General features: G+C 50.9%; 2 protein-coding genes across 4 annotated transcripts; one reads left to right on the forward strand and one right to left on the reverse strand.

The window, feature by feature from the left end:
• Positions 1-9,959: 9,959 nt before the first annotated feature.
• POMC (proopiomelanocortin) lies at positions 9,960-15,348 on the forward strand. Its single transcript, XM_065400783.1, has 2 exons — positions 9,960-10,091; positions 14,692-15,348. Exons 1-2 carry the CDS (start codon positions 9,960-9,962, stop codon positions 15,346-15,348), a joined length of 789 nt encoding a protein of 262 aa, XP_065256855.1.
• A 23,361-nt stretch (positions 15,349-38,709) lies between these two features.
• EFR3B (EFR3 homolog B) lies at positions 38,710-107,047 on the reverse strand. Of its 3 annotated transcripts, none has more exons than XM_065400853.1 (21): positions 106,920-107,047; positions 96,451-96,601; positions 82,608-82,729; positions 74,649-74,798; positions 69,644-69,778; positions 67,742-67,820; positions 63,777-63,912; positions 60,750-60,908; positions 58,428-58,539; positions 54,437-54,488; positions 53,481-53,653; positions 52,556-52,631; positions 50,601-50,762; positions 47,149-47,280; positions 45,928-45,995; positions 45,168-45,295; positions 44,571-44,662; positions 41,768-41,816; positions 40,841-40,944; positions 39,814-39,863; positions 38,710-39,281 (listed from the first exon to the last, which is right to left on the reverse strand). In XM_065400853.1, the coding sequence occupies exons 1-21, from the start codon at positions 107,024-107,026 to the stop codon at positions 39,176-39,178; spliced, it is 2,343 nt and encodes a 780-aa protein (XP_065256925.1). In that variant the 5' UTR covers positions 107,027-107,047; the 3' UTR covers positions 38,710-39,175. The 3 variants fall into 3 exon arrangements, with proteins under 3 accessions (XP_065256925.1, XP_065256926.1, XP_065256924.1); XM_065400854.1 differs by having other exon boundaries at positions 41,768-41,814; positions 44,566-44,662; XM_065400852.1 differs by having other exon boundaries at positions 40,841-40,947; positions 106,920-107,041.
• Between the last annotated feature and the right edge of the window lie 36,219 nt (positions 107,048-143,266).

Consider the following 143,266-nt stretch of genomic DNA (forward strand, 5'->3'; position numbering starts at 1 on the left):
AGGGGTGGGTGAGGGATGTGGACTCTGGGAGGGAGCTTGGTGCAGGAGGGGATTCTGACCTGGGGCAGGGGGTTGGAGTGCAGGAGGGGGCGCCAAGCTGGGGCAGAGTGTTGGGATGCAGGGGTGGGTGAGGGATGTGGACTCTGGGAGGGAGCTTGGTGCAGGAGGGGATTCTGACCTGGGGCAGGGGGTTGGGGTGCAGGAGGGGTTATGAGGTGCAGGCTCCAGCCAGGAGGCGCTTACCACAGGTGGCTCCCAGCCGGCGGCGCAACAGGTCTCAGGCAGGCTGCCTGCATGCTGTGGCCCCACACCACTCCTGGAAGCAGCCGGCTGCTGGCACATCTCTGCAGCCCCTGGCGGGGATGGGGGGTGGCTCCGCACGCTGCCCGCGCCCTCAAGCGCCATCCCTGCAGCTCCCATTGGCCAGTTTCTGTGAATCTCTGCTCACATGTCTTAATACATTAATTTCATCTGGGTCCACTCCCCCTTTGGGTCCATGTCCCACAGCTATTTGTGCAGTCAGGTCTCACTGAAAGAAATGCTTAACGGAAGAGGATCTCCAGTGGCGGCGCTCAACATCTTGCGGAAGGACAATTTTACATTCACTTTCTGTGACCATTCACACTAGAAACTGGATTATAGGGCCTTTACTCAAGCCTTCAGCAACCAGAATCAACCCCAGGTGACTTTTCTGTACCTATTCGCAACACAGCTTAAATTCCACATTTGGCATAAACACAAACCTGGCAAAAAATGTTCGCAAATAATGTCAAGTTTGGGAAAATTCACAGTGAATTATTTACAGAACTCTTTCCACCTCACTGTGATGTCAGTGACGCAATGCCACGTCACACGCGCTGGAGATCAGACTCCTTTCTTCTTTGTAACAGGCCTGCAGCTGAACGCCTTTGAACGACGGGAATTTGGATCTAAAGTCCAAACTTTGCGCTGGAACCCAGTTCTATTCTAAAGCGAAAGCGGATGAAATCGTCATAGCGGAGGCTCAACTCTGGGGTGGGGGCTGGCCAGCAAGGGTGAGCGCTGAAGTGAAAATCTCAGCCCTGGTGGGTACCCTCCTTGGGCTGCGTGCATTGGAGGCATTCAGGCTGGAAAAGTTACTGCAATGTGGTACTTTACCTTCGCATTTCCCCTGTAAATGTCTCAATCAATAAGGTTTTGGAACCTAGTAAATTGATTTCCGAGCTTCCCTATAAAAATAAAAAGCTCAGAGCGGCTTGATGATGATGATGGAGGATCCTTTAAAGTGAAAATCATGGACACCTTTCAGCCATTCGTTGGGCTCATAAAATGTCTCAGAATTGCTCTTCTGTCAAAGAAAAGAATTTCACAGCAGGGGACGTGGCACTGACAGTGGAGGCAGCTAAGGTCGTTATGTGCATTGCCGTAGAGATGAATTGCCTATGGGATGTCTCCAAGCAGGACTTCTGGATTTTAAAGGGAGAGGGTCAGCTGATGGCATGAACTGAGCTAAAATTAAAGCCGGTAAAACTGGAGCAGGAGACAATCGTGAGAATAGCCTATGCTTTAGACAGTGGCTTTCACCCAGAAAGCTTCCAAAAGGCCTTACACGGTTATTGCTGGGGGATCAGCAATGGCTTTGCCATGAGCCGCAGTACAGAGCGGAGCACCGTGAAGCTGCCGCAGGAGCAATCCGAGAAGCAGACTGTGACTCAGAGAAAACCAAGGCAGGTAGCCAGCAGAGGGAAGTAAAGAGGTGCAGGACACGTCAGAGTCTGTCCCTAAGGCAAATTTCCATCACAGTCAATGAAGTAAGAAGAAAGAGTAAAGAACTCAGGATGGTATATTAGAGCAATGCAAACAATGCACTAGGCAGAATGTAATCGTCACATTTTGCCTCATTTTCTGTTGGTTGACTGTCGCTGGAGAAATCACAGTGTCCCTCAATTTATTAAATATTCAGATTTATGTGATGATTTTTTTTTTTCAATTTTCTCTCCCTCTGTGGATCAGTCGCAGATGTTTTGCGAGGAGCATCCAGTACCTGAGAGTCAAAATTCAGGCTGCGTTGGTTATTTGGCAGTGGCCAGAGAAGTCACATGGCATTCATTCCGCTCCGGGAGCGTAACATTTGTAAAGCACCCCTTAACATTTGTGCAGCGCAGTTATTTGCCTGGGCAAGCTGGGAGGCCGCATTTGACAATCGTGTCTGAAACAAACTCCATTGTTCAGGGATGTTTGTGGAAAGTGAGCACAAAAGGGGCACGGCAGCAAGATGCCATCTCGTCAGCGGTCATCTAAACAAGGCCACAAGCACCGGAGGTGAAAGATCACCTCAGAATCACTCTACCTCCCAAGGCATTGGGCATAAAAGAAGTTGATGCAAGCTGAGATTTATCGATTGAGTTCCAATAGCTCCCACCACCTTTGTCTGGTTTGCCCACCTCTTGAGCCCTGACACGTTGACTGTAAGCACTGTGGGGGAAGGACTGTCCTCTTTGCTTGGCCATAACAGAACAAGGAGCAATGGTCTCAAGTTGCAGTGGGGGAGGTCTAGGTTGGATATTAGGAAACACTATTTCACTAGGAGGGTGGTGAAGCACTGGAATGGGTTACCGAGGGAGATGGTGGAATCTCCTTCCTTAGAGGTTTTTAAGGCCCGGCTTGACAAAGCCCTGGCTGGGATGATTTAGTTGGGGATTGGTCCTGCTTTGAGCAGGGGGTTGGACTAGATGACCTCCTGCGGTCCCTCCCAACCCTAATCTTCTATGATTCTATGATAACAGGCCTTGCTCCTTGATGGACATTCCTAGACACTACCACAATGCCAGCAAGAACATATTTTAAATATCCAACATCCAAGGCCAACCCTATTAGAGTATCATGAGTCTGGTGGGTCCCAGTCCACCTCCCAGTGTCCACGCCTCAAAACCGACAATTAGCTCCGGCTGGTTTCCTGGCTGACAATCTCAGCAGAGGGGCCAAGGATTGATTGGGCCATGGAGATGGAATTTCTCCTCTGGCCTCCAGCTAGGGTTGATAACATGGGGGAGTTTGCACTGCCACTGTCCATGTTGGACCTGTTCCATGTGGCCCAGAGCTGTCAACCCGCCACCTTTCACTAGCACAATATTCACTTTTAAAAATGCAGGAGAACAATATTTTTTCTCTGCTAAAGACAAACAAAAATCTGCAAAGCCCCCTGGAGCCCAGCGTCTGAGACTGAACAGTGACTAACGCTGCCGCCAACGTGCCTGTGATAAACAGCAACAGGATCCAGAAGTGATACCTTTATTGCTCACTAATACCTGCTCCAAAGGGGCGTTTGACTTTTAATTAAAACCTGCTAGCTCCGCTCTGGAAATGTGATTAGCAAGCATGACTGGAAAACTTTACCATGCTCTACCCGGAGTTCCTGCTCACAGGGAGATGCTAATCTCTCCCCATTTACCATGGGGATAGATCCAGCAAACGTTTGTCTTCCAGACACTGTTTGCTCATCTTTTGTTCTGTTCCACACCTGGAACATTCCCTCGTCACTGGCTTCTTTGCCCATATCCCCACCGCACACGCCCCCTTCTCCCAGACGGTTTACGGTTGCTTCAAAAGGTCTGTCCGGAAGGTTGTCTTGGATGAAACGCCCTGCACAAAGCCCAGCCTTTGGTATATAAAGAGCTGGGGCTGGAGCTGGGAGCTACAGTCGCTCACAGTGAGAGGGAGGGATCAGACTGAGAAGCCAAGATCACACTCCACAGCAACAGGTAAGTCGGAACGACTCCGGCTCGTCCTCGTTATTCCCTCTGCCCTGATCTTTTCTCCACTCCCGTTAAGACAGGAGCACGGGGGCATTGTCTTCTAGCTCTGTTCCTCGCATTGATAAAGAACAAGCTATTGTCCTTTAGCTGTAACCCAGCAGAAATATTTCACATCAGGTGTGATTCAAAGGAATCAGCCGTACCAGGGAGCTATAAAGCTACCAGAGGACATAACCCTGTATTCCCACTAGCCTTCTTCTTTCGATGGCATACTATAGAATGGGATCAAGTCAGAACTGATTGTCCCAATTTGTTATGTGAGTCTCGAAGGAATGACACTTGACTGCTAAGCCCTCTTTGCTCTAAGAGGAAATAGTTAATATTAGAGCTATGTTACAATTCATTCGCATGCTAAGATAAATTACTCATGGTCAGTGATTTAATTGCAAGAGGAAGCCAGTAAACACAACCTTCCCCCCCCAAAAAAACACCCCTACCAACTAAGCCCCCTCCCCATTCTAGAGACCTAAATATTTAATAAATTCTTACCTAGAGCCTTTATTTTTTCATTTTTCCTCTATTTTGCTGTGGGTTGTTCTGTTTTCTAAATATATTACAACCCCCCGCCCGGTCTCTGTCCACAGCTCCAAGACCTTTTGTACTTTCTCACCCTCCTTAATCATGTCAAAAGTTACTGGTGGTTGCATGCTGACAAAAGATCAGGAGAGGACTTTTTTCCTTTGGGTTTGATCTGTTCTCTTTTATAACCAGCTTTATTAAACGCATCCCTGTGTCCTAGCTGCAAGTCCTTGCTTCCCAACCAACTAATGTCTTGTGGTGTATAAACCAAGAGGAATCTGTTAACAGTGTTTATGATAACGTGGCAGTGATGTTCATTCAGTCAAGTTAAGGAAACAAGCATACCCAACAAAAATCCCCAAGTTCAGGGAAACCCACCAGGGCCAGAGAGAGAGAACTTTAGACCAGGTCTACACTACAGACTTCTGCCAGCATAACTATGGCCTTGTCTACACTACACAATTTTGTCGACAGAAGGCAGCTTTTGTCCACAGAACTGGAGGTGTACACACTGAAATGCTCCTCCTGCTGATGTAACGCCCCTGCTATACTGACATAATAAAACCACCTCGACGAGAGACGTAGGGCTTATGTCGGTGTAGTTAGGGTGATGCAGTGTCTGTGTAGACACTGGGTTCCTTAGATCAGTTGTTGGCTGTCATTCTCATCAGTTTCACAGCTCAGCTCCCCAGCCAGGCTGCTGCCAGGTCTCCGCTCCCATCCGGGCTCCCGGCTTGGGCTGCTGCCTGGGCTCCCCACTCCCTGCTGCCCCCCCTGCGGTCCCAACTCCCTGGTCCCCCCAGGGAGCACAGCAGCCAGCCGGACTCCGGGCGTGGATCTCCCCACCAAAGGTGAGAAGCCTCAGGCGGCTTTCCCCCACTCCTGGCGGGGAGGCAGCTGGGCTCCCGATGGGGAGCTGCGTGGGGCTGCGAGCCCTGGCTCTCAGTGCCCCACACTGCTCCTCTTCAGTCGGTAGAAGTGCTCCTGGGGAGGATGCGCACCACCGACAGAAGGGGGCAGTGTGGACATCAGCCACCGCAGTAATTAATGCAGTGGCTGTAAGTTGACCTAACATAGGTCGACTTAAGATTGCAGGGTAGACATAGCCCATATCAGACAGGGGTATGAAGATGTATGATCCCTGATTGAAAGAGCTTTGCTGACAAAAACTGGGAGCGTAGACACAGCGGTACCAGCAAGAAAGCTCTTTCACTCACACGGGCTGGTGTCAGGGCATGTTTCAATCCTAGAGGTGGTTTTACTCTACCAGCACAAAGCACAGCTTGCTGGTCTAGCTGCATCCATTCTAGGAGAGCTTTGCTGGTCCTGGATTGGTAAAAGGTCCTTGTGCAGACCCGCCTCACTCACATGAAATAGAACTTTAGTTCAGTTGTCTCCAAAGTGGGGTGCACGCACCCCAGGGGGTGCGCAAGAGGATCTTTGGGGGGGCGCTTTTTGGGGGGGGGTTTGCTTCATCAAGTTCGGGCGGCTTTTTGCTTTGGCAAAAATGGTAGAGCCAGCGCGGCAGGGGATGCATGCTCAAAAAATTTTTACTGATGGGGTGCACGATCAAAAAAGTTTGGAGACCACTGCTTTACTCCATTGACTTCAATGAGACCACTCATGGTGTAAGGCAGGGGTCGGCAACCTTTCAGAAGTGGTGGGCCGAGTCTTCATTTATTCACTCTCATTTAAGGTTTCGCGTGCCAGTAATACATTTTAACGTTTTTGGAAGGTCTCTTTCTATAAGTCTATAATATACAACTAAACTATTGTTGTATGTAAAGTAAATAAGGTTTTTAAAATGTTTAAGAAGCTTCATGTAAAATTAAATTTAAATGCAGAGCCCCCCGGACTGGTGGCCAGAACCTGGGCAGTGTGAGTGCCACTGAAAATCAGCTCGCGTACCGCCTTCGGCACACGTGCCATAGGTTGCCTACCCCTGGTGTAAGGGGAAGTCAATGGGCCCAATCCCATAAAGTGGTAAGAAGAGCAGGTCGAAAAGAGTATCTTATTTTCCATGAAAATACTTAGGGGAAAAAAACCCTAACCGTTTTCATTTTCACCACAATTTTTGTGGCATTTTTCAGGGTTTAACCAAAAAAAACCCAACACCAAACCCCCAAACTTTTCTGAACTTTCAACTGAAAACCAACAAATTTCAGGCTGCGGTTCTAGAACAAAGAAATGTGTGCATGCCTGGTTGGGTTTGCGGTAGTTTTTTATTTTGTTTTTAACAACACCCGAGAACCCTCAACAAACACAAACATTTTCTCACAAAGGCCCACTTTATTGTTGAAAACCACGTTTCTAAGCAAAGACTGGCTCTAATGCTTCAAATCCCATTGACTTCAGCTGAAGTTCTCCCTGGGTGAGGAATGCTAATTAGGGTTCTTTTCCTCAGCCTTTTATAGCACTAAGCTAGCTCAGGTCCTGAAACCTACCTTCTACACCAGTGGTGCACAATCTGGGGGGGAGGAGAGGGGCGCACACCCCGGGGGTGGGTGAAGAAACTGGGATCCCACAGGTCTCGCTGCCCTAATAGCAGGAGGGGTATAAAAATAGAGTGGGTATTGCAGGGCGGGACAGGAGTAGGATTAAAAAAATAGTCCTCCTGTGCCGCAAACAATATGAATGGCCCGGCCAGCAGGCACCGCTCTCCAGCCACCCAGCTCTGAAGGCAGCGCCGCCGCCAGCAGCAGCGCAGAAGTAAGGGTGGCAATGGCCTGGCCAGCAGATGCCGCTCTCTGGCTGCCCAGCTCTGAAGGCAGCCCCGCGGCCAGCAGTAGCGCAGAAGTAAGGGATTACTTCAATTACAAGTAATGGAGGGGGGTGGGATGACAAATTCCGTGAATGGAAAAGGGGGCACGACTGGAAGAGTTTGCGCACCTCTGTTCTACACCCCCAAGAGATGTTCCAGTTGTATTCTTCTCCAAGTTTTAGAGTGGCATTTTCAAAGCCCATCAGCTTCAGACCCCCCACGGCAACTTCCAAGTGCTGTCTACAAGCATCTGATGACTAAATCTTCATCTATTATTTACAGAAGCACCCACTCTGTCATATGCGCTGTCTAAACCTCCAAGGACGGTCCCTGGTCAAGAGCCTTGCCATCTAAGGCTAGGCTGATAGAGGTTAGGAGAATGGGAACAACAATAAGCAATTTCTATACAAGGCAGCTCGGTTCACTGTAAGATGTAGCAGAGTAGAAGTGAGTCTATCAGAGGGGCTTAAGTCCTGAAGAATGCAATGCTAATATTTTTCAATTAGCAACCCTACTTGCATTTATCTATCTTTTGATGGACCTTTAGGTAGCAAATGCCATCCAAGAAAGTCTCGCTTTTTCCCCCCACATAGAATCAAATTAAAGGAGCTGGGTTCCTTCCCGAAAGAGAAGCTTTTTAATTAGGAATGAAAGAGAGAACATTGGAGAACCATATTGTCTTGTATTCAGCAGAACAAAAGCCAAGCTGCATTTTGACTGGGAATAGTGTGATCTGTATGCGGCTGTGGATAGAATTGCCAATTCTGAATCTCTAATCTGTTAATAAAGACAGTTCTCTAGTGGTTAGTGCAAGGGACTGGGAGTCCAGTCTCCTCGCTTCTATTTCTGAGTCTCCTGAACACTCCCTGAGCGACTTTGGACACATTCCTTCTGTGCGTGTTCCCCTTTCTGCAGAATTGCGAGGGTGATACTTGCATAACTCACAGGCATAGGTGAGGCTGAATGCATTAGTATCTGCAACACGCTTTTAGTTCCTCAGGTGAAAGTATTAGAAACAGGTCCAGCGAGCGTTGCTAATTACTTCAGCAGTAACGTCCAAGTCAAAGCTATAACGTGGTGTTAAACAACAAAGCGAGAACTCCAGACGCAGAGAATGGGGGTTATTTCCTATGCACATCAAGTGCTTCTTAGGGCAAGAAATCTGAGTCTGGCTCCATATTTACCCTCTGTAACTTTCACATCCCAAGATTTTCCTACTGGCTGGCACTTCCAGTGCATCCAAAACCCAAGCTGTGTTCTGTCTGCTTCCTATACCACTAGCATTGGTAAAGATACTGGGATCATAATGGATGGTGCTAACCCTTTAATATGCTGCCTGGCCTGCAGGGTGAGAGAACTGCTTTCCTTTAAGAATATACATTGCTTTTGTGCAGGAATTTTACAAAGCCAGGGCTGTAGCTGGTAATTATGTTGATTAGATTAGAACGGAGCCTGCTTTTCATTTAGCTACAATGGTTCTGCAGAAATGACAGGAGGGGAACTGCATCTGTCACCGAACTAAGGCAATCTGACCCAGAGCACAGAGGACGAGCTAAACTCATTACACCTCCCTATAAAAGTTGCTCTCTGCAGAAGGGAAGTTTCTCCAGACCCGGTGTCTGTGAATTAACCTCCCTTAAGATGGATACTACCTAACAATACAGGGCCAGATCTTCAGCTGGTGTCAACAGGCATCTCTCTATTGAAGTCCCCCCTGGGGTATTTGTACAACACAACAGCCGTTTCGCGTGCCGCTGCTCCCCCTCCCTCCCAGGCTTGAGAGCCTGGGGGGAGGAGGCAGGGCTGGGGATTTGGGGAAGGGGCGGAGTTGAGGCGGGGCCGGGGGTGGGGCAATTAAAAAACGGGGGTGGGGGGCGGCCAAAATTGTTTTTGCTTTGGGCAGCAAAAATCCTAGAGCCGGCCCTGGCTGTACCTGAGAGCTGTGCTGGGGCTCACTGCCCATCCATCCCGGTATTTATGCAATGCATGACATTGTGGCATGGGGGTTCCTCCCATGTGCTCCTGCTGGCTGGGCAGGGCTTGGACTCAGCTCCAGCATCCTTCTGCGGCCCTAAGCTCTACAGCAGGGCTGGAAACCCAACTCCCTCCTTCCAAAGTCGGCCGATATTCAGATCGGCAATTGGATTGATTAGAGCAGAGGTCTCCAAACTGTGGGGCGCACGCCCCCACCCTCAGGGGCCTGGAAGACCGTTCGGGGGGGGGCGCAGCTGGTGCCTGGGCCACCCCCCCGGGAGGCAGGGAAGAAGCACCATCCAGCTCTGCTCCCGGCCCCAGCCCCGCCCCCAGCTGCAGCCCCACTCCCGGCTCCAAGAGGGGGGCGCAGACAGTGGTAAAGGGGAGCATGAGTTAAAAAGTTTGGGGACCACTGTATTAGAGAGAGAGAGAGAGAGAGAGAGAGAGAAGCCATCTGTGGAATTTGACTCCAGTTCTGGGTTTGAATGCCAGCCCCTCCCCCATGAGGGTCATGTTTGTGATTTTGTCTAGGCCGAGCAGAGAGAGACAGGAGCCAAACTTTGAAATTCAGACCCAGGCCCAGGTTCAAATTCTGAAAGCCTCCATCCCCTCAGTCTGGTGGCTTTCATTTGGCAGTTGGGCCCAGGTCTAACAGATACAAACAGCTTCTCAGGAGACACCCCCCGCCCCCCTGCTCCCGGTGCAGGAGCGACATTTGAATGGACCTGTTTGGTGAGCTCCTTGTGCGTAACCCTCTCTTTCTGTCCGTCTTGTGCATCCGTGATGGACTCACCTTGCTGTCGAGGTGCCGGCTAACAGCTGCCAGCACGGCCGACAAGCGTCACAGCGATTACACTTGGCATAGCCCCGACCTGTTCTGTTTCCTCAGGACTCCGAGCTCCATCCCGAAGATGCTGAAACCCGTCCGGAGCGGCCTGCTGGCGATTGTGGGCGTGCTGCTCTTTCACGCGGCCGGCGGAGTGAACAGCCAGTGCTGGCAGAGCAGCAGGTGTCAGGAGCTCAGCACAGAAGCTGGCCTGCTGGTGAGTGGCTCCGGCCCCGGGCGCTCAGGGGAAACGTGAGGGAGGGATTCGGTCAGGCCTCTAAAATGGGACTCAGCCTCTGGGGAGAGAGTGGCAGAGGAACAAGATGCCGTGTCCTGCACTAAACCGGGGAGATGGAGGTACAATAGACATTTCCCATTGCTAACGTCTGAGCCATGCTCAGAATGAAATACATTAAAAAACCAAACCACTCCTTGACATCTCTTTCTGGAAGCAAATCAGAAATCAGCCCTGGGAAAGCCCTGGTAAAACAGCTCCCCCACGCCCAGCCGCCCAAGCACTGTTCCCCACCGTGCAGGAAGGAGCATTTTCAGCGAAGGTGCAGGACTGGGAGTTGGGAGATTCCCAGATCGGTCGCAGACCTTGGGCAGTTCACTTCATCGCCGTGGGCTTCAGTCGCCCAGTGGTAAAATGCGGGTGATTCTGTTCCCTTACCCTGCAGAGGTGCTGTGGATGCAGAGTCAGGAAAGCTTGTAAAGTTCTTGGTGGCTGCAGTGATGCGGGCCCATGGGAGGACATAGGGAGAGTCCCTGGGGTCGCTCAGAGGTGGCCGTGACCCTCTGTATGCCATAGAACTGCTGCATGGCTGTTCAGAGCAATAGGTCCATCTATCCTGTAAGCCAGATCGCCAGCTGGTGTAAGTGGGCACAACTCCAGGGAAGGCAATCGAGCAATGCGGATTCCCAGCAGCTGAGAGGAGCTGGCCCTGTCAGAGCAATCGCCTCCCACAGTGAGGGAGTTTGCAAAGATTGCAGGGGAGTTTTCCACTCCCTGCCTGCTCTCCTGCGTTCTGCTGTGCATACAGGGCGACAAGAAAGCCTTCGCCGTCTGCCTACCACCGGGTTAGGCGCTCTCCCTCACTAGCTAGCTTTTAGGTTCTTAAGCTGCAGACGGCCCATTGGTAACTGAGTGCTCACATCGCAGCTAGAGATGAAAGAGACTGACTTCATCTGCTGGAAGGGCAGGATTTAATTTCTCCCCGGCCCCGCATGGAGGAAGGGAGAGTTACCTGGCACTAGACGTGCAAGGAGATGTCTATTGAGCAGGCGAAGTGGACACTTCTCCAGGTTATAACCTCAGCCATTTGAAGGTTTGCCCCCTTTGCCAAAAGCTGGTAAGAAAGGGGCTGGACCCACATCTAGTGGCAGCGTGGGCTAGGAAGCCGGGAGGGGGTTTAACCCCAGCTCTGGTACTAACTCCTCTCTTTGGCCTTGGGCTAGTCATTTACACCAACACTGTCACACCAGGGTGCCAAAAATTGGGTGCCTATGTCTGCTTTAGTTAGGCACCTGAGTACACACTGCCTGACGTACAGAGGTGCTGACCTGAGGTGCTGGGTATTAGAATGACAGGGCCTGCAGTTAGCTACTGATTCGACACACCTCCCTCTCTTTTCCCCAATGCTCTATTGTCTCCACAAAGAACAATCTGTGGGCGGAGGCTGTCTCCGCCCCTCCATCCTCACACCATGGGCTGACTTCCTCTGTACTCTGTCGCGGCTGCACTGGTTCGGTTCTCCTTTCACCCTCCCTGACATTTTGTTCTGGTCCCTGTTTGGCCAAAGCCTCTTTCTCCTGCTGGTCTGCTCCTGGGGCTGCCTGGGGGACCCCTTCTTCAGCAGCTAAACCCATACAGGTCTCGTTCACCAGCCTCTTTTCACCTCCATTTCCTCTTCCTTCTCTACCAGCTTTCTCTCTGCTCCAGACTCTTTTTCCTCTTGCCGACCTTCCCGGCTTGTATCTTCCTAGCTAGGTTCTTCTCTTTCTTTCTGATCAGCCCCTTCTTCGGTCTGTTGTTTCACAGCCCATAACCAAGTCTGTGGTCTCCAGGAGTTTCCTCCTTCCATCAAGGCGAAAGGTTTCCAGTCAATTCCCAAAACGAGCCTTCACCATCCCCACCTGTTTCTATTTAAACCTTCCCTTGATCTCGACGGGGATTTTTGCTAAGGGGCAGCATTTCCTCGCGTTTGCATTCCAGTTTCAATCCCCTCCCAGGCAGCATCCAATGGGGTTTCCCCAGATCTACCCGGACAAGCGAACACTCTAGCTGCTGAATCCATTAACCTTTTCACCCGCTTCCTGACGGCTTTGACCCTATGGGTAGACACTCGTTTTCTCCAGGCACCCCAGTCCACCTGCAGAATTCTGCCAACCTGCAGTCCATGCACCGACAGTTTCTTTATATGTCCTGAGTGCCCGCATCAGTAACGAACTACCTCTCCCGCCAGCGGAGGAGGAGGACCCCTTAGACTCTTCCCGCCTTTTTTCCCTCTCCCTTTTCCCGCCTGGGCATTGACAGTCTCCTTCCCCATCTCCTGTCCCCTCAGGGGACAGACTGTTCTCCTGGTACGTCAGCCTCTAAGAACTCTTCAGCAAGCGTCACTGCACTGCCCAAAGTCGAGGGTGAGTGCCAGCACACGCAGACACCTGCCACCTTGGGAAGACTGCAAAAACTGCTCTAAAACCACCGTCTCCAGCCTTTCTTCCAGCCTCAGCCTAGTCAGCCAGTCTCTGTGTGGAAGCTCTGGGCCTTATTCCCTCTGTCCAATTCGCAGCCCTAAATCTCTGCCGGTATCCCTCCCACAACAGACCCAGCCTATCAGTGATGCTGCCTTGACTGTATCATAGTCCCTGGCGTGTTCTTCGCGTCGGGGCTTGTGGGTTGCTTGTGCTTTGCCTGGCCGGGAAGAAGCCACTCGCAAAGCCCACGATGCCTTATCCCAGCCATAACCTCCAGCTCAACAGTTCAGAGAAAGGCCCCGGGCCATCCGCCAGAGCCATTTTTCACAGTCCGATTCCCTGGGCTCTGCTGCCCACCTGGTCACAGGACTCTCAGGCTCTGCAGCATCGGGTGCTGTGGTGCCGTCTGCGCCATAATAAATTCCCGCAGAGCCGGCTGTTGCTCTGCCGGCCACACCCTCCTGGACTGCTGCTCGGCTTGCTGGGATCGTTGAAGGAGCTGCATGGACAGTGGCAGCTCCTTTCGTTGTTCTTCCATTTCCCCCCGGACAACCCACCCTCGCGCCGGCTCCCTTTTCGGCTTCCCACACAGACGCGGGACACTGATCCCAGGCAACCTGCCCAAGTGTCACGGGGTCACCCCCTGAGAGTCCTGTCAGGTCTTAATCACAGACTACAAGCGCTCCAGGTCTCCTGCACCACCGCCATGTTTCATTGTATTCTGCCAGCAGCCACAGCCTTATTTACATCATATCTACACTCCACAGCCAGTATCCCCACGTGCTTCCAGGGAAGGGTACAGTACCAGCAGCAGCCCGTTCGGCCTACCTCTGTCATCCTCCAGGCTCCCTCCTCTCCAGCACTTCCTTCCTGTCAATCTATATAATCGCACCTGCTGGGGTTGCTTTCCCTTCAATTAGCCCTTCACCTGTAGCTCTTCTCAGTTAATGGACACCCTCTGTCAACGACCTGCCTTCCAGTTAGGCCCCAGTTAATATATCCTGGTGGGTATTCGAGTGACAGGGTGCACAAAGCTCCTGACCCTGCACACCCTGTTACAAGTGATGAAACTAGGGAATACCATGGCTGGGTTGGACATTTCCATCAGTATTTGAGACCTTCAGGGTCCGGTGCTACCGTGGGAGCTGGGTTATGAACTCCTGAAGGCAACAGTTTATAGTTAAAATCGGAATCGATCTTTACTTAACAGAACCACAGGGCCAACCCCAGCCCTCCCACCTGCGCATGCGCGGCTCCTGTTGCCAGCAGTGGGAATTGTGCACACGTGACTCAGGACAGATGCTGGGTCATAGCTGATAGGAGGTCCCATTAGCCCTGGACCTTCTAGTGCAGCCAGCTGCAGGAAGGAGGCTGCTGCAGCAGCCTATTTAAGACCACACGTTTCTTAGCCCCAGCTCCTCCTCAGCTAACCCTTTGCAAGGGCTCCCCTGCCACAGGAAGTGGCACAATGGTTATAAGCTGCTCTGGCCTCTGGGGAGGTCTTGGCTGCAAGTGACGGAGCAAAGAAGCCGAGTCAAGGAAACAGGAGCGGGCTTGTGAGTTTCTTTCCCTGGCCAAATGCGAGCAACCTGCCCAGCTCTCTCCCCTTCAGGGGTCTACTTTATATCACGCAATGCACGGCCGGGCGGTTAGCACTTCGGACTGGGAGTTAAGAGACGTGGCTTCTATGCCCAGCTCTGCTAAGGACTCCCTGTGTGATCGTGGGCAAGTCACCGCCCCTCTCTGTGCCCCAGTTTCCCCTTCTGTAAGATGAAAATAAAAGTACGCACCTGCCTCCCAAGGGGAGACTGAATGGCCAGATCCTCAGCTGGTGTAAATCAGCATGGTTCCATTGGTTTCAGCAGAGGAACAGCAGTTCACACCAGCTGAGGACCCGGCTCACTTTTTGTAGAGTGCTTTAGACCCTGAGAGGGGCTTGCAGAGTATGAGTGCTATTAATAAACAGAGCTGTGCTGACACTGAAAACACTTCTAGGTACTGTTACTCACAGAGAGAAACAGAAAGGCCCATAGGTCACCTCCGTGCCTGGACATTATATGACATGAGCCCCACATCGCAAATGTGTGTCTAGTTGAAGCATTTCCTTTCTCCTCACCCAGGAGTGCATCAAAGCCTGCAAACTGGACCTGTCTGCGGAGTCACCTGTGTACCCAGGTAATGGCCACCTGCAGCCTCTGTCGGAGAACATCCGGAAGTATGTCATGAGCCACTTCCGCTGGAACAAGTTCGGCAGGAAGAACAGCAGCAGCAGCAGCGTCGCTGGCCACAAGCGAGAAGAGATCCCCAGCAATCTCCTCTTTGGCTTCTTCCCTGATGCTTCCCCAGCCCAAAGAGGAGACAAAGAAGAAGAAGGAGCTGCCCTCGAAAGGCAAGACAGCAAACGATCCTACTCAATGGAGCATTTCCGATGGGGGAAGCCAGTAGGCAGGAAGAGGAGACCCATCAAGGTCTATCCCAATGGGGTGGAAGAGGAGTCCGCCGAGAGCTACCCACTGGAGTTCAGAAGAGACCTCTCTAAGGAACTGGACTACCCCGAGTTCGAGTCCCTGGAAAGCCCAGAGAGCGAGGAAGAGATGGTCTCAGAGGAGGAAGAGAAGAAAGATGGAGAGTCCTACAAGATGCACCATTTCCGATGGAACACCCCACCCAAAGACAAGCGATACGGGGGCTTCATGACATCGGAGAACAGCCAGACCCCTTTAATGACTCTTTTTAAGAATGCCATAATCAAAAATGCCTACAAGAAAGGCCAGTAAGGTGAGGGAGGGAGTGGAGGGTGGGGATGTAATTTGCAAATAGATCCCCAAGGAGACCCAAGTTAGCTTCAAGATCCCACTGGCATGTGTTTCACTTAGATACAGTTACAATGATCACTTATTATGTTGTTACTAATTCATTATTATTATAATTATTAAGCAGTTTGCTGTTAGGAAATGATTTCATGTTCTTATTCTGACTTTGAATGTGCACAGATTAAAAATCAATCCATTGAAATAAAAACATCCGTACTGTACATATGAGGAAAGAGATGCTTTGATGAGTGCATATCTAGTTTTGCCCTGCCAGATTATTTTCATATTTGAAACAAGCTGTACAATACTGTAAATGATGGATTCAAATAATAATACAGTTTTGCAAGCTAAGCAGGTCTCTGCCGTGTCTCTGGCTCTGTCTGGCGTGAGCAGTTTTCTTTGGCAAAGGTTCTTGTGCGTTTCAAGTAGATGAGACAAGCTACAGCCTGAAAGTCAACCCTTGGAAGCAGATAGACAGGACCGGTGAATGTATTAAATCCTTCGCAACGTAAGACCAGTGAATAGGGACAGAGTGGGCAGGCACTGTGCTAATTTCCAGCACATCTCACAAACATCAGTCCAGACTTGCAACAAATCTGTTGATGTTCTAGTCCTGGGTTTCCCACTCCCAGCTCTGCCAGTGCACCTCAATCATGATCTCCTGAGAACTCGTGGAGGGGGGGAGAGATCCCAGAGGACTGGAAAAGGGCAAATATAGTACCTATCTATAAAAGAGGAGAATAAGGACAACCCAAGGAATTACAGACCAGTCAGTTTAACTTTGGTACCCAGAAAGATAATGGAGCAAATAATAAAACAAACAAACTGTAAACAACTAAAGATAATAAGGTGATAAGTCACCGTGGATTTGACAAGAACAAATCATGTCAAACCAACCTAGTATTCTTCTTTGACAGGGTAACAGGACTTGTGAATAGGAGGAAAGCAGTAGATATATCTGGACTTTAGTAAGGCTGTTGATAATGTCTCACATGTCCTTCTCATAAGCAAGCTAGGGAAATATAGCCTAGATGAACCTACTATAAGGTGGGTGCACACCTTGTTAGAAAATTGTACTCAGAAAGTAGTTATCAATGGTTCACAGGTCAAGCTGGAAGGGTAAATCAAGTGGGGTCCCACAGGGATCTGTCCTGGGTCCGGGTCTATACAATATCTTTATAAATGATTTGGATAATGGCTGCAGCATGTGTAGACGTAGCCAAGCTAGCATTGATCTAACTAGAATCAGGTCAAACCTAGCTTGACGGCAGTAAAGCCATGGCAGCATGGGCAGCAGGCGCTCAAGTATGTACCCCGGTTCCTGGGCAGGCCGAGCTAGCCTGCGCAGCCACCCACACCTTCGCTGTTATTGTTACTCCAGCTAACTTTGATTTAGTTAGATCAAAACTAGCAGGGGTATGGCCAAGGCATGCTGCTATCACCCCTCCAGATTGCAGTGTAGACATACCCAATGAGTCCAGAGTGACTGAAACGCAACCTGCCCACGAGAAACCTTTAAAACTTCACGCACAGCCAGTCAGGAACGTGATTCTGGAAGACAGGCTGGAGATGTGGAGGGGAAGAGGCTGGTGAGATGGACACAGAACACTCTGTCAAGTTGTCCTGCAGCAGCTCATGATTACCAACCTCAGGACAGACTGTTAAGAACCAGGGCACAAATTCCGAATTGGCGGTGAGTCGTAGATTTAGATTTCACCGAGCAATTATCACGTGTAAACTGTTCAGGCACTGTAACAGCCTAACCTTGGAGTCACAGATAGTGCCCGTGGGTACTCCGATCTGTCTCGCCAGCCAGGTGAGCCTGCCTTTGTGACAGATACTCCCTTATGCCAAGAATCACAGCTATATTCAGGCTACACTCAGTCCCAAAAGACCAGTCACTTTCCCAAGGTCAATTGCATTTTAGATCTCACACCAAAGACAATGCTTGTGGCCAGTCCTATAACAAACTATCTATATATTTATTATACAGGAAAAGGAAACAAGAGAGCTGTTTACAAGGTTAAAGCAGGTGAACATACGCACACAATGAGTTACAATCTTAAGTTTCAAAAGGTAACAGACACTTCTATGATAAGCAAGCTCTATATGTCCTTTAGGGCTAACCCAGGCTAAGCACTGGTGTTCTCTTGCTTATGCCTGGACAACCTTGCGCCACAGAATCCAAGCATCAAAGAGATCCAGTTCCTTCTTGTTAGAGGGAGTGCGTAATCTATGTCCTTCAGAACCAGAGACAGAATAGCTAACAGGCAGTCTTGATGCTGAGGGAAGGGATTATTTAGTCTGCAGAAGAGAAGAGTGAGGGGGGATTTGATAGCTGCTTTCAACTACCTGAAAGGGGGTTCCAAAGAGGATGGATCTAGACTGTTCTCAGTGGTAGCAGATGACAGAACAAGGAGTAATGGTCTCAAGTTGCAGTGGGGGAGGTTTAGGTTGGATGTTAGGAAAAACTTTTTCACTAGGAGGATGGTGAAGCACTGGAATGGGTTCCCTAGGGAGGTGGTGGAATCTCCTTCCTTAGAAGTTTTTAAGGTCAGGCTTGACAAAGCCCTGGCTGGGATGATTTAGTTGGGGTTGGTCCTGCTTTGAGCAGGGGGTTGGACTAGATGACCTCCTGAGAAGTTCTTCTTCACACAGCGCACAGTCAACTTGTGGAACTCCTTGCCTGAGGAGGTTGTGAAGGCTAGGACTATAACAGCGTTTAAAAGAGAACTAGATAAATTCATAGAGGCTAAGTCCATTAATGGCTATTAGCCAGGATGGGTAAGGAATGGTGTCCCTAGCCTCTGTTTGTCAGAGGGTGGAGATGGATGGCAGGAGAGAGATCACTTGATCATTACCTGTTAGGTTCACTCCCTCTGAGGCACCTGGCATTGGCCACTGTCGGTAGACAGGATATTGGGCTAGATGGACCTTTGGTCTGACCCAGTACGGCCGTTCTTATGTGGTCCCTTCCAACCCTGATATTCTAGGATTCCTCTTTGGAAAGGCTCAGCTCACTGCTCTGTCCTTCAGAAACAGAGCACTGAGCCATGGTGTGCCGCAAGGCCTCATGTGACCAATCCAGCGCCTGGGAACTAGCGTGTGAGGCCTCATCTGAGACGTTCCAGTCTCAGCACTAACGGGAAGCTCAAGAAATTGTCCCATTCTAGGCTGGCAGCTCCAGCTCGGGAGCAGGCTGCAAGGTGGTAAAACTCTTCAGCAAAATTCCCTTGCGGGAGAAATCAGCACTCCTCCCGCACCTGTTCCCGCAACGCCACCCTGAAGGAGGCATCCACAGAGCCCGGTGAATGGGTTTGATTCTGATCTCACCCTGGTGAAGCTCTATTGACTTCAGTGGAGTTATTCCTGACATACATCCGTGTAAATGAACTCAAAATTAGTCCCAGCGAACCTGGAAAAAATGGTCCATGTGCAAACGATGCTCCAACTTACCTGAAATGGATTTTAAAATCTATTTAGTTAAACTAATGCAAACTCCCATGGAGACAGCCATACATCAGTTTACACCCGGTTTATATCAAATTAGCTTAATTATCTGACCAAATTAACCTAATGTTGTATGCAGTGTTGTTGTCGCTGTGTCGGTCCCAGGAGATTAGATAGACAAGGTGGGTGAGGTAACATCTTTTATTGGACCAACTTCTGTTGGTGAGAGAAACAAGCTTTTGAGCTTACACAGAGCTCTGGGTCCAATAAAAGATATCACCTCTCCTCCCCCCCCTTGTCTCTCTAATTAACATAAATCAATTTATATACACTGTTTTTAGGTGCATCTTTTGGGTGCAGATAAAGATTATGTCAGGCGATAGATAGACAGATAGACAGATAGATAGATAGATAGATAGATAGATAGATAGATAGATAGATAGATAGATAGATAGATAGATAGATAGATAGATAGATCTCCAGTCTCCAAGGCTGTTAAAGCATCACTGAGAACATTTAAAGGGAATGAAAATTACTACTAATAATAGCAATTGCTTGCAGAAGCGGAGCGGTGCATGGATGAAATTGACGTAATGAACTAACATAAAAGAGAAAAGAACTAAAAAAAGTTATCAGTTGAATAATAATGGAGATATTACTCATTGGTCTGATGCATGAAATTCATCATATGTTCTCTCTCACTGACTCTTCAGTCTGAACTCCGTAGCACGTCCTTGGCAAAATGGTCGCCATAAAGGGAAGCAACTCTAGCTCATCAAAGGCGAATCCTCTCAAACTGAAAAAAATGTATTTCAAATACATAACAACGTACAGCTCCACGGCACCTCAGCACCTGAAGGATCCAGCATGCTTAAGAGATGACTTGGTGACCGTTTATAAGTGCCTACATAAGGAATAAATATTTGATGACGGGCTCTTCAGTCTTTCAGATAACACAAGCCAGTGGCTGGAAGTTGAGGCTAGATACATTCAGATGGGAATTAAGGCGTACAATTTAACAGTGACCAAGGGCGGTGGTGGATTCTCCATCAGTGGCAATATTTAAATCAAGACTGGCTGTTTGTCTAAAAGCTCTGCTGCTCTAGGAAGTATTGTGGGGAAATTCCCTGGCCTGTGCTGTACAGGAAGTCAGACCAGATGATCACAATGGTCCCTTCTGGCTTTGGAATCTATGACCGCAGCTAGTCAGGGCCACCATGTGTTCTCACCAAGGCAGAATCTGCCGCGGGGATCAATCCTTTATTATACATTGTGCTCCTGAACCTAAGTGTCCCCTGGGGTGCAGTCTGGGAGCCGTGAGAAACCACTCAGTTGCGCTGGCTCTTCTCACGCTGCTTCTTTGGATGGAGACACAGCCAGCCTTACCCAGGCCCTGTTGTCACCCAACACGACAGCAGGTGGCGCTGCACACCCAAACCGAGCTACCTGAGACTGCTTTACCTAAGCCACTCAAGTACAAACAGCAGATGGCGGGAACCCTTTGTTCCAAAAACGGTTCCCAGCCCAGCTTGTGGAAAAATACAGGCACCCAAAATGGAGTCCGGAGACATGTGGTTTGGTCACATGCCCTTGCTAGTCATAGCAGCCATTATTTACAGGCTGGCCAAAACGTTCTCAAGGCTCACCTGGTGAGAGATAAGCTTCGCCTAAGGCCTATTGTTTTCCCTAATGGTGCATTACCCTGAAAGGGCCCTTCACAACCAGCTATTTAGACAGAAAGCATCTTGCCTCGTGGGTGTCACCCAGGGGTGACTACAGATACATAGGCAATATTCATAACTTCAGATACAAAAATGATACATGCATACAAATAGGAGCATCCTATTCAGCAAATCATAACTTTTCCAACGACACCTTACATGACCCATCTTGTACAAAATGCATTGTAATTGTGCCATAATCATAATGATATAATATTACCATGGAGAATATGGAGTGTAGTGTCACATCTCCCTTCTGAGGAAAAAAAAAACAGGTTTCTAGATCTCCTGGCTGTGAAGGTGAACATGTACAGTGACTGGAAAGAAGAGACCCTATTTGTGTCTCATTGGATCCATTTTAGTTTGTATGATTTTTGGCAAAATCTGAAAAAAAAACAGATTATCCATTTTTTAAAACAAAGCCCCAATCTGAAAAATCAATGGGACTACACACATACTTCAGATTACACAGGGGTTTAAATGCTTTCCTGGATTGGGCCCTAAATCGTTCTGCAGAGGGAAGCACCCAAAGGTTCAGAACTCACCCCTGGCCCATCTCAAGAGACAGTGTTTCTCCCTTTACAGAGATTCCAGAAGCAGCTTGCAATGCTGAAATCTCTATCTCAGTTGGGTATCAAATCAGCTTGAACTTGGTTCACCTGATCCGGAACTCACTTACGCTGACTTTACCTCTGTTTAAATTCACTTCAGGGGCTCTGCTCCGGATGTACGCTGGCATGAACCAGGTCAGAATCAGGCCCAGAGTTGTGAGGTTGAGATTAGATTGCTAGATAGATTAGCAGGAAAAGACTAACAAAGGGAAAATCTTAAACGTGTGCACAAGTGAGATGGCTCCAGTCAAGGGTCTGCCCAGCTTTCTGCTTTCATGTCATTACAACAGTGCAAACAACACAGCTCCCTCCCTGACCACCTGCGGTAAAAAGATCCGGTCCATTAAAATCAATTAACCATGTCTCTTCTGCAGCAAGAACCTGGGACACGGCTCAGTGGCAGCTGCCAGTCAGAGAGTTCAGCTCCAACTGGCTCCAACTGTGACCAGGAAAGTGAGAACCAGAATCATTTTCAAAGCCTCTATTGAATTTCCAGGCTGCACCCAGGAAAAAGAGGCAGAATTGCTGACCCCACTGGAATCCTTGCTGAGGTGGGACTTGCTCGACCACTGGCCCCCCTGCTTCGTAATGGAGGGAGAGGAGCCATGGGCTTTCACTTGGTAGTGACTCCATCCATGGCTGACGGGGAAACAGAGAGAGTCTTTCCTGCACTCACCACGCGTGCTCGGCCCTGCATCAGGCAACTTACGCCAAAACCTCACAGCCTGAATGCACAGCCTCGAAGAGCAGCCATGGGCTGAAAATACATTTCTTCTTAATTATTATTGTTATTAACGATTGCCTCACGATGGCCCTTGGAGGCCCCAGGCAGGATCAGGGCCCCTTGTGCCGGGTGTTGCGGAAACAGAGCAAAAGCCAGTCCCTGCCCTAAAGAGCTCATAACCTAGTCAGACAAGACACCAGCGAGTGTAAGAAACAATCGCAAGGAGCGAGGGAAGGAGGACGAGGGAAGCAGGGAAGCATAAACACTGGAATAAATTGCCTAGGGAGGTTGTGGAATCTCCAGCTCTGGAGATATTTAAGAGTAGGTTAGATAAATGTCTATCAGGGATGGTCTAGACAGTATTTGGTCCTGCCATGTGGGCAGGGGACTGGACTCGATGACCTCTTGAGGTCCCTTCCAGCCCTACAATCTATGAATATACTAGGGCCAGCTGCGGGCGCAGGTAGATGGTTAAGCACCCATTCATTAGCGTGTCTAATGCTAAGATCAAGTTAATGTCATAGCTAGCTGAAGGCGCTACTGGCTTCTTACCTGGCTATTCTCATTGGGCAGTTTCCTGCCGGTGTCACGGTGGGCGTGGTCTGGAGGACAGATCTGCTGGAGGGTTCAGATCATGGGTTCACAGCCTCCCCTGTGGAGGGGGTCCCAGGAGTAAGGGGGTCTGTGGAGGTGGGAGACAAATGGGTGCTTGTGGTGGCCATTGCTGGTGCGTCAGAGAGGACAATGCCATAAGGGACAAGCACAGACAAATAGGGCAGGGCTGTGTTTTCAAAGGGCTTCCGAAGTCTTGGGTTTGGCTGAGACTTGAGGTCAGGAATGGCTCGATGCTTTTAGCCCAAACGCCATCGGGAAGGGAAGGGGAGAGGCAGAGTTCACACAACAGCGGCTAGGTCATGTCTTAAGCATTATTATTAAAAAATGACTCGACTTCATACGGCAGCGTCCATCAACGGATCTCAAAGCACTGCCACACTAACTATATTGAGCTTCCCAGCACCCCACAGGAGGTAAAGAATTAGCACAATGCTCATCTTGCAAAGGGGAAAACAGACGCAAAGAGAGGTAAAACGACTCAGTCAAGATCACCCAGGGAGCCAGTGGCAGAGATGAGCCTAGAACCCAGGCCTTTGCTCCAGCCACCACAAGGCCACACCACCTTTCTCTTTGCAACAGCAACAGAGGTTTTATGACCGTTGCAAATGTATTGAATGAATGTTCGAATGAGCATTGTTTGGTCCCTCGCTGCGGTTCCTGAGCACTACCTGGTGATATGCAGAGAGCTCTCAAATCCCACCTCCTGCCACAGCTTCTAAGAGAGAGGAGGGCCACGCTAGACGGGGTCTGACTCTGCAGTCTTTGCTTACCACAGAAGGCAAAGCTTTGTTAAGCCATCCAGCCCAGCCCACCTCCCAGAAATCAATGCAGGAATGCTTCCTACACCACATTTTTCTGGTGCTTCTGTAAGTCTTGTTTAACTTCCAGTCTCATCTCCTCCTCTGTCCGGAGGGGAGTCCAGCAAACACTAGCATAGAATAGGATACTTGACAGTGGCACCAAGAGGGAGGGTAGCGGGGGGACCGGACCGGCCGCCCCTCTGTACAGATGATGGGGCACTTGGGCCAAATTTCAGTAAGTGGCATTGCAGCCGAGTGCACTGGGTGTAGGGTTGCCAACTTTCTAATCGCACAAAATCAAACACCCGAGCCCCGCCCCTTCCGCGAGGCCATGCCCCTTCCCCAGGGCCTTGCCCCCTCCCTCAGTGGCTTGCTCTCCCCGACCCTCACTCACTTTCACCCACAGGCAGTGCCCCCCCAGGAGCTGGACTTGCTGGCTGCTTCCAGGACACAGCGCGGAGCCAGGACAGGTAGGGACTAGCCTGCCTTAGACCCGCAGCACCGCTGACCGGACTTTTAACGGCCCGGTCAGCGGTGCCGACCGGAGCCACCACAATCCCTTTTCAACTGGGCGTTCCGGTTGAAAACCGGACACCTGGCAACCCTAACCAGGTGGCCATGCCGCTCAGATTTGGCCCGGCCACCCCTCCAGCCAGGTGGAGGGGTGGCCAGGCCAAATGGTGCTGTGACCTGGCACGTGGGGAGTTTGCTCCTGTACGGCAGAGCACAGGGGAGTTTTCCACAGACTCAACTCCTGGAAAAACTGGCTCATTCACTGGGTGAGTAAAAGAGATGGGAGACTCCCTGGCCGAGGGAGACCTGGGGTTTCTACAGCAGGGGGAGAGAGACATGAGCAGGGACCGGAACAAGGTCCCTACTCAGGGGGCAGGGACTGGAATGTGCACCCCTGATATTTGGAGTGCTTGTGTACCGGATGGGTGCTATACCTCTTTTGCCTTAGCTGCACCAGGAGACCCACCAACAGCAGCCTCATCACCGCTCTCCTTGCTGCCCAGCGCCACCGGATGCTTTTGCGTTAATTGGACTCCACGCCGGACGCTCCAGTGCATTCTGAAAGTGGGACGAGCCTCACTGGAGACATCGCTCTCGCCTTGGTGATCAAAGGCCACATGACTCAGGCGGATTCTTAATCATGTTTATTACGGCAGTGCCTGGGCACCAAAGAAGAAGAGAGCGCCATTGTGCCAGGCGCTGTACAAACACCGAGTAGCAGGCAGACCCTGCTCTGACGAGCTAAAGATTGGACCAGTTTCTGATGTAAGCAGGTGTCGCCCCTGCTGAAGTCAATGGGGTGGACAAGGGAGCTAATAGAAGGGCCCCATTGTCTTAGACATTCATGTTGTCATAACCGTGATTTGACAACTGTATCCTCGGATGGAGGAAGCAGGGGAAGAAGAGAATAAGGAAATCAGGAACCGAACAACAAACCAGACACCCATGTGGTCCAAGCTGCTTCGGCAGTTCCTAACAGGTGCTGTTGATTTCTGAGTTTAATGAGCTCAGAATAGTTATAACTTCCGAAGCAGGAAATACCCTTGAAGCCTATTAAGAATTCGGATGTTCTTTCTAACCATTCATGTTACTTCTACGGGGTAGAGCTGAGGACGGCTTCCAGTGGTGGTGAAATACCTGGGGGCTAGCAGGCCTACCCCAGCTATAAGCTCCTTTGCTAAAAAGTGATCAAAGTTTCACAAAACGTCACAGTCACCGCTAATAATAAACGGTGGTTGTTGGGACTAAGAAGGCTGATGTCTCTGTACTCAAAATCCCCAGTCTTGTGTCACCATTTTGTGTTGCAACGTGACAGGGTCACGTTAACCCCTTGGACTCTTGGGGGGTCTTTCTTCCCGCACAAGAGCGGTTAATTGCAACCCTGAGAATCTGAATGAGGAGCAGCGCACTTAGCAGCGACGCAGCCTGAATGACAGAATACAATTGCCTGCGCTGCTTACGGTTCTCTGGCTAGATTTATTTCTCAAGGGCTGAAGATACGAGTTTACGCATCTTGATCACTCGGGGTGAAGGATGAGAAGAGAGACGAATGTCTAGCTTTGACGTGCATCTGCTGAAATAGGCTCTTGTTCATGGCTTCTCTAAAACCACCTCCTGAGACCCATTTGAAGCACCAGTTGATTGTGGGTAGCTTCAGAAGACAACAGGGGTTGGAGGGTTACATAGAAAGGGTGGAATGAATGAATACTGTATAAACTGCAACAAGGGCACTTTGTGAAGGCCAAGATTATAACAGGGTTCAGAAAAGAACTAGATACGTTCATGGAGGATAGGTCCATCGATGGCTATTAGTCAGGATGGGCAGGGATGGTGTCCCTAGCCTCTATTTACCAGAAGCTGGGAATGAGCGACAGGGGATGGATCACTTGATGATTACCTGTTCTGTTCATTCCCTGCGGGGCACCTGGCTTTGGCCACTGTCGGTAGACAGGATACTGGGCTAGATGGACCTTTAGTCTGACCCAGTATGGCCGTTCTTATGTTCTTAAAAGAGAATTGCTGCTATGTGGACATCAAATAATTCCCAGCCACCAGCTGGGGAGTACTGGTCTATGGTCAAGAGGTTCCACTTCTCAAAGCTGGTTTATATTCCAGTGATGTAGGCAGCACATTAAGAAAAAGGCCCACTCTGCACACTGACTACATAGGAGCACATATTTCCAAAGACATCAGTTCTAAGGGCCCCTTGTCCCTCCACACGGTGAAAGATCACAGTGATGGATTGGCTAGAACTCTCAACATGTTCCTGCCGGATCACATTTCAGACAGGGGATGTTCCAAAAACTAGTCCCCGCTGTTTATCTCTAGCACACTGACGGTGTGCTGGTGGCTGAACAGACGTCAGACACATCAGCCAAAGTGCCACCCTTCAGCCAGTGCCACCAGGAGGATGGGAAATGACATTGGAAAAAGAATATGAGCTGTACCAAGGAAGTGGCCGGTGTTTTAGTTGAGCTCTGGAACAGGCTTCCAAGGCAGGTCGTGACGTCCCCATCCTTGGACGCTTTTACAAACAAGTTGGACAAACCCCTGTCAAGGAGGGTCTAAGTTTACTTGGTCCTGTCTCAGCGCAGGGTGGTGGACTTGACGGCTTCTGGAGGTCCCATCTGGCCCTACGTTTCTATGAGTCGATGAGTGATTGCCTGCCATCCTTAGGGCAGTAGGTTCAGCTCTTTAGATGAGGGTCCTCGCCAGAGCACAGAAAGGCCTTTGAAATCAATGGAAATCTGGACTTTGGATCGGGCCCTATAGGAATACCGTCGATAGCTGGCTCAGGATCTATCTAATCCAGGGGTTCTCAAGCTTCATTGCACTGCGACCCCCTTCTGACAACAAAAACTATTACACGACCCCAGGAGAGGGGACTGAAGCCTGACCCTGCCCGAGCCCCACCACCTGGGTAGGGCGGAGTGCGGGGGAAGCCAAAGCCTGAGCCCCACTGCCCTGGGCAAGGAGGCCAAAGCTGAAGCCCAAGAGATTCAGACCCAGGCAGGAGGCCTGTAACCTGAGCCTCGCTGCCCAGGGCTGAAGCCCTCAGTCTTCGGCTTTGGCCCAGGGAAGTGGGGCTCAGGCTTCGGCTCTGGCCCCGGACCTCAGCAAGTATAAGCCAGCCCTGGCGACCCCATTAAAATGGGGTCACGAGTCACGATCCACTTTGGGGTCCCGACCCACAGTTTGAGAACCGCTATTCTAAGAGAAGGAAAGGGACCAGCTTTGTCACGATCCAATGGGATGCTCATCCTCATCAGGCCTCATTCTCCAGACTCCCTGAAATCAGGCTCAGGTCCATCTACTAGTTACCCACGTGCTTCTCTGTAAGGAGTCGATCATGGGGCACGCACACTTCATGACAAGGGTAGCTCAGCCTCAGGTTTTCACCCGGACTGTCCGGGTTTCAGTTCGTGTGTCTGGGTGCCATTTGACAAGCCCTGATGTCCAGGGTTTTTTTGATCGTGGGGGGAAAAAGAGACAGAGAAGGGGGCGGGGCCTCCAGGGAAGAGGCAGAGCAGGGGCGGGGCTTTGGCGGAAAGAGGCGGAGCAGGGGCAGGGCCTTCGGGGAAAGAGTCAGAATGGGGCGGGGCCTCCAGGGAAGAGGCAGAGCAGGGGCGGGGCTTTGGGGGAAAGAGGCGGAGCAGGGGCGGGGCCTTCGGGGAAAGAGGCAGAGATGGGGCGGGCCTTCAGGGACGAGGCGGAGCAGGGGCGGGGCTTTGGGGGAAGAGGCGGAGCAGGGGGTGGGGCCTCGAGGGTGCAGTTACCAGCCATTAGAAAGGTGGCAACCCCAGCTCAGCCTGCCAGAAGTGGACATGCTTCCGGCTCTAATAATCAGAGAGAAAGAGGACATAACGGGGAGGAGAAGATTGGAGGGGGGGTTGCTGCCGCCTAGGGAAAGCTATATCCCTTCTCAGCCTAAACAGAAGCCCGGTTGAAGACAGAAGGCCAAGGACTAAAGCCAGCTGGAGCAAGGCGGCACGGCCAGCTCCTCTGGGACAAGGGAAGGTTCAGCTAAGGCTGGCTCATTGCTTGGTGAGAGGGAGAGTCGGTCTCAGCTTCACTGAGGCAAGGGAAAGCCTGGCCCGAGGACCGTCTCCACTCCGGTGTGTGTCAGGACGCTGCGCGTTTGGGAATTAGGGAGTCCCACGATTGTCCAGATTCCCCTGCAGTAGGGGGTCCGTTTGTTATGCGCAAACAAGCTGGCCGCCCTCATATGCCCCCTTGTGGCCGGGGTGCCTCTGCACTGCCCTGCTGTTTATCCCCCCTCTTCCAGGCCCCAGCCTCCACACGCTCGCTCACCCATTCGCCCCCTTAACTGGGCTGGGTTCATTCAAACAAAAGGAATCAGGAGGTCAAACTCAATGGCCCAGGCTGAACGGTAATTGGGAGTGAACTTCCTTCCCCACTCCCACCCAGAAGGACTGGGAGAGGGGGTTGGTTCTTACTGGGCCTAGTTGTTGCCCGGCTTTCCTGATTTTCTCTTCTAGGTACCAAAGCGACAGGCGCTGTACAAGTACCTGAGCTAGTGTCCTTCACTCACTCCCGCAGCAGCGCGTGCGTTAGGTACGGCTCTCGGATGCATTCTAGCCGGCTGGCAGTAGCGGGGCTGTAATCGGCCCTGGCTCACTGTATTGCTCTCTCCTTCCCCAGCCACTCGTGAAGGTGGAAGCAGCCTCCCTGTGCACGAGTGTCAGGCCTGGTCGACACTGAAAAGCTACATTGGCACAGCTACGGCGCTCAGGGGTGTGAGAAATCTACATCCCTGAGAGACCCGGTTAAACTGACCTAACCCCCAGCATAGACAGTGCTAGGAAAACGGAAGAATCCTTCCATCAACCTAGCTACCGCCTCTCAGGGAGGGGGATTACAGACAGTGAAGGGAGAACCTCTCCCAGACCTGTAATAAGGCCATGGTTACACTACACAATTAAGTCAACCTAGCATACAGCTGCCACTGTATTATGGCACTTGTGCGTGTCTACACGGCACTCCTTGTGTCGGCAGTGCACGTGCTCACCAGGAGCACTTGTGTCGATTGTGCTGTCCGTGTGGGGCATTGTGGGACGGCTCCAGAAAGCCAGTAACAGTCGACGAGAGCACTGCAGTGTGAACGCTGACACTGTGTCGACCTAACTACGTCGTCCGTGACTCTCCGCCGCTCGTGGAGTTATTAAGTCGGCGTAGCGAGGCAGTGATGTCGGTGGGAGCGACATTGAAGTGTAGTCGCTTCCAGAGTTAGGTCGATGCAAGCTGCCCTGCAGTGTAGACCAGACCTCAGTGTCTACACTGAAGTGCTGCAGCAGCACCACTGCAACGCGGCCAATGTGCTGACGTCGTCTCAGCCTCTGCACTGTGGTTTCTAACAGCGCTTGTGTGGCTAAGTGGGGCTCCACCACCACCATTCTCCTCCTCAAATGCAGCTGATCGGGTGGGGGAAAGGATCTGGGACAGGATTTTTTTTAAGTGAGCAGAGCCACCTAATTCCCGATCTGCCACAGTCGTTGAGGTCACCCGAGGTCCTAGATTGAAATGGGAGGACGCTGCCGGTAGGGCATTCTCAGTGTGTGAAGAGGGGAAGCCTGGGACTCTGCCATGTATCAAGCATGCAGATTGCCTGGGCTCAGTGCAAGACCCAATCTCTGTGCCTGAGAAGGGTCGGAGGGAGAGGGGTGGTCTCGCTCTATTTCTGCCCGCCTCTGGAAGAGCTGGGGGTATTTTCAGTGAGCTCTAGGAAAAAATGTAAACACGCCCTGAGATCAACAGGAGGCCTTTTTAAAAAGCTCAGAAATAAATAAAAATCAGATCTGAGGTTTCTTCCCGTGCAGATGTGTCTGTGTGTGCGTCGCATCCCTCTCTGCCCAGTCCGCAGAGCATGCCCGTCAGTTACAGAGCCTGGGTCCTGTGCTTGAGCTGTAGAGACTCATCCAGTTAGATCTGGAGGTCCCTGGGTAAAGCCCTGGAATCGGCCAAGACAACCGCTGTCACACCAGGAGATGGGCTTTCCAAATTCCTTCCATGAAGTGTTAGCAAGCTGTTCGTTCCCACCTAGAGAGTTACTTGCCAGTTAAGAATCTACACAATTTAATAGAGATCATTTTTGTCTGTTTTCTGGCCCATCCTATAGAGTTGCATATCAGGGCTAGAATTCTCTTCCATACTGCAGAAAGGTCCTCATTGTCTAAAAAGTAACATAGGCCTTTTCCGGGCATCTCAGTTCAGCATATCCAAAAGGATGGTAAACCTAAGTGAGGCCACAGTTAGCGTAGATGGATCGTGGCACTCAAAACAGCTGTCTATCTTAGAGGGCTATAAAATTGTGACTGGTGTGGAGAAAGTGAATAAGGAAGTGTTATTTACTCCTTCACATAACACAAGAACCAGGGCTTACCTGATGAAATTAACAGGCAGCAGGTTTAACACACACAAAAGGAAGTATCTCATCACATAACGTACAGTCAACCTGTGGAACTCATTAGCAGGGGATGTTGGGAAGGCCAGAAATATAACTGGGTTCAAAAAAGAATTAGATGAGTTCATGGAGGATAGGTCCGTCAATGGCTATTAGCGAAGATGGTCAGGGAAGCAACCCCGTGCCATCGATGTCTCTAAACCTCCAACGGCCAGAAGCTGGGACTGGATGACAGGATGGATCAGTCGATTGCCCTGTTCTGTTCGTTCCTTCTGAAGCACCTGGCCCTGGCCACTGTTGGAAGACAGGACACTGGGCTAGATGGACCATTGGTCTGACCCAGTGTGGCCGTTCTTATATTCTTAAGGACATCTGAGAGGGATATAAAGGGACCTGTTTTTCCACTTCTTTGCTCTCCTGGACTAGAACTTCAACCAAGGTAAGTCAGCATAGCTCTACTGAAGTCAAAAGAGCAACGTCCATTTACACCAGCTAAGGATCTGACCTGTTGACTTGGGTGAAGGTGCACTGGTGTCAATCTAGAGTAAGGGAGGCGAATTAGGGCCAAGAAGCCCAGGTTATGCTCATCTCCAGCTTTAACATGCCCTCCTGCCCAGACCCACAGAAGGAAAAACAAGCAAACCGTCGCTGCTTTTCCTGTCGTCTCCATGAAATCAGTGTCGAGGGGTAGTAAACATTCTTGGCTCTCAACGACGCATTCCCATTACGAAAAATCTCAAAGCACCATCACAGAGCAACATTAACATTTATTTGAAAAGGGCAGAGCTGACTTACTTGAAAATATCAACAAAGCCCCTTACCAAAATGTGACCTTTAGCAACTCAGACAACGTATTCCTGCCCTCGGTTACTCACACAAAAAACATTCCTGAAACACAGAAATGGAAACTTGCCCATGCATCTATGACAGGTTTATATAAATATATTTATATCTAATTATATATACACTATCTATACTCCCAAGGTCTAAACGGTACGTACAATCACAACGCACAGTTGAAGACATTTACAGATGGAGGTCATGTGTCAAAATTCAACTCTTAGTGCAAATATCGGAAACTATTTCCAAGGAGGAGTGGGTGGAAGCGTCTCACCACAGGCTGAAACAAGACATGCTTGCTTGCAGTTTGGGGCAGGCCTACAGTAAAGGGGGTTCCATCAGTCTCAGCTATGACACCGCCCCACATGTTTTTAGAGGAAGTTCAAGAATCAATCCGTGCCAGTTAAGCCAATGCAGGAATTGACATAATGGCCAATGAGGGTGACCAGATGTCCCAATTTTATAGGGACAGTCCCAAAATTTGGGGCTTTGTCTTATATAGGCGCCTATTACCCCCCACCCCTTGTCCTGATTTTTCACATTTGCTATCTGGTCACCCTATGGCCAATCGTCCACCTACTCCAATGTCCCGTCTCTGATTTTTTGTCCCACTATCCAACCCATTCTGCAGGATGCTTCTGTTACTCCTGCCAAATAATGGGCAAAACCATGAAGTCTTTATTGAGGCAAAACCTCCATTGCCTTTAAGGGGAAGTTGGCCAAGTACAAACCCAAGTAAGGACTTCAAGATTTGTCCCATTGTTGGTAGAGCTGGGTGAATTTTTCCATGAGAATTTGAGCGACCAAACATTACTAGCATGAACCGTCACGGGAATAAAATTTTAAATTTGCACATACGAATACCGGCACCGGGAAGTGCTTGCTTGTGCACTTGCACAATCAGGAAACTGAATCAGTACCATGTGATTTAACTGACCAATTGCAAGTAACCCCCACACATGAGATTTTTGCAGTGAACTGGGAAGGATACTCTTGATTTGGTTTGCCTTGGGTAGACCACAAGTCCTAGGCTGTATCTACACTGGCATTTTTATTCAGATCTCCCACGGTTGCACTCGCACTGCAACACAATCAGTGATTGCACTAGTATGCACCAACCGCTGACATTTTAACCCTGTGTTGTCTAACCCTATGCAGGGCAAGTTCAGATGAGACTGCTAGAAAATCCAACAGCCTCCTGAGCGCTGTTTATACTTGTGCGGTCACCAGTGGAGCTGCAGCCATGTAGGCAATGCCCTACTGTGTCTCCATGCCAGTGTAATGTGTGCCGGGGCTCCTTAGCAGTTCCTAGCTCCGGCACCTCTGGCCCTGCTGCATGAGTTATGAAAGTAAAAAAACTGCTTGAGCCCCGCGCCTCTTTCTTTACAAATTGAGCACTGCTCCATACCTTCCCCACACCCTTTCCTTTCACTGGATTCTAGGGCAGGTTAGAAGAAATCCGAGATGCTGCTTCCTGCTTCTAAAAGACTCGTGATCCCAGACGGCTGAGAAGTGGGGAGACACGGAGATCAGAAATGGAATCCATGCGATCGCTGCCGAGTCTCAGGACAACGTGGCCTAGACGAGGAGACTGCGTCCCAAACGCACTCATCCTTCCCTCTGAACAAAAAGGTGAGCTCATGAATAATGGTCATGGGAGTGCACGGTATTATGGTGGGGCAGTACCAGCACTATCATAAAGGCCAAATCTAGCTTCCTAATTACCATATAGAGCTAACTGGACCGAGTCTTTTACTTAGTTTAATTATTTTTAATTGCATATTTTATTTTTGTTCAGAATTTTTGCACAAATTTGGGGGTTTATGAAATTTCAGTTTGAAGTGTTTTGGTTCATTTGGGTAAGGAAAAAAAAACACCCCGTTTTTCCTCCCCCTCCTGGAGGAAAAAAGTCAGTGTTATTTTCTGTTATTTTCTCTCACCTAAAGAGACGGGATGTCCAAAAGTGGAAAGAAAATACAAGTTTTGAGGTGCGAAGGTGTTATTTTCTCTCACTTTTTAACTTTCCCCCCTTAATTTTGTAGTGGGAAAGGGAGGGGTAGCCAAAAAGGGGGCATTTTCTCGCAGCTTTGAAAGGAAAAACTTTGGCGTTTTTTCTGTTTTTTGTTTTGAATTTAAACAAAAAAGAATTTTTTTCACCCAACTTTTTCTTGAAAAATTTTAACAAAACCCCATTTTCCCAAGAACAGCCTTCGACCCGCTCTAATGGGAGAGGCTCCTACTACAGTTATTCCCGTTGAGTGCAACCTGCTTCAACAATGCAGTCTCACCACCCAGCCTTTCCTGTCCTCTAGACCGAGCACTTACTTTGTATGTATTTCCAGGGATTATAGGGAGGCAGTCGTTCAGATTTTTCTAAGTTATTCTAAGTACGTACGTTAGTTACACCAGTTGTTCCCACTTCGGGACAGGAAGCCTCACTAATAAAACAACCCTCGTCCCCCCAGCTAAATGCTGTATCTGTGTCGGGTCACGATGCTCCCGTTTTCTCAAATTTTCAGCTCCACTCCTGAGCTGCCAGTCCCAGACAGTTACTAATGGAGTGTGACGCTTCACCCAACACACAGCCATCAGAAGAGAGGCCGGCACATCTTACAGAATGTCTGAGTAAGGGGGTTCTCCCTGAGGAAAAAAGCAAAATGCTGCTTCTGCATCCCACTCCTTCTGCTCTCCCCTTGAGGCAAGTTGAGGGGGGACCCAAGGGGTCACCACTGGCTCACTCCAGCCGGGGAAGTGCCACAAATGAAAGGAATTTTTCGGAAGAATGAGCGACTAACGGTTTTAACAAACCCATGGTCAGTTCAGGACTTCGCAGCTGCCACTCTGCCGCACACCGTCTGCACTCAGAGCTTCACAGGGCCAAGCAGGGATAAAACTCAGAACTGCCTGCTTCACAAGCACAGGTCCCCGCCCCTTGGGCTAAAGGAGATTCCCCATTCGCTGTTTGCAGTATGGAGCTTATGACACACAGCTGAGCCATTCTGATTCTTTCCAATAGACAGCAGTGGTGCACCCGCTCACACACTCTCTCCTTTCCTCTCTCTATTAGAGTTTCACTCTGAGTTCTCATCTGGGCCTTAACTTCCCCTTTTACTGCAAGGGGCGTCCAAAATTGGGATGCCAAGGGCTGCACCTTGGCACTTTGCCAGGGACCCCAGAAATCTCACCCACTTGCTTGGACAATAAACAATCTCCCATTTCTCCCCCAAGACCTGCTCATTCCCCCTGCCCCTCAAAAAACAAAAACCACTTGCTGCTCAAGTTCATCCAGCTCCACATGGGATGCTTCAGAAATAGCCACCTCAGGGTGCCCCAAACAGCAGCAGGGGTGACTGGATTCCCATGGACTCTCCCCTTCCACAGCAAGGAAGGCTTTGGAGTCAGGGGAGGCAGCCGGGGGAGCCTGTGGTGACCAGGATACCGGAGGGGTCAGGGGCAGCGGAGAAGTCAGGCTGTGAGTCTGAGTCTGGAAGAGGGATTTGGGGATAGAGCCTGGGAAGGAGAATCTTGGGGGACAAGGGGCACCTAGGGAGATTAGTGGAGGGTTGGAGGAGAAACTGCTGCTCGGAGATGGCAGCTGGCATGTGGGCCCCTCCACAGCCAGACATCGCCTCGTGCTCTGCTGCCAAGGTGCAGGCAGCGCTGCCAGACCCTGTCCCCGAGGGAAAAAGGCAGGTTCAAAGCAGGGTTTTGTCTACACTGAGTCTACACCTTGGCGCAGCTCAACGCATCAGGTTAAACCGCTTGGAGGGGCTGGTGCCACAGGGGAGCTCACCCTCCTCCTCAGAGGGCAGGTGATCTGAGCCACTAGCCACGGCGTGTGCGTCTGCTGTTCACGTGGGCGAACATCTGGGGGCAGCAGCTGTCCAATCCCACGTGACGTCCCTCCACTAAAACCTCCCCACCCAGCGTTGTTCTGCCCCCGCACCAGAAACAGCAGCTCCTCAGGCCTTGTGGGCCTTGACCATCCATGCCAGGGAGAGCTAGATTTGGCCTCCTACGGAAAGTTCCGGTGACAAACCGGCCTGCTGCTTTCTATCTCTGACCGACCTCGCCTGAGGCCCATCGCCCCAGTAGCTGAGCCCTGGCTGCACTATTAGCCCTCACGTTTCCACTCCCTCCTCCCTGGCTGCCTTCCTGGTGCAAAGCTGGAGTAACTGGGCTTTGGGCTCCAGCCGCTGCTCCACCTACACTGGCAAGAGCCCCATGCCCATCCCGATCCACGAGCTAGATTCCCACCCTGCAAGAGGCACCCAACATGCCTGGGCAGATGGGCCCCTTGTGCTGCAGAGAGGCCAGGCTTGGCCTCCGAGACAGACTCTCTGTGAGCTGCACTGCAGAACCCCCCGTCCCCAGCTCCACTGCCTTCTACCAGCAGGCACGGTGTGGTCCGGAGGTGGGGAGGACAAGATTTGGGGCCATAAAGTGCCAGACCCAAGTCTCTTCTCTGCCTTCTGACGCATCTGCTGCTGAAGGGAAATGGTCCCGAATACCGGCCTGGGCTGCTAGAATTGCACCACCCCGCAGCGTTTACTTGGCTAAACTCAGAGTAAAGCTGATCTGGGCCGGGACAGAACCCTCTCCAGGCGTGGTCCGAGACCGCGCAACCAACTCCTCCTGGAATCAAGGACCATTTTTCTGCTTCAGTCGCAAGGTGTGTTTCATTGACCTGCCTTCTCTAACAGGACACGTAGCAACAGATATGTTTAACTAATACAGATAATTAAAATAAACCCTATCAGGGCCGTATGTTAAAAACAAAAACAACACACTCCCCTCGATGCAAAGGGTGGGAAGAGTGGCTGTGTGACCTTTTGTTTTTTTATGACGAAAGAAGGCGGCCTGAAGGGGGTATTCTTTGAAAAGGGGGTTCTGTTCCATACTGGTTTTTTGTTACATTACAAACTCACGTCTTTTCTACTCGGACAACTGAGAACTGGAGGAATTATCACCTCCCAAGAAACTGAACGCTGAGCAGTTTCAGAAGGGAGGAATTTTCACCCACATAATAAATCACATTTCTGTCTGAAAATCTTTTCTCTCCGATGGTTCCAACAGAGATTGGAATGGTTGATCTCTGCCTGGTCAGTTTGTTTGCTTTGTGTGTTGAGCAGCAGAGCAGGTCTGATTGTCCCGTCTAGCCCCTTGTGACATCACTCACATCTGTGCAAAGTGCCTGTAAAACTCTGCCCTTTGGATCTGGCAGCATTTTCACCCACTTAGCTCTCACTTTGCACAGGTGTCAATGACGGCACAAGTTGCAAGGCAGGGGAGAATCGGGTGCTTGGTGTGCATTTTACACCATTTTATGCCGATTTAGTTAAACCGCTGCGAAAAGCTGTATGGACATTCTTACGCCGGTTTAAACCAGGCTTATTTATCAGTCCAGAACAAATGGAGGCTAAACTGAACTAGCCCAATCAAACCAAACTAAGGGTACGTCTACACTACCTGCAGTGATCGATCTATCAGGGATCGATTTATCACGTCTAGTGTAGACGCGATAAAATCAATCCCCGATCGCTCTGCCGTCGACTCCGGAACTCCACCGCAGCGAGAGGCGGAAGCAGAGTCGACGGGGGAGCGGCAGTGGTCGACTCGCTGCCGTCCTCACGGCCAGGTAAATCAACTTAAGATACGCCAACTTCAGCTACGCTATTTGCGTAGCTGAAGTTGCGTATCTTAGGTCAACCCCTTCCCCCCCCCCCCCCCCCAAGTGTAGACCTAGCCTAAGAGAGTGTCCCTACACAGGCGCTTGCACCAATGAAACTAAAATGGTTTCATAAAACTGGCACAAGATTGTGTAGACATGGCCTCAGTAGATCCATACATCTCAGAACAAAGACTGCAGGCCATACTTACAGGATGGGGGCCTCTATTCAGGAAGCGGTGACTCTGACAAAGATTTTGGGGTCATGGATAATTGGCTTCCAGTGTGACGCTGTGGCCAGAAGGATTAATGCAATTTTTGGATGCATAAACAAGGGAATCTTGAGTGGGAGCAGAGAGGTTATTTTACCACTGTATTTGGCGCTAGTGCGACCGCTGCTGGGATCCTGTGCCCAGCGCTGGTGCCCACCATTCAAGGATGTTGATAAATTGGAGAGGGGTCAGAGAAGAGCCGTGAGAATGATTAAAGGATTGGAAAACCTGATAGGCGCAGGGAGCTCAATCTATTTAGCTTAACAGTGAGAAGATTAAGGCGTGACTTGATCACAGTCTATCAGCACCTATATGAGGAGCAAATATTTAAAAACGGGCTCTTGAATCTAGCAAAGAACAGTCTAACGGGGTCCAAAGGCTGACAGCTGAAGCTAGACAAATTCAGATGGCAAATTAGGAGTACGTTTTTAGGGGAAAGGAAAACATTTGGGGGAAAGAAGAAAATGTGATTATACAGCCACGATTGGAGGGAGAATCCAGGGGCAGGTGTAGGATGGGATACTCCTTTGAACTCCGGTTTTGAAGCTGGCAGATGACAGGCCCTCCTCTGCCACGCACCAGCTGTTTTTGCTGTAGCCTAGTGTTGTTGCTTTAACCGTTTGGAATTGTTCAGAAAACAGAATTTTTTCATTTTATTTTAGGTCCCTTTGCCAGAGGGATTTTGCTGAAAGATGAAGAGTGAGACAGAGCCCAAACATGGGAAATTTCAACCCCAAAGAAGCTCTGGGCTCATGTGAAAATGGGGGGTAATAATCATCTTAACTAGAGTAGGTGCCTCCATGCACTCCCTGAACTGCCTGTACGCAGCACGGACAGTGGAAATGCCAGAGTTCAAAGGGTTAATGCGCCTTCCCCTCCATTCCCATTTCACTCCTGCTGCTGCTTCTTTCTGGATTCCCCAAGGCTGTCCCACCCTTAGTCCTGCCTGCACATCAGTACAGCCCTCACCCACGGCCTGTAGGATCAGGGCCCGGGTCCTCCACAGGACAATTCCCACTGAAACATGGATTTTAAAAATCAGGTATGCAACGAATCTGTAACCGCCTAGGACTTAAAGGGTCTCCCCATCAGCTGCGCACTACTGGCAACTTAGATTGGCTCACAGAGCGAGTCCTCCTCCTCCAGAAGCTCACGACCCCCTGCCACTTGGCTCTAACAGAGAATCTCCTTTAGCTGTTAGCAGTATAGGGCTGAGCCATTCGGCTTCTAGGCTCCCACTCCATGGAGCGGGAGACACACACACACAAGCTGGTTCATGACAGGAGCCATTTCCCTTTCAGTTGAGAACATGCAGGAAAAGTTAAGGGTGTTTGCCTTGATTGTACTTATCTGTCAATCAGTCCCTGTGTCTTCTTAAATCAGCATTACTGGAAAAGCAAATACGCATCCGATGTGTAGGACCCGGCGGCACAAAAATAACCTTTTTTTTTAAATATGCATCCAACTGTGATGACTAATTTTATGTCTTGGGTCAACCTGCCTCTTTGGCTGCTTTACACTGTCTTAAGGCAACTAAGATTCACCTTTCGCAACAAGTTTGGGTCCTACTTTCAAGTACACTTAGTCTGGCTTTAAAATACAGAAGACCTCAAGTTTGGACAGCAGCTCCTTGCTAAGAAAGAACTCCCTTAACCTGACCAAAGGCAGATAAACGTGAGTGACACTGTCACTGGCATAGGTCCGCTTTATGTAGTGGGACATCAACACGCCAAACACACTCTCTCCGGGGTGAGATCTAACCCCCTCCACAAAAGTCTCACCCGCTTCTAAAAAGGGAAGCTAAAGCAAAACCCAGCTACCCCTCTGCCCCCCCCGACTTCTCACTGCTGGAGTCACGGCTCTGAAACGGTTTCCTGAAAGTTCTTGAGTCTCATGCATTGTCAAATCCTGGAGGTGAAAGTAGCTGAGAAGAAATAGGGTGGCAAAGAAAAGTACATTCGATTTGTGTAAATGGCGGAAGGATCATGGGGTGGTCTCGGGCCACGTAGCTCTGGAAGAGGGAAGACTGCCAAAGAGTCCACCAAGAGGGGTTATTGAGTTCTTCAAGAGACTCGTTTTTATTCATGCAGAAGGCGCGTTTCCCCCTTGGCTCCAGTTGCATCAGGGCTTGGCCTTCTCTCGGCATGCGCTTCGACTCAGTACACGCAGAGATCTGGGAACTTCATCTCGTACACCGGGATGGAGTGGTTCTGGGGCTGGCCATAAGCCGCCGTGATGGTACCAGACGGGCTCGGGGGTGGTCTGGAATGTCAGAGACAGAGGGGAGAGTTACAGGTGGACTCCCACATTTCATCAAACTGGAAAAACAGGACCCAGCCCGGCCAGTGGTTCTGCCCAACTCTGACTCGCTGTGAAGATTGCAAACGCTTTCCCCCTCCCAACTCAGGAGCCGGTCACCGTGTTACCCGAAGGTGAAGACTGATCACCACTCAGCTGATGTGAAGGCACAAATCCAACCTAGTGCCTCCACATTAGGGCCAAACTGGAGAGGACAAGGGGGCATGCCGGGGTCTAAAGCCCAGCGGAGACACTGACAACTTTGGGGAGTTGGGAACATGGGAGAGAACCATCCGAAGCAGATCAGAGGCAAAGGGAATGACGGTGAGGTCTGATACAATGGAGAGGCTGATCTTGCTGCACTCACTGGTGGCATCTCTGCACCTTCCCCCACTGCAGCTGCTGTCCTGTGTACTCCGCTTGCCTGATCCCCCCTTGCAAACTGCTGACAGCCCTCTCCCCCGACTGTCCTCTCCCCAAAAAGTCTGACGCTCACCGGATAGTGATCTCAAAGATCTGGTTCAGCTTGCTCTGCAGCAGCGAGGCCTGCAAGAAACAACAATTCCATTAAGCGGAGGCTTCGCGCCCCGGCAGAGCTCGCTACAACTGCAGCGCCCGGACACATCGCTTCGGGTCTGCGTTCTGCAAGTGCTTGTGCGGGGCACAGCAGGGTGCATAGTGCTGCAGCGCGCCAGGGCAGGCGACTGTGGGACACACTCCTTCACCCAGAGTCCTCAGGGCGCCTCCACAGGACAGCTACGGAAAGCCGGAAGTGGTGCTGGTGATGCAGGTACCATGCTTCCCTCCTGCGTCTGAACTGACCAACACTGCAGCATGGTGTGAAGTGGTGCTTTGAGATCCCAGCTTTCATAGGAGATTGGGATCTGGAGTCCAGACTAATTGGGGCCGTTAACGTTTCCCTGACATGTTTCACAGGAGCAAGGTGCCCTGGCCAAATTTAGACTTGGATAATTCCCTGCTGTGGTTTTAATTGGATATGGGATTCTCCACTTCCTGTCCTAAAGGGCAGTGCAATGGTGCTGTCTGCTGCTTGAGAGCTGCTCCGCTCCACCCCCGAGCTGGCTGCATTTCAATTGTGGCAGATGAGATCCTTATCTCTGAGGCATAAGGGACTTCAGGGTATTTACAGCAGAAAGGTCTAAATATCATTCACTCCCGAAGACCACCTAATTCTGGAGGTCTCACAGCTTCAGGGAGCTGACGGCTTCCTGTGCTGTCACAACCACCTCTCCCATGCGTCACCCACAGGGTTTGAACTCGGAACATACTACAACATCGGTCTCCACCACGTGAGCTAAAGGAATAGCTTAGCTGGCGGGTAGCAGCAAAAGGGTGTTATCTGCTAGCAAATCAGCCATTAGCCGGGGTAGGAACCACACTTTGCAGTGTGCTACGCTTTGGTTTTATGACCCATTGGGACGGGCTCAGCACGTCCTCCCAGTCTACGTCATCTCCACGGCAATGCAGAGCTGGTGGGTGAGATGCCAAAAGCAGAGACTCACCCGGGCACCGCAGTGAGCCGCAATCTCTTCAAAAGGAGCTTTCTGGAACTTCTCCACCACCAGCCGCCTCCTCTCCCGCTCCTGCTCCTCCACGGCAACGCTGTCTACTAAAGCACCCGGGGGGGACGACAAAGCAATGGTGAAAAAGCTCTGCGCAGCGCCAGGCACACAGGCCCAGAGTCTCAGTCATTCTGTTCATGGGTTCTGGGGCCATGCCCAGATCCTGCCCAGTCCCCAGGGGATCGCATGCTCTGCTATGCGCCCTGGGGTGCAGAGAATACCTGGAGAGCAGTGCCTTCCCCCACTCCTCATCTCCCCTGCATGCCAGGTGGTGAGAGCAGGCTGAGCGCCACACTGCACAGCTACTGTATTTGGATTTGTGGGGGGCTCAGCACCCTTGGAAAATCAGGCCCCACGTGTCTCATTCTGGGCACTGACACACCCCAAAATCTGGGCCCCCAGACACCGACACACCCCAAAAATCAAAGGACACATTTGAAAAACTTTGGCTTAAGCAACATGCCCAAGGTCAGAAAGAGAGTCAGTGGCAGCAGTTCCTGGCTCCCAGTCCTGTGCTCAGACCATTAGCTGGCCCTCTCTCCAGCCCTAAAGGGGTCTCGCTGTGAGAGACTCGCTGGCCCAGCAGTGCGGTGGGCCTGGGGCAGAATTTGTGCCCTGACACTTCCAGTCATGTTCATGGAGCAGAACAACAGAAAGAGGGGATGTTTGACACCCCCTGGACACCCACACAATGTGACCAACACCGCTCGATCTTTCCTCTGTGTGCAGACTAACTTAGGCTTAACATAGCAGCACCTGGGTGATAATGTACAGCCTGTGGCATGCAGAGGGACAGACAAGATGATCTAATGGTCCCGGTCTGGCCTTAAACTCTGTGGCACTCTGAAAGATCGCTCAGTTACTTACCAATTGCTTTCTTCAGGGTTTCGTACGTGATCTCTTCAGCGGGGGCTCTCTAGGGGTAGGGCAAGAAAACAAAGATTATACCTCCAGGGCTATTTCATTTCAGGAACAGACCATGTGGTTCTAGGGTCTTGATTCCTCCAGTAGTGTGGCTTACCACTAGGAGGCGATACCTTTCGGGGCTCAAGACAGGGGTACTGGGTGAAATTGAATGGCCTGCACTATACAGGAGGTCAACCTACATGGTCCAATGGTTCCTTCTGGCCTTAAAATCTATGAAGGTGCCGACTATGGCGACCACCTTTTCAAAAGGCAGAAGCGGGACACATGCAGGAGCCCCGCCCCTTCTGTGGCCCTACCCTCTGCTCCTCCTCTCCCCCAGAGGCCCCACCCCCTGGTCCTCCTCTTTCCCCCCCCCAAGGCCCCGCCCCCTAGCCAGGCCAGAAGCCAGAGTCAGGCCATGGTAAGAGCGGCTGCCCAGGGAGCCCGGGCCACCCTGTGGCTCCCCAGACCCTCCACCTGCCCTGGTCAGGGGGCTGGAGTGCCTGAGAGCAGCCCCTGGACCATATCCCCACCCGCTAGGGTGCACTGCCTAGGGCAGGTGATGGGTGCGGGACTCTCCAGGTGGCTCTTACAATGGCCTGGTTCCATCTTATAGCATGGCCAGGGGTGGGGCCTCGGGAGGTGGGGGTGAGAAAGGAGGGGCAGGGCCCTGTGGCAAGGGGCGGGGGCTAAGGCCCACCTCAGCCCCCCAACACGGGAAGAGGCTGGCACCGCCCCGGAGCCTTGGGCAGGCGCAGGGGCACCACAGGGAATCCAGGACCGGGACATGAAATGTACATTTCGGGGCTGTCCTGCCCATTTCGGGACGGGTGGTCACCCTAGGGCCGACAGGTAGGAAGCCCAGAGTCTATGGAAAAGGATAAACAAGAAGCAGCTGCCCAAGCAGTGGCTTTCAGAGAGCGAAGCAATCAATCAAACACGCTCTTGGAAGGTAAATGCGGGAGAGAACCGCCACGTGGGAGCTCTTCTGGCCCCCTCCCCCCAAGGATGGGACACGAGCCGTGATTACCCAGCCCTGGCCGCCAAGAGGGGCGTCAGGCTGTAATAATTCGTGCGTAGGACGCTGGTGAGCACAAGGCCTGTTCACCTCGCCCTGCTGAACACATGAGGAGTGAATTATTACCCCATCGCTCATGGCCTGCAGCGCCCAGACGCAGACACAGAGTGCTCGGCCGGGCATACTAATGAAAAATTATACGGTGCTTAAGTATGTCACATTATCCTGTTAAAACAGGAGTTTATGCGGAGAGAATGCAGGTCAGGAGATGGGAATGTTTAGCACCAGGGGGAAGGCTCGGGCTTGTCTTTTATAGGTATTTCGCTCCCACAGATCCTGTGCATTCAACATAGCTGGAACCCCAGCGAGGATCTGTATTAAGACCAAATTCTCTGAAGATCCTGGGGCTTCAGGGAGGTTTTAGACTGAGGGCTTGGCTACACTTGCAGATGTAGAGCGCTGTGAGTTAAACCAGCCCTCGGAGAGCGCAGGAGGGAAAGCGCTGCAGTGTGTCCACACTCAGATTCAAGCGCACTGGCGTGGCCACATTAGCAGCTCTTGAAATGGCCACAGAGCAGTGCATTGTGGTAGCTATCCCAGCATGCAAGTGGTTGCAAAGTGCTTTTCAAATGCGGGGGAGGGGAGTGTGACAGGGAGTGTGTTGTGTGTATGTGGGGGGAGAGAGTGGGTTTTTGGGGGGCTGAGACATGTCAGCGTGCTGTCTCGCAAGTTCAGACAGCAGCAGATCCCCCCTCCGCCCTGCCTCTCTTTCACACACAGCATTCCACACTAATGGATGCTTTGCCCCGGAGCAGATAATCAGCCGGCTGTCAGAAACGGAGCTTTGAAAGGGCATATCCGCATTCCTGCAGCGATTCCAAAACAATGACAAGAGTGGCCACTTGACTTCAGGGGATTATGGGACGTTTCTGGAGGCCGATCAGAGCGCAGTAATGCAACTCCTCGTTCACACTGATGCCCGGGCGTTTAAGCCGAGGCGCACCAAGCGTTATGCTTCTCACTGAGGTGGAGTACCAGGAGCGCTCTAGCCGTGGAGTCAGAGCGCTCTACGTGCCTTGCCAGCATGGATGAGTCGTGGGTTAGGGCGCCCGGGGCTGCTTTAATGCACTCTAACTCGCAAGCGTAGCCAAGCCCTGCGTCTCTCTCTAACCACAAGTGCAACATGGAGTCAAGTCCCCGGCTGGTGAACAGCGAATCTCAGATGCCAGGCAAGCAGGGAGGGGCGTATGGGAGCGGGTCTTTGCCAAGATCTCAACCCGGTGGAAAGAAGGGGGAAAACAATCCGGGGGATGGCGGAAGGGAACGATGAGGGGAGATGAAAGAGCTGCCCACACACAGGCTGTCTGCACAGCACCCGCGCTTGGGGAGATGGGAACACTCTGTAAGCACTGGGGGAGGGGGGGGAAGAGAATGTTCTGGATGGGGCTAGAAGTAATGGGCTCAGGGAAACGTCCGCAGGAAAAGCTTCCCAGGCAGGAAATCGTCTCCCTGCGGGTTCACCCTGCATGATCTAATAGGGCTCTGCCATCCCTAGGTTTGATAGGAAAATGGCTGTCCCAAGCAAGCGCCCCCCTGCCGATCCAGCCGGCTCAGGACACTGGGCACCGGCAGAGGAGCCGTCTAGGCAAGCCACAAAAACCACCCCTCCTGCTGGTGACATGGTGTAATGACAAGGACAGTTCTCAGGCTGGCCTGAGCAGGCGGCCAACGGGCAGCCCACAGTACCTCCTCTTTCTCGGGACTGTTCCTCGATTCCACTTCGACCTGAAGAGAAATGGTCTCGCCGATGCTCTTCCTCTTGGACAACCGATCTTCGTCTGGAAAACAGGGGGAGCCAACCCGTCAGGAAGGCAGAGAGGGGAGACACCGTTTGGGAGGGGGGCTGTCTGGGTCAGAAGAGGGAAGGATGCAGAGGTTGTGGAAGCTCCTTTGCTGGAGGTTTTCAGAAGGAGGCTGGAGCCATCTGACCGGGATGGTTTAGACCCAACAAATCCTGCGTCCCAGCAAGGAGTAGACTAGGTCCCTTCTGACCCTACGGTTCTACTTCTCTCTCTCCTGTAGTTATTTGGCCCCTGCTGCCATAGCGTCAGAGCTGCTCACAATGCATTCCTGCTCACAGCCCCCCTGTGAGGCAGGCCAGTGCAGTTATCCCCATGGTACAGGTGGTGCACAGAGACTAAGTGACTTGACCAAGGTCACGCGGGGAGTCTACGGCAAAGCAAGGACTCGAATCTCGGAAGCTAGCAATTGAGCCATGCCGCTTGCATGGCAGGGCACTGCAATGGAAAAGGCCGCAGCAAGCAGGGATACTCTGTACCATACCTGTCAGCTGGGGGATGTAGGGGGTGCTGAGCCGGTCTGAATTATAACCGCTTCCTCCCAGCACCTCGCTGATCTTGCTCTGTCGGAAGAAGACCTCGGGCACTAAGTGATCCAGGCTCTTCGTCAGCCTGCGTGATTGAACAGGGAGGAAAACAGGTGACGACACTGGCACGTTGTAGTTTGGGTTACCTAGGCCCTTGCTTTTCAGTGGCCTGTAGGGTTTCCAGGTGAACAATTGGTGTTGGTCCTGCTTTGAGCAGGGGGTTGGACTAGATGACCTCCTGAGGTCCCTTCCAACCCTGATCTTCTATGATTCTATGACTGGGACTGCTCTATCTCCCTCCCAGACAGCCAGATCAGTTCAGGTGGGCACAGAAGACTCTGACCATGATCCTCCTCTGATTCACACCAGCAACAGCAGAGTCACCCTGGTCTGAGCAAGATCAGAACCAGGCCCCTCGCCATTTCTGCCTGGAAGAGGAGATGCCACCACCCGGGGAGAGAGCTGATGCACGGTCTCTTGACTCAGTGAAGGACCCAAGGGAAAGGAAATGACTGGCAGCTGCTTCTCCAGGATTCCTCCTTCAACTCATCTGGCAATTCGAACCCACACAAAGGCTGCTAATGGAGAATTATAAAGGGCCACAGTTGGTCAGCGCACAACTGCAGGCGACGGTTCTGACAGGTGCAGCAGGATTTCTGCCGCCGCTCGGAGCTCAAACCAAGGGTGACAAGTGCCTTTTACAGCAGGGGGACTTACCGGGGCGTCTCCACAAACACGTCTTCTGGGAGTAGGTATGGCGCCTCCTTCTGCCTCGTCTCGAGGACCTAGCGGGGAGGGGAGGGAAGAGAACCTGTCAGCGGCTTGTCCTCCATGCGGCAAGTTAACCAACTTAGCAAACATCCATGGGAACCGAACGTTCAGACTTCTTCGTTGAGGCCAGTTTAGTGCTGGGGACAGGGGCTTGACGGACAGCCCTGGAGACAACAATCCTCTAGCTACCCCCAGAACAGGCGCTGCGTGGGCAGAGGCAGCACAAGCCCCCGCCCCACACACACACACACCCTACCTCACCACCAGGCCTGCCTCCACCCTGCCCTGGAGCGACCCTCTCTCAGAGTGGGAGGGGAATTCAGTCTTCAGCTTCCCCGCTGAGACAATCAGCGAGGGGACCAGTAAGTGCTACCTGCGGGGGTGGATTTCCTGATGAAGGACTTTTCAGCTTGGAAAAGAGCAGACTAAGGGGGATATGATAGAGGTCTATAAAATCATGAGTGGTGTGGAGAAAGTGAATAAGGAAAAGTTATTTACTTGTTCCCATAATATAAGAACTAGGGGCCACCAAATGAAATTAATGGGCAGCAGGTTTAAAACAAATAAAAGGAAGTTCTTCTTCACACAGCGCACAGTCAACCTGTGGAACTCCTTGCCTGAGAAGGTTGTGAAGGCCAAGACTGTAACAGGGTTTAAAAGAGAACTGAATAAATTCATGGAGGTTAAGTCCATTAATGGCTATTAGCCAGGATGGGTAAGGAATGGTGTCCCTCGCCTCTGTTTGTCAGAGGGTGGAGATGGATGGCAGGAGAGAGATCACTGATCATTACCTGTTAGGTTCACTCCCTCTGGGGCACCTGTCTGTAGACAGGATACTGGGCTGGATGGACCTTTGGTCTGACGCAGTATGGCCATTCTTATGTTCTCTCTGGTCACAGTTGACCGAGACCCTCCAAACTCACTGCACACAGCCCAGCCAACAGGCATGATTTTCAGTAGCTTTCAACCTGGGCTGGATTTGACCTGGTGATCTAGGGCCAGGTCAGTGTCTGGTGTAACACTACAGACCTTGGGGGAGTTCCACCAGCCACGGATTTGGCTAGGTAACTGTGCCACTGGAAGCCATGTCTCCCACTGAGAGCCGGGTTCCCTCCACCCCCCACAGCGTACAGCTAAGAGCCGAGGGGGGGTCCAAGCCGCACTGACCTCGTGGATGTGTTGGCAGAAGGCGGGCACCGTGGTGAGCTGGCTGATCAGATTCAAGTAGGCGGCGCCGAGGGCATAGAGGGCGCAGCGGTTGTACACAGGCAGGTTATCCTCGTTGATCTGGGCGATCTCCTGCAAAGCCCACGGACAGGGAGAGACCCGTCAGCATGGGCCAGACCAGGGAGCGGGTTAGTTTGTTAGCCAAGCAATGACAGGCGGATGGGGAGACAGCAAACTAACTGGCAGGGGTTGGGACCAAAAAAGGTGTGACAGGGCGGCTGGCACTTTAAGGGGAGTTCGGCCCAGTCTCGCCTGTGACCATGGGCACTGATTGTTATTTTTCCCTGGGGATGCTCCACCCCGAGGCCCTGCCCCCACCCCCCAAGGCCTCACCCTCGCTCCGCCTCTTCCTGCCCCCGCACTGCCCACTCCCTCAAGGCCTCACCATCGCTCCACCTCTTCCTGCCCCTGCACTGCGCCCTCCCCCAAGGTCCCCACTTGCTGCCCTCCCCCAAGTCCCTCCCCCAGCTGACAAACTGCTGATCCACAGCCCCGCGGATCAGCTGTATCTGGTGGTTGCTGAGCACCCACTGTTTTTTTCCCCATGGGTGCTCCAGCCCCAGAGCACCCACCGAGTCGGTGCCTATGCCTGTGACGGATCAGCTGCCTCCCAGCCAGCCATCAGGTGAGCCTACAAGCCAGCCAGTGGCTCAGTTGGGATGGAGAGCTACTGGCGCAAGATTGGTTCCTGTGGCAAGGAAGTCGGATGGTGGAAAGCTGAAGGCAATAGAGAGGCCCCTACAGAAGACCCCTGGTTAGCCGGGAAGAGATGACTGATGTGCTGAATTTACACGGAAGAAATAAAGCTCAGGGCCTGAAATAGACTCCGGTGTGACGCTGGTTCCTTCCTGGGCAGCCAGGCCAGCAGCCTACAACATGGATGGGATATGAACATCCTAGTGGGTGGTCCAAAACCATGTGAACTGAGTGGGGAGGGGAGAGCCCATATAGCTGCTTCTCCACCTCAGTGCTAGCCCCGTGTGGGCAAATGCTGAGATGTCTACGTGCCACACTGATTTAGGCTCAGAAGCGGGATGTCCCTTTAACCACTTCATGCATCTTCTCTGTCTACTATTAAGTAAATGTTCCACTGAAATCAATCCATCACAGAACGGTAGTAGCTAAGTTCGTCTGCATTTGTCGAACATACGGCACTAGGTTTCCACCTTATTACCAGGTGGCTTTGCTCACTGCCATGTGTGTGTGCGATAGGTGAGTGGCAGGGCAGGGCTGCTGTCACGTTCGTGTTTTGTTTTCCAGTCTGGGTTTACTGGCTACGTTGCATTTACTGGTTCATTTTTGTATTGCTATTTATTCCATTGTCTTAAGGTACCCAACGGCTTCTAGGTACCCGATGCGGAGAAATAAAAGAATATTAGAATGTTAATCGCAGTGAAAGGCTAAAAGAGAAGAGGGGTTGGTACTGCCTGGGCGAACATGGAAGAGAAACGGTTCTCAAATATTCATTCAGATTTTGAAACTTGACTGTGTTCAAGGCTAAGATGGCGGAACTTACAAACCAAGGGGGCGGAATGAAAGTGCTGCTGTAATTCCCATATTACTCCCGAAGAAATTCTGCGCCAAAAAATTTAAAAAATTCTGTGCAAGTTTTAGAATTCTGCATATTTTATTTGTCAAAATAACACAATATAATCACACCATTTTCAATTATTTGCTGACAAGTACACCTCTACCCCAATATAACATGACCCAATATAACACGAATTCCGATATAACGCGGTAAAGCAGCGCTCCGGGGCGGGCGGGGCTGCGCACTCTGGCGGATCAAAGCAAGTTCGATATAACGCGGTTTCACCTAGAACACGGTAAGATTTTTTGGCTCCCGAGGACAGCGTTATACACCCGGGGTAGAGGTGTATTTTGAAATAAATTACCAAAATAATTGAAAATGGTGTGGTTATATTGTTACTGTGTTATTTTGACAAATAAAACATGCGGAATTTTGCAGAATTCTAAACATTTTAAGGTTTGGTACAGAATTCCCTCACGAGTATCGGGGTTCTGTGTGGCGCAAGCTGGATGCAGGCAGCTCAGCCGGGGGGGGGGGTTACAGGGTGCAGGGGGGGATCTGGATGCACAGGGGCTCATTGCGGGGTTCTGGGTCAGGGGGAATGGAACTCTGCCGCGGAGTCCAGGTGAAGGTAGTTAGGGCTCGGGGAGGGGGGGAAATCAGGGTGCTGGGGGAGTGGGTTTGGTGGGGTGGGGGTCAGAGAACAGCTGGCTGGGGCTCAGTGGGGTAGGGGGCTCCCAATGCAGGGGGTGAGGCTTAGGGAGGTGAAGGTTTGGGTGTCGGGGGGAGTTAGTGATGCAGTGGGTGTCACTCAGTGGGACTCGGTGGGAGGGTTCTGGGTGCAGGGGTGTGTGAGGCTTGACAGGGGGATTAGGTGCAAGGGCTGAGGAGCAATGGGGCCAGGAAGTGGGGGGAGGGGTCACTGTATGGGAGGCTGCTCCCCCTGTCCACCCAACCCCTGTGCGTTCAGACACACACACCGGCACCCAACCCCCTCTGCCGAGCCTCACACCTGCACCCAGACCCCCCCCACCCCGCAGAGCCTCTTCAACCTCCAAGACCCTCCCCCAGCTGCAGGAAGCTCTGCACTGTGGGGGGGAGGGAAGATCTGACCCAGCCCCAGCTGCCCCGTGCAAGGGAGAGGGAACTCTGACTCTGTCGTCCTCCTCCTCCCCCTCTCTTCCCCCGTCCAGCCAGGACTAATGTCCCTGGGCAGCCGGGGAATCCCCAGATCCCCACACTTCCCCTTGCACTGACTTATCTCTCTCCCGGCTGCCTGAACAGACACGCCCATGCTGCCGGGGAGGGGTGAGTGTGCACTGGTGCAGCTTCTCTTGGTTTCCACACAAAAAAACATTTTTCTGTGGGGAAGCAAAGACAATCTGCAGAGGGGGATATTTCTGCGCATGCGCAGTGGCGCAGAATTCCCCCAGGAGTCCCACATCACACTGCTCTCCTGCAGCCCCTCAGAACATGAACTGTACCAACCTCGCCGCACTGAGCCAAACCTGGATCTCATTTGCATGGATAAAAATCTGGAGTAACCCCGTGGGCCTTCCCTAATTCAATATCTCAGCATCCATGTGGGGAAGGTAAGCATTACAGACATGGGGCCACATCCTGATCTCCACTGGGCCAGTGTAAAACTCCATTAAGTCAAGCAACATAATAGAGCCCAGAATCCAGCCCTGGTAAATTTCTTTTCACCCACTAGCCAATGTGGAATTTACACCACTTTGGTCTGTCTGCTCCATGCCTAGCTGAGGTCCCTGCGTCGATCCCCTCTTTGCACCGAGGGGAGAGGAGCCCTCTACGCTGGGGGCCCCGCCTCCAGGCCCCTGCACTGCTCACACGATCCTACCTGCACTGCCAGCACCAGGCGGATCAGGTCCACCACCACCTCTTCGTTGGCCAGCTCGATGCTAATGAGTGCCAGCATGCTGTAGAGCGCCTCGTAGTGCTGCTGCACGTTGCTCTCCTCTTTGCTCGTCAGGTAGAGGTGTCTGTAGAGCTGCTGGGAATGCTGCCGGAGAGAAGAGAGCACGGCACCATGTAAATGGAGCCCAGGGGAAATACAGGTTGGGGGGAGGGGGATAGCTCAGTGGTTTGAGCATTGGCCTGCTAAACCCAGGGTTGTGAGTTCAATCCTTGAGGTGGCCACTTAGGGATTTGGGGCAAAAATCACAGGTTCTCATTGGAGAGGCGTAACAGGAGCCAGCCAAACACAGCACAAGTCACAGTAGCAGGTGCTTCTAGCCAGCCTTCGCTAAGTACTAGACACATTAGCCCTATGGCAACTCTGTTTGTGGGGAGCCACTGCATTCTGCCTTCAGTGGCATCTACAGCTCCGACGGGCAGAATCTGACGTTCAAGGGGAACAGTTCTGCCATTGGAGTCTGATACTGCGAGAGGCCGAGCACCTTCTGTAAGGAGCCGAGACCCCTCAACTCAGCACATCTCAGAGCCTGGCTCCTGATTCCAAAATACATCCCCAGTTCAGAAAGCACACCAGGCCCACTGAAGGGATGCAAGCACTGTCTTAAGCCGGGGCGCAAGGCTGCATGCCCTTTGCCGTCCGGCTTTCCTCTAGCTTCCTATCCAATGTTTCAAACTAGGTTCCTTATTGGTTGTGTTTTGGTCGCTCCTGAGGGCCCCCTGTCACACTGGGTCTACAACCCATGGATTTCCCCAGTGGTCCGTACAGAAACTCATCACCAAATCCTGGCTCCACTAGGCAGCTGCCTGTGCAGATTCACATTAAGAGACGGATGCTATAAAACTGCGGTGAGTCCTTTCTGCCTATTCCCCCACCCCCAGGGCAGATCAGCAGGGATGTGGAAGCTTATTCTCCTACTGCCAGAAGCCGTGGGTTTCAACCTCAGGATCACCACCTCAGCATCATGTCTGAGGAATCCAGAGTTTCTCCAGTCCTAAGATTTCATTGTCAACTTGAACTCGCTTTTCTAGTTGCAAAGGAAATCTTGTGCGTTTAAACAGGGTAGAATCCCTGTTATACAAATGAGGGGACCAGAACATCAATGAACAGAAGGCACATGTGTAACTTACTAGATAGAGTTTTCAGAGCCTTGGGATTCTGTGGTAGTTGCAATGATTGAATGGGTGGGTAGAAGTAGGTTCATTTACTCTATTGCAATGGGGAATATGCAGCGCAGGACATTGCGTCAATGATCATTGTAAGATTACTTGTAGCTGTGAAATTATCCAAGGTAAATGCTGCCTCTGACAATCTACCGCTCAATAGTGCACACAGTGTTAGGTACTACAGCATTTTGTGAAACAGCACAAAGGATTCTGGGGGGGGATCACCTCATAAGAGAAAACAATGGATGGTCTCAAGTATCAGAGGGGTAGCGGTGTTAGTCTGGACCTGTAAAAAGTAACCAAGAGTCCTGTGCCACCTTAAAGACTAACAGATGTATTGGAGCATAAGCTTTCGTGGGTGAATGCCGAAAGTGGGCATTCACCCATGAAAGCTTATGTTCCAATACATCTGTTAGTCTTTAAGGTGCCACAGGACTCTTTGTTGCTTTTAATGGATGGTCTGGGGATGCAAAAGAACATTCATGGGGCAGTGAGTGGAGATCAGCTATTAGAATCCAGTCAGTGTATCTCACACGATCACTGGGTGCTCCCAGGCACGGGTGGACTGAGATCTTTCCTCTCTTCTCAGCCACTCTGCTCCATGACATGGGGAACCGGGCCACACCCCTTATCCGTGTCACATGCGTTTTGTGGGAGAGTGAGCTGGCACAAGAGCCGGCCAGCTGCTACCATCAAACAAGCCCCAGCACCTACCTTCTTCATGAAGACAGTATCTTGGCGGGAACACTTGTCCACTTTCAGCTTCAGGACAGAGATGTCATTGATGGTGCTACAGTTAAAGAGACAAGGGGAAGGGAAATCTAGGACCCAGATGCAGCGGAATATTGTAGGAGGAAGAGAATTGCCCTTCCCTTAGCCTTCTTGGTAGAATACAAATCTCCTCCTCCACTCGCCCAGCTACAGCACCACCTACAGGGAGTAAACTAGTCTGGCAAGAACCGACGCTGGAGGCCTGTGGCATATTTTTAAAGAAAACTGAGCTATTAAGAGATGTAAAACACTAAGCTATCGCCTGACCATAGTTCATCAGCAGTAGCCCTGTCCTATTCCCGCCCCTGCGCTTGTTTGCAGTTACCGTCACTTGTATGTAACAGCATCATCTCAACTGTAAACTCCCCGACCGAGTATCTGGTCTCTGTGTTCTGTAAGGCTCCTAATCAATGCGGTATTAGGTTGGGCATCTAGGCTCTGTGACATGAACACAGGCAGTAGGAGGAGTACTAGATAGGTTTCATCTTTAAAGGGTTTTACAGGCATTAATTAATAATCTTCACAACAGCCCCTGTGAGAACAGCGAGTATCAATCCCCATTTTACAGAAAGGGAAACTGAGGCACGGGAAGATTAATGCTCAGCATCCCAGAGGAAATCAGCAGCAGGACCAGCTGGTTCCCAGTCCTGGGATTACACCCCCAGATTATGCCTCTCGACATTTCTTTACGAACATTAAAACTTAATTTTTGGAAAAAGGACTATACTAATTTCAGGAAACATGCATTAAAGGGCGCGTATATGCCTGTTGTAACATGTGTAGGTGCTACCACCACCCGTAGGTGCCCGACGGAAAACCAGAGGCTGATCCCAGCCACAACCCTTCCGCGTGAAACACGCCAACGCACCTGATAGTTGAAAACTTGGGCCTGTTTCCATGGCGGTCAATGAAGCTGATCAGTATCTCAAGGACAAAGAGACGCAGGTCGGCGTCTTCCATCAGTGCGGTCGAGAGCAGCCTGTCCAGGAAAGAACTGGGCAGGGCCGTGAGCATGTTACTGCACTGGAAGCCCGTGGAGACCTGCAGGTTGCACAAGGTGGAGGGAGAGCAGAAGGGGGATATTAGCCAGTGGGAGAAACGTCCCATGGATAGGGGGAGGGATAGCTCAGTGGTTTGAGCACTGGCCTGCTAAACCCAGGGTTGGGAGTTCAATCCTTGAGGGGGCCACTTAGGGATCTGGGGCAAAATCAGTACTTGGTCCTGCTAGTGAAGGCAGGGGGCTGGACTCAATGACCTTTCAAGGTCCCTTCCAGTTCTAGGAGATAGGATCTCTCCATTAATTTATTTTTTTATTTTATTTTATTTATAGAAAAGCATTTACTAAAGCTGGGGGATGGGTGGAAGAAAGTCGCTGGACCTGCCCGAGCTCCACTTTAACCCCTTGTGGCACAGGGAGCAGCTTGGCATGGGAGCTTCCAGGCAGCCCCCAACAGGCTATGGGATGGGCTGGCGCAGAGACTGTCATGAAGGGCAGCGACCACTATTCCAGCCCGCAGGCCGGGGCTGCACCTGCAACTCACACAGCATCCCTAGCTTCGAAACGCCAGAAAGAGGGACTGGAAATCAAACCCATGTGGCACAGCAGGGTACTAGCCACAGAGCCACCCAGCCAGTCCTTGCTTTGGTACATTGGGTTCGAACACGGGTACTGTTCTTTGCATGAGGGTGAGCAGTCAAACCTTCCTGAGGACGAGCAGGTGCCCGCCCGCCCGCCACCAGCTGTCCCAGGGCAAGGCCTGTGCTGAGACTACGTGGGCAATCACTCCCAAACCAGCCACACCTGCTAAGGGACCCCGTTCGTACCTGCAGGAGGGATTTCAGCAGCATTATCTGAGTCAGGCGATTCCGATTCTCCCTGCGGGGGACAAAAATCAACGTTGAACTCTGCCTGGAATGAGACGTACCGAAACCCAAAGCAATCAGTCTATTCTCCGCGCCAGGGCTGGGGCAGGATTGTTCCCTAGGGGATATTTCCTAGTGTCTCAGCCAGGCGAGTTTTAACAGCTCAAGCAACGGTGGCCACAGGACTAACCTTAACACTGGGGCACTCGCTGCTCAACAGATGTCATTGCCCTTGGCTCCTAGTCAGACCCCTGCAGGCCACCAGACATAATTCCTCTCCCTCCTTAGCATTCACACCCTTCTATTTGCAGACAGTCATCCTGCAATCACCCCCGGTTACTGCACAATCAAGCTCTCCAGATTGCGGGCTTCATTCTTGTACCAGTGCAACACGACTGAGTGCAGTGGAGACACGCCAGCTTTTCACCAGTCACTTGGGCGTAACGCATTCATTGGCCTCTGCTCTGTAACGAGGCACCAACCCAGGTTTCCAGCATTTCATTTTTCGAGGTGAATCCTGAGGTCCCTATGGGGGGCTGGTCTCCACTGGGAGCGGACATCGGCTTAGCGAAGTCTCTCAGGGATGTGAAAAATCCACATACCTGGATGCAATTAAGTCAGCCTAACCACCCTGTAGACAGCACCAGGTCTTCTGTCCACCTAGCTACCGCCTCTCGGGGAGGTGGATTAACAGCAGCGAGTGGCTACATGGAAGTACTACAGCAGTGCGGCTGCAGGTGTACCACTGTAGCATTTTAAGTGTAGACACAGCTGGAGTTTTAACTCCGTCCGTGCTCCCTAGGTTAATTAACATCACGGGGAGTTTGCAGGAAAACGCTATCGTCCTTCAGCCATTTACAACACTTCTCTCCGCGCCCTCTATCTCTGAACTCCGAGGCTAAATCACATGGCAGGAAGCCGCGTCCCACAAGGCTCAGTTGTGAGCTGTGACTTCCGTAGGAGCAAGAGCAACCTTTGGGGTAAAGGGCCGGTTCACACCCACGCACGGAGTCAGCGTCATCTTTCCCGCAGCGTCTAGTAAGACGTAAAAACTCTCGGGGATGAAGCCGATCAGCTGACAGTGGAGCTGCGCTAAACGGCTTCTGTGACTCCCGTCTGCCGTCACAGTCACTGAGCATGGCAATGCCTGGCTTTCACCTGCAAGGGGCTGCCGGCCTGATTCTGACCTCACAGCAGGGGCCGCCCTGAAGTTAGTGGGCCTGATTCTGAACTTGCACTGGTGCAAATCAGGAGTGTCTCCGCAGAAGTCAAGGGAGTTACACCAGTGTAAACGAGGCTGTCCATATGAATCCTGTTCCACACCAAGTGCTAACAGTCTAGTCGCGGTGTGAATCTAGCACCATGCTCCAAACCTCTTTGCCTAGCATCTGTATCATCTTTGGGCCATTATCCTGGCTCCAAATAGCAGTTTCTTCTGTTTTGTTCCTCATCTCCCTTAGGCTAGGTCTACACTGCCAATAGCATAGCTGAAGTCGGCGTATCTTAGGTCGACTTACCTGGCCGTGAGGACGGCGGCGAGTCGACCGCTGCCGCTCCCCCGTCGACTCCGCTTCCGCCTCTCGCCACAGTGGAGTTCCGGAGTCGACGGCAGAGCGATCGGGGATCGATTTATCGTGTCTAGTGTAGACGCGATAAAATCGATCCCCAATAAATCAATCACTACCCGCCGATCCGGGTAGTGTAGACGTACCCTTAGTCTCCTATTTTTTTTCCATAGCAAAGAACTAAATAGCATTATTCTACTCGCTGGGGGTAAAAGCTTTTCACACAAACTAGCCACGAGCGTGAATGCTGCTCTCTGGGCTGTTGTGTTAACACAAATGGGCTGGCGCTTCATTAAATACCACACAGTTATCAGTGGTGCTTTAAGCTCCGACATGCCCCCTTCTACAATGAGAACCACAAGAGCTTGGCCCACCTCTCTGGAAAGCTACAGAGAGATCTATGACCTGCTTTCATGGCTTTGTCCTTCTAGCTCCCTTAAGCTCTTCTAATTAAGCCACAAGACAAGTTAGAAGAAGCAGGGCATTCGTCACTAAAAGGAGACCAGGCAGTTCCTGCACTGTCCGGGCCTGACTGACATCTAGCACTGATGGCCCTTCGGGGAGCTCCATTTGTGCTCAGCAGCGAGCGGCTGCTATTCTGGATTTAGGTCGCATCCCTGGCTTTTATTCCCTTTCCCAACTGTACTTGTACCCGGCTCTAGTCACTGGCCAAGGCTGAACTTGTGACCTGACCTATGGGGACATCGTCTTATCTCCAGCTGTCGTGGTCTGTAGCTATAATGCCTCCCCCTCCTGGGAAGGACAGACTTCTCTAGAACCCGAACTACAGACTTCTAGCACTAGGTTCTGAGGGCCAAATTCAGCCCCTTTACTTCCCCACGAGCCAGGCCCATAAATCAGAGCACAGAATTTACAATGTACATATATGGACCCTCCCCTTTGGAGTCAGTTACTTCAAGCGGTCGGCCGCCTGCACTCGGGCCGGAGAGCGGTCTCTAATCGCCAAGCTGATGCTAGCGATCATGGTATCATTCCCCCTGGGTTGAGACAGGGGAAACTGTCTTCAATGGGAGCTGTGAGTGCTCATCACCCCCGAACGTCAGGCCATAAGTGACTTGCTCCAGGTCATTCAGTGAGTCAGTGGCGGGGTGGGGAATACCGGCCAGGATTCCTGACTCAGTCTCCTGCCCGAAGCCCTAGCCCTCCGCACACTTCCAGCCTCTAGCAGAATAGTCAAGCAAACCCACATGGCTAATTCTGATGACGCTACTAGTCTCCTGTGGCCGTGTCTGCCTGAAAGGATGGAGATGCAGCATTAAAGCATTTAATGAGCAGCAGGTTTAAAACAAACAAAAGGGACGTATTTCTTCACACAACGCACAGTCAACCTGTGGAACTCCTTGCCAGAGAATGTTGTGAAGACCAAGACCATAACAGGGTTCAAAAAAGAACTAGATAAGTTCATGGAGGATAGGTCCATCAATGGCTATTGGCCAAGATGGGCAGGGACGCAACCTCATGCTCTGGGTGTCCTTAGGCTCTGAGTGCCAGATGCTGGGAGTGGACAGCAGGGGACGGATCACTCAATAATTGCCCGGTTCTGTTCATTCCCTCTGAAGCACCTGGCATTGGCCACTGTCGGAAGACAGGACACTGGGCTAGACGGACCGTTGGTCAGACCCAGCGTGGCCGCTCTTTTTAAAGCTCTGCTCTCCTAAAGCTCTCTTGCCCCAGGAGAATGATTCCAGTGACATACAGCAGCTACATTCTGAACAGACAGCAAAGCGCGAGAAGGAAGAGGGAAACCCTTTGCTCGTGACACACTGGATTCACACACCTCTCTAATTGCACCGTAAAGAGGCTTTGAAAGGGAATTTGGAGGGTGAATGCAGATGGAGAGCATGGTAGTCTGCAGTCCTCTATAGTCACAGAAATGGCCAGGCAAGCTTCCTCGCCACGGCCCTACCAACGCACCAAGCACTGACCGAGGGGGCTGGCGTGAGTCTCCATGGCCCACTCGCTCCTTGGTGTCTCTGTTACTAAGGGAACCGGCTGTGGTGGGAGCTCTCCTCCAATAAAAGCTGGACTGAGCTTCACCGCTCATTTTATAAAGGTCACAGATGGACACTACCTACCACCACCGGAGGCTGGATTTGAACCGGGGACCTAGAGGTGAAAGGCGTTTTCTACTGCACAATGAATCAGAGGAGCGGCCCCAAGAGTCAAAGGCCTTCCTGAAAACTGGTCCTGGATATGAACTAAAGTCTGGCCCGGTGCATGGCTGGGGAGGCAGGGGACACTTCCCCAGGGATCCCTGCTAGAGCGAATCCAAACCCAATTCTTGAGCAGCTTCCAGTGTGTCACCCGAGAAAGGTTCCCTTTTCGCAGGAGGGGCAGGGAGCGAAGAGAAGTAAATCTGTCCTCACCCAGCTTTTCCAGCGTCTATAGCGTGGTGCAGAGAAGGCAGCGGGACCTTGCTCATTATAAAGAGCATGACCTCTGACCTCTGATAGGTGGGGAGGGTGCTGGCAAAGGAACCTGAGAAGACAGACAGCACTAAGACCATGCAAGACAGTCAAGGCCAAGTCGCAGATGGAACACACGCCCAGTGCCCATTTCCACAGCGGACGCCCGCGCGTGCCAATCTCTGCCCTGGGTGGTGAGCGGGAGTCCCACGCAGATGCCAGGGTGGGGGGCAGAACTGAGCCCTGCATGTCCGTTTATCTACCCCACAACACGCCTGGCCAGAGCGAGCCCCCAGGCTGAATCTCAGGAACAGCACCAAGGGGCCTTCCTCCTCTGATTCCAGCGAGCGGGAGCCGCGGGGCGGCCCACCGGCATTCATGGGAGGGGTTTATTTCACGGTAGTAGCAGAGGTTCGGTAACTCGTCACCAGCACACAGCTCAGGCGATTAGCATTTGGTCTTGACAGGCATCAAGCGGGACCCTTTAGCCACTCAGAAAGCCAAAAATCGGGGGGAAAGGCCCACCTTAACCAGCGCCCCAGGCAGCAGAAGTGGCCTTCAGAGCAGTAGGCTCCGGCACAGCCTGCTCCGCTCAGCCACAGGCTCAGCGGCACACAGGGTCACCAGGTCAGGGGTAAGTACGTCCCGGCGGAGGGAGTGTCGGGGCCTGTCCAGCCGGTGCCGTTCCCTCTCCTCCTCCCCCTGGGTTTGCTCAGAGTCGTGAGTGGAGAATCCACCCCGGCAGGGCGGCAGAGCTTGGCTACTGGGGCTAAGCAGCAGGCAGGCTGTCTGCAGGGCCATTCACGGCGTAGAGAACAAGGCCTGAGGAGCTTAGGCAGTGGCCTGTAGCAGCTTCCTCGCTCGGATTTCTCTGTCTCCCCCCATGTCCCTGCCCAACACTCACCCCCCTTTCTCGAGGGAGGGGTAAGGTGAACAGGGCCCAGATCCACCTCAGGCAGACGGCAGACAGCCGAGCCCAGCGGGCAATGGGCTCCCCCTGCTGCTGCGCCTCTGATTCACTGCTCAGACCAGAGGCCTCTGTGACGGGCAGGCCTGGATCAGAGGCATCCTGCCCCTCCACCTGGGCACCTGGAGACAAAACGATCCTACTCCAGCCACGTAAAGGCAGCTGCACAAACCTAGGACTGCAGGGAAGCTGGTAGCTCGTAGTTAGCTCATGCCCACTATCTCTTCTTCCTCTCCACTGCCCCTCCCCGCCTCATTGCAAGGCTGGGCCTAAATTCTGAACTCCTTCACGCTGCTCCCAAACCGCACAAGGGCAAAGGGAAATCACCTCCTAGAGCCAGAATCTCTCTGCAATTCCCTGGGTTCGTGTTTGGGAATTCTTGGGTGGATACTGCCCTCCGCTGGTATTCCACTGTCATTGCAAGACAAGTGCCACCGCTATTCCTCAATTCATCTATACCGCCAAGCTAAGGACAACAACTTTTCAATCGTTTGTTTGTTCTGCACCTCGGTCCCGATTTGCAGCCCCTCCTGACCGTGCACCCCTCCAGTCAGGCTGCGAGTCTGATGTGGACAAACGGGAACCCAGATGACAGATCCATCCAAGTCACAGCCACTTATGGGCTAAACTAGATCCAATCTTCTGCCAAAGTATCAATTTCCTACAGGAAGCCAATTCACCCCTCTGAGAAATTGACAGATGAGACAGAAGTGAAATAAAGGGCAGGATGAAGAAGTGGGCGACAGTTCCAAGAAACTCCCGGGTTTGTGTTTCCCATCGAGCGGACTGGGAAAACCAAGCTGTTTTAAAAGAACCTCGACTGGGATCTGGTTCCAGCCATCGCTGCTCGGAGCGATCGTTCAGTTCTAGGGCTCAGATGTCACTTTCCCCGAGCCTTTTCCCAACGCCACTGCTGCACTTCCCCCTTTGTCTGGAGGGCCTGACCCCAAGCTGAGTCTGTGGGCTTCGACGCAGACTCACAAGTCAGGCTGGACTTACGTTTTCCTGGTGTTCCCTAGTGTTGAATCGGACTCAGTACGTGGGAACATCAGCCAATTAGATCCCAACTGACCTGCCCTGTAACTAGAACCCACCTGTAGGGCTGGCTCCTCCTTGGCTAGCTGATTTTGCTCCTCGATTTGAATCGTTTCCTGTTTTATGGGTCTGGTTTTCGCGACCGTCAGATCACCCTTGTCCAACCCGACCGACAGCAGCAGCAAACGACTACGCCCTTATCCGAACACATCCTTGTTAGCAGAGCAGGCCCCTCTGGCCAACGGAGGCGGCGATGCCCTCCCGGCGCGCGACCTGCCTACCTGTGGTCTTGATAACGGCCTCTTGGAACATCCTCTCTTCATGCTCCTTGATGATCTTGGTACTGACGACGGCACAGTCGTAGCTGCCCGTCAGCTCATAGTCAATGCTCAGCCGCAGCTGCCTCAGCAGGGTGTTGAACACTTCCAGCACAGTCGGTCCTGAGAAGGGCAGAGAGGGCAGGCAGAGGCATTAATCAAGAACACCACCTAGCTCTTAGAGCGCTTAAAGGTCAGTATCATTAGCCCCAATTTACAGATGGGGAAACTGGGGCAAAAAGAGGGGAAGGGACTTGCCCAAAGTCACCCAGCAGGCTAAGGGCCGAGCCAGGAATGGACCCAGACCCAGGCCAGCGGTCTAGCCACTACACCACATTGGTCCCATTCAGCCAATGCTGCTACCCCTCCTGGGACATGCAGCCCCACTGTAAGTGAGAGGGAGCTGGTCACACTGGGATGTAACCTGACAAAGAAGAGGCCATCCCAGGCTTATGCTCTTCAGACCCCCAGCAAAGACACCGGGCCATGGTGGAGAGTGCCACAACTCAACCCTCCCCCCTCCCACCAGTATGAACCTCACACTTCTACACTAGCAAAGATCCCACATCCAAGGATCATTTCCGAGAGCTCAGCCTGGGGTTTGCCAGCGCAGACGGGACCGAACGGGGCTATCGATTTGTTAGCAATCTGCGGTAAAGCCCTTGTTAAACCCAACTCAACTCAACGGGGAGTTTGGCCACAACTTTTATTGGATGAACTTCTGTTGGGGAGAGACAAGCTTTTGAGCCACCCCGAGCTCTTCTCCGGGTCACCATCTCTCTAATAGCCTGGGACCAACACGACTCCAACTACGCTGCCTACGAAAGAGAACCCAGCAATTTTGCTATGGAGATGCACTCAGCCGCACGGACTTGTCCAGTCTTCAAGGTGCAAAGCATGCTGGGACTCAGGACACCTAGGCTCCGTTCCCAGCTCTGCCCTCTACCTGCTGTATCATCTTGGGCAACTCACTTCACTGCTCTGTGCCTCAGTTTCCCCTCCCATCCTCTCTCTCTCGTCTATTTCGATTGCCGGCTCTTTGGGGCTGAGACCATCTCTCACTGCGTGTTGGTGAAGCGCCTAGCACAAAGAGATCCTGTACTGCCAACAACAACTACCTGGTTTCTCCGAGGGTCTGTGTGTATCTGGTGCATCTCTGGCCAGAATACACGTGACCACATCCTTTTAAGGACTATAAATACAAGAAAGAAAGACACAGAAAAGAGGGGGAGGGGGAGGAAATGTATGCAAAAGCAAAGCCCAGTAAAATCCTGATGAGGTGAAACCTCCTTCTCTAACCACCTGCCTGCTCAGCTCCTTGTTCTACTGACCCCATCTCATTAGCTGCTTTTTGCAAATGGGGAAACAGGCCCAGACTGGTTAAGAAACCTACCCTAGACCACACAGTGGGGCAGTGCCAGAGCCAGGAACTGAACCTAGGAGTTCAACTCCCAGTCCCCTGCAACAGACATTAGACAACGCCCCCTGGCCTGCTGGGCTTGAGACACTGAAGCTCAGAGGTGGGAAACCCACAGCCCCAGGGAATCCAGGATTTAAGATAGGTTTCAGAGTAGCAGCCGTGTTAGTCTGTATCCGCAAAAATAACAGGAGTACTTGTGGCAGCTTAGAGACTAACAAATTTATTAGAGCATAAGCTTTCGTGGGCTACAACCCACATCTTCGGATGCATATAGAGTGAAACATATATTGAGGAGATATATATACACACATACAGAGAGCATGAACAGGTGGGAGTTGTCTTACCAAGTCTGAGAGGCCTTGATTATCACTTCAAAAGTTTTTTTTTCTCTTACTTAATTGGCCTCTCAGACTTGGTAAGACAACTCCCACCTGTTCATGCTCTCTGTATGTGTGTATATATATCTCCTCAATATATGTTTCACTCTATATGCATCCGAAGAAGTGGGTTGTAGCCCACGAAAGCTTATGCTCTAATAAATTTGTTAGTCTCTAAGGTGCCACAAGTACTCCTGTTATTTTTGCAGGATTTAAGAGAGTCTGATAAACAGACAGAACTAATTCATCTGCGTTTTTGTCCCGCTGTGTGTCAGGAGGCCAGGAGTGCAAGGGGTATGGAGCACAGGACTCCTGGGTCTCTGCTCCCCACTGCTAAGCAGGAGGAACGCCCCCGTCCCCAGGATTCTGCGATTCTACCGCTCGAAGCAGGAGCGCTGAGCACAAGGGAATCCACAGGCGGTTGCGCTATCCACATGCCAGCAGCTCTCCTGTAAAGCCCATAATCCCAGTCTGCATGCGCTCAGCTCACCCCGTATAACCAGCCAGCATACCAGCGCACAGGGCCAGCTGAGCTCAGGCAACATTAGGGGCACCTCCCTCGGCCCACCCGGGTCAAGGGAGTGCGGCTGCTGCCTGGGGTGGGAGCAGAGGCAGACCCCGGGTGTAAAAGCCTTGCCAGGGAGTCCGCCTCTCCAAACACACCACTGGCCGCTCTCAGATCTTTCCAGCCGGGAGTCAGAACAAACCGAAATCAAACCACTCTCCCCCCCGAAGCTCGGACACTCCCTGCTCTCTGACCTGGTGCCCACGGTGCCAGCTGCTGGCAGTGCAAGGGGAAGCAACAAGCCAGGCTGAACCGTTCCCTGATGACACAGCACTGCTGGCACCAACAATCCATCAGCCCCGTGTCTGCCTGCCTCATTTCCTTCCCAGTTGCGTAGGGGTTTTATCCCCAGCTGGCATCTCTGCAATGCCCCAGCCCGTTAATGGGTCTCGAAAGGAAACTGACTGAAATGCTTCCAGTCACTACAGTGCAGAGGCCTGCGCTGGGCCAAGCTTTCACCACGGCTCCCAGGGCTGCCATCTCCAGCTCCTGAGAACCAAGCTCCCACCGTGCCTCTCAGATCAATGACTGCTGCAGGGAATCACTCCAGCCCGGAGAGGCAGAAGCAGGCGCAGGCGCTGGAGGGAAGGGGAAAGCCATGGGAGGGCCGGACTGGATCCCTTCCTTACCCACTGATCCCGAGGCCGCGATGACAGCTGCCTCCGACAGGACCTCCACGATCCCAGCCCGCACCGTGGCCGCGCTCTTGCTGTTGGCATCCAGGTGTCCCAGGAGTTGCTGGATCACCAAGTGGGAATGCTGAGGCTGGAAGGAAAGCGGAGAGTGAGCCGCGCTGATAGATGCAAGCTGAGCCAGGCCGACCTTCGCGGTCTGGGGGCAATTCCTGCCTCGGACATCGGCGCAAGAAAGGAAGGCCTGGCAGTCAGCACCTGGCGGATGACGCCCACGCGAGGGCAGAATCCAGCGTTCCCATAGCAGTGCCACCTCTACAAAGGCAACAGCAAGGAAGGCAGCGGAGCTAACCGGAAGGTGCACAGGGAGCGGGGTCACTTCTGCACAGAGCCTTTCCTGACCACACAATGGTTGTCATGAAATATGGACACACACAGCACTGAACTATTGATCTATGTTTGTGGAACCTTCCAGACCAGGCCAAATTCTGTGCCCGCCCGCAGCCCATGTAATACCACGGACGCCAGGGAGAGGGCAGCAGGAAGGTGAGTCAGTGGCCAATCCTGCAAGCGCTGAGATCAATTGAACACCAGTGAGCGATAAACGTGTCATTCCTAACGGCACCCACTACCTCGAGCTCAGCGGATCGTTCCATGCACGCATTAGCACGGCCACAGACATGCAGGTATGACAGGTCGCCTGGGAGGACAGAATCAGGGACCTGCAGCACCAAAAGCACTGGTCTCTGCCACTCCATCTCAAGGGGACCATCCTTAACGAGGGGCAAGTAAGAGGCTGGGGCCAGCCAGTAGAAGAAGATGTGCTCACACAGACTGCACCTGTATATTTATGGAAAGAGGCGCAGGGAAATATACTGTGTAGAGAACAAGCGTCACTGATCCAGGAATACACTGGATGACTTTTCGAGCTACCAAATAGAAATGGACGTGCAGAATGGAAACATACTTACGAAAGTCTAGCACACGGAACGTTAGTCGGGAGATGTGCATATGGGGGAAATGATTTACAGGGTTTACATATGTATAAAAGCCACTGTCATGATTAATCCTGTATGCGGGGTGGTTGTAATCGGGTCAGTCCCTGGAATGGGTTCCCTAGGGAGGTGGTGGAATCTCCTTCCTTAGAGGTTTTTAAGGTCAAGCTTGACAAAGCCCTGGCTGGGATGATTTAGTTGGGATTGGTCCTGCTTTGAGCAGGGGGTTGGACTAGATGACCTCCTGAGGTCCCTTCCAACCCTGATATTCTATGATTCTATATTCGAAAGATGAGGTGGGGGAGGTCATATCTTTTAGTGGACCAACTTCTGTTTGTGAGAGAGAAACTTTCGAGCCTCACAACGCTCTTGTTCAGGTCTGGGAAAGGTACTGAGAGCGTCACAGCTAAATACAAGGTTAAATAGCTTAGCATTGCTCCCTTACAATATGTGCTTCCTACTTGTGCTAAACTATCTGTTTGACCTTGTATTTCGCTGTGACGCTCTGAGTATCTCTCACAGACATAAAGAAGAGCTCTGCGTGGCTCGTAAGTTTGTCTCTCTCACCAACAGGAGTTGGTCCAATAAGTGATTAATCCTGGGTACTTATGAAGAGAGAATGTATTGATTGTGTATCCTTCCAACGGGCCCTGCTGAGTTATACGCCCAGCATTTAGATTTTGTAAATATATATATATATATATATATATATATATATATATATATATATATATATATATATATATATATGGATTTTATAAAACCTAATCTAAAGATAATGGGCATCGGACAGTTTACAAGATAAAAAATGCAGTGAAAACAGGTGCCTTTTTTAAATATAAGCATTCCCCAAGGACAGCAGGGCTGAGCTGGCAGGAGAGAGCCATAAATCAAAATTAACTAGAAACAAAAGTGACACTGACATCTTAGGTACCCTATCACTGTAGTATCTAATAGAATTATCCTGACCACATCACTGTGAGGCAGGGCAGTGCTACGATCGCCATTGTACAGATGGGAAACTGAGGCACGGGGAGGCTAAGTGACTTGTACATGGTCCCACAGGAAGCCAGCGGCTGAGCTGGGAATTGAAACCTGGTCTCCGCAGCTAGTGCCCTAACCGCCAAGCTGCCCTTCCTCTCCGTTCGCCCTGCTGTGCAGAGTGGAAAAAGGATAAATAACCAATGCACTGGATGAAACGTACATGGGCTAAGTGACGATAAAGAAGGGAAGGGAGACGACAATCCAGACAGAAATATATTTTCATTGGGACTCAAACAAAGAGATCATGGAAACATTTCTAATTACCTTTCCAGTATCCTACACACGAGGGTCAAATTCTCCCCTCACTTATCTCCATGCAACATCTTGCTAAGCCACTGGGGCTCCGCGGGAGTGACTGAGTGCAGAATTTGATCGTTTTCTCCTGTCTGCACAGTTTGTGCTTAGCCGTGGGCGGCTCCGTTCTCTTTCTGCGGAGACAGGCGGCGTGCTCTGATGGAACGGCAGCAAGCTGGGAACAGGTAGCTCCCAATGGCTCCTGTGACAAGGTTTTCCACCCTATTGCCATGCCACCTAACTCAATGGGAGCTTGCTTTGCACTAACAAACAGGGAAAGAACGGCTCCCAAGGGAGAGAGACAGGCTGTATTCTGGTTCCCCCATGCACACGGTCCTCTAGAGCGGCATTTTATTAGCTTGCAGGAGAGGGTTGTTAGCCCTGGCCAAATTCCAAGGTAGGTAATTGACCTCTGCCTAGGTAACCCCTCCCTGATATAGCAATTGTGGATGGGACCCCCAGCCTAAAGCATTACTTCTTGTTATAGCTGCAAAGCCCAGGCAGTCCAAGACAGGAAATCTCAGGGTCAAATTCTGGCTAGCCCCAAGTGGGTGCACAAGGAAGGGCTCCAGGAGTTGCTTGCCAGGGGTTGGCCAGAATCCCATTAGGAAGCATATTCCCTGCTAGCCACTTCACATGCACCAGCTCCCTGAAGAGGGCAGGGCCATGGTCCTGTTGCCCGAACCGGCTAGCACGGCTGGGAGCACACTGAACTAACTACCACTCCAGCATGAGCGCCCCAGGAGCTCTGGCTGTGTCAGCCTGAATTCCTCCTGGGAGCTCCAGCCTCATGACAGGCCTTCTTAGTCCTTCTCCGGCGTGCAGGGCAGGATCCTGACACACAGCACAGCGAGGGGCTCTCATTATTTACCGCACCGGGCTGCGAGCATGTCTAATGAACAAGGGAAGGGAAAGACAAAGGCAGGAACAACAGGACCAGGATTCCACGTACTCCCCGATCCTACAGTCCCGACTCAGGCAAACTCTCACCGACTGAATAACAGGTTTAGGATCAGTCACTAGTGCCACAGGTAAATCACGGAAGTAGTATGAGCTAGCGGTTAGAGCACAGGACTGGGACCCAGGAGTTCTGGCTACTAATCCTCAGCCTATGGCCTTGGGCAAGTCACTTAGCCTCCGTGCCTCAATTTCCCCATCTGTAGCATGGTGGCAACAAGCCTCCCCATCTTTGCAAGGTGCCATGTAAGGGTAAGGTATCAGTATTTATTTCAAATAAATTTGTTAGTCTCTAAGGTGCCACAAGTACTCCTAGTATTTCTATGTTGATGTAATTTGCAAAGAACCATCTGATAGCAAGCCTCTGTGTTGATACATACAGATTAGTTCCAGGGAATTACCCACACTGTTTTACATAGAGTGCAACAAATCTGTCCCTCATTGCCAGAGCACTGCATGCAGTGGTTACTCAGACTTTCACAGCGACAACAGGGACAGAAGCCAGATCCTTCTCCTCCAAAAGAACAGGCCTTCTCCACAGTTAGCAGCACCGGGCCACTGACACACAAGTGGTGCAGTTCGGATTCCTTCTAGCAGGGAGCACCGGGGCACACACTCACAATTCATTACCATACTGAAGCGACACAAAACGCCACCTCTCCGGCAGCTCACCTGAATGGAGTACATGATGATCTTAAAGCAGCGAATAGCAAACGTCTTTGGCTCCCAGAGCGAGTGGTTGTCTAGATGGCTTCAGGGAAAGAAAAAAAAGAGAAGAGTGAGTTTAGCAATTACAGAGGCTTGTAGGCTTGCTTGTACGACAAGCAAAGGCATCTCTTCCCTTTGCTCAGAGAGAACAGCAAACAAACAGCGTGGGAGGCAGGTGACACAGAAGCAGTCAGAGCAGGGAGCGAAAGGAGGCAGAGGAGCAAAGATCTGGAAGGGGGAGCCGACGTAGCATTGCAAACTGCCAGCTAAGGATCAAACCCTGTAAAGAGCTAATTTGTCTGCCATTTTCCCAATTCCCTCCCAGCCTCAGGAGTTGCTCACTTTTAGGGGTTAGTCCACAGCTTGTGCTCACTGACTTTGCCCCTGTATGGCTGGGCCTGGGACCCAGGAACTCCTAGGTCTTTATCCCAGCTCTGCCATTCAGTCCCTCTGTAACCGTGGGCAAATCGTTTAGCTTTTCTGTGCCTCGGTTTCCCTCACCAAACTGGGGCTGATAGTTACCCGCCCACCAGGGAAGTAGGTAATGTCCTCCTCCCAACAACTAACACGTATACAGCACTTGGAAAAGTGCAATGCCCTAGGTATTGGAACAAATCCACAGCCCCCAAGCCATCAGAGCTGTCATTCTGCTCCAGGCTGCGGCCACTAACTTCAAAGCAGCAGCAGAGATGGAACTCGGCTCGTCCTGATTCGGAAACGCAGGCCCCACTGCCACTTGAGCTAAAGGAGACTCTCCAGAACCCATGAGCAGTCTAAGGTTTATGACACACAGCTGAGTAGATCTGATCACTTGATGATTACCTGTTCCGTTCGTTCCTTCTGAAGCACCTGGCATTGGCCACTGTCGGAAGACAGGACACCGGGCTAGATGGACCTCTGGTCTGACCCAGTATGGCCGTTCTGATGTTCTTATGATTCCATTACATACAAAGAGACACCAGGGGTATGTCTAACCTACAACCTTAAGTTGACCTATGTTAGGCCAACTTACAGCTATTGCAGTAATTACTGCGGTGGCTGATGTCCACATTACCCTCCTTCTGTCGGTGGTGCGTGTCCTCACCGGGGCACTTCCATCGACTGAAGAGGGGCAGTGTGGGGGCCTGAGAGCCAGGGCTCTCAGATCCGTGCAGCTCCTTGCCAGGAGCCCAGCTACCCTCTGGGCGTCTCACCTCCCCACTCCCAGCCAGGAGCTGGGGTACAGTCACCCAGGGTTTCTCACTTCTGGCAAGGAGGTCTGCGCCCGGGGTCCGGTCAGCTGCCGTACTCCCCGTGGGGAGCAGGAAGCCAGGACCCCAGGGGGCAGCAGGGTTCCCAGTGCGGAGCAGGGAGCCTCTACGGCAGCCCAAGCCAGGAGCCTGGGTGGCAGCTCGGCTTGGAATAGAGACCCGGCAGCAACCCGGCTGGGGAGCCAGGAGCCAACTTTCTCGTCAATTTCACAGCCCCAGCTGAGCCATGAAATTGACAAGACCGCCAACAGCCGATGTAAGGAACACAGTGTTTATACAGACACTGCCTTGCCCCCACATACGCCCTACGCCTCTCCTGGAGGTGGAGTTACGATGTCGGTGCAGTGGGGTGCTTACCTCGGCGGGAGCAACCCTGTAGTGTAGACTCTGACATGGTTAGGTCGCCATAACCTGCCTTATGTTGACCTAACTCCGTAGTGTAGAACAAGCCTCACTAATTCACAGCAACATTATTGTTCCTTTAGATCAATAATACAAAAGGGTCCCACTCTGGGACAAAGGCGGAGGAGGAAAAGAGAACACAGAGAGCCAGAGGGTCCAGCACAGGAGAGATGTGGGCAGGGTGGAGGGACAATCACCTGATCGAGTGACTTACATGAGAACAGGTTTGATGGCGTTCTTAATGTTCCCATAAGCCGCTCGCCCCAGTAACTCCCGCAGGCACCTTTCTGCCAGCTCAGTGGGACTCTCTTTCTCCTTTTCAGTTGCTTGCAGGGGAGATGGAGAGCGGCTGAGAGAGAGCGAGAGAGAGATTAAGCCTCATCCGTAGAACCACTCAGTACAGCAGCAATCAAGGAGACCCATTTTCACACCCTCATTCTCCCGTCCCACAACGCGACGCTCTCGTTCTCTATCCAACACCGTGCTCCCAGCGCTGCTGCGAAGGACGCCGGCATGCAGAATATAAAAACCGCCCTTTGGAACTGGAACTCTGGGCCTACGATGAGAGTCATTCTGCCTCCCTAAACTCCAGCTACATCAGTGGCTCCTCACATCTCCTTCCAGGTCTGGCTCTGCACCACGCAGACTAGAACTGCTGTGCTCTGCTCCAGGGCAGCTGCGCTTCAGTGCTCAGCGAAGGGATCCCCTGTGCGCAATGAGCCTGTTGAACAATCTGGGCTCCTTTGAGATGAGAGGTGATCTATAAACAGAAGGGTGCTGACGATCGGACCCCGCCCACGCGGCCCTCCCCCTCCCGCGCAGATCCTAACCTTTACCAGCGCGGCGCAGCTCAGATGTACCATGGAATGGAGGCAGCCAGTGGGAAATTCCTCTTTTCCGACAAATTAGGGCTCCAAGTAAAAGAGCGCATTTGGTTGGGAGTTTAAGAGGTGCCTAGTTTATTCTGCCACGGGCCAGTAGGGGGAGCTCCGACTCTCCCCTTCCCCACCAAAACAACATGCTTTGTGCCTTATACACTCAGCCGGGAGTAACACGTTGGAATCGAAGATCCGAGCTCCTGATGAACCCAAACAGCAAGGGCTCTTTGGCTGTGATGGTGGCTGGCACTGATTGCTTGAGAAACCATCTCCTTCTAAATCACCACCCACAACAGCTATGTGCTTAAGAACCTACGAGCGGCCACACTGGGTCAGACCAAATGTCCATCTAGCCCAGTATCCGGTCTTCCGACAGTGGCTACTGCTAGGTGCCCCAGAGGGAGTGAACAGAACAGGTAATCATCAAGTGATCCATCCCCTGTCGCCCATTCGCAGCTTCTGGCAAACAGAGGCTAGGGACACCATCCCTGTCCATCCTGGCTAATGGCCATTGATGGACCCATCCTCCATGAATTTATCTAGTTCTTTTTTGAACCCTGTTATAGTTTTGGTCTTCACAACATCCTCTGGCAAGGAGTTCCACAGGTTTACTGTATGTTGTGTGAAGAAATACTTCCTTTGGTTTGTTTTAAACCTGCTGTCTGTTAATTTCATTTGGTGTCCCCTAGTTCTTCTGTTATGAGAAGGAATAAATAACACTTCCTTATTTACTTACTCAACCCCAGTCATCATTTTATAGACCTCTATCATATCCCCCGTTAGTCGTCTCTTTTCCAAACTGAAAAGTCCCAGTCTTATTAATCTCTCCTCATACAGAAGCTGTTCCATACCCCTAATCATTTTTGTTGCCCTTTTCTGTACCTTTTCCAATTCCAATATATCTTATTAGTGCCACCGGAAGATGGACGGGACCACGAGGGTGAGTGGGGTCAGAGCTTCCTTAGCCATTGGCCCATGACTGCGGAGCTCAGATCAGAGTGAGGAGAGATCCCAGTGCCTCGAGAACAATCTGAAAACACACACCGATCTGCCTTGGTTTCCTGACAATAACAGCCATCGCCCGGGGGTGGGGCAGGGAGAGAAAGTTAAAATACGAATCATGTTTGAAAAACATGTCTGGCACTCGGGTGCCATGGCGACGGGTACTGCACAAACCCCTGCGTAGGCAGCCAGACAGTGAATCAGGGACAAGGAGGCAGCAAAGCGCACAGCTCGCTGCTCCCAGCCAGCCCTGTGCTTCTGACCCCCGGCCCATGGGGCAGGAGATGGACCTTTGGTCTGCAGTGTGTATCTGTAGGAGACTGTCCATGTACCACAGACTCAGTAATTACAAAAACTAAACACATAGAATCATAGAATATCAGGGTTGGAAGGGACCTCAGGAGGTCATCTAGTCCAACCCCCTGCTCAAAGTAGGACCAATCTCCAGGCAGATTTTTGCCCCAGATCCCTAAATGTCCCCCTCAAGGATTGAACTCACAACCCTGGGTTTAGCAGGCCAATGCTCAAACCACTGAGCTATCCCTCCCTCTGCACCTGGGGAGCCAAATACACAGGTCTCAACCACTTCAGCTAACCCCTTTGATGGGAGCACTACACTGCATACTAAGCCTGGGTCTGTGGGACCTGCTGTTTGCAAGCCCGGGCTTGAGTGTCCTCACTGCACTACAATTGTTGGCTCCGGGTGTCTCAGCCCTGCTAATGCATCTGTCCTGCATTGGGCTGACCATTTAACGCAGGTCTGCAGCCTGAGCTATGTCCACACTGCAAAAGGAGAGGGCTTGGATCTATCGCAGCAGGACTTGGGCTCTGACCCACCCCCTTAGCAGGGTCCTGGGTCCTCAGTGCTTACTGTCCCGAGTCACACTGATTTGTGTGTGATCAGAAGGGAGACTCGGTCTCCATGCGCACTATAGGCATACCCAGAAAGGTTCCTTTATTCTTTCTGGGAGCCAACCACTAGAGGAGGGTAGACACCCAAAGCCAGGAGACTGCAGTGTTTTACACACCACAAATGCCTATTTGCATATGAAACATGGAGCTTTGTGCGCTCATTCAAAAATCAGACACCCCCCCCCCCCAGCCAGAACCTGCCCTCGCTTCACCCTATGCAAATCCAGAGCAACTCGCTGCCTACTCAAGAGTTACTCCAGATACACGCGGGCACCAGGATCTGGCCTTCCGCTTGGACCATTTGCTTATGCGAATGCCATGAAGGAGTTTTAAGCCTGAACACTTGATTTCTGAGGCATCTTTCCTAGCCGTCAAAATAAACCAGGCAGAATTCATGCATACGTCCCCTTCTCGCCAGTCTGTAAAAGCATCCAAAGAAGAGCGGGTGGAGGGATAGCTCAGTGGTTTGAGCATTGGCCTGAGTTCAATCCTTGAGGGGGCCACTTAGGGATCTGGGGCAAAATCAGTACTTGGTCCTGCTAGTGAAGGCAGGGGGCTGGACTCGATGACCTTTCAGGGTCCCTTCCAGCTCTATGAGATAGGTGATAATGATACACCTGAGTAATTTCCCTTAAAAATCCCTGTCTGCTTGTGAAAACCCAGCAGGCTGGGGCGGACACGCCTGAGCCATACGATGGGGAAGGGAGAGAGAGAGGTTTTACCTAATCTCCTGTCACAGCTTGCACGCTGTTTACGGGGCAATTACTCCTCTCTAAAATTGGAGTCAGAGAGGAGAACAAGCTGAGAGTCTTATCTGGCAAATGCACAGGTCTGTGCCTTCACCTTGACAGCTCTGCAAAGCAAGCTGAGCTGCCTCAAGCTTCCCTTCACTTCATCGATCTGTGCCTACGTTCCCCATCTGCAATGTGGGGATAACAACCCTGCCTTGTCTTGTCTGTTTCGATTGCAAGCCGCTCAGGGAAGGGACTGCTTCCTTCCAGGCGTCTGGACAGCAGCTAACACAACAGGGCCTCTAACCATTATCATCACAATGAAGAACTTTCCCAGCAGAGAGAAAACACCACAAACAAAAACTCAAGTTGCCTCCTTTTAAGGAAACTTCCGAAGGCCCCAAACTGTAACGCCCAATAACTATTGTGTGTTTGAGAGAATATAAGCAAAACAGAGAGCTGGTAGCCGGCTACAAGGCAGAGGGCGGGGAACCAGGGCTCGTGGTTCTGCCACTAGCTGGCTGCAGAACTTGAGAAAGGCACGGAGCGAATCACTGATCCGGGGAAACACTGGGTTTTTTTCTAGCAGAAACTTTTCAATTCGTTCAGTCAAAAGTGATTCCCATTCTCCCCCCCCCCCCCCGTTTTTTGTTTTGTTTCATTTTCAGGTTTGTTTGTTCAGTTTAAAAAAAACCCCAAACATTCTCGCGGGGGGGTTGTCAAATCTAGCTACATTTCAAAACAAAACCATTGTTTCGAAATGAAAAATCAAAATATTTAGTGTCTAAATGGTTGGAATTATTTTTTGTATTTTTAAATATGTATTTTCTTCTTTTTCTTTCCACCAGATTCGACCTAAATTTGCAAACAGTTTTGGTCCCCTGGAAAATGGATGTTTCATTGAATTTACCATTTGTCAAAAGAAAAAAGAAAAGAAAAAATTTCACCCAGCTCTACTTAAAGGTCACCTGCAATGGAAACAAAATGTCTGGATTTTTTTTTTTTTTTTTACACCTCTTTATGATGTACACAGAAAGCCTGCTGGGGGGTTGGGGTGCAGCCAGGGCCAGCTCCAGGCACCAGCCGAGCAAGCAGGTGCTTGGGGCGGCCAAGGGGAAGGGGCGGCACGTCGGGCTGTTCGGTGGCAATTCGGCGGCGGGTCCCTCTTGAAGGGAAGCACCTGCCACCGAATTCCTGCCGAAGAAGAAAGCGGCGTGGTGGAACTGCTGCCGGAGTGCCGCCGATCGCAATTGCGATCGCGGCTTTTTTTTTTTTTTTTCCCCTCCGCAGCTTGGGGCGGCAAAAACCCTGGAGCCGGTCCTGGATGCAGCTCAAAGGAAGATGGCTTTGCGGTTTTAGCCATCCCTTTTTTGTGACAATAGTAGGAAATATGGGTCAGGTCCTCAGCTCTGCAAACCAGTGTAGCTCCATTGACATCGATTTGCACCAGCTGAGGATCTGCTTCAACGTGTACACTGCGAATGAAACCAGACAGCTTCCAAAGGCTGGGTCCACTCATTTCTCACCCAGCAAGGACAGAGGGCGCTCCAGGAATTCAGACCCTTCCTCGCCGCTCGGGGAACAGAACAAGAGTTTGCTGCTACCCAGACTCTACCACTGGGGAAGTCTAAGCAGCGCCAGAAACACTATCTGCAGCTCTGCGCTCCCTACCGGGAAGGGAAAAGCAAACTCCCACCTCTCAGCCTCCTCTGCGTGCTGTAGGTTGAAGAGCAGCGAAGGCACGATTTTGTCCATATGCTGCGGGTCCCAGATGTTCGCTTGGAGTTCATCATTAACCGTCTTCCTCACCACCCCCTGCAGGCCTTTTATGCCAGACATGCGGATCCTGAAGGAAAGGATTAAAAAAACACACCACCACACGGATGAAACAGGGCTACCCATTCATTAGAAGGTCTGAACGCCGTGACTGAACAGCTGAGGGTTACCCATCCCTCAGGTGTGACGCTGGGCACATTCGGGGAGAGACGGTCGTCCAGAGATGAGAGCAGTGGACTGGCCATTCTTTTCCTCACTCTGCCAGAGGAATGTGATCTAGTGGTTAAGACAGGGAGTCAGGACTCTGGGCTTCCTTTCTCAGTTCTGGGAGCTCAGCCTGTTGGTTGGAACTCGAGCTGTTTGGAGGGAGGTTCATTCCCTTTCGTGGAGGATTTCGAGAGTTCAAAATCTGGGTTTGTTCCGATTGAGAGCAAAAAATTCTCTGCAAAAGGGGACAGAGCCCGGGCTTCAGGGCAGTCTGCCTGGTGGGCTGTCCCAGAGCTGCAGCCCCTGGAAGTCCAGACGGCCAAGGAGCTTCTAGGCTCTCTGCTCCCGTCAGCCCAGATGACAGGCTGCTGAAGAACCGGGGGGGGGCGAGCTGGCAGGAAACCCAGCAGGGTTCTCACGGAACTTCGTCAAATCGAACCGAACCCTCTCCACCGAATATTTCAAGCTTGACAAACTGGCAAATTCTAGTGAAAAGAATGTTTTGTTGGCATTTTCCCAACCCGCTCTAGTTAGAACAGGGTATGGCAGGGTCCAGGCTCTGGCTTCTCCTTCCAGCTGGGTCACGGAGTGATCCATGCAAGTCAATTTACTTCCCCGGGCCTCGGTTTCCCCATCTCTAAACTAGAGAGAACGCTACTTCTGTCTTTCCCAGGGGCTGCTGTCAGGACTAATTTGAAGTTTGTAAAGTGCTCCAAGAGCCTGAGGTGAAAGGCGCTAGAGAGGGACAAAGCACCAGTAGTGCTTAGCAAGCCAGGGCCAAGGGGTGAACTCGTGACATTATTTCTCACTTCACAGAGTGGTCAATCTGCTTAGAAGCAAAGATGGGCCCAGGCTGCAGCGTTTAGAATTGGATCAAAATCTAAATTTCCCCAGCATGTGGGAGGGGGTTGGATCTGGGGATTTGGTTTAGCCCAATGCAAAGATAAAGGGCAGCCATGAAGTTCAGACCCAGATCTGATCTTCCTCAGAGCCTGAGGGTGTTTGGAGCCAGGATTTTGGTTCAAGCCCATCTTGACTTAGAAGCAAATAAGCAAGTGGTGTTATTTCTCTGTGTGTCCTAGCAGACCCCAACAGGCAATGGGGCAGCTAACGGAAATCAGTTTTGCTCCATTGACTTTAATGGTGGCATGCCAATTTCTACCCGCTGAAGATCTGGTCCAACATAATACACCTCTACCCTGATATAACGCGGTCCTCGGGAGCCAAAAATCCCTACCACGTTATAGGGGAAACCGCATTATATCGGGGTAGCGGGGGCAGGGCTCCGGCAGCGATTTAAAGGGCCCGGGGCTCCCCACAGCAGCCAGAGCCCTGGGCCGTTTAAAGCGCCGCCCGAGCCCCACTGCCAGAGCCCCGGGGTTACCACATTGTATGCAAACCCGTGTTATATCGGATCACGTTATATCGGGGTAGAGGTGTATGATCATTCACATCTCCCTCTAATGGCTGGCTCCAGCAAGAAGAGACTTCTGCTTTGTATCAGCTCAGAGAGGTACTCCTTTAGCGTGAGTGCTGTCCTTTCGGTTCTGAAGGTCCCAGGTTCAATTCTAGCGAACTACAAAAACGTTCTCTGTACTAAGAAATCCCCCGCTCTGCACAGAGCCCAAACTCTTCAGCTGTGATGACAAGCAAAGACCGCCCCTTCACTCAGACCAGCAATCTGTATACTCAGTGGTCTCCTAGAGCCAGAAAAATAAAAATAACCCAACACACTTTATGAAACCAGTTCATGGAACCTCAGATCTGACCAGCGCACTTTTCTCACCCCGAGGCAACTCCCAAAGGAGGGCTGTTAAATAGAACTAAAACGCCGAAGAACACAGCGCACGTCTCCCCGGATTGCAGGAGCTGCCGAATAGCGCTCTTGCAATCCACGGCGTAATTGAACCAAGATCATTTGTGCTCTACGGGTCAGGGGGAAATAATGAGTTTTCTGCACCATTGTTTTACTAGGGAAAATAAAATGTCCCCTGATCACAGTAAGGGGGAAATAAGCTGCAGAGAACAAATCGGCCCAAAGAACCTAAACTATACTCCAGATTGGAACGGGCTCCCATGGGAGTTGGGCACCTTTTCTGCCTTTGACAATCCCCCGCCAGATCCGAATGGGTGCTCCGCTGGGACGCTTATTATTTAAACTGGGCCACAAGAGGTGCCTTCAAGACAAACTGGCCAACAAGATCCCTGCCTTGGACGGTTTACGAAGGTCCCGATCCTGCATTCCCTAGTGGGGCGATCACTAAACACACGCGGCGTCCCCTGGATGGGATCACAAGGACCTCTGAGCCAGAGCCCCGCTGGTGGAAATCAGCTACGTCCATTTACACCAGCTGAGGATCTGGTGTAAATGCCTCTCATTCCTCTGCGGCTCCTACGGCTCGCCTCTTTCCCCAAATACAGCAGCCCTGACCTAAAGCAAACACACTAACCTCCCCCCAGGCCCCAAGGGAGTCTGAAGAAAGCCAGCAGACCAGGCGGGAGGAGCGGTGTCTGACATGCCATCAATGCTTGGGCACGCAGTGCCTGCGCATGCTCACTCCCAGCCTAGCTCACTGCAGCACCACTGCAGATATGAGGCCCAAGGTGGTTAAAAGGGACATAACCCGGAAAAACGTACCCTCCTTAAGGGATGGTTCACCCCACGCAGCATCTCTTCCCTGGAAAATGACTGCGTTGTTTAAAGACATGGTTTGAATTCCCAGCAATCCCAGGGGGAGAAAAACGCTGCAGTGTTCCGTTACGTTTAGAGAGAACACATCTATTATAACTTCAGGGGAATCGTCCCAGGTCTGAACTTGGCCCTGTGACCTCACTTATCAATAAACATTAAGGATCAGACCCGCCGCTGGAATAAATCAGTGAGACCCATCGATTTACAGCAACTGAGGACCTGGCGCTGAATCACAGACTGAGCTCCCAGGCAGCTTGTTGACTTTCATCAGGTGAAACAGGTGTGCGAGGGCTGAGACTAGAAGAATTTTGTTCTGTGTTAAAAAAGGGGCTAATAAGCAGGTATGCTGCAGGAGAACAAACATCCCCTTGCGTTAGAGATGCAGGAGGTGTCAAGGGAACTGGTGTGTGAAGTACATGGGCAGAACTGTTTGAAATACAGAGGATGTTTCCTAGTATCCCAGGGCAGGGCAGATCGTCATGGATGGAGGGGTTGGCTGAAACCAAGTCAGGGGGAAAAGAGGCCCAATGCAATTGGAAATCATGACCCTGTGAATAAGGGTCACGGGATAGTTGCTATTTTCTCCACGTTTTCTAGGCGTTCATTTCTCAATGAACTGTTTGCAAGTGTCGTAAGAGCCCCCCAATTATAAACTATAATGTTCCCCTGGTAAGTCACCGGCAAGCCCTTCCAGCGAACATACTGCAGCTGTGCGTGGACCAGCACGTCATGGAGCCCAAGATACGTAGACCCTAATCCGGGGCTCAAACAAACTCCCCACTGGGGCACTAGAAGTAAAGAGGGGCGGCAGTCTGTGAAGGCTTTCGATCAGTAAAACCGGAGCGGGAACCTCAGGACTTAGCCCACTGCAAACAGAGATGGGCCCAGACTCTAGATCCAAATGCGCCTGGATGTCGGGGCGTCTGCAATCCCAGTGGCAACTGAAACCCACTTGGCCCCACCCTCCCCAGCAGCCCCCCCACTGCCTCCCCCAGAGTGACCCTCTCCCCTCCCCCCCCAGATTTAGTCAGGGGTATTTATAGTATAAGTCGTGGATAGATCACGGGCCGTGAATTTTTTTTTTATTATTATTGCCCATGACCTGTCCATGACTTTTACTAAAAATACCCGTGACTAAATCGTAGCCTTAGCGATGGCTCCTCTCTCTTGCCAATGAGCTGAATCCAAACACTCCCGGCACTGGGGCTGTTAGAGCCTGAATCTCACTCCAAGTATCCTGGAGCCCCCAGTCCTTATTGAGCTGTGACACCAGCTGAACAGCGTGCTATGGGTGCCGCGGGGTGTATTATTCTTCCTTGTGATTGTTCAGATATTAAAAGTTGATTCTTCATGTGTGAAAATGCAATTTTCAAAGCCTTAGAACTCAGCCAAATCTCATCCAATTTTCACTAGAACACTTCAAGGCATCTCTTCTCAGTTAAGGCTAGTTCCTTGTCAAATATCAGCTTCCTAGTCCCAGCCGATTCAGCCAGACAGCTGTCAAAACACAAAAGCCGCCAATGTTACTTTTCCCCCACTGGGAAAATATTTTCCCCATCGCTCTCCCTGTTCTCGGAAATGGCTGGCGTGGTTTTATTCCCACTTTCCAAAAGAAAAAAAGTCTCCTTCAAGCAGCAGGCCCCAAGAAGCAAAACCTGAAAGTTACAAGTGACTGCAACCTTAGCTTTCTCTAGCCAGGTTCTCGCACTGGTACCCACCACTGCACTATTTGAGCACTAGACTATCTGAAAGGCCGGGTGGTCCAACGGAGGGAGCTCTGGACCTTAGGATCTACTCCCAGCTCTGCCAACGACCCACCCTGGGTCATGTCCCCTCTCTGTGCGTCTGTTCCCGCCATTAGTCGATTTAGATTGTTAGCTCTACAATCAGAGGAGAAAGTAAGCCGGTCCGGTCCGGTGTACCGGCAAGAGCCAGTACGCCGTGCCAGACTGGACCGGCTTCCCTGGTGGTGATTTAGAGGGCCCATGGCTCCAGCCACTGCTGGGAGCCCCAGGCCCTTTAATTCACCCCGAGCCCCGGGGCTCCCAGCCACCTCTGCAGCGGGTAGCTCCAGGGTGATTTAAAGGCCCTGGGGCTCCCAGCCACAGCCGGAGCCCCAGGGCCTTTAAATATTGAAAGGCCCCGCCTCTTCCGATTGAGGTCACGCCCCCTCCGGTTGAGGCCACGCCCCCGCTCAGGACTCCGGCGTACCGGTAAGTCCTTTAAGTTACTTTCACCCCTGTTTCCAATCTAGTGCAGGGATTGTCTCTTACCATATGACTGCACAGCGCCCATGATAATGTAAGTCCAGATTCTGGTTGGAGCACCTAGGGCTACCATAAAGCTACTAATAGTGTGTCCAGCTGCACTGAACTAGTCCAGGACAGCAAAACTTCATGCCCTTAGCTCTGGGTTTGTGCATAGTCTGAGCATTGGCTGTTCTAAGGTTCCAGATTCCAAGACCAGAGACCAAACGATCACCTCTTCTTGACGCTGCTCTGAAGCACTGAATTATTACTCTGTGCTGTCCCTGGCCTCTCCCTGCTTGTTATTCCTCGGCCTTTGAAAGGCTTTCTAGAACGCCTAACCTCGCTACGAGATGAGGGGAAGCAATTCAAACTCAACAGACCGCAGCCTAACCACGGGCAAAATATAGTTACGAGAATAGCAGGGCGTTACTGAAACGGCCCCCAGTCGAACCCCAGCACCAGAGGGCCTGGAGCAACGGGTCTCAGCTGGCTGGCCGGCTCAGTGTGCTTCACACACTGCTGCCGTGGCATTGCTCCAAAAGATGGCACGTAATATATCTTTGGAAAACTACTAACTCACTGCTCATTCGTGTCCTTGCGGGATGTGGGTACAGTTACCCTACAAAGAATTATATAGATGTGCTGGAAAGCGATTAAAACATGTTTGACGCAGGCATGCCAGTAGAAGTTGATAAACGGGTTTTTCCAGACGAAGGAAAGGGGCGGACACCTGAAGCCAGAAGTGGCCAAGGACAGGGGTCTATTCTTTCGTACTGGACTTTGCAGGAAGATCATTTGCATTACGAAAATCACAAGTGGGGTAGAAGCCAGAATTCTTCCATCCACCTAGCGCTGTCTGCACCCGAGCTTAAGTCAGCTTTACGTTGCTCAGGGGTGTGGATTCTTCACACCCCTGAGCGATGTGGCTGGGTCAACCTAACTTTTTAGTGTAGACCAGGCCAAAGAAACCAAGCGCTTTGAACTCTGTGTTGGGATCCTGGCTAAGGACTAGCCAGCCATGCTGGAAGAATGACTGCGGCGAGACAACTTCTCGGAACAAAAGACTCTCGTTTGCTGAATTTCAGGCTTAGCAGAGTGTTTTCACTTTTGTTTGTTTGTTTGTAACCATTTCTATCCTTATGGGATCACTTACACCGAGGTTCTCTTTTCACAAACGTGCTTTACGTTTGCTATAAACCAGCTCAGTGCCGTGACTGAAGGGAAGGCGGTGTTAACCCCAGTTAAGCTAACAGGCTGCTGTATATTGTCTCTCTAAAGGAGCAGTGACCTTGGTAATGGTTGTGTGAGCGTTTCAGTCAGAGGGGCTGGGAGTTGCAGAAAGATGTTGTGGGAGGAGAACTCAGGGCTGGAAGGGTTACTGAGTTCCCCTGCAAACAGGTGTTGACTGAACCTCTTCCTGGCCTGGTTGACCCCCCCAGAGCGTCACAGTCAGTTACCGAATGCTTTGCAGGGGACGGAGAGGAGGTAATTTTAAGTGCTAGTTGTTTTTAAATGCACTGCAGACGAGATCACCATAAACAACATTAATCTGTCTGTGTTAGTCATAATTAATCCTCCCGAGGAGCATCTTCCCAGCACAGGAAAGCGAGCCGCTCATTAACACTCGCTTTCCGTATTTCAATATTATAATCAAGCACTCGGTCACATTAGTGGATTTTAATGCTGCTCTAAGGAACCAGCTCAACAGCACTGGAGACTGAAGTCCTATGTTGAACCACACACTAGGTGCACACTTCCTACCCATGTGCCTCAACCCTGATCTGAGTCACTGGGTCACTACCAATTTGATGGCCTCTCTCTAGTGAGTTCTGGTGGTCTCTGGGAGGTTGTCCTAGAGAGTGAATGTGTATCCTCTATGCCCAACAGCCATTGGCAAAGGAACTGGCTTACTCTATTAGGTGGCTGGGAGTAGATCTGGGTGGGAAACGGTTTTCCTCTCCTGCGAATATTTTCAAGAGTTCAGAAACTTTCCCGTTCCACATCAGAACAGAAAAAAAAACAGGCAGGGACCCATTCACCTGGGATGAAGGAGAGCTGTATTCAAGTCCTGTGCTCTGACCACTGAGTTACCCCACGGCATCTGCCTCTTTCAGTTCTGCACCCAAGAGATCTCTCTCAATTAAAGTTCTGGCAAACCCAGTACGTTTCTTCAAACAGTTTTGATTCCAACACGTCGGCATTTTCCAAATAAAAAAAAAAAAACACATTTTGTTGAAAAATTCCCAACCGGCGCTAGCTGTGGGATGGCATGGAGAGCCACTGGATTCCATTCCACAAGTGGCTTCAGCTTCCAGAGGTTGTTCATAGGCTCCATTGCACAGTGATCCCAAGATGAAAAGCATCATGTAACAGCTTGTCTACATGGGGACACTCAGGCAAATTAATCCACATTAATTTTAAAACGGATTAGTTAAACTGCATTAAACCTGTGTGGACATTCTCGTTCACAATTAGAGTGGCCTTAATTCAGATTAATTTAATTCACTTCCAGATGAATTAAGATGAACCAAATTAAAATTGAAGTCTTGATAAGAGCATCCACACAGGTTAATGAGGTTTAACTCATCCCCTTTAAATTTAACCTGTAGTTAATTCGGTTTAACTTTCCTGACCACCCTCAGGTAGACAAGCCCTAAAAGTTTCATTCACTTGTTCAGTCATTCGTTTGCTAGACAGAAGTGGGGGCTGAAGTGTTTTATTCCATACTCACTTTGTTCTGATCTCCAGCTCATCGTGACTGGAGTGGCACATCTCACTGAAGCGTGACACAAAGAAGTCATAGCTCCTGTGGTAGGACGGAGTGTCCTCTTCAATGTTCGCGAACTTCACAAACTGGAAAAAGGAAAACGAACGAGAGAAAGTCAGCCCAGAGGAAGGAAAGCAAAGGAGGGAGGGAGAAAAATGATTAGTAAGCCTCACCAAGCTCAACATCAGAAGCAAGCTCCTCACAGAGCAGGACACACCAACTCAAAGCAGCACCAGACCCTGCCAGAACAACAGATGCCAAACTGACAGACATATCTCCACAGCTACAATGATCAACACCCCCCACAACACACCTGTCAAGATCCATGGGTCCTATTCACGCCTATCGCAACATCCAGTGCAATAAACACCCCAATAACAACTTCATGGGTGAAGCCAGATAACCACTACGTTCTCGAATGAACTCGCACAGGAAAATGATAAAAGACAGACACCGTATCACCTCTGCATGAAAACATTTCACAAAGCGATCACTCTATAGCTGACCTCTCAGTCCTCGTCCTCAATGGAAACCTGCACAACACCTCAAAAGACCAGCCTGGGAGCTTAAATGCATAACTTCGCTAGACACTAAAAATCACAGTCTTAATAAAGACACTAGTTTATGGCTTATTAAACAAACCGTCACTCGCTAACCCCCCTTTTTTGTCCTATGACTGCAGAGGTGTTAACAGGCCACTTCACCTTGAATGTTTATGCTAGTTTTATGCTAAACTATCTGTCCCACCAGCTGGGACACTGAGCACCTTTCCCAGACCTGAAGAAGAGCTCTGTGGGGTGAAAAAGCTAGTCTCTTTCACCAACAGAATTTGGTCCAATAAAAGATATAACCTCACCCACCTTGTCTCTCTAATATCTTAGACCCAACACGGCCACAACACCACTGCAAATAATAAAAATCTCTCTTTTATAATTCTTATAGCTTTTATGGGCTCCAGTGATACAAAGAGGACTTAAAGCTGCATTAAAGGCATCAGCTGAGGATACCTCTAATGTAGGAGAATCCTGAGCTGGATAGCCAGTCCTATGCCAGCCCCCACCATGGAGGGATAGGCAGGGGATTGGAAGGGGGATGTCACAGATGGCAGTGCAATGTGCTCTGGTGATCCTGGCTGGGGGAGTGGCACCTTGGGGGCCTTTTTCCACTGACAAGTTAGAGCACCCCTGAGGCTGCTCTAATTTGCATTATTGGCTGGTTCAACCTCAGTATCTCCAGGATCTGAAAGGATGGAAAGATGGCATAAAGCCATCTAATGCCCCTGGAAGGGCACTGAGCACTGCTCTAGCTGACCTGGGAATCTAGGCCTGAAAAGTGAAGGTTTAAAATAGCATTATGAGACTCTGAAAATCCAACTGGATTCTTCCTGCTTTTAACATCTCCACCAGGAAACAGTGGAGAATCTACCCACAGAACTTAGCTGACAATTCTACTCCTGCTGATAGAATCCAACTCAGAGCCGCACTGCTTCCGCAGGGCTAACTGGAGTAAAAACTTGTTGTGTCAGTAAAGTCAGCAGATCTACAGCTCGGGCCTTTCAGAGTCACATTTTCAAGCTTTTCTCTGCAACCACGAGGGCTAGAGACTTAGCCGACAGTCTCGGCAGTTTCTTTCCAGGACCTGAAGCTGCAGCTTTCAGAAAAACATCAAATACCGCAAGACTCAGTATAAAATTGCAAGCATTGGCATCTAACCTGAACACCCAGGGAGTAGCTGCGTTGAAGAGAAGGTCATTGCTTTCCTGAGTGTAACCTCAGACAAACCTCTTAGAAAGTTACCAATGCTGTGATACTTTGAACACACGTTGGATTTATTTTATCCCCCAGGGAACGGCAGAGTCCTTGACATTTTTTTTTTTTTTTTGTTGCTAACAATCCCACATGCTTTATTTTTTCATTCTCCAAACGCAGGCACAACCAATTCCCTGGTAAGATTTTGGCTACTATAGCCCGACAGACAATTCCTGTGCTAATACTATGCGACACCTATAAAACTGGGCAGATAATGATTCGACAGCACGTGCAATTTTCCTACATCACAAGGGCTGTGTCAGTAGCAGCTGCGTTTGGATGGCGTTGTGAGGCAGGCCGGGATACTCTACAGCCAAGCTATCTCCAAAACTGTCCTAATTACTAGTGCAACACAGCAAACACCCAGAGAGGAGCGACTGCTCGTGGAAGAAGGCTCTAAGAAATGCTTCATTCCAGGAGCTGTAGTCCAGCCTGCGGCCAGCACATCAGCTCTATGCTCCAAGCCACCATCCGTCCATTAGCAAAGCAATGAAGACTGCAGAGACCCACTCCCTCTGCCAGAAAGAGACATTTATGCATCACTTCTATTTCAGACTCCCTTGCTTTCATTACGGTTTTATCATGGCTAGTGTGGAGAAAGTGAATAGGGAAGTGTGTTTACCCCTTCACATAATACAAGGGTCTGGCTGGAGAATCTTGCCCGCATGCTCGGGGTTCAGCTGATCGCCATATTTGGGGTCGGGAAGGAATTTTCCTCCAGGGTAGATTGGCAGAGGCCCTGGAGGTTTTTCGCCTTCCTCCGCAGCATGGGGCAGGGGTCGCTTGCTGGAGGATTCTCTGCGACTTGAAGTCTTTAAATCATGATTTGGGGACTTCAACAGCTGAGTCAAGGGAGAGAATTATTCCAGGAGTGGGTGGGTCAGCTTTTGTGGCCTGCATCATGCGGGAGGTCAGACTAGATGATCATAATGGTCCCTTCTAACCTTAAAGTCTATGAGTCTATGAATAAGAACCAGGGGTCACCCAAATAAATTAATAGGCAGCAAGTTTAACACAAACATAAGGAAGTATTTCTTCACACAACACAGCTGTGGAACTCTTTGCCAGAGGATGTTGTGAAGGCCAAGACCATAACAGGGTTCAAAAAAAGAGCTAGATAAGTTCATTGAGGATAGGTCCATCAATGACTATTAGCCAAAATGGTCAGGGACGCAACCCCATGCTCTGGGTGTCCTTAAACCTCCAAATGCCAGAAGCTGGGACTGGACCACAGAGGATGGATCACTTGAAATTGCCCTGTTCTGTTCATTCCCTCTGAAGCACCTGGCATTGGCCACTGTCAGAAGACAGGATACTGGGCTAGATGGACCATTGGTCTGACCCAGTATGGCCGTTCTTATGTCTTCATCTGCAAAATGGGGAGCATACGACTTACCTCTGAAGTGTGCTAGGTCTATCTAGCTTCTAATATGGTGCCCATCACCATTGCAACTCAAAGTTATAGTGAGCACGTCAAGTCCTCCTCTCTCCCCCCACCAGCCAGATGGGGCTAGACTTGATTCTTTTCCTTTTCTCTGCTTGCCTATCCTGCGAGGCTGCTGGGAGAACAGCATCCAAATTGTCCGTCTGTATCGTTTATGCCACTCAATAAGAACATAAGAATGGCCATATTGGGTCAGATCAAGGTCCATCCAGCCCAGTATCCTGTCTTCCGACAGTGGCCAATGCCAGGTGCCCCAGAGGGAATGAACAGAACAGGTAATCAAGTGATCCATCCCCTGTCGCTCATTCCCAGCTTCTGGTGAACAGAGGCTAGGGACACCATCCCTGCACATCCTGGCTAATAGCCATTGATGGATTTATCCTCCATGAACTTATCTAGTTCTTTTTTGAACCCTGTTATGGTCTTGGCCTTCATGACATCCTCTGGCAAGGAGTTCCACAGGTTAACTGTGCGTTGTGTGGAAAAAATATAATGGGATTAAAAAAAAAAAAAAAAGTTCATTTTGTTTGTTTTAAACCTGCTGCCTATTAATTTCATTTGGTGATCCCTAGTTCTTGTGTTATGAGAAGGAGTAAATAACACTTCCTTATTCACTTTCTCCACACCAGTCACGATTTTATAGACCTCTATCACATCCCCCTTTTCCCAAGCTGAAAAGTCCCAGTCTTATTAATCTCTCCTCCTATGGAAGCTGTTCCATACCCCTTATCATTTTTGTTGCCCTTTTCTGAACCTTTTCCAATTCCAATACATTTTTTTTGAGATGAGATGACCACATCTGCACATATCATGGATTTATATAGAGGCAATATGATATTTTCGGTCTTATTATCTATCCCTTTCCTAATGATTCCCAGCATTCTGTTTGCTTTTTTGACTGCCGCTGCACATTGAGTGGCTGTCTTCAGAGAACTACCCACAATGACTCCAAGGTCTCTTTCTTGAGTGGTAACAGCTAATTTGGACCCCATCATTTTATATGTCTAGTTGGGATTATGCTTTCCAATGTGCATCACTTTGCATTTATCAACATTAAATTTCATCTGCCATTTTGTTGCCCAGTCGCCCAGTTTTGAGAGATCCTTTTGTAGCTCTTCACAGCCTGCCTGGGACTTAACTATCTTGAGTCGTTTTGTATCATCTGCACATTTTGCTCAGCCTCTGCCTTCGGTGTTCAAATCATTGCATGGGCAGAAGGGTCTGATTTGCCTCTAGGCGCACGATTTTTGCTCTCTTAATAAAATGTCAGATCCAAAGAGGAAATGAAAGACTGGCTTTGTGCAATCCAACAAGCCGGCTCAGCCGCACTGGGAACTGTTCCCAGAAAAAAGGGACCCACTTTCAACCTATAAATGCCTCCATTATTTACCAGGAAAAGCAGCAGTGTTATATAATGAACCTTATACCACTGGCTGCACAAGAAGGGAGCCGCCTGCTTAGCTTACTGCACTTCCGGGTGCTGATATGGGACAAGACTTGGACCCGGGGTGAGAGAACTGGGAGGGCTTCTCCTGCCCATCCCCCCCACCAGGGAAGGAGCTAGTTATCCCAACAGAAGACACTGATTTGAATTAGTTTCCAGTGATTGTCACCCTAGAATCCTAAAGCTCCCTTCAATGTCGGCTGGCACCGGCAGTGCTGGCTGCAGCCTCTCCTTTTCGGGGAGAAGGTTTGTTTAAAGTAGGAGGGCATTTAGTGCTCCCAAAAGATGCCCAATTGACACGCTCCAGAGCACAGCATACAGGCAGCGTGAGCTTCTTGCATGCTGCCCGTCTCCTGCCAATCTGCCTCTTTCCTGGCCTGCAGGGACCTGCTCCGGGCAGGGCCGGCTCCAGCATTTCTGCCGCCCCAAGCAAAAAAAAAAAAAGCCGCGATCGCGACTGGCGGCGGCAATTGGGGGGAAAAAAAAAAAAGCCGCGATCGGCGCGGGCAGTTCAGCGGCAGGTCCTTCGCTCCTAGAGGGAGTGAGGGACCTGCCGCCCCCGAATTGCCGCAGGTGCCGCCCCTCTCCCTTGGCCGCCCCAAGCACCTGCTTGTTAAGCTGGTGCCTGGAGCCGGCCCTGCCTCCGGGGGCTGAGAAAGGAGAACATTCTCCAGGGCCCACTCGATCTGTGGCCAATGCTCTGCCTGCCTCTGCTCTGCTCTGCCTGCCAACCAGGGCTGCAAGGTGGTGCCAACTACCGCCTGAGCTGTCTGAAAGCAGGGACGGTCTCCCTCTGTCTGTTTAGCCAGCGCCTAGTGCAACGGGACCCGGATCGGACGGGGGGGGCTTCTGGATACTACCTTAATACGCATGGAATGGCAACATATGTCCATAAGGAACTAGACTCAGACCAACAGCGCATTTCACTCCAGAATCGCTTTGTGCTCCGCCTGCCCGGAGATGGATTGGAGCTAGTGACCTGTAGATGAAAGGCTCCACCAGCCATTAGCAGGCCCTGATTAACTGGATCGGAGACCCAGGCTCAAACCAACCATTGTGAGTGCAGAGGGACCTGTGGTTTTTAATGATGCTTTTTCCCTGCTGTACATAGACTGAAGCATATCTGAAAACACCCAGCAGTGTCTCTGGGCTCAGAGTGGGGCTGGCGCCAGCCACACAAACTTCAAAGTTCTCCAAAGCAGGAGAAGCCAGAGACAGGTACCTAAAGATCAAAGCATCAGCTTTGACAGACACTGGAACATTTTTATGACTTAAATTATTAAAAATTCCAGGAACTAACTTCGATGAGATTTTTTAAATAAACATCTGCAGGTAGAGCAGGTGGGGTCACCAGGACTCCTGGGTTCGCACTTAGAGCAGGTGGGGTCACCAGGACTCCTGGGTTCTAATTCCGAGTTGCTGAGGCTCTGCAGATCATTTCCCAACTGTGTGTCAGCTTCTCCACCTATAATAGAGGGATTACGATCCTTCCCTATCTCACAGGGCAGCCGTGTTGAGAAACCGCTGCAGGATTCCCCCCACCCCACCCCCACCACTATCCCCCTCACCCCAAACTCACGCTAACACCCCTGACACACGACAGCTATGGGAAGTTTCATGCACGCATCTGAATGCCACTGTTAGCTCCTGGAGGCTCAAGCCTTTACGTACAGCACCGAGCGCCATTGCAGATGTCAGTACAGAAACACTGCAAAATTAAGAACCGGACCCACCCACATCTCTGCTGAACCTAGGACCTCCGAGTCCTGAGAAGGGACCTGCTTACGCAGAGGTACACTAGAGTCACAGTGCAAAGCTGACCAGTCCACGTGGGGTTAAACACCAAGCAGCTGCACTTCAACCAGCAAGTTGCTTCCGGCACATAGGAGGCGAATTGGAGGTCGGGATGTAGAAGGGCTGGAACACGCAGGCCCTGGGAATTGTGGGATAGCGCTGGGGGACTATCAGAACACAAGCACCACAACCGTGCTTTATGCCCTCACTGCAAAGTGGTCAGGCTGGGACACGGGTTGGTACCTATACCCCTGGCCAGCAAGCCCATGTGCTAAGGGGAATGCAGGCACGTGTCAGAGGACTGGGGGGGGGGGCCTTCGACATGTGTCTGAGCCTGATTTCTGCACTAGCGAGACTCCCCAAAGGTGCAGAATCTGCATGGGCGAATGGATGTCTTCAGGGGTACAGTAATAACAGGATTTGCACACATCTCTGCTAGACACCATGAGCTGGGCACATCCGAGACAGATGTGGAACGTGCACACACACACCCCTCCCACCGGGGCTGTGAGAATGATCAGTATTGGGGATTAGCAACGCGTGACTCAGCGAAGGGGAGACATTTCGAAGGCGAGATTTCACAGGCGTGACTCAGCCTGGCTGTCTATAAACAGCATCCTCCCGCCTCCACCATTAGCTCCATGACGGGAGGGATTGTTTGCGACAATACCCTTTAATTAAGCATGCACCTGAAACAGTTTCTCCTTAGCAGATAGGGGAGGAAGCGTCTCATTACCGGTACCCATTTCCCAGCACAAACACTGCAGGTTCTCCGCAGAAATTGTCCTGAGCATTCCTCTGCATTATGGAGTGCAAAACAACACATGGCAGGCAGAGGGTCCCCTCCAGTCAGACCAGAACGTAGTTGGAATAATTTATTAAGAGTCCATTGCCAGCAACGCAACTGACCGCTGGGGGGGAGAGAACCACAGGGAAATACCACAAACCAAGCAGTAGCCAAATCCTCAGCGCCCATTGTTATTCATAAGGCATTTGGGGGGAGGGATAGCTCAGTGGTTTGAGCATTGGCCTGCTAAACCCAGGGTTGGGAGTTCAATTCTTTAGGGGGCCACTTAGGGATCTGGGGCAAAATCAGTACTTGGTCCTGCTAGTGAAGGCAGGGGGCTGGACTCTATGACCTTGCAGGGTCCCTTCCAGCTCTATGGGATAGGTATATCTCCATATATCTCAGTACATACCCACCAAGCCAGGGACAATGACAGAACCCTCATCATGTGAGCAGCAGTCCTCTGCTCTAACCACTAGGCAATTCTCCCCCAAGGCTGTCCTGCTTCGTGATCTGGAATGCTATTGCATACAGTCTGTGCTGCTGGAGCATGAACGGGCGGGGACAGCTTTCCTGATCCTCTCCCCGCCCCTCGCTGCTCAGGTACATTGGCCCGGGGCTGCATCAGGGGAGAGGTTTCTAGCTGATCTAGACGCTGAACCTAATCTGTGTAGACACAAAAGACTCCGGGTCCCAGTTCTGCTCTCAGCTGCGCCAGCAACTTCTCTGAAATCCATGGAGGGTGTCACAGGGTGGACCTGGCCCTTTAAGAGGGAACTGATCCAGCCCACCTGTGCCTCATTAGCAGCCTCTCCGATGGAGGGCAGGTGTTCCCCATAATGAGCCAGAGGGGAACAGGAAACAGGAGGAGGAAACTAGTAAAGGAGACCAGTTGTAAGCAGGAAGCTCCTGCAGGAGACCCTAACTGGGAGAAAGGGAAGCCAGAGACAGGTGGCTAAACGCCAGCTGGGAGTGACAGCTTCACAAGAGCAGACTGGGACCCAAGAAGAGGGATGGTAGGAGGCACCACAGCGGAGTGTGAAGTTTGGTGCTGTGCTGATGGACTTCATTTGGACCTGGAGAAGTTGGTCCAATGAAAGATATTACCTCCCCCACCTTGTCTCTTGAATTATTTCTGTTATTCACCCGTCCCCAGGCAGGGCTGGCGTTAGCCACGAGAGACTGTGTGGAGTTTGTAAGTGCCCTGAAGAGGGGGAAACTGAGGCTGGCCTGCTGCAGAGCAACCCCAGGCCAGGAAGGGATGCACAGGAGGCGGGCGGCCCGCTGGCACAGGGATTCAGATTAACACTACGGTGGCTGAGAGCAGCATCCGAACCTGCAACCGGCATAACCAAGAGCAGCCGCTGACCCTCTGCTTGGCAGGCATGACAATCCATCCCCGCTCAGCAGCAGTTAATTACCCTTGAGCCCAGCGTTTTCCATTGTGCCTGGACGAATATTCCTCATGTTCACCGGACTCTATGGCTCCCCTTTACTCTCTCAATTCATCACCGACCACAGGCACCCTTGAAATCCATCATTAAATCAACTGAAGGGAACGGGGCTGCGAAGGCCATGCTCCAGTAGCGATTCCACGCTTCCCAGGTACAATCGGCCTCCCGCCTACGGGGGCCGGCCGTCTCATTTAAAAGGCTGATGATGGCCGCTTTCTCCCCCAGTGTAGCTCAGCTGCTGCTAAGCCCCGCTCCTTTCCACCAAGTGACTCATGGCAGGGTCCCACTTGCTGTCGCCGAACCTCTGCCCCTCCCTCCTAGGCTGCTCTGTCCCCATTGCGTCTGGCAGGGGAACCGGACTGGGACGGGCCCAGTGTTTTCTTTGGGGTCTGATCCTCCCGCTCACCCACAGCTCCCGTTGGCTTGAGTGAGTGCGGAGGAGGGTTTGATCAGCACAGCGCGAGCAGTGGGATGAAACGTCTGGAGCCCAGCAGCTGACGACTGTCACCTCCAATCCTTCGGCAAGCTGAACGTTTACTCCCCCACACGGATGCGAGCCAGCCTGAAAAAGCAGCTCCCATTAAAATCACTATGCTCCAGGCAGCCCAGGAGAGGAGGTGGCTGCTGCTGCTGCCACAAAGCGAAATACAGGTCTGTTGCCTCTCGCTTCCTTTCTGCCTCCATGGCTCTCCCATGGCCTGCACAACACCCGGGCAGGTGGTGAGCAGAGACGCCAGCGGGTTACTGTACAGCAAACACAGGCAGGCCCCTCCCCTCTGCCTCCAAGCCCCATGCGGTTTGCCTCATCCACCTTTGGGGGGAGGAAATGTCTCTTTGCTGCATGTCCGTACAGCCCCTAGCACAATGGGGCCCTGAGCCCTGGGATCCAGGCTCTGGTTTATCAGAGCTGCTAAAGGTTAGGGGGCGTTTGGACAGAGTTCCAATTTTGACTTAGGGAGGCAGTGTTGCTGAGTGCTTTAAGCACTGGACTGGGAGCCAGGAGCTTCCGAGTTCTAATCCCAGCTCCGCCACAGACTCCTTCTGCAGCCTAAGGCGAAACACTTAACCTCTCTGTGTTTCAGTTTTCCCGCCTGCAGAATGATGCCACAGAGGTAGGGAGGCAGGGATGTGAAGTAATTACTGTTCATAGAGTGCTCTATATTACAGTGTATCAGAATGAACTGGGGGATGGGGGGGGGAAGAGACCACTGCCCTCTACTGGATGGACCCAGAACAGCTCAGCTGTGTGTCATAGGCCTTAGACAACTAGTGGAGATTCTCCTTTGCCTGAACAGATATGCGCGTTATGACTGGGAGAACATGATTCTATCCTATGATTCCAATCCAGCAGCTATTGAGGGCAGCCCCCTGTTCGGGACTGCGGGTTAACGGCAGAGTCATTACAGTAGGAGACGGTGCTGCAACACCACTCTAGCCTGCTGACCGCAGCGTTCTGCTAACTTAGCTCAACCGATCAATGATCTTGCTTCTCTGATGTCTGTGGATTAATAGTTCTGCTGATGGATGCGCCGTGGCAGTTTCCCATCACTTTCAATTTGGAGCAATTAACATCGTTGAAGAACAGGGTGTGAAAGCTTTTGACTCTCCTCTGGTTTTATAACCCACGCTGCTCTTGGGAATGTTCTGTTCCGCGGCGAGAAAGAGGCAGAACACAACACAGGGCTGTCCGGCCTGCCAGCTGGGATGCAGCCACTGGCCAGAACCCAGGAGCGGAGTTCCCCATCCAGCCAGAGGGTGGTCTATTACACGGCCAAGTCTCGAGCCAGAGCTTTGAGATGCAGCCACAGGAGAGCTGTAAACAGAGTCACCCACCCGCGTGGCTAAGCCAGAGAAAGCCAAGGGTCTTCGCTGCCTAAAGGGTTAGAACTAGCAACGCTGAAGCCATCAAGCCAGAGGTCCTCAAAAGCCTAATTGTCACATAAAACTAGTGCTCCAGAGAAATGAAGCAACCGATACGCGGTTCTAGTCGTCCCACCAAACGCAGGTGTGAAGCGCCATCGTACGAGCAGTTACACAGCTGGGGGCAGCACCAGATAGTAGTTAGAGCAGGGGATTGTGAATCAGGACTTCTGCCCGGTGTGGTTTGGAGGAAGTCATTTCACCACTCTGTGCCTTGGTTTTCCCATCTGGAGAATGGGGGTAATGTTACATACTTGAGTCGGTCAACATTATTTCTTGCAAATGCAGTCGCTGTCTAATTGAGCCCTTTCTCTTCTCACAAACTGCACATGAACCCAGCATGATTTGTAAGAAGTTTACCTGCTGTTCAAAATTGTTCATGGTGAGCATTCAATATTCATCCGAGGATCTCAAAGCGCTCTGCAGGGCTGAGCAACGAGATGACCCCTGCTCTACAGAGGGGGAAACTGAGGCACGGAGCAGTGACGTGACTGCCCAAGGCCGAAGGAAAGAAAGGAAAAGAACCCAGGATTCGCAGCTCTCGGCGCTGGGCGACACTAGTTAAGGATGGGGAGAAGTAGTATTGCCCATGATGTGCTTGCTAGTTACTAGACCAGATTGAGCCAACGAAGGGAATCTTGAACCTGGCAGCTGGGCTTGCTATGCCAGTGTCCGTCCTGCTCGCTCCTGCAGCTGTGACCCTGCCGGCAGCCTGTAGCTACGAGATGAAGGAAGGGAGCCCCTCGGGGCAGCGAGCCGTAGCAGCTGGGCTAAGCTTGCTCCAGCTCACGTTGCTCTCTGCATGTCGAGGAACTGAATAAAAGCTGCTGTTCAGAATCTGCTTTGTACAACTCCCTTCCATGGTTCAGCCTTTGTTCAGAGGGATGGAGCTCGAACAATTCCCCAGCAGGGCTCTGGTGCCAGAGCTCATTACACGGGGCACGAAAACCCAGCCTGGGATTTGTCTAGGACTGTCCCAGCTTAACACAAAGGGAAAGATCAGCCTCTGGCCACACAGACCAGCGAGCAGCAGAGCCCTTCAGCTGGGACTTTACAGGCAAAGGGCTCTACTAAGCATGGAGAGCAGGGTCCAAAGAACGAGGACCAAGGTCAAGCCACACCCTGCAGCACTGTCCCCTGCAACTTCTTCCTGATCCTAGGTGGGTATTATTATCCCCTTGTACAGAAGGGGAAACTGAGGCACAGAGAATTAACTCAGCTAGGGTCCCACAGGGAGTCTGAAGCAGAGCTGGGAAGAGAAGCCAGGTCTCTGATGTCCTAGCCCAGCATCTTATCCACTGGACCATGCTGGATATAGTGAAGCGAGACCAGCAGCATAAGAATCAGCCAGGGACACTAACTGGTCTCACTTCACTATATCCAGCATGCCTTTAGCTAAATCTGACTTCTGAGCCCACACATGGTCACGGATTTCTTGGGTGCCCAACTTTAGACACCTTAAGCCTGATTTCTAGAGGCGCTGGGTACCCATCAACAGGCTTACCAACTCTTGTGACTGCATCACGAGTCTGGTCAGATTTGGGGTTTTTCCCCCTAAAAGCCCCAACTCCTGGAGTCTTGTTATTTCATGAAACTCTCAGCTTTTTTTTTTTTTTTTTTTAAATATGTGTCTAGCTCGTAGGGTTTCAGAAAAAGAAGCTTGAAGAGGTGTCCCGAACGTGACCTAAAAGTTCAAAGAGGAAAGGAGACGGAATGTTTTTTCTTTCAGTCTCATGGTTTCTGGGGACCTGACTGCTGATTTTTGAATGCTGAGGTTGGCAATATTGCAGCAACTCCCAGAGAAGCCAATGGCAGCTGCAGGTGCCCCACACCTCTGATTATCGGGCCCGAGCTGGCTTAGGAGAAGCTCCTAAGAATTGAGGCATCCCAAAAGAGTGGCCACTTTTGCAAACTTTGCCCTAAGTGACCTTGTCCCTTTAAGACCCCTTCACCTTTCTGACACTGCACGATCCCAGCCACTGAAAGCCAACACCAATAGGCACCATCTTTCTCGCCCCACGTCTCCCCCTCCGCCAGCGCGCCCACCCCGCTCGGACGGACGCCACTTGCAAGGCGAAAATGCAACAGAAATGACACAGGCTCCAAGTTTCCCCTGGGGCTGCTGTCAGGTCGACAGCAGGGACACACCCAACCCTCGCCCCATTTGAGTAGGGCCACGAGCTGCGGGCGCTGGCCCTCGGTGTCCTCCAGATCCAGGACAAGCTTAATGCTTAATACAGCCCCTTCCCTCCCTCTTTGTCCCGTCTTCATTCATTCCATCCCCTAAATTCAACCCACTTCGCTCAATCCCCCTCCCGCTTTCACTGGCTCCCTCCCCATGTCTCCATTCCCCCTCTCCGCTACCGATTCCATTCCTTCCCCATCTCATCCTCTCCTGACACCCCTATTCCTCCTGCCCTTCCCCCATTCCCTTCTCTCCCTCCCCCTCCACACACCCATTCACCCCATTGGGTCTCTCTTACCCTCATCCCATCCGTCTCTCCCACCTCCTCACTGGATCCGTCCTTCCGTCTCTCTGCCTTCCTGTCTGTCTCACTCCACACCCCTCGGTCTCTTTCTCTGCCCCTCACCTCTGACTACACACAGACACACTCTTCCCCCCACCTGTGCCCCTCTTCCACTTACTGATCTCCAGGGCACAGAACGAGCTACTCCCCCCTGCTAGGTTTATGGGGGAGGAAGCCGCAGGAACTTTCACTGCTTTCCCAGTCCTGGGCTCCCCGAACAGCTCTGATGATGCCCCTCAATCCTGATCCACAGCCCCTCTGCTATTCTTGTCGTGAGCTCTGCCCCCACCCCAGCTCTACTCATGCCCCTTCATCCTGGCCTACAGCCCCCTCCCACACCAGCATTCCAGGCCTGAGCCTCTCCCGACAGGAGCTTTTCCGACACACATGGTGGTTCAGAGATGTGGCTAGAGAAGGATGAGATTACGATCCACTTGTGATCTGGGCAAGGCTTGAACCGGGCTCTCCAGGGGAAACACGCTCTTGTGCCCCTGCGTATTGGAACGGGCAGAATCGAACCAGGATCTCATTACACTGCAAAGGATTGCTATAAAGGGGGAGGGGGAGACAACCACTGTGCAGGAGAAGATACGACAAAAGGCTCAGCCTTACCCAGGCTGCTACTTACAGAATTTGTCCCCAGGATCTGCAGGTTGGGCTTCTCTGACTCCAGAAGCTTCGCCACCATTTTCAGGAAGCTCTCCACAAACAGGTTGATGCTCTGGCAGTGACAGGCCATTAGCAGCTGGTCCAAGGCTTCCATGGCAATGCAGACGTACCTGAGGGAAACAGCGTATTGCAAAAGTAACTCGCGTTGTAGGAAAGGAGGCCTAGTGATTAGAGCTGGGAGGACTGGGCCTCAGGAACCTTTGGGTCGACTGCCAGCTCTGCTGCTGACTCACTGTGCAATCCTGAGCTAGCTTCACCCCTCCAGGCCTCAGTTTTCCCCATCTGTAAAGAGGGTTAATACCAACCTACTGCACAATACACCGCAAAGGAATCAGATCCTCAGTTTAATTCATTAATGCTTGTGTAAGAAGATCTTTGGCTGCTACAGTACCACAGGGCCCAGTCCGCAGCTGCGGATTTACACCAGCTGAGGATCTGGCCCAGGCAGTACTATACTATTACGGGGAATCTGTATTCAACCACCACGTTTGCTTCTGAAAGGGTTAATCTGCTCCCAGCGCCCGTTACTCTGCAAGAGGCTGCTGGGGAAATAATTGCAATGGTGCAAACGGAGAGTTAAGATGACTTCTGCTGGGGAATAAGCAGCAGGAAGAGCTACTCGGTAAAGCAATACAACGATTCTCTTTACATGTTAATTTCTCTAGGAACAACAACAGCCCCACAAGGCCCAGAGAACTCCAGGAGGCAGCAACAGAACAGGCTCTGAACAGCGTTTTCCAAAGCTATCCAACCGGTTCTGGATTTGGTCTTCCTGCTTAGCGTCTCCTCACAGCGGAGACCATGGTGACACAGATTCTTTGGTCTTTTGCAATATCCTGAGCCCTGCGACAGGAGGCAGGGCAGAGGGAGCATAACCCGATAGCAAGATAGAGCACTTCGGGGGAAGTCAGATGTCCCACCACCCACAGTGATGGCTCAGAGCCCTGCTCCAGCTGAACGTCTGCGAGCACTGGTGGCTGGACTCGGATCTCTTTGCTGGAGGCAAAGACCGTTTGCCGCCTCCCGATGAAGAGCAGCAGGAAACAATCGCCTGGTACTAGTCATGCTACTAATGCCTTCGCCCTACGTCTTCTCCATCTTCAACCGTACAATCTTTGGGGCGGGGAATCTAGCGGACAAAGGTCTAATGTGATCCAAAGGCTGGAAGTTGCAGCTAGACAAATTCAGACTGGAAATAAGGTGTAGGTTTTTTAACAGGGAGGGTAATTAACCATTAGAACAGCTTACCAAGGGTTGCAGAGCTCCACTATCACTTGGCGATTCTTAAATCAAGAATGGATTTTTATTTTTATTTTAATTTAAAGACATGCTCTAGTTCGAAAGGAATTATTGTGGGGACAATCTCTGACCTGTGTTATAGACAAGAGGATAGACTCCAGGATCACAAGGGTCTCTCCTGGCCTTGAATCTATGAACCTAGTCAGTGCATTGTGTGTGCAGTGACTCAACTAAATCAGATTCGGAGCAGATTTCGTTACCTGGGTGCAACCCCTTTGTGTTTCAGTTTAAGGGAGCTTTCCTGCTCTTCAGCTAATTCCAGTTAGAAAGCTTACTCCGCTTGCCATGAGTCAAGCACACTTCACCACCGTGCTGTACAAATCATCTGTAATGCTGCCCTCACACTCCACGTGCAGCCGGAAAACTCTCCAGGCAGCCCTGATTTTCCAGAAAACGCCTGGGTAAAAGTGTCCCTTGCACTGCTGGTCACCACCCCCAGCTCTGATGGCTCATGAGAGAGGGTGAACTCCACATCAGGCATCTTACCCCGCCAGCATCCCCTCCAAGGTCAGGCCCCCGCCACTCACTGACGTCAATGAGCGTGGCAGGTGCGTCTCAGCTCCGGGGGTTGAGCACCTGAGGGAGAAGTAGAACGCGCCTCGCCAGACTGTTTGCAGTGAGTTGTCACAGCAGGTCTTTTAAGGTCACTTAGTAAATCGCTTTTCTAATGCTCCTATATTTGAACAGGAGAGAAGAGACTGTGAACATCAGGGTATGAATCTTTCTTGGACTCGCACCACCACGCAGGCAGCCTGATTAGGTTCCAATTTCAGAATTTGTTCTCTGTCACATTTGGTTTCCAAGACAAATTGAAGCTGGTTGTTTTGATGCGACTCCGGAGGTGTCGGTGCATGCAGGCTGAACATGGCTCCGGTCTCCGGATTACTTCTCCGGTTGGCTCGTTATACGACAAAGAGACAGGCCGAGCAGCCTTCGGACCCTGCAGTCATGGAAGGAGTGGGCTGCTCCAGAAACATATGTATTTCCCTTCCCCAAATTAAAGGGCACTAGCAACACGGATATACGGGTAGAAATCAGCCTAACTCCATTGAAGTCAATGGAGCGGCAGCAACGTACACCAGCTGAGGAGCTGTCCCAATACCCTCAGTGGCGATCTCACAGCCAGACCCAGGTCTGACAAACGGACCTGGGATTGGCAAACAAAACTGGGCTTTCCAGACAGAGCTGTCGGACTTCTGAGTGACCCCAGTGAAATCAACTCAAATCCCACGACCTGACCAAGAGAGCCAGCCCGCCCACTGGAAAGGTTTATGTACGGGGAAGGCACATGGGAAAGGCAGATCTAGTCCCAGACCCCTGGCAGCAGACAGTCTAGTGGTGAGGGCACAAGCCCCAAGGCCAAGAGTCTGTAATTTCCAATCCGGCCTCAGTCACTAGCCCCCATGCGTGGCCCACCACCTCTCGGTCTTCGTTTCCCTCACCTTCTGGCAGGGCCGGCTCTGGCTTTTTGGCCGCCCCAAGCAAAAAAAAAAACAAAACAACCTGCGGCGCAGCCGGAGCGCAGGTGCAGGGGGACCGGCTGCGGGGAGGGGGGGGAGCAGGCGGGAGAGAGATAGAAGGGGGCGGCCAGGGCTACAGCAGGAGCGCTGCCACGCGGCCCCTCCCGCTGCGCCGCCTCCTGCCTCCTGCCGCGAGGGCTCCGCTCCGGTCGGCGGGAAGGGAAGGAAGAGGACTGCCCTGCAGGGCGCTCTGGTTCTCCGCGCCGCCGCCCCCTACAGGGCGGCTGGAGCAGAACAAAACAAAACAAAACAAAAAGTGGCCGTGCCGCCCTAGGATTGGGCAGAATGCCGCCTCGAACAATCTGCAGCCCCAAGCACCAGCTTGCTCAGCTGGTGCCTGGAGCCGGCCCTGCCTTCTGGGGCTGTTGGGAGGATGAGTTGGCTCATGTTAGCAACATGCTTTGCAGTAAGCGAGAAGCATTATTCCTGCCTCCCTGGGTGTCCCCGTTCCATCTCTCAGATGCTGGTATCAGGGCTCTTGCTTTTCGCATACGTGGCCCAGCCCGGCAGGATGTCATGTTGAACACCGCCTGCCCCCCTGAGCACGTAATGAGAATTATTTGGCTCTTTGCACAGCTCCTCTGGCTTCAGCTAACAGATGTTTGGCATCAGGTGCTGCAGCACAGGTTTGATTAAAATTCTTTAAACACCCACACATTGACACTCTTCCGTCTCCCGGTGTCAGCACCTTCTCAAGCCGTTCGTGCTTGGAAATGATCCGTGCAACCTCCAAGCTAGACTCCGCGGGTCCCATTCTCTATCTATGGTCCTTATATGGCTCCTATCACTGTAGTATCCTCACAACCCCCCTGTGAGGCAGGGAAGGGTGTTAGCCCCATTGTACAGATGGAGAAACTGAGGCACAGAGCAACTGAATGACTTGCCTAAGGTCATACAAGGAGCCTTTGGCAACACGGGGACTTGAACCCAGGTCTCCGAAGCCCTAGGCTACAGCCCTAACCACTGGGCCACCCTTCCTCTTCTCCAGCAGCAGGACAGGAGCCCCTCCCCTAAGCCTGAACAGGAGTTACTCAAACCCTAGGAAAGGAGAATAGGGTCACAGGGACTTGCAACCAGTGCTGCCTGGCCCACAGGGTGTTAACGCCTTAGCTCTCCCTTAGGCATCCAGGGCAGAGTGAGTGATGGGCTGTGGACAAGGGCCCAGCCAGCTCAGAAGGAATACAGGCAATCTCGGAGCAGCGGCTCCTTCGGAGGGTGACGAAGCCTCCAGAGAGGATGAACTCCCCCTGCTATTGGTGGACTGAGACAGGCGGGGGTTTGCTGATGGGTTCACCCCACTAGCTCACTGCCTCCTCCCCCCCAGCCGGGCGACTGGCCCAGTATAGATAATGACACTTTGACCAGGATCCCAAAGGACTTTACAGATTTGTGCTTGCTCCCGAGTTACAACCCCGCTGGAGAAGCACGGGCTTCACTTTGCCGATCGGGACGTGCACCGAGCAGTCTCATGGAAAGCACGTGGAAGATCCAAGAAGAGCTCCCAGAGCACCTGGCTCTTGTCCCGGAGCATTAAGCACAAGGCCACAGCTGAGCAGGGGGGAAGGGGTGCACTGCGGGGATCTCCCAAGACGTGAGGCGTTGGGGAAAGGAAACTGGGCTGGGAGGAGCCAGACAGAGAACAAAGCCGGGGAGCAGCTGCAGAAGCAGCCGAGACCGAGCGCCACAGACACGGATGAGATTTGCTACAGTTTTGACTGGTGCTGATTGGCTGTTTGCTCCAACCTCCTCCTTCACAGCCTCTTCACCGCCACGTCACTCCACACCTGCCCATTCCTACCTTCCTCACCCCTTCCCTTGCCGCTTAACTAATCCCCTCCTAACTCCAACCACCCACCTCCCAAAAAACTCATGGTACCATCACACTGATCACACCATTCATCTATTATACCCCTTTGCCCTACCCTTTGTCTGGCCTCTCCATTTAGATCGTAAGCTCTTCAGAGGCAAAGGTTATGTACTACGCTGGGTCTGTACAGCGCCTAGCCAGGGCCCTGATCTCAGTGTGTCCCTGGGCATGACCGTAACAAACATGATTCCTAAGAGCATCCTCCTTTATCATCTCTGTGCTTCAGCTCCCACTCCCCCGAGTCAAAGAGGAAGGACGATATTTACCAGCCTCCCGGGGGTGTCCTGAGCCTTAATTAATGTTTGTAAAGTATCTGAGGATCTGGGGATGAGGGCACTATTCATATTATTCTAGAGAGAGGCTCTCTTAATTCAGCAGAGATTAGCCTTGGCTTTCCGAGAGGAGACAAGCATAAAAAACAAAAGAAACTCCATTCCAATTCCCTCAGAGTTAGCAAGAGTTCGCATGAAAGGAAGATATAGGATGGCCGAGTGAGTCCCACCTGGATAGACCGTGTCACAAAGAGGTCCAGTGAGCAGCCAAGACAACCCTGGATACAAGACTACAACTAACATACATTTCATGTCCTGGCTCCTTAAAGCTCCTAGATTTGGTAGCCTTGGTCACATGCCACACTGACCATATCGCTCTGTAAGGGGGGAAAACTAGGAGCATCAAAGGAAGAGACTCTCCAAGCAAAGATTTCTAGTACGAGCAGAAAATAATTTGCAGATGGAGGCTCTATTCGCACGGGTCGCCGCCCTGCCTGAATGTTAAGATGATGCAGATGAAAAAAAAATGCACCCTCAGACACAACGGGCAGAGTGACCAGGCGATCAGCTGCTCAATACGTCAATGCACCAAGTCCCTTTGTAAAAGGAAACTAGGAAACGTATTGCACAGCCTTGAATATGAACACCCCAACATGCAGAGGAGAGCGACGGAGAGCCCCACACAGCCAGAAGCAATGAGTTACTCTTCAATAGACTTTCACCTCCCACCTTCAGAAATACTAAAGATTTATAAAGCGGTAAAAATCCATCCGCACGCTGGTGCCAAGTGCCAGCGCAGAACTGCTGATCAACAGAGCGCCACAGCAGCAGAGATCTTAGCCCACTACAACGGGTCTGTCTGCAAGCGGAGACAGTGAGCTGCAATGCAGGCAGCGGGTCTGAGATGCCTTTGTGCTAATAAGACACCCGCAGAAGCCCCCGCAAAAAGGTGGATGGAGTGTAAATGAAAGATGCACTGTATATAACATGCAAAGCCAGCTACAGACATGTACCTGCAGGGGAAGAAGGGAAGAGAAAACTACAGTAGATATAGGGGGACCAGACAGCAAATGTGAAAAAAATCGGGACAGGGGGTGGGGGGGTAATAGGAGCCTATATAAGAAAAAGACCCAAAAATTGGGACTGTCCCTATATAATCAGGACATCTGGTCACCCTAAGTAGATAGCCAGTTACCCCACAGAGACAGACACCCCTCTGCTGTCCTGCACTCCCCAAAGGGGGCCAGGCTTAGTTCATGCAGTTGCCTCTCAGTTCTGCAGCAAAAGGGTGGATTCTGGTGCTAATACCAAGGCCCCAGAATCAGGGAGCACGTGGGGTCCTGGTAACAGCACATAAGGAAGGGGAGTGTTTGACAAGTTGGTATCAGGCCGGATTCTGCGCTCACTTACCCCAATATTAGACCAGTGTCGCTCCATTGGAAACACGTCTATTCACACTGGTGTGGAACACAGCGGGACCAAGCCCAACTGTGTGTATTTCAAAATTGGTGTCCAGAACCAGATATTACAGTATTGGAAAGTCTGTTTCGGGGACAACTGAACACAGGGGTGGCCCGGAGGGCCAAATGGGACTCGGGAAGTCCTGGTGTATGATCGACACCTGCTGCCTGCCAGTAACTGCTGGGTTCTATTGCAGGCGAGTTCAAAAAACAAGCAATTTCTAGAGAATTATAAAGGAAAATACAGATCAGATCACAGAGGTCACCCCGCGGGGCTACTAGCATGGCCAACCATTGCAGAATGATTCTGAAATAAAGACTATAACCTCATTTTACAAGGCAGGAGATCAGCGAACACAAACTCAACCCTGCAGATCTCTTGTGGCTGTTTATTCTGAACCCGCAGTTCGTTGCTTTTGAGTTTAGGTCACAGCACGATGCTGGTCTGAAGAAGCATGTCAACTCCAACTGGTGATGATCTGAGCTTGATTTCAGGGATTAGAGAAAGACTTGAGATCTGCCCTTCTGCAGGGAATTAACCGATGCACCAAGTCAATTCCATGCCTGTACCATGGGGGGTGGAGGGGGTAAACAGTGCCCAGAAAGTCTGGCATCAGATGTCGAACTTTCTTCAAGTCCTTCTTCTGGGTAGCATGCAAAGCCCCGTTAGCAGCCACTTATGTATATAACATCAGGCAGAGCTTTGGGATGTCTTGTCAGTCATGGTGGCTCATGCATAGCCGGCTTTTTCCAACTTTTTCACTTCTTAGGAGCACCTCTCTGCCTCCTCTTCCCCAGAGGATGAAAGCCAAACTGAACTTCCCACTGCACCGTGGCGTTAAGACACATTCGTCAGTCTTGGCTTTGTTCCTGAGACAAAGAGACTGAATCTCTCCATTATTTCAAAGAGTGATCCCTTCTGCACTCTTCCAGCACTTGCCATCTCTAATCAAAGCCGCTGTCTAGTCTTAGCAACTGCTCTGCTACCAAAGGGATAGGTTTGTAAACAACGCAAGTCCCAGACATGGCAGTACATAAAAGATAGATGGAGAAAGAGAATATAGAATACAGTCAACTGGCTGAGCCAAAAAAATTGCAACATCAAGGGGAAAAAATGAAATACGGTTTCTCTTCCTTAAATAGGTCCCATTCTATATTGCCCCAGAAAGAGATGTTAATCTGAGCCCTATAACAAGGTAATAATTGGTACCTGGGGGGGAATCTTACAACCATAGAACCACAGAAATGTAGGACTGGAAGGGACCTCAATACACCATCTAGTCCAGTCCCCTGCACTGAGGCAGGACCACATATTATCTAGACCATCTCTGACAGGTATTTATCGAACGTGTTCTTATAAACCTCCAATGACAGATTCCACAACCTCCCTAGGCAACTTATTCCAGGGCTTAACCACCCTGACAATCAGGAAGTTTTTCCTAATGTCCAACCTAAACCTCCCTTGCTGCAGTTTAAGCCCATTGCTTCTTGTCCTGTCCTCAGAGGTTAAAGGAGAACAATTTATCACACTTCTCTTTATAGCAACCTTTTACGCTCTTGAAGACTTATCACATCCCCTCTCAGTCTTCTCTTCTCCAGTCTAAACAAATCCAATTTTTTACATCTTCCCTCATAGGTTTCCTGGACCTTTTATCGTTTTTGTTGCTCTCCTCTGGACTCTCTCCAATTTGTCCACAACTTTCCTGAAATGTGGCGCCCAGAACTGGACACAGTACCCCAGTTGAGGTCTTATCAGTGCTGAGCAGAGTGGAAGAATTACTTCTTGCATCTTGCTTACAACCCTCCTGCTAATACAATGGTTATGTGAAAAGCGAATTGTGGGCCTAAGTCGCCTCCTCTTCCATGTATCTTGCCTCCTCATTGCTACCAGTGCGAAGGGAGCATAAAATACTCCCTGTGCTCCTCCCTTACACTGGTGGCAGCTGTATATACCAGTGGCTCTCAACCTTTTGTACTGGTGCCCCCTTTCACATAGCAAGCCTCTGAGTGTGACCCCCCTCCCCTTATAAATTAAAAACACTTTTTTATATATTTAACACCATTATAAATGCTGGAGGCAAAGCGGGGTTTGGGGTGGAGGTTGACAGCTCGCAACCCCCCATGTAATAACCTCACGACCCCCTGGGGGGTCCCGACCCCCAGTTTGAGAACCCCTGGTATATACGCACTTTGCAAAGTGGTGGATGGTTACCTAATAGCCAGGAGGCGGAGAAGCTGTCCCTATGGCTTTATTAAGCAGTGATTTTGATGACCATTTACATATATAGTGGACAGGCGAAGGGGCAGTGTGGTTTGGTGTGATTCATGAGGAATGTACCACAGGAGCCAGGGGTACAGTCTGATGGAACTCCATCTGCACAGAGGCGCATGGGAAAAGGAACAGGCTCGACAGAGACAGTTGGACTTTGGGCCCCATGAACAATTAAAGAATTAGAAAATGCCTTAAAGTGATTGAACTCCTTGAGTCTATCGATTTAGCTTAACAAAGAGACGGTTAAGTCTAGAAGTACATACACGGGGAACAGAAATTTGATAACAGAGGGTTCTTTAAGAGGCATAACAAGATCTAATGGCTGGAAGTTGAAGCTTCAGACTAGAAATAAGGTGCGCATTTTTAACGGTGAGGGTAATTAACCATTGCAACAACTGGGGGATTCTCCATCACCGGCATTTTTTTAAAACCAGGATTGTATGTTTTTCTAAAACACAATTCAAACAGGGATTAATTCAGGGCAGTTCTCTGGCCAGTGTTACGCAGGAGGGCAGACTGGATGATCCCAACGGTCCCGTCTGACCTTGGACCCTACGAAGGCCACAGGTGCCCGTGATTCAGGACAAACCAGGAATGAGGAGACTCCGTTTTCATTTAAAAAAATAAAAAAAGGTTACTTGTAGCCCTTTTCCCTGAGCAGAGTCTTGGAAAAAGTAACTAATAGAAACAGGTCACCAGGGCTAAAAGCAACAAGCCAGTAGGGCTCCGCTCCTGCAGCGGGAGATGGGGTGGGGAAGGTTCTAAAGGCTCAGACACTTGGTATGTAAAATGAATCCGTTAAGAGCCTGTGGTGTAACCCAGCATCAAATCACCCACCAACCCACAAACTCCTCGAGCCTGTCCAAGCACAGTGCTCTAGCAATGGTGGGCAGGAATCAGATGTGTTTTGCAGTCCTGGCCCTCACTGCTATGGATGACTTTGGATAAGCAACAGCTGTTGTAAGCCTCTTACAGCTTCTAGCTACTACAGGGAGAGGTGCTTTGGAAATCCATAGGCATGGATGAATGGGTACTTTGAGCTTGGTGCAACTCCATGCTCCGGGGCTGGAGCACCCACAGGGAAAAATTGGTGGGTGCTCAGCACCCACCGGCAGCTCCTCACCTTGCCCCCCCTGCTCCAGCTCACCTCCGCCTCCTCCCCTGAGCGCGCCGCGTGCCCGTTTTTTCCCCCGTAGCTCCCAGCACTTGTGCCGCAAAACAGCCGTTTCGCATGGCTGGGAGGGAGGAGGGGGAATGCAGCGTGCTCAGAGAAGAGGCGGGGCTGGGGCAGGGATTTGGGGAAGGGGTCCAATAGGGGCAGGGAGGGGGCGGAGTTGGGGCAGGGACTTTAGGGACGAGGTTGGGATGGGGGCGGGGCAGGGAAAGGGTGGAGTCAGGGCGGGGGGGCGGGGCGTGCAAGCTCCCACCGGCGCCAGGGAAAGTTGGTGCCTATGCACAGTAGTGCAATTCCTGGTCTCACACCACGTGTAGGTTCACCGGCTGACAAGCTGCCATCGTCTAGGTGTAAACTGATGTGTGTGTAGCTGCCCAGGCAACGGAGAACATAGTAGTTTGAGTGTTCCCCAGGACATATGTCTATTTCAGTGCTCAGTATGCCGATGCATCCCATTAGCTTCATTCAGTCTTTGCCTGGACCTTCTCCAGTATGTTTTGGGCACTCACTCTTTATGCACATGGCGTAATTATCGCTGTGAATCAGTGTCATGCTGTCTCTTACCCATATCGGTGCCTGCCCACATCTCGGATCAGCCTCTCCGAAAGGTACGCGCCAATGCGGTCCAGCTTCTCCGGCGCAGACAGTGCGTAGAAGGTCAGCTTCTCCATGTTGGTTTTTACCAGCCCATCCTGGAAAACAGACCGACACGGGGTTTGATCTCCTTTGCATTTTAAAAAGCAACTCCCAAGGAACGGCACAGGGAAGGGGCTATGGAGCTTTTGGCCTCCAGGTTGAAATCGAGAGCACTGGAAGTCACGCGAACTGCCACACTGGGTCAGACCAAGGGTCTAATTAGTCAATTAGCGTCTCATATCTCGGACGCTGGCCAGATTCTTGATGATTCAGAGGAAGGTGCCAGAAACCCCACATTCAGCTGTCAGTATCTGTTAGCATTGAGGCATCTGCTGTCCAGCGGCCTATGTGAAATGAGTGGAGGAGTCACTGCGGTTCCCAGCATGTACTTCACAGCAGCACAAGCTGGCAGCCTCAGGCCAGAGTCAAAGGACTGGCTAGACGAAGGCTGAACTAGCTGCATAGTTCAGGGTCGCGCCTGAAACACACTGGTGAGGAACTGGCTGTGGAACCTGGGCTGGGAATAAACAGAGACCTCTGCCTCCGGGGCTGACAACCCGCCAGCTTGCATCAGCATTCAATTCACTTCACTCTATTTAAAGAAACGCAGCCCGTCTGTTAGATATCACCTCTGCTGTTGCCCCTTTTGCCCCCAAGCTTTATCTCCAGCTGTGGCAAACCACACACGTTTTGCATGGATGGCAGCTACTCGGTGCTGAGCTCAGGTCACCTATTCAGGTGGTGTATGTTGGGCACTTGGAGCTCGTCAGATAGGAGATGCTGTAGAAATGCAAGGTCTCACCACTTCACCGTCTGCCGAAGAGGATCTTTAGAACCAAGTGATCTTCAGCAACAAAGGTGGAAGATACGAGGCCTGGTTCTGCCTTGTACCTTGTGTAGTTTACACCTGCTGGGGTTGCACGAGCAGCCTGGGATACTTACCTGCCTTTTCAGCATGAGTGTCAATCTCCCAGCTCTCTTTGAAGATGCTGTTGCCATCCTATTACGAGACCACCAGCCACGCATCCTAGGTTCAATTCCTACTCGCGTCTGGTGGTATTCGCATGCATGTAGTCACAATTAGTTACCCAGGGATGCTGCTAGCTTGCATCTTGTTCTCCCATCCATCCATGGCATTTATTATACATCTATTTTATAGACATCAACAGCAGAACATCTCTTTAGGGAAAAGAAAATTTCATCTGTTCCTCCAGACAAAATTATACTGTAACGTATTAAAGGAGCTGTTCCAGTTAGTTCTTCATTCTACCAGGGCACGAAGTTGTTGAGATAAAAAAAAAACATCTCTTAGCAGGACGATGACAGCATCTTCAAAGAGAGCTGGGGGATTGACACTTTCACTGAGTGGGCAGGTAATTATCCCAGAAAGCTGCTTATGTGTCATGGAAAGCTTTGAAAAACAGTTTTCTTTAGAAATCATTCTGTTCCCATGTGAGATGTTTTCAACATTCTTCCTCCCTTATTCTGTACTGCCAAGGACTTCAGCATGAAAACAAGAGTCTTGAATCTGGAGACACTTCTGCCACTCCTGCTTCCCTGTTTATGTCCTCACGCATCCACCTGTGACATCAGCCACTGAATGACATAGATGTCAAAGAAACAAGGTCGGGCAGGTAATATCTTTTATTGGACCAACTTTTGTGGATGACAGAGACAAGCTTTGGAGCTTACACAGGGCTCTTCTCCAAGTCTGGGAAACATACTCAGAATGTCACAGCTAAACACAAGGAGGAACAGATGTCAAAAACTTTATGTCATAATGTGGGAAATAAGCACCCAATGTGAGATGCTTTTTAACTTGGCAGTGATGTGTCTTCCCGGCTCTGTTGTCTACTGTTTAGGACAGTCCTGGGAGCCAGGAGTCCTAGGTGCCTTCTATTCACGGCTCTGCCACTGAGTGAGACAAGTCACTAGCAGCCAGTACTTCCAAATTAGGGGACAAATGGTGCCACGGACGTGCGAATGATTGCAATTAACTCAAGTTAACGAACGTGATCATAAACACTAGGCTAAACACTCCTCTAATGTTTGTGGCAGGACTCAGCCTGGGGTAAACCACACATACCTGTGTCTTGAAACAAATATTTGGGGAGTGTTTAGACTAGCATTTACAGCTGTGGTCATCACCTTGAGCTAACGGCAAATCTGGTTAAATCCTAGGCCTGGTCCACACTAACCCCCCACTTTGGACTAAGGTACGCAAATTCAGCTACGTTAATAACGTAGCTGAATTCGAAGTACCTTAGTCCGAACTTACCGCGGGTCCAGACGCGGCAGGCAGGCTCCCCCGTCGATGCCGCGTACTCCTCTCGCCGAGCTGGAGTACCGGCGTCGACGGCGAGCACTTCCGGGATCGATCCGGGATCGATTTATCGCGTCTAGACAAGACGCGATAAATCGATCCCAGAAGATCGATTGCTTACCGCCGAACCAGGAAGTAAGTGTAGACCTACCCCTAGTCTAGACAAACCCAGAGAGGCCATTATAGCTCAGGTGGTAGGGGCGTGGGCTTTTGGTACCAACACAAAATGCTTCTAACAAAAATTAAGGGCATATTACAGAAAATGAAACCCTCCGTGTACGACCCAGAGAGCCTTAAAAGGTCACCTCTTCTACAACCGCATTTCCTGGCGTGCAGGTGAATATCCCTGAATGACAGTGAGATCCTGCAATCCCACACACAGGAGAAATGTGAAAACTGTGGGATGGTTTCCAGCAAGCAGGGGGCTGTTAAGTTATTGTGCTCGAAGTAAAACAGGAAGCTCATTTACCTCTGGATCCTCCGGAAAGATATTGTCAACTAGCCTCTTGTAACGGGGACGCAAGGCGCCACAGCAGCCGCACACACCTGGAAAAGCAAGGAAAAGCTATTCAGCAACGCAGCAGGGCCGTGGTCCTCCTCCTTCGTCAAGAGCCAACGATGTGCTCGGATCAGAGGAGAAGATTCCAGGGAGAGGCATGTTTGACAGAAAACTCGTACCCCGCTAACAAAAAAACCAACCACCACTCATAGCATTATTCAGCGACTGCTCGGGGCCACGAGTGCCTGCACAGGGATGAATCACGAAGATTAACGCCACCACAAAATGTCATGACTGAGAAGACGAGGGAAACGCTGCAGTTTACCTACTGGATATGATCCTGCCTGACTGCATGGAGTTAAATCAAAGAAGGCCACTGGGGAAAAAACAAGCAGGTAACGAAACAATGACAGATATTGTACAGTGAGAGAGAATACCCAGGGTCTTTAAGGGAACGATGGGGGATCCATTAATTGGGATGCCCACCTGCCTGGCTCCAAACAGGCTAGCAGGTTAAATTTTCCCCAGGCCCAAGCTTAGGATCAAAGGGGCACTATACCATTAAAGACCCTGGCCTAGAGAGGAGTTGGGGGGTAGGGAGCAGTGGGCAGCAATAGCTGGAGATGAGTCTCTGACAGAGACACACTGGGAGAACATGGCTGGGGCAGTCAGTCTTTCCAAGGCCATGAGTCAGGTGTCTGGGCTGAGTGGAACTTACCCAACACTTGCAAAGAAAGACTAAAATTTTGGGAAGACCCAGACGGACAGGCCTTTTGTTGGTCAATCCCTTTCCCCTGCTTGCTATGTACCTCTGGGTGAATAAACAACGCGTGTCTTTAAAGAACATGTTTTTGAGTCGCTTTGATCAGCTGCTGCCACAGAACTCTGGCGGAAAACGTCTCACAGTTGTACACAAGGCAGATTCTGACTATGGCAACAATGCAACCTGAGATCCTCTTACATTGTTAGGCACAGAAGGTTGCACTGGAGGTCACTCACAAAGCAATCTCCCTTCGGCTGGCAGGGATGCCCGTGATTTGACCAGGACCTGAATTCCATGAGCTGCATATTCGTTGCAATCAGCTGAAGTACTAAAGCTAAAAGCTACGGCCGCTTCAGCCAGGAAAACTGGGTGGGGGGTGGGGAGGACAAGTGCTGAGGCATTTGTGGTCCTAGCTAATGAAGCATTCTTCCTGGTAGAGAAGAGACAGGGCTCAGGTGTAATGATGACTGGACACAGGCTGTCCTCAGGTTCTCTCTGTCTCGCTTGCCCCTAAGTGACTCTCACAGCTCATGCCATCTGCTGTCATTACACAGAGCCCCTCCCACCCAGCCCCCCAAATACTGGCCTAGCCTCAGAAGAGATGCTGACTGTACAGTAGTTCTTTGGTCCTGGAACTCAGTTCCCACTTGGTCCGAGGGAGTCCGCATTTGTTGGTTTCCAGGGCACCCTGCAAGGGTTATGTATTCTCCCAGGCTTACCTGGGGAGGATGGGGGTTAAATGGGATTAGAGCTGGGAGAGATGGAGAATGCAGTTGGTGGTGGACTAGGAGGTGGATTTGGGGGGGGGGGGGGCGGGGGTAAAGGGGGGGGAAGAATCGATCCAGATTAAATTCAGTATGTGTTACAAGAGAAAATTACAGACACCTGCATGATCAGGGTCCAGTCCTATCATCCTGACTCACAGGAGTAAATTTTACTCATGCCAGTAACCCCACTGACCTCCGTGAAACCATAAACATTGCTCCTGTTTAGCGAGGGTGGCAAGAAGGGACTGTCACACGGGAGGCTTTGATAAGTAGAAATAAATATAAATTAATTCCCTAAGTGCAGGCAATTTACAGGCACACTAGCAGGACACCATTTCGTAGGATTGCTGGGATTTTACTCACTTAGAAAGGCATGTGCAACTAGTAAAACTCAATCTCTAAAGCTCATAGCCCAGATCCTCAGCTAGCTACACCGACCGTGACTCCACTGATGCCAATGAAGATGTGCTGCCATGAAACCGACCCTGTCCATCAAGCCCAGAGTCTTCTCCCAGACAGTGGCCAGCCTAGATGCTTCAGAGGAAAGTACAATAAACCCTGCAACAGGCAGAGGTGCAATAATTTCCCCCCGCGGAGGTCTCATCCCAACCCCGACTAGTTAGAGATTAGCTTAAACCCTGAAGCATGAGCTTTTATCTCCCTTCTGGGCGTTCTTGTTCGCTATATAAACGCCCGATCCCAATCGAAGATCCAGCCTAAAATATGCAGTATGAGTAGAACACCAACAGTGGCTTGTTCTTCCTTCCCAGTAAAAGCACTTCTCAAACATTGAGTGCTATACAGAGAACGCTAACAGAACCACGCTCAGAGACCTCCAGTGAGAGAGGGCTGATCTCCAGACCTTTGGTCTCTCCTCATTAAGTTTCCTGGGACAACACGTGAGACGTGACAAGTGGGCATCAGGCAGCTGAATTCAGCTAGATGTTAGTTTGCAGCGTTTCTCAACATGCATCTTGCTGACTCACTCAGCTTGCTCATCCCGCTCGTGGGGACGGTCCCCTCCCCAGCCCCACCCCTGCCGGCCAATGCATGAGTGGCAGTGGAGAAGATTGCTCTGAAGAGCTCAGCGGTTCCCAACCTTCCTTGATTGGAGCTGCCTCTACTTGCAGCGGATGACGCCTCACCTGACGTCGCGTTGTGAATCAAAGCACTTGCTGCATCTCGCCTGGTTTTTCTGCCTTTCCCCCGCTCATCACCCGGCCCTCTTCTCATTTCTCTCTTTCCTCTGCATTTTCCCTTTTTGTCCTCTGGCGTCCATCCTTGGTTTAACTCCATTTTTTCCTCCCCATTCTTCTCTGGTTCCTCCCCAAAGCTACTCCGCTCTCTCCTTTCCCCCAGCGTTTCCCACACACACACACACACACACACAGTCTGTCCCTGTGCCATTGCCCCATATTTCCTAACTCTCTTCCCCAACAGCTGCAACAAAGCCCCACCTTGGTCATCAACATGGTTTGAGTCTAAACCCATCCAAGCTAAAAGCATGAGATTCTATCCCTTCAGCTAAAGTAGTAACTCCATCAGCTGCTAGCTGTAGTAGACTCTTATCCACTCATGTGGACCAGCCATTAGAGGGGGAGAAAGATCCACATTCTTCTAGTGCAAGTCATGCAGCCATGGGGCAACTGCAGATTTACAAGTGTAAGGGAAATCAGAACCTGGGTGGGTGTTCTCAGCAAAGAGCATTACCTCCATGGCATGCAGTGAAAAGGCATAAGCCGAGGACTCCATTCACTCCCCACAGAGGTATTACCAATGCCACAGAAGAAAACGCACCCAATCAGAAACGGAGCAAGCAACTAATTACATAGGGTTAAGTAAATCATTATTTACACAAAATGATGGGCAAGAGATGAAGTACCAGATCACTGGGCCTAGCACCAAAATGCTGGTGATCAGATAGCCTCATCCAACAGGTGCCCACCCATATAAAAAAAGTCATCTGCTGTCCAACCATACTGGTCAGGAGTTTGGTGGGTCCCTTACTATTGACAGCATGTATTACAGAATCAGCGACAGATAGAACAGAATACAACCCATTGAAATTAGAGAGGGGATGGACCTATTAGTTCATCTAGTCCTTCCCCTCTCCACCCTCCCTGCCAATGTAGGACTCTTCCCTACAGTATATTCTTGACCATCCAGAGGTCCCAATGGCAGGCTGACGGAAGGGTCTCTCAAAGAGGTGAGTCATTACAATTTCACTAATGCATCAGTGCCAAAGGGACCCTGCACCAGATAGCTAATGCTGGCATGGATGATCAATTTCCTGAACAGAGGTCCAGTTAAACCGTACTGGGTCATCCCATAGAGTATTGTTGTCAAGTAGGAACCATCTAAAGAGACCACAAAATCTAATCAAGGAACCATCTAAGGAGACCGCAAAACCAAGCTCGTTTAAATCTTCTGACCTTCTGCTGTACCACAGGAAAGAGAGTAGACTTTAGTTACTCAGTCCCCTCTTCCCTGCCCCCTCTGAAAATAGATCTTAGCACAGAGAAAGACAAACAGCAACATTAATGCATCCCCACCTGACCTCTGTTTTGCAGCTTGCCTGTCAAAACATTTCTCTTTCTTTGTCTAAACATTGTACTCGAGTTGGTTGATAGTCATCACTCACATTCAGCTCTGTTCACTGAGTGATGAAGTTTCCATTGTTATTGCACACGGCCTGCTCTGCAGAGAAAACAGGTACCCAGTAGCCTCAACGCACACGACCCCTTCCACCCTTTTGTCTCTCCAAACAAGCCGCATGCAGGAAAGCAAGGTCAGGAACAACCTAAGCAAATACTGGCACTACAGTGAATTAAGGAACAAATTCCCAAGGAAGATGTCCAACATCTTCACAAGAACACATTCAATCATTTCTGCAGAACATGAGCAACTTGGTAGGTGTCACCAAAGAGAATTTTAAAAACACAAAGACCAATGTATTCACACACAAAACCTCACGGGCAGGAGATGAGATAGCTTGGTGGGGGGGCGGGGGAGAGAAGAAGCAGGTGGCACGGGACTATGGAACCTCTGTCTTCTAGGTCACCCATCCCAATCTGTTCCATATCAGTGGTAGCCAAATGTTACAATCTGATGGCTGTTTGAAAAGCGATGGAAGTTTGGGGGTGGGGGGGATGTCTCAGTCCAGATCTAATGAAGAAGCAGCCACATGGCAAGAAACAACACAGGAAAGAGTCGCCCCAATACTATGCTTTACAGACAACAATGAACCCTCACAACACACCTCAAGGTCGGTATTACTAAGAGAGGAAGGATGGGCCAGTGGTTAGAGTGCCTACCTGGGAGACCAAATCCCTGCCCTTCCACAGACTTCATGTGGGACCTTGGGTGAGTCACTCAGTCTCTCTGTGCCAGTACAAGGGGGCCACTAGCACTGCCCTACCTCATAGAGGAGTTGAGAGGATAAACGCATTAAAGACTGTGAGGTGATCAGACACTAAAGTGACAGGGGCCATGTAAGTCAGATAGTCTTAGACAAAGACTATCCCTGTTTTACAGATGGAGAAAGTCAGGCACCAAGAGCCAGTGCCAGCCCTGGGAGTGGCACCCGGGAGCCCTGTCTCCCAGTCCCCTTCTCTAGTGAAGAAACGACACCTCCTAGAACAGTGGCTCTCAAACTTTTTTACTGGTGATCCCTTTCACATCACAAGCCTCTGAGTGCGACCCCCCTAATATATTTAAAAGTGTGTTTAATTTATTTAACACCATTATAACTGCTGGAGGCAAGCGGGTTTGGGGTGGAGGTTGACAGCTCGTGACCCTCCATGTAATGACCTCGCGACCCCCTGAGGGGTCCCAACCCCCAGTTTGAGAACCCCTGTCCTACAACATCCCAACTGGCACGGATCGGCCCCCATGTTGACAATCCCAGGCACACAAGACAGAATGCTGAAGTCCTGATCCCACAGCATCTCTCAGTGTCCTGATCAGATTCCAATTTGGAGAATGAAGTTCTATCTTCTTAAATTTCCCCCTCCAGTCTCCGCTGAATACAGTATTATCCTTCACTTCCTGTCCTTAACTGTTGCTGTGCACTAATGAACAGCCGTCACAACACCCCACACAGGGTGCTAGACTGATTCCTTCGGGAACCCTTCAGGATGAAAGATGTTATGGGAATGTAAGATTTTATTATGTCAGCACAGCCAGTTTTCACTGTCAAAAGTGCCTTTATTTGATGGGTGTTTCTTAGCCCACAGGAAATACCACAACCCAGCTGATAATGTATGGAAGGACTTAACAGTCAGTCACCCAGCACTGCAAAATTATTCTTGAGGCGATCAATGGAGCAGCCAACCCACAACGTTAAATCGTTTACATTTATCAAATGCCCAGTGCTCGAAGAGCTCTGTATCCTTATTACACACACACACACACACTCACACAGCTGGTTCAGTAGCCTCAAAGACACAGTCCTGCCCTAGGATAGAACGCTCCCCACTCCACCCACCTGGATCCAGCTTACCCCACCCCTTCCACAAAACCCTTTGAGGCTAGACACTCCTTGCAGGGTGCTCTGATGGGCAACAAATCCAGGGTGGTGCCCCTTCCAGAGAGGAAGGCCCCACTGGACCACCAGCCCTTCCCCCATTGAAAAGGGGATTCTAGGAGTCTGAGCACCCGATAGCAAACGTTGAGGGATCTCATGGAGAGAGATGATGTCTCTGCAGAGTCAGGACTTACACCATTTATAGGTCAATGCCAATGCCTTAAATTTCTTCTGATAAATCACTTGGAAGTCAGTGCAGACCACAGACACTGAGCATCAAATACTCCCTGAGCCACATGCAGGCTGCACTCCGCACCAGCTGAAGTTTCCCAAAGGTTCTCCCAGCACAGCCCCAAGGGCAAGTCATTTTCATAGACTCCTAGACTTTAAGGTCAGAAGGGACCATTATGATCGCCTCGTCTGACCTCCTGCACAACGCAGGCCATAGAATCTCACCCACCCACTCCTGTATCCAACCCCTAACCTGTGTCTGAGCCATTGAAGTCCTCAAATCGTGGTTTAAAGACCTCAAGGTGCAGAGAATCCTCCGGCAAGTGACCCGTGCCCCACGCTGCAGAGGAAGGCAAAAAAACCCTCTGCCAATCTGCCCTGGAGGAAAATTCCTTCCCGGCCCCAAACATGGCGATCAGCTAAACCCGGAGCATGTGGGCAAGACTCACCAGCCAGACACCCAAGAAAGAATTCTCTGTAGTAACTCAGATCCCACCCCATCTAACATCCCATCACAGGCCATTGGGCATATTTACCGCTAATAGTCAAAGATCAATTAATTGCCAAAATTAGGCTAACCCATCATACCATCCCCTCCATAAACTTATCAAGCTTAGTCTTGAAGCCAGATATGTCTTTTGCCCCCACTGCTCCCCTTGGAAGGCTATTCTAGAACTTCACTCCTCTGATGGTTAGAAACCTTTGTCTAATTTCAAGCCTAAACTTCCTGATGGCCAGTTTATATCCATTTGTTCTTGTGTCCACATTGGTACGGAGCTTAAATAATTCCTCTCCCTCCCTGATATTTATTACTCTGATATATTTAGAGAGAGCAATCAGATCTCCCCTCAGCCTTCTTTTGGTTAGGCTAAACAAGCCAAGCTCTTTGAGTCTCCTTTCATAAGACAGGTTTTCCATTCCTCGCATCATCCTAGTAGCCCTTCTCTGTACCTGTTCCAGTTTGAATTCAATTGAAGAGTTTCCGTTCAGCACGTTCACATCAGAGGTGTTTATTATACACCTGCTGGGCTGTAATCATTGGATATCATCAATGTTACGCTTTGCTTCTTTGCACACTACTACAGACTCATGCTCGGTTTCTAAATGATTGGCAAGGGATAAAGGGATCATTTGGCCCTAGAAATTTGGCCTTGTACCATACCCAAGTCCTCAGGGTCTTGCTGTATCCCTCATGGCAGAGCAACTGATCATGGAGACAAGGTATTTCACTGGTTTGGTGCCGTGAAAGAAGAGGCTCTGTTGGGAATCATTCAGATCACTCCCATTTCCTTGGCTATGCTGAGCACGTGTTGTCTAGCGGCAGGAGCACGGGGGATTTAACCCTTGTGGATTCTAGTCCCATCTCTGCCACTGAGACACCTCATTGTGCCCCATGGTCAAGTCACTTCACTTCTCAGTGCCTCTGCATCTCCATCTGCGCTGCAATGGGGGCACTGCAGGGCTCAAGTGATTAATATTTGCAAAGTGCTTTGAGATCCTTGGACAAGAGGTGCTATTGGTATTACAGATCAGGTATTTTGCCTACCTAAAATTCCCTTTGCTAGATACACTATACTACAATTGTTTTCCAAGCAGCACTGTGTGTTATGCAGCTGCTGCCGTCCCCCCCAGAGGTGGCTGCATGTCAGCAGCAGCTGAAGTGTCTGCTGTAAACATACTTTGTAAAGCGCTCAGAAAGTTTGAAATGTAAGTGATCAATATATTTTACCTTCATTCCCCTGGCTTTTAGAAACAGGCCACTAGTGAGAACTAGCTTCTAGTCACACTGGAACACATGAAGTCATAGGCCGCTCAGGCGTTCCAGGATTTCATGGGCCTGTTTTGTTTCCTGAAATGTGTTCGCTCGCTTTCTGAATGCATCGCCTCTGAGCAAATGCGGCACTGTGAATAACAGCGCCTGCCAAACCTACAGCCACTGCTGCCTGCAATCCCAAGGGTAGCGAGACTCAAAAAGCTCTCTCTGCCGCAGCTGTGTGAAACTGGCATGGATGGTAGTGAATGACTCTCTTGCCCTTTGGACTTTTTACACGCCCTTCCGAAGAGTCCCTCGGTGCCTTTCCCACCATTGATTTTTGTAATTCTCCTTACAATTGCTTGCTTCCTCTCTCTCTGGCTTCTTCCTTCAGATGGAGTCATCGATTTCTCTTTCTTTCCAATACAAAGTACCTTTAATCTGGCCTCTTAATAAATTCTTGTTTCCTATTCACATTGAAACTGGTGTCTTATGATCTCTCAAAGCCTCCTAATAAATTCCCTTTGTCTCGGATCTCTGAGTGAATACCTTCTTTACATGATTTATCTCGTCTCCGCATTGACAATGCGCATCACTGACACAGTCTGAGTCTCTGAGCTAGCTACAGAGCTGCACCCATTCACACCAGCTGAGAATCTGGCCCTTTGACTTCACTGGAGTTACACCAGGGACGAAGCTGGCTCCCTAATACTGGCTCATCTGTTCACAAGCCCTTCCTCTACATGTGTCTAGAATCTCCAAGTCTCTTCCTGTAAATCATCCCATTAGCTCTGAATCTCCCCCACAGTCTCAACATACATTATCTCATCTCCATAAATGCGACTTCAGAATATTTTTAGGTCTAATTCAGATTTCCCTCCTTCCCCTCCCATAAGCCCTGGGAGAGGCGCTAGTACAACCGAGCTGCAGCCTTGATTCACGGCTGCTATTCATCGTGGGGAAGGAGGCTGAGCGGCAGATGCATCAAGGATCCCATTAATATTAACAGCATAATTATGTCTAATGCTTTCCCCGTCACCTGACATGACCTTCCTTTTGGAAACACAGTACAAGATTTCAAGAGGCCTTTAAAGAACAGCAGCAGGCAGGACAAATGTTAAAAGCCCCCCAAATCTGCTGACAGGAAGGAAGAAGAGCCTAGGTACAAACACTGAGTGGGGGAGGGGAAGGTTATTAATCAGGAAAAAACTTGGTAAATTTTGTTAACTTCCAAGAATAATAGATTCTCTCCCTCCTCCCCAGGGGCATCATGAACTTGTGACATCCCCAGATGGATGGACACAGCCAATGGGTCCCACTGGAATTCAATTAGCTCATTTTTAAATTTCTTTTAAGAGCCAAGCAGATCCATTACTATGATTATTATTAATGATTCAGATTGTGGTAGCACCTAGAGGGTCCCCAATAGGGATCTGGGGGGGAGAGGGCGGGTATTAAGCACTGCACACGCATATAGCAGAGACACAGGCTAGGTCACAAAGAGCTTACAGTCTTACACCGATTCAGCTCCAGTTCGACAGCATCGCTTTTAAGCGGAGACCCTTCGAGACATGTTCCGTGGAAACCCACCATAGGTTGGGGGGGATACGTTGCAGTAGAGCAAAGTGGCTGCAACTTTTTCTCCACAAGGGAGCCCCAAAAAGTGAGCTGCCTAGATAAGGGGGTGCAGCCAGGTGCAGGATGCACTGATCGAGCCCAGTGCAAACCAGCTGCCTCTCCTAGGCAGCCCTGATCATGGGATGAAGTTGATTCTCCCTCCCTGAGGCAGAGTTGTGGCCGTCCCCTCTCTCACCCTGTGTCCCAAGCAGCTCCTGCCAATGCAGGAAAGTACTGGCTTATATCCCTAGAGAAATCACTTCCCCCACCACCACTGGTACGCAGCAACTGAGGGTGGAGAGCATCTGGCAGGCAGAGCCAGGCACACAGCTTGCTACAAACCGTGGGGTGGCCGGGCAAACCCCTATGGTCCCAAGAAGTGCCATGCAGAGCCGGCAGGATCCTGCCTTAGGAAAGACCCGGCCCCGTGAAACGCACGGGACTCGGCGGACCTGCCACAGAAGGACGAAGTCGGCAGTGCCGGCAACCGAACAGGCAGCTCCGCAGACCTCCCCCTCCCACCCGTTGGCACGAGGCCTGGCCCCCTCTGGCCTTCACTAGCAACCGCCTGCTCCCCCTGCCACCAGTACTGCTCCCCACGCCTCACCCCTTCCCCTGGTACATGACAGCCGCCCTCTCCCAGAACGACTCTGGCTTCTGCCCCCCACCTCCCAGGCAGGCCCCAGGCCCAGCCCCTGTTCCCTCCACTCCTCCCAGGCAAGTTCCAGGCCCCAGCTCCCTCTGGTCCCTCTACCCTCCCTGGCAGGGGAGGGGGCTGCTCTCCAGGGATCCGTCCTTCACCCCCTTCCCACTGGGGCCGCCTTACCCAGCTGATGCCCCATTACTGGGGGCAGGGAGGGCAAGGCCTTGGCTGCACAGGGCCTGCTCCCGCCAGCAGCCTCTAGTGGGTGTAGCGGGTACTGCAGTCGGCGCCGGCGGCATGGAACAGCAGCCCTGCGATGCTGGGGCGGGCGCCTAGCAAACAGACATGTCTGGAGAGAGCGCCACTTCCCAGGCCCTGCCGACCTGGGCCAGATCTGAGCTCCATTAGCCCCAGTCCCCCGTGTCACTGTGCTGCATGCTGCAGCCACTCAGAACTTCAGAGCAACCTGGGGGATAAACTCAAGAGCTTCCCGCTCCAAAATCCCAGGCCCCTGCCACTTGAGCTAGAGGGGAAATCTCTATTTGCAGTATAGGGCTTATGACACAGTTCAGCATACCCAATCCCATCTCATGGCCTCCGTTATCCAAATCATCTCACACTCTTGACTGTGTTTATATCCTCACAACACCCCTGTGATGGGCACTATAGCACAGAGGGCAGGTTTGAAAAGCTCCCTACCACACTGCCCTGTCAACGTACTATGTAATTATTAGGTGACACCGCTGAATGCTCCACCACCCTTGCCATTTGGCTTCAGATACCATGGAGACAGGTGCAGGCTCACAGCCCAAATAGAATAAAATTCCACACATAACCCTGGTAAGCATTCCCCGCCGCAACATATTTGCAGGTAAACAGGGTTTTTTCATTGAGGATTTGATGAGTGCTCCCCAATGCACGCCGGTTTCTGTCATGTCTCCGCAGAGCCAAAGAGTCCAAAAATTCACAGCAGGTCTTAAAAAGCCTGGAAGACAATAGTTATAATTCCACCCTCCCCTTGCTCGTCCCTCCTGCTGGGATAGACATGCTTGTATGCTGCCTGCATTGCCTGTAAAGCACAGGCATCACACTGTGGGGATGGCAGTCTCTTTTATTCTTTTGTCTCAGGGGCATCCAAGCTTTCCCCACCAGGGGGGCTACACTGGCATCTTGCCAGGATCCAGAGGGCTGAGCCTCATTTGCATAATCAGGCTTAGCCCTTATCTAGTGCTTGACTTGTTCAACACACTTCACAGACATTAATGAATTAATCCTCCCAAGCTCCCTGTGAGATAAGTCAATCTCTTCATCCCCGTTTTGTAGATGGGGAAACTGAGGCATCAAGTGGCAAAGTGACTTGCCCAAGGCCATAGGACGAGTCAGAGGCAGTGCTGGGATCAGAACTCAGGCAATATTAGCTCCCAATTCTATGTTCAAGCCACTAGAGCACCTCCATGTGCAGATGGCACAGGGGGCCTTCACTGGATATCCTCCTTGCTAACGATGGGAACAGCCATTAGCAGGGCCGGCTCCAGGCACCAGCTAAGGAAGCAGGTGATTGGGGCGGCCAATACAAAGGGGCGGCACTCCGTCCGCTATTGGGGCGGCACAGCTGGGTCTTCGGCGGGAATTCGGCGTCGGGTCCCTCAGTCCCTCTCTTCCTCTTTGAGCTGCCGCCGAAGAGGAAGAGAGGGAGTGAAGGACCCGCTGCCGAACTTCTGCTGAAGAATGAAGAAGCATGATTGAGCTGCCGCCAAAGTGCCGCCAATCGGCTTCCCCCCCCCCGTCGCCGCTTGGGGCGGCAGAAACCTGGAGCCAGCCCTGGCCATTAGCCATATTGTAAAAGTCCCTGGATCAGGTTTTGCCTGGCCCAGCTTAACTTCAGACCTACTAGACATAGATAGATATTTGTCCATCCTCAACATCATTAAAGCTCATTTTATAAATGAAGAGAAACTCCACAGACCCACTAGATAGGATCAAAAAAATATATAAGGAATATAAACCACAGGTGTATGGCAAATACTTTCCTGCCTACTGAAAACTTCAGTTTATTAATGACAATTTTCAGCTGAAAACTAAAATTTTTCCCCAAAACCCCAAAAGTTGGATTCAGAAATGCCCACCCCAAGGCCTTATGGGAGATATAGTTCAGGTGCCCCAGCCCCCCATGCTTCCCTACAGAACAGACGCCTTGGCCAAACTACATCTCCCACGATACACCATGTCCACCTTCTAGTTGTGCTGCCATGGTGCATCATGGAAGATGTAATCCAGCTGGGTGACCCAAGCCATAGGGGAAAATGGGGGCATGAGCCACCAGAACTACAACTCCCAAGAGGTGCCTTCCTCTGAAGCTGCTGGAAACAAGGCACAGGTCTAGATTAACCTCCTGCTGTGATCCATGCTGACAATTCCCGTGCTCCTTTCATTACAATCAGCAACAAGACCCAGGTGTTACATTTTCTCCTGTCATGGATCAGCCCCCAGGGCTAGGGGCACTGGCAGGACCCCAGCTTCATGCAAGCCAAGCTTCAGGCCTTTACAAAATAGTTAGAGAAGTTGCTTTGTCCGATTTGCTTTGTTAGCAGAGGATCAGCAACAACCGAAACACAAGAGCCTGCACTGAGGGGTGGGGGATGGGGAGGGATATCGACCAGAAACTTCTGCACTGAAGAGGCAGAGAAATCTCTATGAAAGGAACTTCGCAGCAGCAGCAGCATCCCACGCAATGTTGCGAGGCCGATAAAGAGCTAACTACACAGCATCTAGGCAGGCACAAAAAGTCTCCCAATCCCAAACCTGAGTTACTTGCGGCGTCCATCTGCCCGGGCTGGATCGTTAAGCCGTGATCAAGGACTGCAAATCTCTAGCCCTTGGGCAACAACAAGTGACAGCAAGGACAGCCCATCTCCACCCTGTGTCACTCTGTACCAAGAGCCAAGGCAGTCAGCCGTCAGCCAGACCACAGTCACTTTCATCTCACTGTGCCCAGGCTAACAATGCCTTAGCAGGGAGCTGTGTGCCCCGGCAGGCGCCTCTGGGATGCAGCTGCCCGAGATTTATCAACGTGCTGCCCACCAAATGGTCTCAATGGTGTCTATTTAAAAATCACCTTTTCCCAGGGAAAGAGGAAGGGTTTTTTTGGCTGCATTTCTCTCCTATGGACTGAATTCACCGCTGGCAGACAGGGCCAACCGGGGCGGGGCGGGGGGGGAGCGGGGCGCGCAAGTGAGGCAATTTGCCCCAGGCCCCGCAGGGGCCCCCCACGAGAGAGTTTTCGGCGGGTCTTCGGCCACACTGAGTGAAGGACCCGCTGCCGAAGACCCAGAGTTCCTTCCGCTCCAGGTCTTCGGCAGCAATTCGGTGGCGGGTCCTTCACTTGCTCCAGGACCCGCCGCCGAAGTGCCCCGAAGACCCGGAGCGGAAGGACCCCCGCCGCCGAAGACCTCAGGCCCCCTGAATCCTCTGGACAGCCCTGCTGGCAGAAACAGCTGTGAGGGACACCTGGGATGTTAATGGAGCTGCATCTGTTCTGATGACAGTGGTGAATTTAGCTCTATGCCTAGGCCAGGTGGGATGAGCTGTAGGATTCTCCAAGCCCTTACACACTGGCTAGTCCCAGAAAGCTGCCTCAGGATTAGAAGATAGCCCATTTATAGGGAGGTTTCCTTTCAGAGTTTCTTTCGGGCACCGATTCCATTAAGTATCCAATTCATTGTCAAGAGACTCCTGTATATTTGGGAGCTAGTCACCTCTCCTCTCATTGTTTGGGATCTGTCTCTCCTTCCCATCCCTCACTTCAACCGAGCTACGATCCCACAAGCTATTCTGTTCAGTTCGGGGTTTTCTGTCATGCCTATTACCTGATAAGGTAGGTGGGCAGGAGAAAGGGGGGGGGGAGGGTACTGGAGATTTAACAGCCGGTACTTTTCACCCTGAGTCACTGCCGTAACAATGATGGGGTACATCTCCATGGGAACATGACACCAGCGCTCTCAGATTTTCACTAGCTGGCTGTTGGTTAGGCGATGTTGGGTTTGACCTATAAAGCCCTACCTGACCTGAGAATATGGCGCGAACGTTACTCCAGCTACACACCAATGCAAGTAAGATCAGAGTCTAGCCCAGCAGCAGTGACACCTACATGCATCTCCATTATTGGCATATAACGAACCTAAAGCAAGGACTAAGAAAGGTACCTCCAGCCAGGTGGAATATTTTCCAGTACAACGCGGGGCTCTCACCACACGAATCCGCTGCAGAGAGAACCGAACAACCAAATAAGGCCATTATTAGCCGCTACATCGCTAGACCACGTCTGATGGTCTGACACGCACTTCTCGCAAAACAGAAGCGTCCCTGCCGAAGCACAAGCGAGAGGCTGAATTAGACTGCATGACTGCTGCCTCCTCCAGGAGCATCCGGGGGGAGGAGAGGGGCATCTCGGGAGGCCAGCCCAGCGAGCAGCGTGTTAAATAAATAAATAAAAGGTGAGCTTTTACTGCGGGTCTGGAGCCGATGTGCGGAGTCACCAAGTCAGCTCGGATGGCAGCAAAGCAGAAGGATCCGGGCCGTAATAAGACAGAACCCTCTTCAGGAGACGGATTTATCCTGCTGGCGTTTCACACAAGGCAGCACGGTCACTCGGAGGGGGGGGGGCGTTTTGCCGGCTCTACGCTGAAGCCTAAATACAGCAGAGGAACTGCAGGAGTGAAAATGAAATGCATTCCTTTGCGGTTTGGAGGAGTTTAACGTTGACACAAGGGAAGGACAGAGAGAGCTGGGAAGCAGCAGGCAAGCTTCTTGTACACAGCTCCTCTATCCTGACCCACAGTACCTGCCCCTATCCTCCATATTCCAGTCCTGGATCCACTCATGAGCCTCTTACGGTGCATCTCAATCTGACTTCTAGCTCGGGTTGCCAATTTTGGTTGGATGTATTCCTGGAGATTTCATCACATGACAATTTTTAATTCCTGGAGACTCAAGGCCAATCCTGGAGGGTTGGCAACTCTACTTCTAGCCCTACCCTACTATTCCAGTCCTCCCCCTTCCTGCTGCTCCCAAAACACACAGTTCTGCTGATGTGCCACCGTCCTGACCTGCAGCTCCCCTTGCTCTTCCACCCTGATCCTGTCCAAGTAAACTACACTGTGGTTACTGAGATTCATAATGACCATGGGAGAAGATCCCCAGACTTTTTCCCCCCACTTGTGTCTGAAGTCCAAATTTGCTTCGGGGGACCATAACTCAAACACCCACATAGCGCAAGCCCTTAGGTCACAAAGCCCCGAAAGTCTTGCCTTTAATTCGCTGCCCATTTCCCCTGAAGCACTTTAAGATGGGGAATTCTATGAATGCAGCATCTCTTACTCCTTGCCCCAGGATACGCTCATAGGACGCACCAGCAGGTTACCTGGTATATGCAAACCCGGGAGAGAGGCAGTAGCACAGATACTTTGCCCGTGCATAGCGCTTTGCAGCTGGGCATCAAAAAGTCTTTAAAGAGGTACACAAAGTTATCCCCCTTTTTACCGATGGGGAAATGAGGCAGAGCCAGACGTGATTCAGGTCAATCCACAAGTGTGAGCACTAGTTGCCCTACCTCCCATGAAAGCTGCTCAAAACAATATCCTGCTCCTAGGCTGCAATCAGCCAATGAGAGTTGGTCCTGGTTATGTCAGCTATGGAACCTGATATCCTGCAGGAAGGGCTTTGGTGGTGGATGGGGCTTCTGTAGATTTGTGTCTCACGCTGTGCAGTTTCAATTAAACCCAGGTGAATTCATCTCTTTTGATAAACTTAGTTATTTTTCAGACTCAAAGACTTTAAGGCCAGAAGGGACCATCATGATCATCTAGTCTGACCTCCTGCACATTGCAGGCCAGAGAACCTCACCCATACACTCCAGTAATAGACCCACAACCTCTGGCTGAGTCACTGAAGTCCTTAAATAATGGTTTAAAGACTTCAAGTTACAGAGAATCCACCATTTACATTAGTTTAAACCTGCAAGTGACTCCCCACAACTATTGCTGTAAAACACAGGAGATTCCGCCTGTGTTTGTGCCAGGGGCAAGCTAAGGGAAGAGGAAACTTCTGCTTTGATGTTTTAGTGCCAAGAACGTTGATCTAAGAGGATAATTATTGTCATTTAGCCCCAACACACAGTGCTCAGGATTATAGCCTTTATTGAACTGCTGTGGTGCCTACATGAGCTATTGCTTTATTAGAAACCTGTTAAATACATTTCCCGATTCTAACAATCGGTCTCCGTGCTTTGTGGCTTGCTGCAGCTCCATTTGGTAACCAACCAACTCTGCTGTTGACAAAGGGCAAACCCCAGGGCTCCACTTCAGGAGAAAACTATTTCCTTTCTAGAGCAAAGGAAGAAATTGGCCAGTCTGAACAACAGAGCCAGTCAGAGCAGCGATACTGACGCAGACACACCAGCTTCCAGCAGGTGGCGAATGCGGATTCTCCCCACGAAAGGGCAATTGCTTCATCCCCAACTCAGACAGCTCCACCGGCTCTCCAGCCACTTCAGGATCCACTTCAAATCTGTCCTCCTCGGGGACCTGGTGTGAATCAGCAGGGTTGCAGAGATGTCCATGGGCAGGGTGACCAGATGTCCCGATTTTATAGGGACAGTCCCAATTTTGGGGTCTTTTTCTTATATAGGCTCCTATTACCCCCAACCCCCATCCCGATTTTTCACATTTGCTGTCTGATCACCTAATCCATGGGGGACTATGGCAATTTAGCCCAGCTGGGGAGCTGGTTCTATTACTTCAATCACAACAGCCCACAAGAGCTTAGCAGCTTCCTACACAGAGTATAGAGTTCACACCACAGAAGTTTATCTGGGCACGTACAGCGACTGGTCCCAGACCTCACTATGCCTTGGATCTGGAGCAGGTTACATCTGCTGAGGAACATTTTTAGCTTTCAAAATGCAGTTTGTGCCGGCCAAAGGTGCTGCCTTAATACCCCTGGAGACACAGAAGCCCTCTGATTATTCACAGAACAGATTTTTTTTTTTTTTTTTTTTTTTTAAATGGAGATATCCTATCTCCTAGAACTGGAAGGGACCTTGAAAGGTCATCAAGTCCAGCCCCCTGCCTTCACTAGCAGGACCAAGTACTGATTTTGCCCCAGATCCTTAAGTGGCCCCCTTCAAGGATTGAACTCACAACCCTGGGTTTATCAGGCCAATGCTCAAACCACTGAGCTATCCCTCCCCCCTACCCACACCACCAGGAAGTGTCGACTTCCACAAGGTATTCGCAGGAATACCAGAGAAATGCAGGTCACGGGGACCCACTCTAGGATGGCTACGGAACGGATTCAATAGCCAGTGTTAAGTGAGTCCTGAGGAGCCCCAGCGCTAATCACTATTTTCCAGTAAGGAACTGAAGGTTGCAGTGGAAAAGACCCCTCCCAAAGTCATACATAGTGAGAAGCTGGGGAAGAGGACAAAGCCTTTGGAAGATGGTATTAAAACAAGAGATCCAAAGCCCTCTGAACTTCACACGTGTGCAAGGTTCAGCTCCACAAACCTGCCCTGTTAGTTTAGGGACTGGGCAAGAGTCCAAAACCAGCAGGGACCTGTTTTCCGGATCCAGCCTGGCTGCAACCCATGTTGGCGGGAAGCTCGCCAGGACAGTGGATCGCTCAAGATTTATCTGAGACTGCAGAAATCCCACAAGTGATCAGACCCAGATTTCGGCCACATGGGGCTAAACCCTGGGGAGAACAGTGTCCACAATTTCAGTGCCCCTTAACCCAAACCCTAGGCCTGACTAGGCCTCAAACTCCCAAGCTCCAGCTTCAAACTAATCAGGATTCAGCTCCGAACACTGGCTATTCAGCACCGCATGGCTCTGATGCGCTCGAAGAGGCATGAATGCAATGAGATTCATCACCAGCCCATGGAAAGTGGCTCACGAAGGAAGAAATAAATCAGATGCAAATACACAACGGGGGCAGGGGAGGACAGTGACAGGGCCATGGCATCACAGAATAGGACATGGAGAAGCACAGCTGGTTTCAACCTGCAAATGCAACGCTGGGTGCCATTAAGGAGACTGACAGCAGTTATGTAAGAGGGAGTAGCAGGTGGAAAACAAGCAAAGCCAATTACACTGCTCCACTCGGCACCAAGTGGGCCTCAGCGCCGAGTTCTGCTCTGGAAGCCACGCAGACAAATCGGAGAACAACCATCAACGGCAGCAGCACCAGGGCTGGGAAGCAAGTCCTCAGAGGAGAAGGTAAAGGGACGGGGCATGTTTGCCAGAGAGAAAACATGACGGAGGAGGCGCGGGAACAGCCCGCAAAGACGCAAGATGGGATGTTCTGAAGTGGGCAGGGACCAATTAGCATCACTCGATGGCAAGGGCAGAACAGGAAGTGACAAGCCTTTCTCCAGAGGGGAAAGCAGCATTAATGATCTGGATGATGGCATCGACCGCACCCTCAGCAAGTTTGCAGATGACACTAAACTGTGGTGAGAGGTAGATACGCTGGAGGGTAGGGATAGGATACAGAGGGACCTAGACAAATTGGAGGATTGGGCCAAAAGAAATCTGATGAGGTTCAACAAGGACAAGTGCAGAGTCCTGCACTTAGGACGGAAGAATCCCATGCACTGCTACAGACTAGGGACCGAGTGGCAAGGCAGCAGTTCTTCAGAAAAGGACCTAGGGGTTATGGTGGATGAGAAGCTGGCTATGAGTCAAGTGTGCCCTTGTTGCCAAGAAGGCTAACAGCATTTTGGGCTGTATAAGTAAGAGCATTACCAGCAGATCGAGGGACGTGATCATTCCCCTCTATTCGACATTGGTGAGGACTCATCTGGAGTACTGTGTCCAGTTTTGGGCCCCACACTACAAGAAGGATGTGGAAAAATTGGAAAGAGTCCAGCGGGGGGCTGGAGCACATGACTTATGAGGAGAGGCTGAGGGAACTGGGATTGTTTAGTCTGCAGAAGAGAAGAATGAGGGGGGGATTTGATAGCTGCTTTCAACTACCTGAAAGGGGGTTCCAAAGGAGACGGATCTAGACTGTTCTCAGTAGTAGCAGATGACAGAACAAGGAGTAATGGTCTCAAGTTGCAGTGGGGGGGGTTTAGGTTGGATATTAGGAAAAACTTTTTCACTACGAGGGTGGTGAAGCACTGGAATGGGTTACCTAGGGAGGTGGTGGAATCTCCTTCCTTATTGGTTTTTAAGGTCAGGCTTGACAAAGCCCTGGCTGGGATGATTTAGTTGGGGATTAGGTCCTGCTTTGAGCGGGGGGGGTTGGACTAGATGACCTCCTGAGGTCCCTTCCAACCCTGATAGTCTATGATCTATGATTCTATACCAGGCAGAAGAGCACGTTCCTCAGCCACTAGCTGCCTGGGGGTATGTGGAAGGAACCCATCAGGCCTGACCTAGGCCCCATATACTGAGGATGGTTTAGAGAGAGTGAAATAAACCCTGCTCCAATGCAGGGGAACAGACTGGAGACCTACTGCCGCGCCCATCCAGGCAGTGATGCTGACCCAAACACTCAGTGCATGATCACTCCCACCTGCAGAACACACCTGGAAGCTATGGTGGAGAGGCAGAGGCGGCTTGCAGAGTTCCTGGGACATGGACATGAATTATGGGGCCACAGAGAGGGCAGGAGGCCCATCCCTCTGACTGCACACGCCCGAGGGCCTCAGGGAAACGCTCTGGACAATAGGGTATCTGTGCAAAGAGCCAGGGCATCTGCTATTCGCCATCCTGCTTAGCTCCCAATAACCACACAGGCACTGCCTCCATGCCCACACCCTCTGTCCCTGAGGCTGGCAGAGAGAGTGGACTGCACGATTCAATAGTGACAGGGTCCCCATTAACTCCCAGGGATGCCTCAAAGCTGCTCTACCCTAGCCATGCTCCCCCTCCAGCTGGCACTCCGGAGAACCCTCACCATATGGCATTCATGCAGAGGGGCTTCCAGAGCCTTGGAGAACGGGAAATGTCACTGCCTTGGTCCCACTCTTCTGAAAGACTGCTTTGGAGCCACTGCTCCTTTCCCCTCTACGGCATGGCCCCAACAGGGTCTGTCATAGACTGTAAGACCACACCAGATCTAGCTGACCTCTGTATGTCACAGGCCAGCAGCACCACCCAGCACCTGTACGCTAAACCCAACAACTGGAACTAGACCAAAATATCACAGAAGACTTAACTATTGTATGCCACAGGCAGAGACCCTCTTAGCATTTCTAGTACACCCATCACGAGGGTGTCTAGGCACAGTAATGTGGGCTATAATGGTGCCATGGAACTGTGTGCAAAACTCCCATGGACTCTGCCTGCAGAACAGGTACTTGGGGGCCAGATCCTAAAATGGTGCAAGTCAGCATCGCTCCATTGAAGTCCTTGGGGTGAGGCCAGTTTACATCAACTTAAGGGCTGGCCCTCAGCATGAAGAGCATGAAACAGAGATTATATTATTTTCACTCTGGCGAAACCGAAAATCAGCGTGGCCACCAAACATCCAGCCAAGCAGGGGACGCAAATCAATACTAACTGTGATAGCGGCGGTTGTGATGGGCTCCTTGTCTCCTGAGAACTGTGCTCGGACCCAAAAGCGATGTCGCCTGTTGGCCACCCGGCAGCCCTCAGATGGATCATCAGTGCTTTGACCTAGTGCCTATTTGCATTAGTCTCTCTCCCCCCAATTTCAATAGCATTCATGTCTGAACAACACACGGAATAGCATTAGGTAAACTCCAGACACAAAATGAGGGCACTCGAATTAGAAATAAATCTGCAAAACATTCATTAAACCAAATATTCCATGAAGGTCATTCCCCCAATGCTTGCCATAAATGCCATACCTAAACCAGGCTGAATTAGAGCTTTCTCCTAAATCTGCTTAGTGGAATCGCGTTTACGTGTCTGATGAGGGTCTTAGGAAAAAACTAAGCTCCTGCTGCACTGGTTTCTTTTGACTTTCTTAGCAGTTTAGCTCCCTGGCTTGGTGGAGAAAGCGTGATGTCTTTCCAATGGGTGCCTTCTGCTAGCCAACTCATTGAACATTAGAGTCAGCTGTGGAGACCACCATCTATCTATCCCAGTGTAGGATGAAAGATCGAGGCAAGGATCTTCAGGCCATTTAAAAAACAAAGGGCGGAGAAGAATTGATCCCAGAACAACAGTGCAGCGGGGGGGGGGGGGGGGAAGGGGGCACACTGACAAGCATTTGGCAGGCTCCATCAGCGAGATGGTAGATTTTAGCAGCAGTCGGATCAGCCCCACAGCTGGTGCTCAGAGAAACATTCTGCAAATGCCTTTGTGGACTTGCCTCATTGCCTTTCCCCAGTGTAAATGCATGTCCCCTCAGGAAGAGCAAGAAGGCAAAATATAAATGGGGCGTTTGGAGAATGTTTCTCTGGGGTTTTATTTAGCAGCTCGTAAGAGGGGACGCCACCGATTTAAAAACGGTCCACGTTAAGAATACGACAGAACAGTATCTTCTCCATCCACCACAGGGGTAGGATTCCTTCCCTTCCTCCCCGCACTAAGAGACAATGGACTCAGCGGCTGTAAATCGGCGCAGCTCCATCGAGGTCAGTGGAGCGGTGCCAATGTACCCCCAGCTGAGGATCTGTCCAGACATCTAGAGTCAAGTTTAAAAGAGCCATCAGGGATGCAACAACAACAATAGCCTGAAATGTCTGTAAACGCAGAGCCTAATCCCACGATGGGCTGAGCACCTGCAACTTGAGTGCTGAATGCCGTTCTGGATTTGGCCCTAAGAAAAGGCTGTGTCCATATGGGTGGGTGGGGCTGAGAATTTAGCCTGGCACGAGCTACAAGCAAATGTTCCCAAGAGTAAAGTGCCAAGGAGACGCTTCCTCTTCAAACTGGGCCTGATCCAAAGCTGGCTGAAGCCAGCAGCCCGGCTCCTGTTGACTTCAATGGACCTGGGATCAAGCCCCGCTCTTCAGAGAGGAGAGGAATTAAAAACACCCCGCAGAGATGAAGGGGCTTGGCTGCCGTACCAGACGGGGACATTGCCCGGAAGCTCAGCATGGTTCTATCGGATGATTGTTTGTCCAAGGCCCTTTTCCTGACTGGCCCTTTGAATAGCGATGTAAGCAGCAGCCATGGTTAGTGGCACAAGTCACATACACAGTGCGTCAAGGGAGCGGGGTTTCTCAAGTGCAGAGAACAAAACAACCCGGGTTGTTTTGTTCTCTGCTTTGGGGGTTCTCCTTCCATTTGCACTCTCATTAATCATGGAGCAGAGACATCTCGGGCTACTGCCTCACACAGCAAACCTTCTCTTAGTCCAGATGGGGAATTCCAGCAATCGTCAGCCTGTGCCTTGGGAGGGCATCACCCCAGCCCTCTATTCTCACCTGATACCCCACAAAGGTGCCCTGCAAGCTACAACTGGGGTTAGCTGGATTGGACAGCACCAAGTAGGAATGGGGATGGGTTGCCCAGGGCTGTGTGATTATGTTCTGTTCAGTTGCACTCTGCTGGTTGAGGTTGGTTTGGGTGGCACTGGGGTGTCTGAGGTCACGTTGGCTGCCCAGTGATCTGGGTGAGGTTACATTGGGTTGGATTCCAGAGTGTCACATATGCTTGTGATGGGTAGGAGCATGTCCGTTTGGGTTGGGGTTGGGACTGGAAGGCAGCAGATTAGGGGTCATTGGTTCACACTGGGTTGAATTTGGCTAGATTCAAGTGCACTGTCGTGGGAAGGTATGTATCGAGCGGAGTCAGAATACACTGGTTGGGACTGGGTTGAATGGGGCTGGGTCGGTTCTAGCTAGGATGGAGAGGAATGAGCAGCGAATTGGGTTACATAACCAGTACCAGTCCTGTGTAGAGTAGGCCAGTTTTTTGCCCTCCTATGCCCCTCCCTCACGCCCGCCCAAATAATTCTGACACCATAACTTGGGATTTCTCCAAGGGACGATCTGTTTCCAATATCAAGCATGCGTCATTGTTTGGCTTTGGAGTTTGCTGTCTAATAGGGATGCTTTCCCTGGTGTGCCCTTGTGCATTTCCCCTGGTTCCCCTCATGGGAGACAGGAGATTTTTCTCTCCAAACGTAGAGAGGCTGTGGCTCCCAGGCGCAAAAGACATTCAGAGGGGTTAATCCTCCCATCCCGTGTGGACCAGTAGAATCCAGGCTCCCTTGGGGCACCAGGAATTCTGTTAATAATGATAATAATAAATAATAATAATAATACCTGGCACTTATATCATGCTTTTCATCTTCCCGGGGCATTGCAAACATTAAAGAATCCTCTGAACAGCCCATGCAGGGAGATAAGAGCTGGATTCTGCAGTTCTTCCTGGTTCAAGGATTTCAGGACTGAGCCTGCAAGATTATCCCCATTTTACAGCTGGGAAACTGAGGCAGAGAGATTAAATGACTTGCCCCTGGCTACAGAGCAAGTCACTGTCAGAGATGGCATTAAAATGGAGGAACTTCTGGCTAGTTCACCACTCAGAGAATTGGTCCGATCTCTATGCATTAGTCCAAGTGGCCTGGCCCTAGTAGATACAACATGAGATTGGGAACCAGGAGACCTAGGTTCTAAGCCTAGCTCTGCCAGTAGCCTGCTGGGTGACCTCAGGTAAGTCACTTTGCTGCTCTGTGCCTCAGTTTCCCCATCTGTAAAATGGGGATAGTGAACATTCTCTCTTTGCACAGCACTTTGAGATCAACTGATGAGAATGTCTACGTAAGAGCTGAGTGTTATTACCTCAATATCTAGCGTCCCGTTCAATGAAATAGCTCCTTTACAGTCTAGGTGCTGGATGCACAATACTCATTACATCATGAATGGCTTAATAGGATAGATTCACTGCAATGCACATGGGGAGGGGGCAGAGGAGAGGAGGTGGCAGTATTCAGAACACCGCTGGCACAACATAATTAAAGGCAGGCCACTGTCACTAACTAACCATCTTTGACCTTTCAAGATAGTGAGGCACAAGGAATTAAAAAAAAAAAGTGATTTTTAAAATCCAGGCTAAGCTTCACTAATCTGATGGTGTCCTTCATTAAGAACAGGGCTTTGGAAAGTGGGAAATAATACCAGATTTTTTAAATGAACAAGTAATCTGTTGCAGAAAAATCCTACAGGAGCTCTGGGAAGGTGGATCAAAAAGTCCTATGTAAGAGAGAGAAAGTTCCCTAGATATTCAGATCGGTATTTGATAAACAGGACAGACCGACACTAAATTTAGTGAACCAAATCCTCAACTGCTGCTGTACGTTGACTTCCGCAGAGCTACGTCCATTTATAAGAGTTGAGGATCTAGCCTTAAAAATATGTAACGTAATATTATAGAGAATCTTATTAAGTTTCTATAGCACCCAATTAGTGTAATCCCTATGAAGTTCTAGAGGACTTTAGTAGGATGTGTTACCACTTATGGTAACTTCTATAAATGGAATCTGGTATAATGCACAGATTCAAAACAGTTTCCCTTAAGTGAAGGAGCTCTGACACTTCCATAAGGGGTGATACCTTCTGTATTATTTCCACCGATATCTTGATTCAAGGGTAGGGGACATACCTTATGTTCCTCTGTTTCATGCTACAGAATTTCCCTCCCTATGTTCTACTCCACATAGGTCCCACTGACTCATTCCATCTGTGTGATGCTTGGCAAGTCACTGTGTTATTATTGCTTCTTATGTCTTAGGGGCTGACAGCGTGCTTGGAGCTGCACCCAACACAAAATGCAGACCTGACCGCCTCCAATCCAGAAGGTGAAACGGAGAAGGCGGGAAGCCCAGTGAAGGATGGATCTTGAGTTGCTAGATTTGTTGGTGGCATCAGTTACTCCTCGCGGACACTGCAGAAGATACAAGTCTATAGAACATGGTGGGGGTGGCTGCAAGGAAGAACATTCCAAGCCTAGTGGGATGGCATAGAATAGACACAGAGAGAAGAGACAGATGGTACAGCCAGGCTGACTCAGCAGGTTAAAAATTAATCGATCCTTCAAAACCTCGAGTTCTGCACAACTCACCTCAGCCTATTTCTGATTTAAACACACGCACACACACACACACACGCCCCTTCTCTGCTTCCTGTCTATGAAGTGGAGATAACCATGACCTTCCTCTGTGGGGAAGCTGCAAAGCTTGATTTATTAACATTTGTAGCTGCAAACATAAGTCACTATAGAAAAGCAAAGTCCTGCCTCGAGGGAAACGTAGGGGAATCACTGGCTCCACAACGGAAGCGGAAGAACGGCTGAGAATTTAAATTAGCCATTGGTCAGAGGACGCTGGCGATGCCCAGAATAGCAAGCCAAGGGGTGGGTGGGGCCATAATATTTTACAGCCAAGTTATAAACTGCTGCAAATGGGCTTTCCCGAGGAGATGTTGACACCACATGAACTACAGCAGCATGGGCTGGAACTGCTGTGCCACCACCAACTTGGAGATACCAGGAGGTTTTTATGTGCCACTTAAATCGAGTCATTTTAAGCCAGTTGGCACTTGGCTCCAGAGCAGAGGGGTGGCTGGTATATCCCTGACTATGGAGTCTAACTAGGTGGTACGGGGACAAGGTACAGCTGGGAGAGAGAGACTGGTGGGAGAATCTAGCCGAAAGAGCCTTTTGTCTGGAACCACCATGGAGAGATGGGGAGAGGGGGGATTCCAGAATATTTAATAAGTCTGTGGCTCATGCAGGTCTGCTCTGGGGCCACTATCCCTCCATTCAAATGAGGGGAAGAAAAAAAAAACCCACCACACCATCACAATCCCTCCTTCCTCCCAATTCCATTAGAGATGTGACATGCCAGCACATCTGGCCCCGCAACCCTCGCCAACCACACCTGTATCCTGAGTGGAACGTTGTAACTGGCTCCTGTATCTAGAATGGGCTGAAGCCAACCCCCAGGATTCCAAACACACCCAAACTTGGGGTTGACATTCAAAATCCAGATGTGAATTCTACAGCACAGGCCCATCTGTCACTTCCATGCGCCGTTCGTGGGCGGTGAGTTACAGCAACACACTCGCAGCCAACGAGTCTCGCCCAGGACAGACTGAAAGGTCCAACAGCTTTCCCCTGTTATTGTCTTCTCTGCAGGATCACCCTGGGATACTGCCAGAGCAAAGCTGGCATGCAACTGGGTTATGCATAGTGAAGTTCACAGTCTGTCGTGTGGTAGGCGTACCTCTGCACTGATGTCAGTCACTCAGAACAGCAGCTGCCAGATATCTGATATGCCCCCAAAGACACAGTGAAGTCCTTGCAACTCTGAGCTTCCCGGAATCAGTTCCTGCTGCTTTTTTACATAAGTAGAATCCATGTGAGGGTGTTTTTTTTTTAAATCCAGACTAGAGACACTTTTGTTAGACACCACAGATAATCAGTTCGGGTTGTTCTCTGTGAAGTGCTCCAGCCCTATAATAGAAATGTGACAATTAACAGCACTTGGCTTTCATCAGATACTTTACACTCATGGATCTGAAAGCACTTTACAGGGAGAAGCCAGTATCCTCACTGTCTCCATTTTACAGATGGAGAAAGTGAGGCACACATCGGAGAAGTGACTTGCCCAAGGCCACACGACAGAACAGAGGACAGAACCCAGCTCTACTGACTCCCAGTCCACGGCGCTATCCCCCTGGCCACATATCCTCTCCAACGAATGCCTTTCATATTGAGCGTGCTCCTCAGGGTGCTCCACAAACCCAGGCGTCGGAACATCAGCACCCCTGACTTTCAGAGATGCCGACTGTGCTCAGTTCCCACTGATGTCAACGGGGGCCCAAGGGTGCTCAGCGCCCTGCAGGATCAAACACAAGGCGCACCCATCACGATAGCAGGCATTGCTGCAAACCCCGGTGCTACAGCATCCAACCGAGATGCTGAAAAAGACAGAGCTCAGTTGTAGCTGGCTTTAAAAGCATCCTTATTTGCTCTGAGCTCCAGAAGCCTTCGGTATAAGGGGGTTTTGCTCGTTAGCATTAACTTGTTATTAGTGTCTCAGCTTCAGCGTTTAGAAGAGAAACGCACTTTCTATTAAGCCGCCCGCGTGGGGGAGGAAAGAGGTTATTGGGGACTGTGTAACAGCCGCACCAGCTGTACAGACAAAGAGCTGAATTATATGGTACATTACATACTGTACAGTAAGGGTACATACACTTGATACATGGCTCATAACTTGGCTTTCTACATAATAACCCCCTTTGGCTTTGTGTTGTGAGAACATTTGCTGAATTGCTCCCAACGTTAAACAGGTTTTTCATTCGCTAGGCTTTGCGAATTGTCTGATCTGCAATATAAAGTCTGCACGGGAGACCTGTTGTAATCACTGGGCCGACTGATTTGCCCCACGGGCGAGCTCAACTATGGGAAAGTGGATAAAAGTTTATAAAGTGTCACAATAAGAAGAAATGTGGCTGGGAAAAAGGGAGACAGACAGACTGAATTAGTCCAAACAAAAAGGCCTCCGGATAGAAGTCAAGGACTGTGTTAAGATCATGCCTGGAGAACACACTCAGTGAACCAAAATTGGTGTGTCGGGAATTAGACCTAACTGGTGGACAAAATAACGAGAGGATGGCCTATTCTGCCCACCGCTCCCTTTCTGAGTTCTTAAAGAAAAGAGCTGGTGGGGTGGAACCCCACCACCTCCGGCCCCCAGGATCCATTGTGACATCGTTGGGCCATCTTCCTCCTGAGCCTGAGATGTGTCCTGACCAGGCCAGGCCAGAGGGACGCAGCTTCCATCACCACCTCCAGTTAAATCCCAAATACCATCTGGGATGTGAGACTGTTGTCCATCCGTGTGTTCCCCCCCCCCCCCCCCCCGTGTCCTTTTTCTTCCCTACCACAAGCGCCAACTTTCTAATGTGCCGGGGGGGGGGGGGTACTTGACCCCCAGCTCTGCCCAAGGCCCCGCCCCCCAGCACACCTCACCCTCGCTCCTCCCCCTCCCTCCCAAAGCCTCCTGCACACCATGAAACAGCTGATCCCAGCGGGCTGGAGGCGCGGGGAGGGAGGGGGAGGCGCTGATCAGCTGGGCCTGCCAGTGGGCGGCAAACACTGGGGGCTGGAGGGAGGAGCTGATGGGGGGCTGCTGGTCGGTGCCCAGCACCCACCATTTTTTTCCCTGTGGGTGCTCCATCCCCAGAGTACCCACAGAGTCAGCACCTATGTTCCCTACTTTATTTCTTCATTCCTTTCCCCTTCCTTTTTCCTTCTCTCTAATCAGAGTCTGGCTTAGCCAGCCAAGGCTGTATATTTTCCAACACTGCTGTAAGCCTGTGACCAGGGAAGCCGCTAAAAGCACTGCCTTAAAAAGAACAGCTCGATGCTGGTACCAGTTTGCCCGGTCTCCGAGGGGCTATTCAGCCCCCATGCTGGGCCTGTGATGTGCCAGCAATGAGGCCACAAGTAAAAGTCAGAACCAGAAGCTGCATATTCTCTCTTTGCTGTTAAAGTCCGATCCATTTCCTAGAAGACCCCACAACAGAAACGCACACAAAAGGAGAGAGAAACAAACAGCAATGACCACAGCTCCAGCCTGTCTCAAGTAACATCTTCTCTCTTCCCGCAAAAGGACAGTTCATGACCATCTTTAATTCACCGAGGAGACTGTCAGATTGGAGGGGGCGGGAGTTTCCTTCTAAAATGTCTCTTCAGCTAAGGGGAAAGGGGATGTTAAAATGAAAGCCTTATTCACCCCTTGTTTGCAGTGTGATTATAGCAGTGTTGGTGCCAGGCTATGAGAGACAAAAGCTGGGTGAGGAAATATCTTTTATTGGACCAACTTCTGCTGGTGAAAAAGATATTTCCTCCCCCACCTTGTCTCTTTATTCAATACCTGACATTTAAAAGGCTTTAACTGTTTTGCCTTCGTTTCTGTATCTTTAATAAAAGGTGAAAGGGAGGTTTAAGGGTGTTTTTGCCATGGTGCTAAGCAGGCTGATGTCTTTATGCCAAACCCCAAACCTCATTTAATACTGTTTAATGTTGGACAGTTTTCACAGTCATGTTAACACCTTTGACTCTTTGGGCCCGTAGAGCCCATCTAAATTACTACAACAGACCATATGTTCAGAACTGAACTTGAATCCCAAATCCAAATCCTTCCCAGATTTGCCCAGATCTAATTTTTTCCTTCCCTTTTTAATGGGGTCGCAATGCAGATGGAGCCAGTTAAAGAGATGTTAACTCTCAAATACGAGCTACTTGAGGGCAGGTTTGACACCCATTCAGGGCATGATCCAAAGAGGCACTGAGCACCCACAGCTCTCATCTTCTGTGGGAGCTGCACCAATCTAGATCAACCCGTTAATATAAATCAATGGGACCTGTGCTCCTAAACCATTTGGGTGCTCTTTAAAAATCCAGCTTTAGAGGTTGATCTCCTATAGCAGTGTTTCTCAACCTTTTTGACACCAAGGACCAGCTTGCTGCCTTCCAAAACTGTGTCAAGGAGGTCTCAGGGACCAGCGCCAGTCCAGGGACCGGCTGTTGAGAAACACTGTCCTATAGGATGGATCCTCAGCTGGTGTAAATCAGCATAGATCCACCAGTGAAGTCATGCCAGTTTACACCCACCAAAGATCTGGCCCTGTATTCTCGACACTTAACCAGCCTGTTGCTTAGACACGGACACAAAGATTAAATAATGGCTGGGTTACCTAATTAATACTGTATGGCGATGACTTGGTCCTTTGTACACCAGGTAAACTACCCCTTCAGGGCAGAGATTTGCACCGGGAGGATTTCATTAGGCGCCTGGCGTACTGGGGATGTGAATTTATAAAGCCAAGAGAGTGGTTTCGGGATGTTAAGCTTCTTAATGGGCGGGTGGTTTCATTACCCAACAAATGGCAGAAGGAAGAAAAGCGCTTAAATGGCAGGAAACGTCGCTGCGCTAGCAGGAGCAGCGACGCTGGACTGAGCTGGGAACGGGGGAGCCACACTGAAAAGTCCCATCGGAACGGGGACAAAGCAGTTTCAGGTTACTGATCCCTGCGCAGAATGGACCAAGCCAAGCTCCGTGCTCTTAGGAGGCACAAACAGATCCCTGGCCACACTGGAATCAGGACTGTACTAGCAATGGGCTAAGAGTCCTATTCTGAAAGGAGCCTCTGCATCCTAAATACAGGTATAGATTGCAAGGTTCAAGCAAGACTAGTGGGCACAGGGATTTTTCCTTCCCCCTTGAGGGTCACAGTAGCTAGGATGTTTTTCCACAGAGACTTTCAGCCTCAAATGACTTATTTTAGATTAAAAAAAAGAAACCACAAGAAGGAACCACAGTTAAGTCTCTATGAGAGAGAGCACAGCATGTGCATCTGCTCGGTGGCAGGCTCCGACAACCCCAGGAACAACATGGCTGCTGGACTCTGCACACAGGCTGAGCTCTTGGAAATTTAAAGATACAGTACAGAAAAAAACGCTTAACAGTTTCACCTACGCCACAGTAGCCAGATTACAGCACAGGCTAACCCACCTACAGCAGCTGTGGACAGGAGCGGCGCCAGGGTTTTTGGCACCCTAGGCGGGGGTCCTTCCGCGCTCCCGGTCGTCGGCAGTAATTCTGCGGCGGGGGGGGGGGGGGGGTGTCCTTCCGTGCGCCCGGTCTTTGGGTCACCATTTTCCACACACAAAAAGGTTCAAGACCCTTCTCAAAGACTAAAACCAGAACATCGTCCATATTCTCAGTTTTCCATTTTCAAAAAAAATGAAACATGACATTTTTAATCTAGAGCATTTTCAAAAATTACCCAGTCTTTTTGTTTACCCTCTTCCCCCCACCCCCGCCAAAAAAAAAAAAAAAATCTGGTTTTCAGTAAGAAAATGCTTTTTAGAAACTGCCATCATGGACTTTTCCCCCCAAAGACTGCAATTGGGGCCAGTTGGAACCCTGCAAAATTGCAACAGCTTTGACGTTTCAAATGCTTTTGTGAAAGAGTTTTGCTGCTTTGCAGCCAGCTCTGTGCACAGTTCATGCAAACCAAAAATCCCTGTCCCCACGGGTCCAGCAACTCACATTAGAATCACAAGCAACAGGTCTAAGTAGGCCTGTACCTAGCACAGTTCTATTCTCAACCGCCTTGTCTCCACCGCCAGAGCCTGTACTTAGCCCTGTCTACGCTCACATTCAAGCCATTGTCAACCACCGCACCGGTTACCAACAGAATCTGCTAGTGGAGACACGTCTAATGTGGCCCGGATCTAAAACGTTGCCACCTTATGCCCTGTTCTCACCCCAGGAGTAGGAAGGAATGTTTAAACATGGATGGGGTCCAACTCTGTTGCAAGATGGATTTGTGTTTCCCCCGAGCTCTGCCTACAGTAGAGAATTGCTCTGTTGGAGCTGTACACCAGCCATCGCTGGTAATTAGTATCAATGGTCAATGTGGGTCTGGCTGGAGAATCTTGCCTGCATGCTCGGGGTTCTGCTGATCCCCATATTTGGGGTCGGGAAGGAATTTTCCTCTAGGGTAGATTGGCAGAGGCCCTGGAGGTTTTTCGCCTTCCTCCGCAGCATGGGGCAGGGGTCGCTTGCTGGAGGATTCTCTGCGACTTGAAGTCTTTAAATCATGATTTGGGGACTTCAACTGCTGAGGTAAGGGAGAGAATTATTCCAGGAGTGGGTGGGTCAGCTTTTGTGGCCTGCATCATGCAGGAGGTCAGACTAGATGATCATAATGGTCCCTTCTGACCTTAAAGTCTATGAGTCTATGAGTATGGTTCAACTAGCTGCCACAGTGCAGCGATCACACTAGCCGTCCTCTTATGGACGTATACAGTGCACCACATCCACGCGCAGCATGGAGGGTACCTACCCCATAGCTGCCAGCACAGCTTGCCAGCCACTGCCCTGTCTGTCTCCAGGGGAAAATGGGACAAGCACTTCTATGTAAAACGTTTGAAGAATCAAATCTCTCCTCTGCCCTAGAGTGCAGCGAGCAGAGATGTCACCGACAGCATGGCACAGGCACAGTGGGAAGACCAAAGCAGCTGAAATGCCGGTGCTTTCTGTCCACACTGGCACTGCCCAATGGCACAGTGACCCAGAGCAGGCGGTCTCACTGGGGAGTCTCAGTCACAGCAAATGTCATTGCAATGGTGCTAAACACTCGTGCACAGCTGGGAGCACTTGTGAGCACGAGGTGTGTTACAAGATGCTGGCTACATGAGAAGATGATGTTTTAGTCTGGTTATCTCCCTGGATTCATCCATGGTTACTATATAGTTTTTTCTATTCACAGAGGGAATAGGAAGCTCATCACAACCCTGGGCCACAGCCATGTTCCACACTGGGGGGCTCTGCCTACACGACAGAAAACCACCAAAGGCTCGGCGTGGTTCCTCAGAAAATTGCTACGGTAGATCCCGTGCAAGACACCGGCTCAGATCAATGACGTCCACTTCGCAGGTTTTCAGGCCAATCGTGATACACCAGCCAGAACAAAAGCAAACACCAATGTGTCCTTCCCAATAGCTCTCTGGTAGCTGCATGCTCCAGGCATCACCAACGAGCTTGTTTGCTCTTTGGAAAGTGCACTGTGCATTCAGATTTAGAGAAACTGATGCATCAGCACATCCTCCAACCAGTGGAGAAGATCCTCTAATTGTACGTCCTAACTAAATTGTCTGGGTTTATAAAAGGAGCAGGCCTCTTCCTATAAATATGCTGCTTCTTTGATATGCACAAAGTGTTCTCCGAGCCCAAACCACAGCCCTGATTATGGACAGTCTGATGCTATTGGATGCCTGCACAAAGACACCTGAATGAGAACGCAACTGTTCAGACATGAGCCCTCTGAACAGGAATACAAGCCTGAACTTGCTCCTGGAGGAGAGGTTAACGTCCAGACCAGGGTCGCAGGACATCTTGGGTCTAAGAATCAGAGGGGTAGCCATGTTAGTCTGTATCCACAAAAACTACGAGGAGTCCGGTGGCACCTTAAAGACTAACAGATTTATTTGGGCCTAAGCTTTCGTGGGTAAAAACCCCACTTCTTCAGATGCATGGAGTGAAAATTGCAGATACAAGCATAAATATATATTGGCACCTGAAGAGAAGGGAGTTACCTTACAAGTGGACAACCAGTGTTGACAAGGCCAATTCAGTCAGGGTGTATGTGGTCCA

This window comes from Emys orbicularis, chromosome 3, assembly GCF_028017835.1.
Source record: "Emys orbicularis isolate rEmyOrb1 chromosome 3, rEmyOrb1.hap1, whole genome shotgun sequence".
NCBI lineage: Eukaryota > Metazoa > Chordata > Testudines > Emydidae > Emys > Emys orbicularis.

Bases quoted from the DNA above. Each gene is read 5' to 3' on its own strand.
- POMC (XM_065400783.1), top strand. From the start codon at position 9,960: ATGCTGAAACCCGTCCGGAGCGGCCTGCTGGCGATTGTGGGCGTGCTG. The intron at 10,092-14,691 runs GTGAGTGGCTCC...CTCCTCACCCAG, and splicing joins GCACAGAAGCTGGCCTGCTG to GAGTGCATCAAAGCCTGCAA.
- EFR3B (XM_065400854.1), bottom strand. From the start codon at position 107,026: ATGGAGAAGCTGACCTTCTACGCACTGTCTGCGCCGGAGAAGCTGGAC. The intron at 74,799-82,607 runs GTGAGTATGGAA...CCTTTCCTTCAG, and splicing joins GAGCTGGAGATCAGAACAAA to GATCCGCATGTCTGGCATAA. The intron at 69,779-74,648 runs GTGGGAGTTTGC...GCTCTCTCTCAG, and splicing joins CACGCAGAGGAGGCTGAGAG to CCGCTCTCCATCTCCCCTGC.